This window comes from Rana temporaria, chromosome 4 (genome assembly GCF_905171775.1).
Source record: "Rana temporaria chromosome 4, aRanTem1.1, whole genome shotgun sequence".
NCBI lineage: Eukaryota > Metazoa > Chordata > Amphibia > Anura > Ranidae > Rana > Rana temporaria.
Window position 1 is genome coordinate 213,794,325 of NC_053492.1, and position 144,179 is coordinate 213,938,503.

General features: G+C 42.8%; 1 protein-coding gene across 1 annotated transcript; it reads left to right on the top strand.

Moving 5' to 3' along the window:
• Positions 1 to 1,258: 1,258 nt before the first annotated feature.
• Positions 1,259 to 94,289, top strand: AGPAT5 (1-acylglycerol-3-phosphate O-acyltransferase 5). The gene is made up of 8 exons (XM_040349816.1): positions 1,259 to 1,498; positions 29,760 to 29,826; positions 30,072 to 30,187; positions 31,318 to 31,407; positions 45,109 to 45,199; positions 64,236 to 64,397; positions 91,318 to 91,441; positions 93,672 to 94,289. Exons 1-8 carry the CDS (start codon positions 1,280 to 1,282, stop codon positions 93,895 to 93,897), a joined length of 1,095 nt encoding a protein of 364 aa, XP_040205750.1. The 5' UTR covers positions 1,259 to 1,279; the 3' UTR covers positions 93,898 to 94,289.
• Positions 94,290 to 144,179: the final 49,890 nt, after the last annotated feature.

The window sequence follows — 144,179 nt, forward strand, 5'->3', positions numbered from 1 at the left end:
TCCTCTACTCCATGGGCATTCCTTTTTATTATGTATCTGTCATTCCATAGAAAACAGCTGTAATCCCAAAAAATCTCAATCTTACAATCTGCTACTGTACATGAGGAACACCTGTGGGCAGGGCCGTCTTAGTAGCATCATGGGCCCCTGGGCAAAGTAATGCTCTGGGGCCCCTACAATGATGACAGTGCAGGTAAACGGACATCAAATATGTAGGAGGAGACAGACTGCCTCCCCTGTGTATCTTTTACTCTCAGTGCCATCATGGGGCCCCCAATTTCGGGGCAGCATGGGCTCAAGGACCAGTAGCTTTGGGGAAAGTGCAGGGGCCCCCCATGCAGCTGGGGCCCCTGGGCAGTGCCCAGGTGTGCCCTCTCATTAAGACAGCCCTGCCTGTGGGAAAGCTGAAGTCGCTATGTCTCCAAGATCTGTGTGCAGATGAGTTTATATTTTCTTCCCATTATACACTGATGACATTCCCTTCTGTCATTCACCTTTTTATGGCATAAAAAAAAAATTCCCACCTAATCTCAATATTAAACAGGGCCAATGATATATAAAAGTAGGTTTGCAAAAAAAAAAAAAAAAATGATATGTCTAAAGACTGTCACTAATTTATATATTTTTTTTCTTTACCATTTTTCTCTATGGGCATTCCACTTAGTTCCATTATTCTCTATGGGCATTCCATCTACCTGTTAAAGTCTATGGGCATTCCACTTAGTTCCATTATTCCCTATGGGCATTCCATCTACCTGTTAAAGTCTGTGGGCATTCCATTCTGTCATTCCTTTTAGTATGTCCCCTATTTGTCTTAGCTGTGCGGGAGTATTTAGTTCCACTTTAATTGTGCAGCAGTTGCTGTTGTGGGATGCAGGAGGTATAGATCAAGAGAGCAGAACAAGCAATCACGTGTAAGGTCCCTCTCATACTCGAACTTTTCTGAAAAGTTCCTTGCCAGGTACAAAGATGGCGGCACGGCTCCTGCTCTTTCTAGTGACGTACGAGCTGCCTGTGCCTAGTAGACTCGGTTCCCTGTCTGCAGAGGGTAGAGAAGGCAATGAATGGCTCTTGATCCGGGGAATGTAGTCAGCTGTCATTGCTATGTGTAAACACGTGAGCCATGTCACCGCAGCCATTCTCCTCCATGCAGCTGTCCATTGTGCCCCATGTGTCAGGCTCGCCCCGCCCACGCCCCTCTCACGTGTTGCCGGGTATCAGTTAGGTGCAGTGTGTGCCGTTCTCTTCTCACCTGGCAGTGAATGAGCGGGCTTCCACCATGCTGCTCTCCGCCGTGCTACACACCTACTCCCTGCGTTACATGCTGCCTGCCGCCCTAATGCTGGGCACGGCGCCCACCTATCTGCTGGCCTGGAGTTGCTGGAAGGCCCTGAGCGTCCTACTACCGGAGAGAGTGTACAGGAGGGGGGACGACCGGCTTTACAACGTCTACCAGAGCATGGTGCTCTTCTTCTTCCAGCACTACACCGGGGTGCAGGTCAGAGCCTGTCTGGGGGGAAGGGGGCACGTGTGTCTGTGTGTAGAACATGACTACTTCCGGGTTGTGACCATCACCATGTCTGTCACCACTACCTGCACTCACCTTGACCACATCTGTAACCTTTCATTCACTGTTCTCTATATCCTATACAAACAGTATTCTCAACATACACCACAATCTACTTTAAGCTGACCATACACTATACAATATGATTGTACAATCCACTTTGAGCTGACCATACACTACTATGCAATCTTTTAGATCTACAGGACCCGGAATGGGTTGTTTAACTACTTCCTTACTGGGCACTTAAACCCCCTTCCTGGGCACTTAAACCCCCTTCCTGACCAGAGGACTTTTTGCGATTCGCACTGCGTCGCTTTAACTGACAATTGCGCGGTCGTGCGACGTGGCTCCCAAACAAAATTAACGTCCTTTTTTCCCCACAAATAGAGCTTTCTTTTGGTGGTATTTGATCACCTCTGCGGTTTTTATTTTTTGCGCTATAAACAAAAATAGAGCGACAATTTTGAAAAAAATAATAAATAGCAAAATTTTTTTTTTTTAAGTTTTTTTTTTATCCCCAGTCTAGGCCGATACGTATTCTACATATTTTTAGTAAAAAAAAAAAAAAAAATCGCAATAAGCGACTGGTTTGCGCAAAAGTCATAGCGCCTACAAAATAAGGGACAGAATTTTTTTTTTTTTACTAGTAATGGCGGCGATCTGCGATTTTTATTGCGACTGCGACATTATGGCGGACACATCGGACACTTTTGACACATTTTTGGCGCCATTCACATTTATACTGCAATCAGTGCTATAAATATGCACTAATTACTGTATAAATGTGACTGGCAGGGAAGGGGTTAACACTAGGGGGTGAGGAAGGGGTTAAAAGTGTACCCTAATATTAGTGTTCTAACTGTGGGGGAAGGGGGGTGACTGAGTGGGTGACAGATCTGTGTCTCTATGTACAAGAGACACAGATCTGTCTCCTTTCTCCCTGACAGCACCGCTGTCTGTGCGAGCCGGCAATGAGAGATGATCTCATATGTAAACATATGAGATCATCTCTCATTGGCCGCACAGATCGCCTAGGAAACGGCCGCTCCGATTGGCCGTTCACGACGATCTGTGATTGGCTGTGTCCAAGGGACACGGCCAGCACAGAAGTTCCCCGCTGCGCGCTCGGGGAACGAGCAAAGGGGCGGCCGTAAAAAGACGGCCTGTTAGAGATTGGGAGCCACGCTGCGGCCGTACAAAGTCGTACGGCCGTCAGCTAGTGGTTAAAGTGTAAGTCCATGCAAAATCTAAAATGCCTGCATCTATAGACACCAGGGATCTAGCACTAACCTTTCTATCCCTGTATAAAAGTATACATCGCTTTTTGAAAGCCGATCCGACCCGATCTCCAGCGCCGGAAACTCTGCAGAGGACAACGGATGTGAAATGAATAGGAAGTGATGTCAGCCATAGAGTTCCTACGAGGCTTTCGTTGTCCTCCATCTCCTCTGCAACTGTCTACACGCTGACAGCTCAGCGTGGGATGCGGTTGGAGTTGGTCAGATTGGTTCCAAAAAGGTATGTGTACTCCTTCTTTTTTTCTTTACAGGGATAGAGGTCAGTGTTGGGTCCCTGGTGGCTATAGGTGCAGGGGATTTAGATTTTGCATGGGCTTCCACTTTAAGGCCCCATACACACGATTAGACTTTCTGCAGATCTTTGTCTTCAGATTTACCAAAACCATATAATACGAGGTCAAACCTTAGGAGTTAACATTTGTATGCTATCAGGCAGGCCCTTGTAGTATATGGTCTTGGTGAATCTGAAGACAAAAATCTACAGAAAATCAAATAGTGTGTATGGGGTCTTAGTCTGTCCTTGGCTATGGTAAATCTAAAGAACATTGTATGGAGATTGCACAGTATGAGTGTGTAGTGTAACTGTATACCCAGCTTTATTCAGACAGGTGGTAGCCCTAGGCGCCTCCTTTTTAAATGTGATCTGTGGTGGGTTGCTTTTCAGAGGGCAGCTGTAGGTGACTGTCTTAACCCTGAGAAGGTCAAAATGCCATGATGCAACCTTGTGCGTTGTTGAATGGGTTTGCTTTCAGCAGCGGTACTGGTCTCCGAATGCCATTGGGTTTTATTGGCTTCAAAGCATCACGGCTGCAGGATGTGTACAGCCCAGAGCGACTGCATGGTGTTGTATAGATGGTAGTCCGGGAAGGGGGGCGCAGCTGTAAAATTGTGGCTCAGATGCCTACTTTTGCCACCCACATGGCCATGAATGAGGCTTTAGATCTACCAGCAAGTATGTAGTGCAACTTTTCCTTTTCCTTTCTTTCTTTTCCTTTCCTTTTCTTTTCCTTTTTTTCCCTTTTTTTTTTTTTTTTTCTTTTCCTTTTTTCACTAAGGTTCTCTAAGACACCTTTCACACTGGTACCGCGGCCGTGTTAGCGGTAAAATGCTGCTAGTCTTACCATTGTGTGGGCGGGGAGCTTTCAACCTGATGGAAGGGGTTAAAAGTGTCACTGTCGAAGCTCTTTGAATTTGGGTGAAATGGCAGGGGCGGTTTAGGAAGCAATATATATACCGGTTCTTCACTGCCCCAAAGGCACTGCTTGCAGCCCTTTTTTTCTTTTTTTTTTCCCCGTCCTGCAAGTGCACCACCCGAGTGTGAAAGCACTCAGGCTTTCACACTGGGGATGCTTGAGAGGCACTTTACAGGTGCTATTTTTTGCTCTAAAACGCCTGAAAAGCGCCGTCAGTGTGAAAGGGGTCTAACAAACCTCTGAGGGCTTCACAGAACAGCTGCATTTATACTGATATTAAAGGGGTTGTAAAGACAAAAATATTTTCCTCTTAAAGTCTGACAGTAGCTAATAAAGTAAAAAGTAATGTTTTGCATTATAACTAGTTTGATACCTGTTGAAATCGAGCTGTTTTATTCACCTCCATCACTCCTGAATCATTATTCTCAGTGACTTCCTGGTTTGCGGTGCACATTCATTCTTGCTACATCACGGCCTAATGGGAACTACAGTTCCCATTAGGCTTAGCCTCCATGCCTGTGAGGGATAAGAGAGCATTTTCACGCAGGGCTGTAGTCATAGGGAGGGGGTGAGCACATTCTGCTTTCCACCAAGCAAAACGGCTCAGGTGCTGGTGGAAAGCAAGAAGAGGAGAGACAGGAAATGGCATTTTCAAACCTGGATTACTGTATTTTGGAGATCAAAAGGAAAAACGAGGTAAGTGATATTTAAATGCTCTAGCTTACAGCGATCAATTGATCTAATAAAAAACAAACCTTTAGTGTTACTTTAAATTACACACAGATGAACTCTAAGGCCCCTTTCACACTGAGGCGTATTTCAGGAGTTTTGGCGCATAAATAACGCCTGAAATAATCCTGCCCCAGCATTCTCAGTGTGAAAGCCCAAGGGCTGGTGGGAGGAAATAAAATCTCCTGCAAGAAGCATCTTTGGAGCGGTATAGGAGCGGGGTGTTTACCACTCCTATATCGCTCCTTCCTGTTGAAATCAATGGGGAAACCACGGTAATTCCGTCTGCAGAGGCGCATTGCGGGCGGTATTGACCCTTTTTCGGCCGCTAGCGGGGGGTTAAAACTAAAAATCGCGTCGCTATACCGCCACCGCACCTCCCCTGCTCAGTGTTAGAGGGACCTTGGGCTCCATGCACACTGGACGCTAAAATAATGTTATAAAAATGCCAGTAGCTTTGCAGGGAGCCTTTCAACGCTTTAAACGTTTTTGCATTCATTAGTGGTTTTTAGTGTCAAAAACACCAAAAAATGCTGGTGAGACACGTTTTTGAGCGTTTATTAGCGTTTGGCGTTTTTTTAGGTAAAAAAACTGCACTTTGAACGCTATTTCCAGGCATACAGAAAAAAGCCCATAAAGTCTATTGCTCATTGGAACATAAAAACCGCAGAGGTGATCAAATTAGGGCCAAAACAACTAATCGATTATGAAAATTGTAATCGATTAATTTCATATTCGATTAATCGGCCAGTAACATAATGGGGTTAAAAAAACTAAAATTAGCCCTTTATAGTACAAAAAAGCAAATTGCTACTGTAAATATTACTTTTACTGTCCCACAGTAAAAAAAATGAACCCCTTACAGTAGCGATTATTTGCTCTTTTTGTACTTATTTTTATTAATTTTTTAACCCCATTATGTTACTAAAAATCTCAGGCCTGGGTCACACCTCTGTGTTTTGGTGCTTTTTGCAGAAACGCACTACAGTTCATTTGCATGGTTTCCTATGGGACACGTTCACATCCATGATTTTTTTTCAGCTGCTGCGTATTTGGAAAGGGCAAGGACTTTTTAACGCAAAGCGGTGCTATTTATATATTTTTTTTGGTTCACTATACTTCAATAGAGAAGCTGCAGAAAAGCATGTAATGTGTTTTTGCGGCAATTTTTTTTGTAACCCGCCCAACAACAAATTGGCCCTTTTCTTTAAGGCTATTATCCGATTAATCGAAACAATAATCGGCCAACTAATCGATTATGAAAATAATCGATAGTTGCAGCCCTAGATCAATTACCACCAAAAGAAAGCTCCATATGTGGGGATCGGTGTTGCATGACTGTGCAATTGTCATTGAAAGTGTGACAGCATTGAAAACTAAAGATTGGCCTGGGCAGGAAGGGGGTGAAAATGCCCTGTATTGAAGTGGTTAATAAACACACTCACCTGTCCCAGCAATGCAGCCGCCCCAAGCCTCGGTTCTCTCCCCCGCCTCGGCATCACAGCTTGTGGCTTTACATCTGGGTGCACACCTTGCATGCGCGAGTCGCACTGCACGTCCTGAATGGCCGAGCAATCTTCTGGGACCTGTGACGTGTCCCCGAAGATTGCAAGAAGGGAGAAGAGGAGGAGTCTAGGCGTTGCAGGCAAAAGTGGGAGCTGGGTACCTGTCAAAACTAGGTACCCACTCCTGCGCCAGAACCCCCCCCCCCCCCCCCCAAAAAAAAAAAATAAGTGTCATGTCAGGGGGTTAGGACTCCTTAAAGTGAAAGTTCCAAGTTTGACCTCAGATTCACACAAATCAAAGCTGGCTATCCAAGGCCAGAGCAGTGTTTATGATCTCCAGCATCCTTTTAAATACTCACATAGGCCTTTAGAAAATAATAGCTGGCTGACTTGGCACATGTGCTTGGGATGGCCATGAATATCTGTGGCTAGGCCTTGATCGGTGCAAACATTTTCAGAGGATGATGGTGGATGTAATTAATCTACAAGTAAGATATAATTAACAGTTTAATCCACTCATAAAAGCAACTACTATAAAGGAAACTTAATGGAACTTCCGCTGACCGGATTCCTCCCCCCTCCGGTGTCACATTTGGCACCTTTCAGGGGAGAGCAGATACCTGTGTAATCCAGGTGTTTGCTCCCACTTCTGATGAACGATCACCGCAGTATCCGCAGCAATCTATGCCGTGTCCATCCCCCCTCCTCCATCCCCCGCTGTGTTCTGGGAGACACACAGGTCCCAGAAGACAGCAGGGACCACTGAGAATGCGTAGCGCGACTCACTAATGCGCATTGGGGAACCAAGCTGTGAAGCGGCAAGGCTTTACTTCCGGATTCCCTTGCTAGTAATGCCAGCACCTCCTCACCCGAAGCTGTTCTGTCCCCCGACTTTCGGGTGGACATCATGGGTGCCCTGGACAGTGACCTTTAATTTTTTTTTATTTTCTACCCAGGCGTACATCAATTTATGTTGGTATCTCTGCTTCATTTGACAGGTACCCGTCCCTACTTCCGAGAGATCTTGCGGTGGCGAGATCACTCGGAGGCTCGGCCCCCCTCCTCCTTCCCCCTGCCGGCCATTCAGAAAGTGCAACGCTTCACTACAGTATGTGTAGCTGCTGACTTTTAATTTCTTGCTGGGGGGAGAGGCTGGGCAGAACTCCACTTTAATAACTTTTATTAGAATCCTCCCATTTTTAATACGTAAAGTTGATCACTTTTAACAAATGAATTCCTTTGGTCAGAAGGCAGATCAGCACTCGTGATTTGATTGCCTCTTATATTCAGGCATCCTGCCATTTCTAGAAATTTAAAGCAAACGTCTGATGTGTGACCGATGACCTATAACAATCTGAGTGCTTCAGGGTGCAGTGCCTGTTCATTTGATTGTTTTGTTTTTTGGGCGTGCATTTCTTTACCTTTGTGCTGCTAACGAAGATTATCTTTTTTATATAGCAAACGTTTGCCAGATATTGTCATGCTCTGCCCTCGTTTCTGCATATCTATACATTGCTTTATTTGTTAAAGTAGAACTAAATGCTCTCAATCGGCATGAACTACCGTATTTATTGGTGTATAACATGCACCCTAACTTTAAAGTGGATCTCCGCCGAAAAAAAAAAAAAAATTAAAGGCCAGCAGCTACAAATACTACAGCTGCTGACTTTTAATATTAGGACACTTAAGGCGGCTATACACGCTTCGAATTTCGAAAGAATTTTCTTTCGAAAATCATCAAAGAATTTTCGTATGAATTTCACACCCTTAGTGGGCTGCAGCAACAGCCAGTTTTCGTGCGGCAATCAAATTTGAGGAATCCGACATGTTGGACATTTTTTGAAAAACTAACGATTTTCTGATCAATGATGGGAGAATCGCACGAGAAATGTAATAGAAAAAAATGTGCATGTGCAAGAGAAGAATATTCCCGGAGAGAAAAGAATATTCCCGGCAACATGAAGGTTTGGTCGGCCGAATTTCGAAAATCAATGGAAAATCATCGGATCACAAAAAACGAACTTTCTGATTTTTGAAAATAAAATGTGTTCGAAATTCGACCGTGTATGGCCTGCTTTACCCGTCCTGGAGTCCAGCGCCGTCGGCAGCAGAGGACGAGCGATCGCTCCCACCGCCATCCTCGATGAGGGAATCAGGAAGTGAAGCGCTCCGGCTTCACTGCCCGATTCCCTACGGCGCATTCGCGAGTCGCGCAGCGCCGTTTTCACTGGTCCCCATCGTGTTCTGGGAGCCGAGTGTTTCCCAGAACACAACGGGCGGGGGCGGGAAGTGACGCACTACCCACAGAATCTGCAAATATCTGCACCCCCCTCCCCCCTAAAAGGTGTCAAATGTGACACCGGGGGGGGGGGGAGGGTTCCGATGAGCGGAAGTTCCACTTTAGGGTGGAGCTCTGCTTTAAGAGGGAAGTTTCAGGAAAAAAACTTTCCATAGCCTCCTGCGTATAACACGCAGGCACAGTTTACCCTCTATTTACAGGGTGAGTGTTATACACCAATAAATACATTATTTTTAATCCTTATGCTTCTAGCCTTAGTAAATGGATAGTAAGGTATGTCCTATTTACTTGTTTTACATTTATTTTTTTATATTTCTTATGTTACTTCCTGGTTTCTGGCCTAGGCCAAATTGATGTCATACATCCTAAGCATCTTTATGGGCATTTTTATTTTTTTTGTCTGGATGAGGGGTGGGAGGGTCTTTCTCTGCTAACTACACCCCCCCCCCCCACCTGCATGTTAGGGCAGATGGATTCCAGTAAGGAAATACAACCTGAATCATTTTCCCTTACTAAACATGGTTGCAGCAGAAAATGCTGGGGGTGGTATCTTTCAAAGTGATTTATCTACAAAATAAAATATGAGTTTTCTTTGAATATTAAAAAAAAAAAATGCCATTTTTGGTGCTCAGATGCAGTTTTTGCATATTTATATGGCTTCGTATTGATGTGGTTATTCTGGGATCGTGGTTGAGGCTACAACTGATGGCTCTGTTTTGAAAATGTAATTTAACTAGATTGAGCAACAACCCTGTTCACATTTGGCATTTTGGGATCTCGGGCAGAATCTCTGATTTTCTGCCTGTGATCTCAAAACGAACTACAATCGCAAACTGCGGGTACAGGTGCCATTATTTTGTCGCCCAAAAGAAGATCCTGCTCCTTTTTGGGCAACAAGCTTCACTCAATGCAATTTGTAGAACAATAATTGCAACAAAACCACACAGTGTTTTAGGTGGCATTAAATATTTTGGAACTTGAACCTCCGTTTAGCAATTGTGGTGCGTTTTTTGAGATCATAGACAGAAGCGCTGATTCTTCCCGGAGATTCCGAAGTGCTAAATGTGATTGGAGCTAGAGCTGCATAAATAATCGTTAAAAAATTGTGATCTCGATTCAACCCCCCTGACGATCTCCAATGCAGAATTTTCCGACTCTTTCATATAAGGCCTCTTTCACAGGATCGGACCGTTGAGATCCACCTGTCAGTTTTGATGGCGGACCTGAACAACTGCTCCATGCAATCCTATGGAGTGTTTGGATATCAGCGGAAACATGTCCGCTGACATCCGACCCGGTCCGATCTGCCAAAATCAGACGTATGGCGATACGTCCCCACCCGTCCATGGCGGATCGGGTAAGATCCGTTTTCATCAGATCACTCCATAGGAGACAGCGGTGCTGCACAAGCCCCTCCCCGCTCAGTGAGCAGAGAAGGGCTTGTCATCTGCCGGCTCAGCGGACAGATCTCCCACGGAGCTGGCGGACTCTGTAGCGACGGAGTCCGCCCTGTGTGGAATAACCCTAAGAGCCTTTTCACACTGGAAACGCCTATAGCGGAGCACTAAAATAGCGGTAAAACACTGCGATTTTACTGCGTTTTTTTTTTTTGCGTTTTCAATTCATTTCAATGGAGAGGGGGGTTTTTGGAGCGTTTCAATAGTGCTATTTTTACTGTGAAAACGCCGCAAAAACGCACCAGTGTGAAAGGGCTCTAACAGTGGAGAGACTTCTCTACTCACTCGGCTGTCATTTTAGCTTGTTACCTATGGTCCAGTTTGTAGGCTACATTCACACTTGCAAGTGAGTGTTCTGATCTGCGGAATACTCGGTGGGGTTTTCTGCGATTAACTGTGGACCCTTATGGCCCACACACACGGTCAGAGATTTGTACGAAAAATACTGCTTTCGAAGCAATTGTACAATAATCTTATCATTAGTGCACAACTTTCAAAAGCTGATCATGACAGTTCATCTGATATTATCTGTTGGGACAAGCACAAACGTTTTTCTCATACCATACCAGATTGCACTATTTTCATTCAACCAGTGCGGTTTTTGTCCTCTTCGTTTTCGATGTGAGATTAGCACGAAAAGAATGCTATCATTCATTCGCCAGATTGTGTACCAGGCATATCTTCTCTAAAACTTCACCCACAAAGTGAGTATCTGAACTGGCAGCCTTATCCTGCAAGGAACCCTTTCTTGTTTAGCATAGGATATGTGTTGTTGAGGCCCAGGACTTCCTTCTTGCCTGGGTTAGTTCTGACTTTCATCTCAAGCAGAACTTTGTTTTCCCTTCCTTCTGTCCAGCTCCAGTTCATAAAAAAGGGAATTTCCCCCTGCTGCCTTGATGTGGTTGAGACTAGGACCGAAACAACTAATCCATTAATCGATTATGAAATTGATCGATTACCATTGTCATCGATTTAATCGGCCAGTAACATAATGGGGTTAAACTAAAATTAGCCCTTTTTATATTGCAAAAAGAGCAAATATCTACTGTAAATGTTTCACTGTCCTACAGTAAAGAATGAACCCCTTACAGTAGTAATTTTTTTTTTTTTTTTTAACCCCCATTATGTTACTAAACATCTCAGGCCTGCGTCGCACCTATGCTTTTTTTAGAAACACACTACAGTTCATTTACGTGGTTTTACATCCATGATTTTTTCAGCTGCTAAGTATTTGGAAAGGGCAAGGACTTTTTTTTTTTTTTTTTTTTTTTTTTTTTTTTTTCAACCACTAGCTCACCAGCCGCCGTATAACTGCGCGAAATCGTGTAGCTATACGCCATTTCGCCGGAGGCGTCCCCCCCCCCCCTGGTGCTGGCGCGCGTGCCCGGTGGTTGCGATCACCACCGGTCGTTACAGAGCGAGAACCGGGAGCTGTGTGTGTAAACTGTCAGGGGGAGTGAAGACTGTTTGTCTGTTCATACAATGTATGAACAGCGATCTGTCATTTCCCCCAGTCAGTCCCACCCCTTCCTCGCCCCCTAGTGTTAACCCCTTCCCTGCCAGTGGCATTTTTACAGTAATCAATGCATTTTTATAGCACTGATCGCTATAAAAATGCCAATGGTCCCAAAAATGTGTCAAAAGTGTCCGCCATAAGGTTGCAGTACCGATAAAAAAAAATCACTGATCGCCGCCATTACTAGTAAAAAAAAAAAAAAAATTAATAAAAATGCCATAAAACTATCCCCTATTTTGTAGACTCTATCATTTTTGCGCAAACCAATCAATAAACGCTTATTGCCAATTTATTTATTTTCCCTTTTTTTTTTTTTTTTTTTTTTTACGAAAAATATGTAGAAGAATACGTATCTGCCTAAACTGAGGAAATATATATATTATATTTATTTATTTTTGGGGATATTTATTACAGCTCTATTTTTGTTTGTAGCGCAAAAAATAAAAACCGCAGGTGATCAAATACCACCAAAAGAAAGCTCTATTTGTGGGAAAAAAAGCATGCCAATTTTGTTTGGGAGCCACGTCGCATGACTGCGCAATTGTCAGTGCCGAATCGCAAGAAGTGGCCCGGTCATTGACCAGCAAAATGGTCCGGGGCTGAAGTGGTTAACACAAAATGGTGCTATTTTGTTTGGTTCAATCTACTTTAATCAAAAAGCTGCAGAAAATCTTTTTTGTGGCAATTTGTGTTTTTTAATCTGCCCAACAACAAATTGGCCAAAAATAAATAAAACTGCAAATCGCAGACATTTTTTTTAAGGTTATTAACCGATTATTCGATTAATCAAAAGAATAATCGGCCAACTAATCGATTATGAAAATAATCGTTAGTTGCAGCCCTGTGCGAGTCTCTCAGCACCTGCTTCCTTTGGGCTTCCTTTTGTAATCCCTGATGGACCCAGTAAGGGTGCTCCAGCTTCTTGTTTCACCATATGTAGGTGGATGTACAAACATGTGAATACTTGGGTGTAGGGCTGCCACAAACGATTATTTTCATAATCCATTCGTTGGCCGATTATTGTTTCGATTAATCAGATAATAGCCAATTTGTTGTTGGGCGGATTACAAAACACAAATTGACGCAAAAACACATTACATGCTTTTCTGCAGCTTCTCCATTGAAGCATATTGAACCAAAAAAAAAAAAAATGGCACCGTTTTGCGTTAAAAAGTCCTTGCCCTTTCCAAATACGCAGCAGCTGAAAAAAAATCATGGATGTGAACGTGTCCCATAGGAAAACATGTAAATGAACTGTAGTGTGTTTCTGCAAAAAACAGAAACCGGTGTGACCCAGGCCTGAGGCCCTGTACACACGATCGGACAAAACCCGATGAAAACGGACTGAAGTTCAGTTTCACCGGTCCAAACCGATCGTGTGTGGGCCCCATCGTTCCGTTATACTTCGGTCGAAAAATTTAGAACTTGCTTTAAAATTGAACCGATGGACGCCTAATCGATCGGTCAAAACCGACGGTTAGTACGCAAAAGCATCGGCATGCTCAGAATCAAGTCGACGCATGCTTGGAAGCATTGAACTTCATTTTTCTCAGCACGTCGTTGTGTTTTACGTCACCGCGTTGGACTCGATTGGTTTTTAAACTGATGGTGTGTAGGCACATCAGACCATCAGTCAACTTCATAGGTTAACCGATGAAACGGTCCTTCGGACCGCACCGACCGCGTGTACAGGGCCTGAAATGTTTAGTAACATAATGGGGGTTAAAAAAACAAAAATAAGTACAACAAGAGCAAATAATCACTACTGTAAGGGGTTCATTTTTTTTTTACTGTGGGACAGTGAAAGTAATATTTACAGTAGCGATTTGCTTTTTTGTACTATAAAGGGCTAATTTTCTTTTTTTTAACCCCATTATGTTACTGGCCGATTAATCGATTATGAAAATTGTAATCGAGTAATTTCATAATCGATTAGTTGTTTTGGCCCTACTTGGGTGCATTCATTTTGTCTTCTATGTCTGCCTTGAATTTTAGCTTTTAAAGTATCGTCTGTTCATACCCTCCCCCCACCCTGTAACTCTGTTACAGGTGGTTTTGGGGGGGAAGTGAGTACTGATTTACTGATCGGTATCTGCTGCAATCCTCGCCTAGACCAGGGTGATGCCGCTTGCCCAACACCTTCCCCTACTGCAGCCTCTTGGAACAAATCACAATTTCCGGGAGCCTACAGGACCATTCACAGAGCCCTGCATGAGCTTTCGCATGTGCAGTGGGGAGCAGCCAGCTATTGGAAGTGAACATTTTAATTACTTGCTTGCTGCTTCATATTCTTGAGGATGGTTGCATGCACTAGACTAGATGCTCCTGCTGTTGACAGTTGATGTCAGACAAGTATAGTTGACACCTTTTGCTAAATACCTGCTGTGCAAACCAATTTCAGAATAATTCCTATTGAAATTTTGTTTTTAGTCAGAGTCTGAAAAAGCACAGACACTGTGATTTCAAGAACAATAGAACCTGAAATCTTATCCTAAATGGATAAATGACCGATCATATACCGAGCATGTCCTTAAAACGAGAGAGGAAGCCATTTATGTTGTCAGTGTATTCTGCAGTTTTTGTTAAAGTGGAACTATACTCGCCTTAACTCCAATAATGCAGTGTCCTGGACTTTCCCGCTGGCATCTTCGAGCAACCATTTTCCAAGTATCGAACACCAGCTGCTTTCATTGGCTGGACAGGAAAAATGGCATGCGTTTGAGTGCCATCAGCTTTGGCATTGCCAAATTTTCCACTGCATTGGCAACCACCCACACAAGTGTAAGCCTTACCTACTAAAGAAGCCATTTGTTTACTCCATGTTGGATTGGAGAAATACTGACGTTTTATTTGACTAATACAGTAGAAATGTCACTATTGTTATAATCCACATCTTGTTTTACTTCCCAGTTTGCAATTGGAACAGTATTTTGTTTTTACCAATTGTTTGTCTGGACACAAGACATGGCATATGTTTTATGTGCAGGATCTCCTGTAATGTTTCACCTGCTAATATTGATTAAACATATAATTAAAGAGACTTTAAGGGAAACTACAATAAAAGAATGTAAAATCAATACGAAATGGAATGGTCTTTAAGTCTCAAGCCAATCTATACACTCTATTGAATTGATGCTAAAAGGGCTTCCAAGGATTTTTTATGAAATGCTTTTAAATAAGGATGGTATTTAAAAAGGAAATGGTTTTATACCTCGATATAATTTGACACAAATGGCTATATCATTACAGCAATAAGAAGGGTGCTTCTGACTGATTTACAAAATGGTGTACCAGGTTCTGTATTGATGTTTATAACGTGCACTCCGTAAATACAGCTGAATAAAACATAAACCACCGGTCTTCATTTTGAGTTGCAAAGCAACAAAATGTAGTTATTTTAACCACTTGCCTACTGTGCACATATACCCCCTTCCTGCCCAGACAAAATTTTAGCTTCCCGCACTGTGTCGCTTTAACTGACAATTGCGCAGTCGTGCGACGTGGCTCCCAAACAAAATTGACGTCCTCGTTTTCCCACAAATAGAGATTTCTTTTGGTGGTATTTGATCGCCTGTGCAGTTTTTATTTTTTGGGCTATAAACAAAAGAAAAAAGCGTAAATTTTGAAAAAAAAAAACACTATTTTTTACTTTTTTGCTATAATAAATATCCCATTTTTTTTTTTTTATCTCAGTTTAGGCCGATGCGTATTCTTCTACATATTTTTGGTAAAATAAATAAAATAAAATCGCAATAACAGTATAGTGACTGGTTTGCGCAAAAGTTATATTGCCTACAAAATAGAGGACATAATTATGATTTTTTTTATTTATTTTTTCTTCGACAGCGACATTATAGCGGACACTTTTGACACATTTTTGGGACCATTCACATTTATACAGTGAACAGTGCTATAAATATGCATTGATTACTGTATAAATGTGACTGGCAGGGAAGGGGTCAACCACTAGGGGGCGAGATAGGGGTTAAATGTGTAGCCTAGTGAGTGTTCTAACTGTAGGGGGAGGTGACCGATCTGTGTCCCTATGTACAAGGGACACAGCATCGGTCTCCTCTCCCTGACAGGACATGGATCTCTGTGTTTACACACAGGGATCCTGCTCAGTTACTGGGCAATCGCGGGTGCCCGGCGGCCGCCGGGCACGCGCATTGTGTTCCCAGTAACGCGACGGGTGCGCGCGCCCCCTAGTGGCTTTAAATGACAGGACGTCATATGACGTCCTGTCAGAACAATGGAGTCTTCCGCCCGCCGTCATTTGACGGCATGCGGTTGACTAGTGGTTAAAGGACATGATTTTTTTCTATACCTACTGTACATGCCTATACTTTTACTAACTTACTCTGTACTCAGTGGCCCAGATTCAAGAAGCACTTGCGCCCGCGCAACCATAGTTGCGCGGCGCAAGTGCTTACTTGCTCCGGTGTAACGAGTGCGCCTGATTCAGGAACCTCGTTACACCGAATGCAGCCTAGGATGTGACAAACATAAGCCTCTTTATGCCTTCACATCCCAGGCTGCATTCTTGCGTTGGCCGCTAGGGGGCGCGGCCTTTGTGATCGGCGTGTAGTATGCAAATTGCATACTACCACCGATTCACAAAAGTTGCGCGGGCCCTGCGTACGCAAGGTACGGAGTTTCCGTACGGCGCCTTTAGCATAAGGTTGCTCCTGCTAATAGCAGGCGCAGCCAATGCTAAAGTATAGCTGCGCCTCCCGCTCGCGACGTTCAAATTTCACGTCGTTTACGTAAGTGAACCGTGAATGGCGCTGGACGCCATTCACGTTCACTTACAAGCAAATGACGTCCTTGCGACGTCATTTGCCGCAATGCACGTCGGCAAAGTTTCCCGACGGAGCATGCGCTGTTCGCTCGGCGCGGGAGCGCGCCTAATTTAAATGATTCCCGGGATCATTTACATTAGGCAGCCTTGCGCCCGGCTGCTTAGCATATTGCCCGCGCAATTTACGGAGCAACTGCTCCGTGAATCGCGGGCAAAGCGCAATATTTGCGTGGGCGCAGAGAAAAAAATTTGCTCTTTGCCCACGCAAATATTGCGCGATTCTACTTGAATCTGGGCCTGTGTGTACTATTTTCTCTTTTATTATGTTTAAAAAAATATAAATTAACTTCTCGTAATATAATTTCAGTGATTATATACTTGGAGTTATTAAAGTATTTTAATAGCGATAATTCCTTTTAAACAATTTACTTCTAGGTAAAGGACAACAGCGTCAACCTGCTTTGCTATTTACACTCTGGGCCAAAATCTCCTTCAGAATTGGCTGATTCTGTCCAGTTATCCCGCCATAGACTTTTATACAGCTGTAGTCAACCATGAGACAGTCGGAGAATTTCCCTATACAAGTCTTTGGCTCATTACAGTGGACACAATTTTTTAATCCCATGCAGATTTTGTAAGTTTTTTTCCACTTACAAAGAAATGATGGGGCTATAATTTTTACCATAGGTGTATTTTAAATGATAGAGACAGAATATCAACACTTGATACAAAGGCAATAAATTGATTTGCAGTTCAGTGAGTAAAATACGTATTTGATCCCCAAGCAAAACATGGCTTCTTACTTGGTGGAGAAACCCTTGTTGGCAAGCACAGAAGTAAGATATTTCTTGTAGTTGGTTATCAGGTTTGCACACATTGCAGGAGGGATTTTAGTCCACTCTTCTTTACAGATCTTCTCTAAATCCTAAGGGCCAGTTCACACCAGACGCAGTTCAGTGCGCATTTTTTCTGCACTAAATGCATGCACAGTGTTTTTCATGTATTCCATCGGCTTTAGTTTACACCAGGGATAAGCAATTAGCGGACCTCCAGATGTTGCCAAACTACAAGTCCCATGAGGCATAGCGAGACTCTGACAGCATCAAGCATGACACCCAGAGGCAGAGGCATGATGGGACTTGTAGTTTGGCAACAGCTGGAGGTCCGCTAATTGCTTATCCCCGGTTTACACCATGCAGTCAGTTTCCGGTGCAGAAAAAACAAAACTGCATAGAAGAACTGCATCTGGTGTGACCTGGCCCTTAAGGTTTCTTGGCTGTTGCTTGGCAACTCAAATTCTCGGCTCCCTCCATACATTTTCCATACGATTAAGGTCTGGAGCCTGGCTAGTCCACTCCATGACCTTAACGTGCTTCTTCTTGAGCCACTCCTTTGTTGCCTTGGCGGTATATTTTGGGTCATTGCCATGCTGGAAGAACCCATCCACGACCCATCTTCAGTGTTCTGGCTGAGGGAAGAGGGCTCTCATCTAGGATTTTACAATACATGGCCCCTTCCGTTGGCCCCTGAATGTGGCAATGTCAACCTGTACCTTTTTTAGCAGAGAAACTGCCCCAAAGCATAATGTTTCCACCTCCTGTGCTTTACTGTACAGATAGTGTTCTTTGGGTCATAGTCAGCATTTTTCATCCTCCAAGCACGGCGACTCGCGGTAATGCCTAAGAGCTTAATTTTGGTCTCATCTGGTCACAGAACTTTCTACCAATCCCTTTCCGAATCATTTAGATGTTAATTGGCAAACTGCAGACGGGCCTGTACATGTGCCTTCTTAAGGAGGGGGACCTTGTGGGTGCTGCGGGCGATTTTTTTTTTTTTCTTTTCTTTTCTTTTTCTTTTTTTTTTTTTTTTCCAATCAATGGCGGCATATTGTTTTACCAATGGCTTGTTTGGTGACTCTGGTCCTAAACTGCTTTGAGGTCATTCACAAGCTCCTCCTGTGTAGTTTTTGGCTGATCCCTCACTTTTCTTTGCATGGAGCTCCAGCCTGAGGATGTTTGATGGTTATTTTGTATTTCTTCCGTTTGCGAATAATTGCTATGACAGTTGTCTCCTTCTCACCAAGTTTCTTACTGATGGTCTTGTAGCCCGTTCCAACCTTGTGCAGGTGTACAATCTTGTCCCAGATGTCATTTGACAGCTCTTTGGTCTTGCCCACGATCGTGAGGTTTGAATGGAAGAAAGAGATTCTGTGGACGGGTGTCTTTCTTGCACATAACAAGTTGTCGTTACGAGCACCTTCTAAAACTGACAGGACTAATCTGTGTATCACATGAACACATATAGCCAGTCTGTGGGAGCCAGAGTTATTGTTGGTTGGTAAGGAATCAAATACTTATTTTACTTACCGAACTTCAACTCAATTTACAGTTGGGTAGGAGGGTTATTTGCTAGTTTAGGAGCCAGGGAGGATTTACTAATGTTTGTTTTAAAAATTCTGGTAAACTTTGCCTGCCCTTAAAGGGGTTGTAAAGGAAATTTATTTTTTATTTTTTTCCCCCCTAAATATCTTCCTTTATCTTGGTGCAGTCCTCCTTCACTTACCTCATTCTTCCATTTTGCTTTTAAATGTCCTTATTTCTTCTGAGAACCGCTCACTTCCTGTTCTTCTGTCTGTAACTCACCACCGTAATGCAAGGCTTTCTTCCTGGTGTGAAGAAAGCCTCTTGAGGGGGCAAGCAGGAGTGTCAGGACGCTCACTAATACACAGCTCCTTTCTCTATCTGCAAAGTAGAGAGTGTCCTGACTTGCCTGCTCGCCCCTCCCCCCTCAAGAGGCTTTCTCCACAACCCCTTTAAGGCTGCATAATATTTCACTATTGTTGTGCTGCATGCTTTAATCCTCCTATGATAGTTTGTGACCGTGTTCAGAAGGCCACCAATTATCCCTATGCCAGCAAAACACAGCCCTGCACAGGGCACACAAGTATTCACCCTTGTGAATGAGGCCTAAATGTTCTGTACTCTTTACTTCCTGCAACATAGGATTTTTTTTTTTTGATGGCTTATTACAAAATGCTGTGCTTCTGAAAACCCTGATTGATGCTCATGCTGTATGTTTTAACTAGCCATTTTAGGAGTTCCTTTTAAGAATGAGATGCTGTAAACTTCAGTTGCATGGCTTAGTACAGAATATAAAAATCGGTTACAAGTAAAAACCCATAAGAGAATAACTTGTTGACTCTCCCTGAAAATGCTGGAACATGCCCCCAGGCTAGCAACATCATTTCAATAATAGAAACCTCTAAGCTACTCATTATTTTTCTCTGCCCAAGGACATGTAGGTGCTGCATGTGTGCACTATTCAGGGAACAGTTCTCATGATTTTTTTATTTAATTTCATCCTATGTATAGACAAATGAGGTTCGTTGCGGGACAATATATATCATAGTGTCTGCTACAGAGAGTTGCAAAACAGAGGAGCCAGGATTCATACCTATCACTTTCCCCTCTAGTCAAGTGAACATTTTTTTTTTTTTTTTTTTTTTTCACATTTACTCCTTTATTTTCCTTTTTTCAATTATAACAAGGTCACAAGAGATTATCATACAAATATATACAAACATACATTCCATTATTCTAGACATAATGTCTCTTCCAAAAAAAATAAAAAAAATAAACAGACACAAATCCAAAAACATAGTTATAGCCAATTCAGTTTTCACTCTTATTCTTAACTACACCCGTTATCGATTCGGCCTACTTTGTCTGCTCCCTTAGTTAAAAAATGTATGTACTTCAAACGCCTCCTCCCGTCTGTTTCCTTGTTATCGGTATGCCCTTACTTATCTAACCCCTTAGATGGGGACCCCCCAAACTACACAAAGCAAAACAGAACAAAACAAAACAAAACCAATAAAAAAAAAAAAAAAAAAAATTTAAATTTTTTCCTGAGCCACATTCTTCTCTCTCTCCCTCCCCCCCCTCCAACCGCACAGGTCCCCCCCGGCTTCCAGTCTTCCTTACCTTCGGCTCACTTCTATTCAGTTGAACTCCCTCACCTCCCGTCCCTCTTCCGATAGTTTCTTCCCCTCTTCTGTAAATATGAACTCATTCCATCCTGCCCATGTTTCTACGTATTGTTCCCTTCTATTCCTAGACGAAAGCATTAAAGCGGGGGTTCACCCTATCGACGGGAAAAAAAACTTTTTTTTTATTTTACCTTAAAATCAGGCATTGTAGCGCGAGCTACAGTATGCCTGTCACAAATTTTTTACCGCCGTACTCACCTTGTAGTCGTCCATCGAAGATTCCGGGGAATGGGCGTGCCTATCGAGACGGAGGATGATTGACGGCCGGCTCTGGCGCGTCACGCTTCTCCGGAAATAGCCGAAATAGGCTCGGTCTTCACGACGCGTGCGCATAGCCTGTGCGCAGGCGCCGTGAAGAGCCGAGACCTACTCCGGCTGTCTTCGGGGAGAGTGACGTGCCAGGGCCGGCCGTCAATCATCCTCCCTCTCCATAGGCACGCCCATTCCCCGCGGGAGCCGGAATCTACGATGGACGACTACAAGGTGAGTACGGGGTTAAAAAAATCGGGACAGGCATACTGTAGCTCGCGCTACAATGCCTGTCTCGATGGTAACATCATGGGATTGTGGGTGAACTACCGCTTTAAGTCCTCCATAGCTCCAATTTCCCTGACCCTATTGAGCCATCTCGCTACAGAGGGAGGTCTACTGTCTCTCCACTGGAGACTTATTCCCATTTTTGCTGTATTTATCAGATGCCGAAGCACCGACTTTTGATACTCCCCTACTGGAATCTGTGAGCTATGGAGGAGAAAAAAAGCTGGGTCATCTGGAATCTGGAATTTCGTAAATTTTTGTCCTATTCTACGCACCTCCTTCCAGTAGTCTTTCACCTTTACGCAGTCCCAGAATATATGCCGCAAAGTCCCCTGCTCCAGACCACATCTCCAGCAATTCTCTGAGTTTTCGTTAGAGAGTTTGTGCAACTTTACTGGAGTGTAGTACCACTGCGACAGTAATTTATAATTGCATTCCTGGATCCGTGTTGATGCAGATGAATTTAAAGCCAGAAATACTATTTGTTTTCGTTGGGTCTGTGAAAAGGTTATCCCCAGGTCTCTTTCCCATTTGATGATTCCTGGGAAGACAAAATCCTCCCGGGGAACATTCAATATTTTATACATTTTAGAGCCCACTCGCTGTATTGGTTCTTCCTCATCACAATATTTTTCGAATTTTGTCAGTTGCCGCCGAAAATTTGAAGGGTGTCCCAACGAGCTTAGGAAATGTCTAGTTTGGAGCGCCTGCCAGAAATTTAACTCATATTCTCCCCCTACCCTCATCAGTTCAGCTATTGGTGGCCACCCATCTGTTTTCAAAAAATGGGATACCTGGACTTTACCTTTCCCTTTCAAATTATTATAAACTGCTCCGGCCATCCCTGGTGTAAATCCTGGGTTCCCCAGTACCGGGTATAAGGGTGAGTGTTTAGATGAGAATTTAGAGTTTTTACATATTTTAGCAGTGACGGACAAGGTCGCTCCAATTAAAGGGTGTTTCTTCATCTTACTTGATAGTAGTTTATAGCACCAGGGTGCCCTACCTAGTGCCACTGGAGAGATCTGCTGTTCTACCTCAACCCACCTTTTATATTGTCTATTTCTACACCAGTCTATTAATCTCGTCAGGTGGGCTGCTTGATAATATTTAGCTATATCCGGGATTGCCATCCCTCCCCAGCTCTTTGGAAATTTCAACACCTCTTTTTTTATCCTTGGCCTTTTCCCGTTCCAAACAAAACTCATCAAAGCCGTGTCCAGTTGCCGGAGAAAGGCCAAGGGTATTTTAATCGGCAGGGTCTGAAACAGATACGTTATTTTTGGCAAAATACTCATTTTCACTATATTGTTCCTACCGAACCATGAGTGTATTCCATATTGCCATTTCTTCATAAGCTTGCTAACTGAGTTAAGGAGAGGTGGGAAGTTTAATTTAAACGTTTCTTTTATGTTTGCTGGAATTAAAGTACCCAAAAATTTTAACGCCGTCTTCCATTTAAATCTGAAATTTTGTTGTATTATAGTCCGCATCTGTATTGGTACTGCCACAGTGACTGCTTCAGATTTAGCCTGATTTACTTTTAAATTGGATAATTCTCCAAATTTTACAATTTCTTTAACCAGATTGGGGAGAGAGACATGTGGTTTTGAAATAGCAAACAGCAGATCATCCGCGAACGCTATTACCTTATGACTCCCCACCCCCATCTGAATGCCCTGTATATCTGGATTTTGCCGAATTCTGTTTAAAAGAGGTTCCAGGGACAGAACAAAGAGCAATGGTGACAGGGGGCATCCCTGTCGTGTTCCGTTTGAAGTTGCACAAATTTTAGAATGTATCCCATTTACTCTCACCGAGGCTCGTGGGTCAGTGTACACACTTCTGATCCAGCCCAACATATTTTCTCCTAGGCCCACGCGTCGCAACACAGAGAACAGGAACCTCCAGCTGACTCTGTCAAAAGCCTTCTCGGCATCGGTATTTAGGAACACGGCAGGGATGCCTCCCTCAGATGCCCCCTGAACCAGATTTAGGGCCCTTATCGTACCATCTCTTGCCTCTCGCGTGGGGATAAATCCTACCTGGTCTCTATCTATCAACTCCGGAAGCCACACTTGTAGCCTACTAGCTAATATCTTCGTGAACAGTTTCAAGTCAGAGTTTAACAACGAGATTGGCCTGTAACTGCTGCACTCCGCCGGATCCTTCCCCTCTTTAGGGATCACTGTGATATGGGCTAACAAAGCCTCCGGCGGGAATGCAGCAGATTGACCCATCTCATTGAAAACTTTTGTCATTTGGTTACTCAGCAATGGTAAAAACTCCTTATAATATCTTATCGTGTAACCATCTGGCCCCGGAGCTTTCCCATCTTTCATAGTTTTTAACATTGACTCTAATTCTTCTACTGAGATGGGAGTATCTAAGCTGGCCTGAGCGATAGGTGGTAATCTAACTAGATCCGCTGTTGAAAGATAATCGTCTATCTCTGTTTGGGACACCGATGTCTGAACCAGATTGTACAGATTGGAATAGTATCTGCCAAATTCCTCCGCTATCTCCTTTGGTTTCCGCTTTAATTGCCCCTCCTGCCCCTTGATTTGTGGGATATACGTTGCTTGGCTCTTTTCTTTCAGCTTCCCTGCCAGCAGTTTGCTACACTTATCCCCAAATTCGTAGTTTGTTTTTTTTACCCCTTTGTATAATTGCTTTAGCCTTGTATCGTAATAATTCTGTGATCTGCCTCCTCAAATGGCTCAATTCTCTACCTATTTGGGGGGTCAATGTCTTTTTATGCTGGAGTTCTAATGTTTGGATATCTGCTAATAGATTCTTTACCTGTTGGTCACGTTTCTTTTTTATTTTCGCTCCATGTCTCATCAATGTCCCTCTAATTACTGCCTTGTGGGCTTGCCACACCATCCCAGGGTTGCTCCCAGGAATATCATTCAGTTGGAAGTATTCTGTGATTTCCCGGGCAACATCTTCTCTCACTTCTTCATTCTGTAGGAGACTCTCGTTGAGACGCCACCTTCTTTCCTGTGCCAACTCCGTCCCTGCCAGCGAGATACATAAGCTCACCGGCGCGTGGTCTGACCACGTTATGGAAACCTCTGTTATAGATGAAATCAGATACTGGGGTACCATAAACAGATCGATCCTAGAGTACACCTGATGTGGGTTGGAGTAAAAAGTGTAGTCTTTCTCCTCTCCATGCAACGTTCTCCATACATCCACTAATTGGGCCTCATAGAATCTACCCAACACACCCCGTCTGATTCCATCTGCAACAGAAGAAGTCCCCCCGGAGCAGTCAATCTTTGGATTTAGCGGAATATTAAAATCGCCCCCCAGGATTAATTTACCTTCCGAAATTGCCATCAGATCCTTCAGGGTTTTCCTCAGGAATACATCCTGTTGTACGTTAGGTAAATACACCGTAGCTAGAGTCACCTTAATCCCTCTTATTGTCCCCTTTAGAAAAAGATATCTCCCTTTTGGATCTTGATATATATTTTCAAGTATCCAAGGAATTCTATTAGAAATCAAGATGGAAACCCCTTTGGATTTCGCTTCTTGGTTTTCCGCATGGTACACATATGGATAATATTTATTTTGTAGCATGGGGAGCCCTCCTGATCTAAAGTGCGTCTCCTGAATATAACCGATGTCTGTTTCTGTAGATCTCATATCCCTCAATAGCATCCTGCGTTTCTCAGGGGTGTTAAGTCCTCTAACATTTAAAGATGTAATTTTTATTCCCTCCATCTGGGCACCAAGGGGAAAAGCTGTGCCCGGGGGGAGCAAGAGAGGCAGAAAAACCGGGATACCGGAGTGGCCCAAAAAAAAAAAAAAAAAAAGGGGGGGGAAAACCCCTTTATATTTTAGGGTGAGTCCCACACCCACTAACCCCCCTCTATTTCCCTGTTCCCCTTCCCTCCCACCTCCCCCCCTTATGTCTCACCTGGAGAAAGAACCCACTTGTGACCCCCAACCCCAATTGGTCAGTGGATAATCCTATTCCAGGGAATGGACCAATTTGGCAGAGCGCTGAATCTGGTTTTATCTGATTATTCCCACTTAACCGTAATATAAATATAGAGAAACAAAAAAAAAAGAATCCCAAAAATAATATATAAAGACGTGGAAATTTTTTTTTACTCCCAGCTACTCCACCCCCGCCCCTCCGATTTACTGATACCCTATAGATTCGTCCCAATTTCCTTCCCATCTCATTTCCCTCCCTCCTTAACCTCCCCTCTTCCCACTACCACAACCCAAGCCTTCCCCCCCCTCCCCTCCTCAGGTCGACCCTCCTCTCCTCCTGGGGTTCCCAATATTCTGCTTCTCGCTTCCTCTTCTCCCCTACCCCCCGCCCCCCCCACAGATCCACTGGGGGGGAGAGGAGGCATGGGGGGCAGGGGGGAACACCCCCATCGAAGGCGGGGAGGACCTCCTACATCCCACCCACCCTCCTCCCATCCACATACCACTAATTTAGTGCACTATACTGTGCTCCCAATCTATTTCAGGGGGTATAGGGGCCGGCTCCCCCGCCTTCAACCCACCCCTCCCCTCCTCCTTCTTAGTGCTTGCACACCCACTTCGTGATTTAACATACATATTACTTGTGTTATCAGTGTTTGACCTCTAGGGTCTACTGTGTTATACTCTCGTCTCCTCTTCGAGGGGATCAGAGTAATTATAATACAATTATAATGAGAAAGAAAAAAAAAAAAAAAAAAAAAAAGATCCAGTGTCACACATATTCTAACAATAACACACTTATGATATTCCCTTCATATCACTCTTGATGTTGTACATCCTCTGTGGGCAACAACACCTCATTTAAAGAAACACCCTTCTTTAGGGTCTCCCAAACAAAAGTAAAACTTGGGGGAGACATATTAATAAGTCGGAACTCCAGTTCCTAATAGGGCCTAAGCTCCCCAGTTAACACATCTAAATAAAGTGAAGCCAAATAACGTAGCGTTAATCCAAAGGAAAAAAAAAAAAAAAAAACGTGTTTTTATATGTGGTATGTGGTATTGATGGGGCTCCCGCTGACACCCTTTCAAGGGGAGACACGGGGGGGGGGGAGGCCACCCCTAACGGCCGAGAACAAGACAAAAACAGGCCCCGGATCACATGGGTCTCTCCCCCCCTCCCATGGGTCCCTCCAAGTTGTCCCCGCCCGCAGTCCAGTAAATCCACTGGAGGTCAGGCAGGGGGCCCCAAGGAGGCATGAACCTCCAAGAGAAGGGTTAGCCTAGAAATAAGAAACTACCTGGAAAAAAAAAAAAAGGGGGGGTGGACGGTACGTGGGGGATCAATAGACCAGTAGAAGGGGAAAAATCACCCCCTCCCTCTCTGGCCCTGGTGGCACAGGGATTCCGTGAAAAAGACCTTGAGTTTGAACTTATGACCTTCAGGGTAAAAAAAAAAAAAACTGAGCCCCCAAAAATAGAGAGGATAAAAAAAAACACCACTTTAGCCCTTCGTTCCTCTATTTTTGGTCAAACAAAGCAATAATAATCCATCATTCCTCTAATGGTCACAAGTCCTATCACATTATGGGGTATAAGGACGTTATATCCTATGAAGACACTGCTCTTCCCTGGCCCCTTTCTATCCTCTCTGATCTCTTTGGCCCAGTGAAGTTTGTTGTATTGTAGGTTCGGTTTGGTAGGTGTTGTAGCCAATTTGGGACCTCCATCTCCTCCATCTCCATAAACCTAAACATCTCAGGTAACTCCATAGGCTGTTGTAAATGAAATGACTGTGCATTCTTCTTAATAATGACCGCTATGGGGTACCCCCAACGATATGTTCCGCCTGCTTGTTTAACCTTATCTAATACCAAGCGCAGCATGGCTCTCCTTTGTAAGGTAGCACGGGAGAGATCTGGCAGTATTTGTATTCTAGTCCCTTCATACACCACTCCTCCTGCGTCCCAAGCTTTCCGACTCACAAGTTCTTTATGTGAAAAGTTCAAGAAGCAACCAATCACATCTCTTGGTTTACTGGGGTTCGGTGAGGGGGGACCCAGCGCTCTATGCAGCCGCTCAAACTCCAAGGGTTGGGAAAGGCCCTGGCCCACCAATTGTTGGCAAATTGCTACTATGCACTGCTGCAGCGTCTCAGACCCCACTGTCTCGGGGACCCCCCTGAACCTCAAATTTTTTTCGTCTGCTTCTGTCCTCGATCTCTTCTATCTTTAACTGTAGGAGATCAACTTGCAGGGAATGTGTACTCTGTATTTGTTCTAATTTAGCTACTCGCTTTTCCAACATTCCCCCCTCAGTTTCAACATGTGTCAACTTATCTGTCAGATGTTGTATCTCCCCATGGACAGACTCCATCTCTCTCCGGTGGGACTCCTCCATTCGTGTTACCAGCGCCTCCATCTCTGCACGTGTAGGGAGCGCCAATATGTCAGCCCGCGTTGGTAAGGTTTGTAACACCTCCTTTAGGGACCTCAGTTCTCCCTCTTGCAGTCCCTGCTGTGGCTCCATCTCCAGTTGTCTCCTCTCTCCCAGGCACAGGCTACCGACGCCCCCTCCTTTTGCTCCGCTGTCTGTGACAGCGCCGACCTGGGGGAACTCACTTTGATCTTCTTTCTCTCTGTGTGTGGACGAGGACGCTGACGGAGCACACGCTTCCTTACTCCCACGTGACTCGGCTGCTCGAATCCGGTTCACCGCCGCCCGTGTCTGGGGGAAGAACTGCTGGATATCAGCTTGTACACGCACTCTGGAGGTTCTGGAGGTTCTCTCTTCCTGCTTCATCCCCAGTACACCTCTTACTGGGTTTAGATCCCCGGAACCGCCACGCCGCTACTCCCTCCAACCAAGCAGGTAAGATGCACTTTTCCCGGCCATAGAGTATTGCTCAGCTACTCACTAAAGTCCGGAGGTAAACGGGGGTTTAGAGGAGCTCTGGAGTCAACTTGCCTCTACTCCGCCATCGTTAGGCCACTCCCCATCCCGTGAACATTTTAACCTATGTAGTGCAAAGGTAAACCCCATTGCATGGGTTAATTTAACAGTCAAGAGGCTTTATTTCCAGTTTAATCCTGTAAGTTTTTTAATGTTCTCAGCCCATCTGAACAGGGTGGATAAAAAAAAATGATTTTTATTTTTTAAATTTTAAATGTGATTTTGTTACAATTGATAACAATTTTTTTTTTAATGAAATGCATTTGGAGTAAAAATCTATCTAACGTTGGCTTTCCATTTAAGATACATTAATAATTTAGTTTTATTCAGCATGAAATGGAGCTTAGTTTATGTAGCATAAGGCTGTATATTCTGCAATATTTACGTTTTTGGTAAACTCATTCAATGAATGCAAGCTGAGATCGCAACGCAATTTCACAGTAACCCATGAGATTAAACAAAGTTCAGGAACATTCCTTTATCCCATTGTTTTGCAAATCTATGTACACTACAAACTATATGATCGAATCAGTTCTGATATCGCTGTTTTACTAGCCTGACAGCTTATTAGTCTAAATAAAAAACCTTCATTTTGTTTGCAAATATCAAAGATTCTAACTACCAGCAAGAATAAGTCCTTACATTTAAAGAGAACCTGTCATTTCAGATCCATCATGGCAGCGCCTGTTAGCAGGCATCCACTAGCCTGCTGCTGCCACGTCCCATACCTTGTGTCACTGCCGCATCACCAGCCATCCCATTAAAGTGAGTCAACAGTGGGTCAGAGGAGGATCCACTGCGGGACCGAGATGACAGTTGCTCTTTAACCACTTCCCGCCCGGCCTATAGCAGATTGATGCCCGGGTGGTTCTGTTATCCTGACTGGGTGTCATATGATGTCCAGCAGGACAACATGCCAGCGCGGCGATCGTGGTGTGTTAGTCTGACAGACTGCATCTCTGATCATGATAAGAAACCTCTGACGGAGACTTCTTATGTGATCAGCTGTGACCAATCACAGCTGATCATCGTGTTAACCAGGAAGTGCTAATAAATGGCATTCCTTGGGTCGCGCTGACAGGGAGAGCCGATCGGTGGCTCTCCCTGTCAGAGGGGGGGGGGGGGGGTCTGTGCTGATTATCAGCACATTGATGATCAGTACAGCCCCATCATATGTGCCACCACAGCTGCCGAAAAGGTACCCCTTCAGGGAACAATGTATTTTCAGCATGATGGAGCACCTTGCCATTAAGCAAAAGGGACAACGAAGTGGCTTGGAGAACAAAACATCAATATTTTGGCACAATGGCCAGGAAACTCCCCAGACCTTAATCCCATTGAGAATTTATGATCAATCCTCAAGAACAAAAAAAAAAAACACAAATTCTGACAAACTCCAAGCATTAATTATGGAAGAATGGGCTGCTATCAGTCAGGATGTGGTCCAGATTGTGAGCGGCATGCTCTGCTCTTTACATCAATTTGATGCAAATATTGACTCTTTATATCCATTTTGTGTAATTGTCAGTATAAGCCTTTGACACTTAAATGCTTGCAAAAACATGTCAGTATACCATAGTAACGTATGACAAAAAGATCTAAAAACACTGAAGCAGCAGACTTTTTAAAAAAAATTATTTGTGTGATTCAACTTTTGGCTACGGCTGTACTCTTAATACACTGCACCACAATATGTCGTTTGCTTCCCATCTGTGCATTATAATGCAGTTCAATGCACATACTTTGAGGTATCATTCAACATGTCACCAGCCATCCTATGCACATATGTGAAAACAGCATTAATCTGGAGTTCGAGTGCTAGCATATTGTTGTTTTAACCCATTCGTTGTACTTCATTAACATTTATTTTAATGTTTGCTAAATGACTTTTTTTTTTTATATCCTAGATAGTGATATATGGAGACTTGCCACAGAAGGAGAATATTTTATATTTGGCCAATCATCAATGTACAGGTTAGTATGCCACTTCAATAGATTAATTAGTAATATATATCCAAATGCCATTATTTATATGTATGTATATGTGTGTGAGATAGATATATATATATATATATATATCTATCTATCTCAATTATATTCATTTATTGAACATGTTTTTCCTGAAGAGTGGTGAAAAGTAAACAATAATATGCTATAACAATATTGAGTAAAGTTCTGTTCAGAATTTACAAATTTTTTATTTATTTTTTTGCCCCTAGTTGATTGGATTATTGCAAACATGATGGCTGTGCAGCAGAATGCCTTGGGCCATGTTCGATATGTTCTGAAGGATGGTCTGAAATTTCTTCCTCTCTATGGCTGGTATTTTTCACAGGTACTTCTTCTTCTTTTTTTTTTTTTTTTTTTTTTTTTTTTTTTTTTTTATTTATTTTCAAATAGTTTGGGATACATTTAGAACAGACCTGGGCAAACTACGGCCCGTGGGCCGTATACGGCCCGGCGGACCTTTTAATCCGGCCCCCGGGCAGTGTTGCCAATAGGGTTGTCCCGATACCGAGTATTAGCGGGAGTACTCGTACTCCCGCTAATACCCCCGATACTAAAATATTTTGCCCCCTTTCACACTGGGGCGGTTTTCAGACTCTTTAGTGCTGAACATGGCCTCTGCTAAGCGTCTGAAAACCTCCCATTCATTCAAGTGTGACTTTTCACACTCGGGTGAGCAATGAAAGGTAAATGAATAAATACAGTAAGTGTGTTCTGTGTATCCTTCCCCACCAAGGGGGAAATTGTATATGTCCCAAAAAAAAAAAATGCAAGAAGTATCCACTGATAGGCAAATCCACAAAGAAAGTTTGTGTTCTTTAATCGAAGACTACTCCCATTTTTTTTTCTTTTCAAATGAGGAGAGGGCTAGTGTTCAATTTCTCACTAGAGTGTGTGTGTGTGTGTGTTTTTTGTTTTGTTTTTTTTAACATGTTGGAAAGAGCTCTACTCCATGTTGGCTCAGCTGGCAATGTCCATGGGGCTGATTTAATAAAGGCAATGATCCTAACTTGTGTTCATTTTAAATACCCAGGCAGGATTTGGTGGCAATTTTGTATTTTAAATTCTCCTGCACCTGTTTTGGTAGGCAGTCAGAATTATTACTTAAGTAAATCAGCCTAACTTTATGTTCTGGTGCTCTATATCTATTCCTATAGATAATCCGTTAGGTGTAGTTGATACCCATCTGCAAAAAGACTGTCGGCCATTCCTGAAATTGTCTGTTTTGTCAGGTAATTGGGGAGAAGAGATTAGATGTGACATTGATTTCTTTATTCTAATGTTCAATTTATTTTAATGAATCAGTGCTTGAATAATGATTTGATGGTGATTGAAGGTTGACTTCTAAACTAAAAATTTCAAATGTGTAATTTATGTCCTGCAGTGTCAAGCCTCAAGTGTTGAGGACTGTATAATAGCTGTCTTTTAATTATATATTTATTCCTAATTTCTTCACAGCATGGTGGAATTTACGTAAAGAGGAGTGCCAAGTTTAACGAGAAGAATATGAGGAACAAGTTGGAATCTCAAATGAAGGCTCAGACTAAGGTAATGCATACAAATATGTGCACATCATCAATTTGTTGTTACTTACCTTACATTTACCTGATGTAGGCTAGAAATATCTGTGTTTTGAAGAAATCTTCATCGGCTCTCCTGTCCAGGATCACTTTGTGTGTGTGTGTGTGTGTGTGTGTGTGTACACATACAATACAGTGCCCCCAGCGTGTGGGCACTGGATATCCTCCGGCACCCACCGACCATCAGGGAAAAAGCACAGAATGGAGGTCTGCCTATGTAAACAAAGCAGATCTCCATTGTGACAGTGGGGAGGGATGGATGGATTTTGTGTTCCTGCAAAGCAGGAAAAATTCTGTCACTTCTACTAGAAAAAAGCACATAACATGGTACACAAAAATACTGGTTAGGCACACCGGTTAAACGTTAGATTGCTCTAGATGTTTAACCCCTTCCCAGACAGTGTTAGTGCAGTGACAGTGCACATTTTTTGTATTGATTACTGTAATAGTGTCACAAAAATCCATAAGTATATACCATAGTTTGGTTTTCGCGAACGCTATAGCATCTACAATCAATAAATGCTTATTGGCTTTTTTTTTTGTTTACCAAAAATATGTAGCAGAATACATATTAGCTTAAATTTATGAAGAAATTTGATTAGACTTTTTATTTATTTATTTTTTCTTGTATTGGATATGTTTTACAGCGGAAAGTAAAAAAAATTTTCCCCAACATTTTCTGTCTGTTTTTTTTTGTTTACAGCGCAAACAATAAACACAGTGGGGATCAAATACCACCAAGAGAAAGCTCTATTTGTAGGGGGAAAATGACACCGATTTTATTTGGGTACAGTGTCATATGACCGCGCAATTGTCAGTTAAAATAACACAGCGCCGTGTCGCAAAAAATGGCCTGGTCATGAAGGGGGGTAAAAGTGATTAGACGTCTGTTTATTAATCGGCTCCACCAACTACTAGGCCGCAGACCAGCTATTTATTTATTTTTTTGTCCAGATGATTGCTACAGAGAAGGAACATGTGTTTTTTCTTTTTAGTGCATGTTTTAATCCTAAATGAAATGTCATGAAAAATGGCTTTTATAGCTGAGTAATGTAATGTTCTGTAGTGCTTAAGGGTTCAATTTCCCTTGCAATTACTGCTGATGTTTACTGTGTAATGCATATGCAATACTCATACATCATTATTCTACTCAGAGAAGTGTGAATTGGCCTGCAAGTGGCTCCTGGGGTAAATGTTTTGTATAATGTGAATGTAAAGTGATACTGTCAAAGCAGTTTCCTCTCTAATCTACATGTATGACACTGGGAAGACCTTTTATAGCTGTGTAGCAATGCCACAGGGAAGTTTCTGGCAAAGGCGTGATTTGAATACCACTGTTATCTTCTTCAACCTTTTTAGCTGCAAAAATGCATACCGATGCATTTCTGAATAGACAATTGTTTTTCATTCCCTGAATGTATGTCTGTAAAATTATATTTCTTAGTCGTACAATACAAACAGTCTGTTTAATAATATAAATTGGATTATACGCAAATACCTTCACATAATTGAATACTAGCAAAAATGGAGGCCTGTAGGGGAGCAACCCTACTATATAATTCCTTCCACTCCCAGCTAGCCTCAGTTTTCTGCCAATGTACTTTAGGTGATGAACCTCATCTCTCTACATAGAGAAGCTTACCCTCTTTCAATGAAGAATTCTCTTTTTCTCTCTCCTTCTGAATATTAAACTAAGCTGATTCTTCTATCAAGATTCCTGCTGCACCATAGTCACTGCGGCACCTACTGCAGCTTCCATATCGGTTGACTCCTCAGCAGAGCTATAGGGGGAACCGTACCTGGACTGCTCCAGATGGTGAAAGCGAGACCAGCCTGTAATGTTGTTGACATCTGCTGAATTCTGATGTAGACATCCTTTAGTACCTAGTGCAACACATGGAGTTGGCCCCAGTGTTCTTTACAGGCCCAGGGTCTGTCTGGCAGTGGCTTAGCCCTGTTCCTGAAAACCCCTGAAGGGTGAAAGCTCTTTTAAACGTGTGTGTTTTTTTTTTTTTTTGATCTTCTTTGGAGTGTGGGTGCCACTGACTACCTTTTTAAAGTGGTCATGGCTGATGGGTGTACATTTGCCACCTCTTTCAATGGGTTTACTGCAGCGGCATGGCTTGGACTGGCTACATCTCCTATGGCACAGTACAGGCATACCCACTTTTAAGTACACAATGGGGTTTATATGTATAGAAGCTGTTACTGGCCTACAAATTCATGGCACTAAGGCATTCTTCCCTCTCCACTGTTTTGAAGCTCATGGTCACCCCTCAGTCTAAGATTTTATTTTTTGGCCTTGTATAGGGTTGCACCTATACCGATTCTAGTATGGGTGCCGATATTAAGCACTTGTACTCGTGCAAATGCTCTGATACTTGCCTCCTCAGCATAGTGGGGGGCGGACAGCCTCACAGATAAGTGCGGGCAGTTATAAGCACCGATCTTCCTGTATAGCTTTTAAAAGCAGCTGAAGACGCTGCTGCTCCTCTCCCTCCCGCAGCTTTTAGCTACTTTATTAAAAGCTATACAGGGAGATCAGTGCTTGTAACTGCCTGCACCGATTGTCCGGACTGTTCTGTGTCCTCCTGCGGCTCTTCCAGGTCCTCTGCTGGCTCCCCCGATCTGCTCTGCCCCCCCCTCCCCCATCCATGTAGTCCTGTGCCTCCCTGGGTCCTCTGTTGGCTCCCCGGGTCTGCTCTGGTTCCACTCTGTTGGGATGGAGTGCGGAGTAAGGAGCTGGTAAATGCCATTTACTGGCTCCTTCCTTTTCTGATCGAATAGAGGCAGTGATCACTTACGGTCCATTCATAATGGCATCATAAACTGTGCGTCAGTTTAGGAATGGAGAGAAGCCTCTGTCTCCTCTCTATTCATCTTCAGTGCAGCTGAGGCTGCAGAGAAATGGACTGGGGAATCTGTGTCCTCGGTTTCTTTCCCTGTCTCAAAGGGGAGATGTCAGGGGCCTGTTTAGACCCCTGAGATATCGCACCAAAGCCCTCCCAACAGGGCTGATTAAAAAATTAAAGAATTGTAATAAAAAAATATTTAAAACGTTAAATTGTTAAAAAAAATAAACGCTGACACTGTCCGCCCTTATGCTGTAAAGCACTGCGCAAACTGTTGGTGCTATATAATAATAATATAATGTGCTAGTATATATCGCATTATGAAAGGCTTACCTTAGAACAAAGCTCTCCAGTAGCGCGCTCTCACCGCTAACAAGGCTTCTATCTTCACCCGATCTTCCTTCCGGATTTAAGGCTTCGGCTGTTTGACTGGCTGAGCCGCGATGATGTCCCTCCCGCGCATGCCACGTCCATGGCTTGACTCTCCTAGGATGTCAAGAGGTCCATTGAGAGCGCAGTGTAAATGCACCTAGTTTTAGCGCCACTATTCGGCCACTAGCGGGACGATTTTAACCCCTGCTAGCTTCCAAAGAAAGGGTTAAATGGGCCCTAAAAGCACAGGTGGTGAAGCACGCTTTGCAGGTGCTTCAGCAGCGGTGCCCATTCATTTCAGTGGGCAGGGGCAGTTTAGGACCAGTGTATACACCACTCCTCCACCACCCCAAACATACTGCTTGCAGGACTTTTTTTTTTTTTTAACGTCCTGCCAGTGCAGCACCCCAGTGTAAAAGCACTTGGGCTCTCACACTGGGGCTGAAGGGGAGGCGTTTTTCAGGTGCTTTAGGTGGTGCTGTTTTAGCTGTTTAGTGCTTGAAAAACACCTCAGTGTGCAAGGGTTCTAAGGACACCATACCTACTCTCACTGACACTGTACACTCTTTCTTTGTGTTAGAGTAGCCTAAGCCTTCTCTCCCTAAGGTATCCAGCATGGGCTTTCATAGTTGTGTACACCAGGTAAGGGCCCACTCACACTATGTGCAGTTACTTGTGTTTTTTATTTTTATTCATGGATAAATGTGGGTGACTACAATAATACACAAACAATAGTTTTCTGAGCGTCATGTTCACATCAGAACACAATGTTTCACTGTGTTCCAGAGCTGTACTAATATGCAACATGTTTGCATAATATTGCACCTCTCTGGATGGCCCTGCAAGGCACCACACAGCAAGCACAGCTAACGCTGCAGTGACTTGAATGAAGTGTTCCTTGATACACTTCCCGTAAAGTTGAAACAAAAGTGTGAAAGGGCCCTAAAACTTTCCTGATCTCTGTACTGTAGAGCCTGTCATGTATGGAGACTGGTCCCACCAAGGGAACGTCTCTGGATATGACACTGAGCACATTTACTCACCGTCTTTGGTATGATGAGGCCTGTTAAACCGCTGTATGGTCTTGGCAACTGTGCTGCAGTTCAGTTTCAGGGTTTTGGCAATCTTATAGCCTATGCCATCTTTATGTAGAGCAACAATTTTTTTCTTTGCCATGAGGTACCATGTTGAACTTCCAGTGACCAGTATGAGAGTGGGAGCGATGACACCAAATTTAACACGCCTGCTCCCCATTCACACCTGAGACACTAACAAGTCACATGACACCAGGGAGGAAAAATGTCTAATTGGCCCCGATTTGGACATTTTCACTTAGGGGTGTACTCACTTTGGTTGCTAGCAGTTTAGAAATTAATGGCTGTGTTATTTTGAGGGGACAGCAAATTTACACTGTTATACTGTACAAGCTGTACACTGTCACATTAAAAGATATAATAAAATATTTACAAAAATGTGAGGGGTGTACTAACTTTTGTGATATACTTTATTCTTTTCTGGCAGTCTATAAGATGAATGCTGTCTTGACTAACTGCAAATGACCCAAAATCTTAGTTCCATCTTAACAGATATCTCAGTTCAGTCATTTAGGCTAAATACCTTTCGGCCTTGCGCTACCGCATGAATGGCTTGGCAGTCACACTTCATTCAATCTCCAGGATCTGTTTTCTGTCTGTGCACAGCATTCTTTGGCTTAAATGCTGTTCAGCTTCGCTCCCATGCAAGAAATGCCTTGAGTGGTTATCCTCCTGATGGAGAGCACCTGTTGATCCTTTCTTGGATGGGTACATCAAGCAGATATTAGAGGGCATGTGTACTCTTCTCTCCCAAAAGAAAAAAGTTTGCATCTGATGTTTATAATTTGTGGTCCACCCCATCTGGTGAGTGAGCCGCAAGGCAGATCACCCTTCTGTGAGAAGGGAAGATGGAGATCTTGTTTTTCTGCTAAGCAGGAACATGGATCGCTGTCTTCCCCCAGTCAAAGCACCCTCCACACAGTTAGAAAACACCCCCTAGGGACACATTTAACGCTTTAATCGCCCCATATAACCCCTTCCCTGCCAGTGTCATTTGTACAGTGACGGTGCATTTTGTTTTATTATTTTTTTTTAGCACTGGAGTTACTGGTCCCCAAAAAGTGTCACTTAGTGTCAGATATGTCCACCGCAAGTGTTGCAGTCCTGCTAAATCCGCTGATCGCCGACAGCGTCGCACAGCCGCGCAATTGTCGGTTAAAGCAACGCAGTGCCATATCGCAAAAAATAGCCTAGTTGGGAGGGGGTTGATCCTTTCGGAGCTGAAGAGGTTAAGCCAGCCATAGACTATTTAAATTTTAGCAGGGAGTGGCAAAGCTTCGAACCATGTATAGGCAGGCTGATTGTACCTAAGTTTATTGACTGATCGACTTGGTTACAACCAGCCTATTGGTTTTTTCATGTGATTATTGCCATCAGCTATAGCCTCTAGCAATAATCACTGTGTTCTTCCAGCAGGGATGGCTCCTCAGTAGATTGTTACCAATGATTCTAAATGTTAAACGTGCACACAGGGAGATTTACAAAAACTGGTGCCGCTGTGCATTGTAACCAATCGGCTTGTAGGTTTTATTGTCAAAACATAATTGAAGTTAGAAGCTGATTGGTTACTATACTATGCGCAGCTACACCAGATTCTGTGTGCAGCATTTTATTAAATCTCCCCACTGTGTGCAGTGTTTGAACAGCAGCTGTCAGATCTTTACTTGTAAAAAATCAATCGGTGGGGCTGGCACTGTTGAATGCGAATAGAGACTCTGACCACCCCAGAATGATTGTGCAACCATGTGAATGTCAAAGTAAAGTGAAAATAGACGCCATTCTTTTTTATAGCTAATAAATCTGAGAAGAATGTAGGGGCTTCTATCGCTAATTTTCCTGCTCGTCTCAGATTCCTTCCTCTTCTGTATTGCAAACTGGGGGAAGCATACTTCAAGTGAAGTAAAAGCACCAAATCTTGGGAGATATTAAAGCCCAGAAGGTCCAATACAACCGACAAGCAGTTGGCACTTTTTAGATTTTAGTAATGATATCTTATGTATTTGTCATGGTGGTTTTAGCTCCTATTATATGCAGTGTTTACTGTAAATTAATCTGTCCACCCCTGTACTAAAGGTACAATGAATGGAACATCTTCTCCATTAAACCCCACAATTTAAAAATGTATAACTATTTAAGATAGTCCAGCAATTGCTTATTGTTTTGTTGTAGCTGTGGTTACAATTTTAGCTGAAGAGTGTATACTACTGACTGGAGTGAATCCAGTGTGTTTTTTTGTAAAATATAAAATAATAAAGGTTAACATTGACACTTGTAGCTGGCTGTGCCTTCTCCTATAAATCTACAGTAATTTTGATAGCTGAAGAATTGCTGAGCCAGATGACTTTTCCCATGACTTTCCCTACAGATTGCAACTAAAGTCTTCACATTTTACTTTGCTTTTTTTTGTCCTAGTCATCTGTGGGCTTTTCTGGGTTTATGTGCATCACTTGACAGCATTTGATAAATCCCAGTTGTTTTAATTTCCCTAATAATAGTGTGTGAGTAATTCGGAGTAGCTGAGCCTTAACTTCGTGGAAATGTTACTTATTCAATGGCCTGGGGATCTGGCTTGAACGCGAAGGGCTTTACATCTGGCACACATCTTATGAAGTTATGGTGCTATAGTTTATGGTGTCAGTAAGAAATATTTTTCATCATAATTAATAAATATTTTTCGTTTTAGGTTTGTCTTCCAAAACTGCCATAAATGGTTTTTGCCAAAACCTTAGTGATCTCTTTCAGAGAAGTAAAGTGACACTTCTGGGTATGGATGGGCATATGACTGTTCTCTCCCATGTGAAAGTGCTGTATTAGACCCAGCGATGTCACATGGGGATATGTATGCAAGCACAGACAAGTCAGTTTGCTGCTTTCCTTCCCTGGTCCTGGCAGCCAGGTGGGTCGCGGCAAAAAAAAAAGAAAAAGCCCACGCCCTTTAATTTTTTTTTATTTAGTACATTTGAAAGCTGAGACTTGGAAATACCAATTTCAGGGCAGTTTTGCCCCCATACTCCTGCCAGCCATGCAGAACTGTTGATCCTTGAGACCCTGCAAAAAAACTAAAGTGTATCTAAGGGCCAGTTCACACCAGAGGCAGTCCAGAAAGAGGAGAAAAAACCTACTGGAACACTTTTAAACTGCATCAAAAATGCAAATTGTGTTTTTTGGGATGTCATCCGGCCCTAAAGCCATAATATTTACTCTTAACCTTTTTTTTTTATTTTTTTTATCTGAGCTAAGGATTTAAAAACCCTTTGTCATGATTTTATTGCTACCTTTGACACTAGTACTAAAATGAGGTTTACTAAAATAGGATGAGGGGAAGCCCTTCTATAAGGTGATGATAGTCACCTGGTGAACTTAAAGGGGTTGTAAAGGTAAAATAGATTTAGGTTTTCCCTAAATATCTTCCTTTACCTTAGTGCAGTCCTCCTTCACTTACCTCATTCTTCAATTTTGCTTTTAAATGTCCTTATTTCTTCTGAGAAATCCTCATCCTGTTCTTCTATCTGTAACTACACACCGTAATGCAAGGCTTTCTCCCTGGTGTTGAGAAAGCCTCTTGAGGGGGCGAGCAAGAGTGTCAGGACGCCCACTAACACACAGCTCCTTTCTCTATCTGCAAAGTAGATAGCATCCTGACCCTCCTGCTCGCCCCCTCAAGAGGCTTTCTCCACACCAGGGAGAAAGTGTCACATTACTGTGTGTAGTTACAGACAGAAGAACAGGAAGTGAGCATTTCTCAGAAGAAATAAGGACATTTAAAAGCAAAATGGAAGGATGAGGTAAGTAAAGGAGGATTGCACTAAGGTAAAGGAAGCTATTTAGGGAAAAAAATGTTTACCTTTACCACCCTTTAACTGCTTGCTGACCAGCCGCCGCAGTTATACGGCGGCAGGTCGGCTCTGCTGGGCGGGAGGAGCACGTAGCTATACGTCACCTCACCCAGCAGCCAATAGGGGCATGCGTGCGCCACGCCGGAGGCACGCATGCGCGCTCACCCCCGACTTCCGTGCGATCAGTCATTTCCCCTAGTGAGTCCACCCCCCCCCCCCCTACAGTTGGAACACACCCAGGGAACATGCTTAACACCTTCCCCACCCCCTAGTGTTAACCCTTTCCCTGCCAGTGGCATTTTTATAGTAATCCAATGCATTTTTATAGCACTGATCGCTATAAAAATGCCAATGGTCCCGAAAATGGGTCCGCCATAATGTCGCAGTACCGAAAGAAAATCGCTGATCGCCGCCATTACTAGTAAAAAAAAAATAATAAAAATGCCATAAAACTACCCCCTATTTTGTAAACGCTATAACTTTTACGCAAACCAATCAAAAAGGGCTTATTGCGATTTATTTTTATATATTTTTGGGGGATATTTATTATAGCAAAAAGTAAAAAATATTATTTTTTTTCAAAATTGTCGCTATATTTTTGTTTATAGCGCAAAAACTAAAAACCGCAGAGGTGCTCAAATACCACCAAAAGAAAGCTCTATTTGTGGGAAAAAAAGGACGCCAATTTTGTTTGGGAGCCACGTCGCATGACCTCGCAATTGTCAGTTAAAGCGACGCAGTGCCGAATTGCAAAAAGTGCTCTGGTCTTTGACCAGCAATATGGTCCGGGGTTTAAGTGGTTAACAAGGCTGATTTTCACAACATAACTGCAAAGTGATTCATTCATTTTACTTGCGTTTTGCGATCACCCATGAAATCTAATACATTTTTGGGTCAAGGTCTTATTTTAAACACACCATTAAAGCGGTTCTCCACCCTAAAGTGGAGTCCCGCTGATCGGAACCCTCCCCCCCTCCGGTGTCACATTTGACACCTTTCAGGGGAGAGGGGGGTGCAGATACCTGTCTAAAGACAGGTATTTGCACCCACTTCCGGCCCGGCATTCACGGGCAAAAGACGGGCATTCCGTCACATCCCGTCGCCCCCCCGTTGTGTGCTGGGAACACTCGGCTCCCAGCACACAGCGGGAGCCAATCGGCGGGCGCGGCGAGACTCGCGCATGCGCCGTAGGGAACCGGGCAGTGAAGCCGCAGCGCTTCACTTCCTGGTTCCCTCAGCGTGGATGGCGGGGGGAGCAGCAGAGAGACGAGCGATCGCTCGTGCTCTGCTGCGATCGGCGCTGGACTCCAGGACAGGTAAGTGTCCTAATATTAAAAGTCAGCAGCTGCAGTATTTGTAGCTGCTGGCTTTTAATATTATTTTCCCATGGCACATCCGCTTTAAGGTAAATTAAGCAGAAGGAAATGTATCCGGACATACATCTTATTGAAACCCTATTTAAATATATTCCCTTCCATTATGCCAAGTAAAGACTAAGTGGACTTAAGTGATTTTAAGCTGGTATAATACTCATAAACTTATATATAAGTCTATTTATTCAGGCTATACAATAGCTTTGCCAACAAGTTAATCCTCAGATGAAAAGAGCTGGCATTCCCAGAGATTACTTTAGGATAAACCTATTTCCATCAGGATTTCTGCTAAGAAGTGGTATGTGCAAGCATTCTAAACTGCTTTGCTGTCACATAACATTACTATGCCTCAGCTGTATGGTGCATTTTTTTCCTTTTTTCTGTAGAATAAAAATGTCCGATTTCATCTGAAGATTACTTTTTTTTTTTTTTTTTTTTTTTGAGCCCTGGGCTTTTTTTTTTTTCTTTACGCCTCTGTTTGCAACTCTAGTCATCTAATGTGTATATGCACATTATGTTGTTTACAAGTATATTTTAGAGCAGCTTTGAGGGGCCAAAAAAATGGTTTTAAACCTGCATTCAGAGCTTTTCGGTATAATTTACGCTCCTACATACCTAAACATACCCAGGCATGCGCATAAGCGTGTACATTTATACTAATGGCTGGAATAAATTGGTTTTCTAGCCAATAGAAAATGTGTGTACTCTTACACATCTAAACACAGTTCACGTGTAAAAACATGGCATTGGAGACATATATATAGAAAGAAGGTTTGCTTTTCAGGGTCCTAGACTATGGAACGCTTTACCAACCAGCATTCGGTTGGAGGAAAACCACCTGACTTTCAGAAGACAGATCAAAACTCTGCTCTTTTTGATGTCATGAGACACGAACAACTAGCGCCCAGAAGCGATTCAGTTCGCATGCGCCGCGCTTTATACGTTTTTCATTCATTCATTCATATATATATTTTTTTCTGTCAGCATATTTGAAGCATTTATTCATAAGCCTGTGTACATGAGACCTACATACATTTTTGTCTTGAGCATTGTAGATTGTTGCCTAAGCAAATAACTACTTTTTTTGTTTTATAGTCCATTTAATTTGTCCAAGATGCTTTCCCCGACTTGTTCATTCCCCAACTTGTTCATTCCCTAACTTAGTTGGGGTAGGCAGTACACTTTGGTGGGGGTGAATCGGCCACGCCCCGTGAACTTTTGACCTCTAGGAACCCTCCTTCTGACCTTTGACCTCTGGGGGAGGTCCCTGTTCCAATTCCTGTGTCCTAGCCTTATTCTACACACAGCTGCACTCTTTTCAAAAAGTAACAGCGGGTACGGGGGGATGACCCCTGCCCACTGTCACCCTGAGGAACTGGAACATGTTCCAAAAGCTAGAGAAAGGAGATTACCGCTCCAGGTGGGTGTGATGAACAATCGGTGACTATTCAGGAGATCAAGAGTGCCGGAAGATGGACAGCCGCACTCCAAAAAAACTTTTAGGTTGTCTTTAATATTAAAAGGAATGAAAAAAAGCTGAACTTGGCCTTTAATATCCAGACCCAATTTTGCAACTTTGACATGTGTTAGTAAAACTGTACATATCGTAACCACTGTTGTTGTTGTTTTTATTTTTGTTTGTTTGTTTGTTTTTTTTTGTTTTTTTAGAACAAATTAGGCTTTCAAGCTTAAGGGCCCTTTCACACGGGCGGATCAATAATGATCCGCTCCGTGTGTCTGCACAAGCTCAGCGGGGATCCTCCGTAAAATCCCCGCTGAGCTGACAGCGCGGTCCTCGCACACTGTGCAGGGACCGCCCTGTCTTTCCTCCGCTCTCCCCTATGGGGGATCGAATGAACACGGACCGTATGTCCGTGTTCATCCGATCCGGCAGACGGAAGAAAAATAGAATTTTCTTCCATCCGCAAATGTCATCTGCTGACACCCGTAATCACATAGGGATCAATGTATGTCCCGTTTTCATCCGCAACGGACGGATGAAAATGCGGACATACAGTCCGCACGTGTGAAAGGGCCCTTAGCCTTACATTTTTATGTGGTTACCCTGACTCCCAACCAAAAATCCTGCAAAATAAATTCTCCCACTTCTGACTGTTGCAGGGATACTACTCTTGCAAGCATTATTTCGCCAATCGCTGGTTTTCACAGCAATCATGTGATTGGAATCTGGTTCCTGCGGGTCCCAAATGTTGGTGCAAATTCCAGAGCTGTCACAGGATGAGCACACTCGCAGCACAAACACTAGAACGCATATATTCAACGCCCAGGTTTAAAGCCCACTTCCTGGACACCACATATATATGTATTCTGTTGTCCTGAAGGGGTTAAAGTAAAAATGGCAAAACTACAACCTTACATTTGGATAGTTGGATATAGATATATGAAAGGAAGGTGCATAAAATTAAGAGGCCTGCAATGCACTTCCTGGTGCCAGGAAACAATGTATCAACTGTTGATGAATGTTGGTTAATAGGAATGTGTATCACACAATAAATGAATCAAAGATATTCCCACAAATTCTAGTGGGTCTATCTGCAAAAGCAGCTATTTAAATGGAAAACCATTTAAAACATAAAACAAAGTATCAAAATCTTAGAACGGAAGTTCAATTGATAAACAGCGCTAAAAAAATAATACAATAAAATAAAGTCTAAATCCTCATAGAAAATCCAAAAAGAGAAGTAAGAGTTCAAGGGTGATCCTAGGACAGATATTGTAGTGCACCCTACACCTCTTCCCAGTCTTCACCTCAAACGTGGGTCACACTCCCCCTCAGGGGTTCAAACTCACCACAAGATATAGATATATAAGAAAATACCAAGGCAGGAGGAGCTACAAAATGGCAATGGAAGAAATATGATAAACCGTGGTATAATAAACTTGGATCTGAGTCATGTTTCTGCACCCCAAACCGTTGAATGAAAATCCCGTTCTCTTTAAAAACATGGCTAGCTTTGTAATGTTAAGCCACTGTTATCTGAATGGTTATATTGTTTAATAAAATTGAAGTAGACTATTACTATGCTGTGAAATAGACTGTTTTGGCAGGTTTGTGGCTTGTTTGCCGTTTTTTAGGCTCGGATACAGCTCAAAAAATGCATTCACATTGCACCACAAAATATAATTCTACATTTTCATACACTTTAACCACTTAAGGACCGCCTCCTGCACATTTACAGAATGGCACGGCTGGGCACAGGCACATACCTGTACGTCCCCTTTAAGTGCCGAGCCGTGGGTCGCGGTCCCAGCTTCGGTCGCGGTCCGAAGCTCCGCGGGACCCACGGACCCGATCGCCGCCGGCATCCCGCGATCGGTCACAGGAGCTGAAGAACGGGGAGAGGTGCCTTCCCCGTTCTTCACAGTGGCAATGTCACTGATCGTCTGTTCACACATCCAGACCTGCCCCCCTACAATTAGAAAACACATATGAGGTCACACATAACCCCTACAGCAAAATTGTCCGATGTGTCCGCCATAATGTTGCAGTCAAGAAAAAAATCGATGATCGCCGCCATTAGTAGTAAAAAAATAAAATATTAATAAACATGCCATAAAACTATCCCCTATTTTGTAAACGCTAGAAATTTTGCGCAAACCAATCGTTAAACGCTTATTGCGTTTTTTTTTTTTAAGAATACGTATCGGCCTAAACTGAGGGGAAAAAAAACATTATTTTTTTTATATATTTTTTGGGGGTATTTATTATAGCAAAAAGTTAAAAATATTGATTTTTTTTTTTTTTTTTCAAAATTGTCATTTTTTGTTTAGAGCGCAAAAAATAAAAACCGCAGAGGTGATCAAATACCACCAAAAGAAAGCTCTATTTGTGGGAAAAAAAGAACGCCAATTTTGTTTGGGAGCCACGTCGCACGACCGGGCAATTGTCGGTTAAAGTGATGCAGTGCCGAATCGCAAAAACTGGCCAGGTCCTTTACCTGCATAATGGTCTGGGTCTTAAGTGGTTAAAATCACACCAGGTAAAACAATCACATACTGAGAAATTATCCTTGCTCTTCCAGTCATTTCTAAAAAAAAATATTTCCTTGATTTTGAAAAGAAGCCAAGCCCTGAGTTTCTTACTGTAGATCATTTTTTATTATATTTTTTTCTGTTTTCAGATGTACCTTGTGATATTCCCAGAAGGAACACGCTACAATCCTGATATACCGCAGGTCATTGCCGATAGCCAAGCCTTTGCCATGAAAGAAGGTAAAATACAAATAGAGCTGTTATGATAAATGATCCTCTGACACTTGCAAATAATTAAAAGCTCTTATTTTAGTAAAGTACCATGTCTTTTTTTTGTTGTCAAATGGCTTTATTTCAATTGTTTTTCTTTTTAAAATATAAAACAAGCAGGGCCCTCTGATTCCTACTGTATTACAATTGTACTGTCTTGCCCTTATGTCGTAAAGTGATGTATAAACTGTTGCCTCTATATAAATCCTGTATAATTATAATAATAATTAAAAGAAAAATAAATACCCAGCAGATTATTCTAGTCTGACATATATTTTCTAGGATCAGTCCCTCAAAATATGTTTTTCTCTTTTGTTCATGGATGGACACAGCCTTAAAGTGGAGGTTCACCCGAAAAGTAAATTTTTAATATTAGATTGATGCACATTTTGTCAAGGGGAATCGGGTAGTTTTTTTAAAATCGAAGCAGTACTTATCGTTTTAGAGAGCGATCTCCGCCGCTTCCGGGTATGGGCTGCGGGACTGGTCGTTCCTATTTGATTGACAGGCTTCCGACAGGCTTCCGATGGTCGCATACATCGCGTCACGATTTTCCGAAAGTAGCCGAACGTCGGTGCGCAGGCGCCGTATAGAGCCGCACCGACGTTCGGCTTCTTTCGACTACTCGTGACGCGATTTATGCGACCTTCGGAAGCCTGTCAATCAAATAGGAACGCCCAGTCCCAAAGACCATATCCGGAAGTGGCGGAGAAGATTGCTCTCTAAAACGGTAAGTACTGCTTCGATTTAAAAAAAACTACCCGATTCCCCTTGACAAAATGAGCATCAATCTAATGTTAAGAAATTTTTTTTGGCTGAACTCCCGCTTTATTCTTGACAAAGTGGGTATTGGCCTTCCTTTCAGAAGTGTCTAGGAAGAAAATGCTAACAACTTCAAAGCTGAACAGCCCCGCCCAGAGGGCGGTCCTACTGACTATATCCCCTCAGCCTGCACTAAGCAGATCAGTTTTTTTCTGCCTAGCTAAGGAGAAGTCATGGCTCCCTTCGGGCCCATAGGCCTGGGGGCTTTATTTCAAATCTACTTTTTGGATTTTGGTTTTATTTATTTATTTATTTTTTCCTGTGATCTTCGATCAGCTGCCGACCTGGGCGACAGGCTGGATCCCAGATCCTTGTCCCCCAGTTTCGGCTATCAAGCGTGTGCCAACCATAGTTACGCACTGCCCACTCTACGAGTGGCTGGTGAGCTAGACGCTCCAGGGCACGCATATGACCAGTCTATAGGGCCAAGTCGCAGCAGCCGGGCCGACAGCCACCTTCGTCACCATGCAGCAGATCTGTCTAGGATGCTTCCAGCACAACCCTCAGGAAGGGCAAGTAGTAATCCCCTGCTTCAGCAGGAAGACAGAGCTGGGCATCCCTGGAGAGGTGAGTAAAGGGCCGTATCCCCCTTCTCCCCTTCCTCCCTTCCCTCCTCCTTAGACTCTCTGAGCTAGCTGCTGGGCAGGGGTTCCTCTGGGGTGCTTCACTTGGGGAATCATAAGTCACTAAATCAGTGTATAAAGCTGCATAAGAGATTCTGCTTACCTGTGTGTCCTGCTCCATGCTGTCGGCAGCCATTTTTGCTGTGTCCATGCTGTATTTCTTTACTTGCACTGGTGGCCATGTTCTTGTAGCTGCATTTGTATTGTCCTCTAGCGACGCTCGGTGGCCATTTGACTGCTGCATTACTCTGCTGCACTGTGTTTTTTTGCTAAAACAGCCGCTCGGCGGCCTCCGCAATTTTCTCCAGGCTCCCAGATACGGCGGCGCTCTGGACGAACGTTCCTGTAGCCGCGATGGGTAGGCCTTTAGCCGCCATTTTCCTGTAGATCCATTTAGGCTGGCGGCCATGCTTTTGTGGCCCACGCCCTATTGGCCTCTAGTGTCAGATCGGCGGCCATTTTAACATGGATCTGACCATTTAAAAACAGCAGATGAACAGATACATGCTGCTGACTGAGCAGTCTGAAAAGATTGACAAAAATATCAGCCCCACAAACAACCTTCGATCCCAGCTTTGGAGAGCACAGTTCGACAGACACACTCTGCTAGAGGAAACAGCTCTGCTAGCTAAACCATCTACTACGGTTCCTGGGTGGTGAGTCCTCTGGGGGGGGGGGGGGGACCCTTCGTCTCTGCTGCAGCTAGGAGGGTGAGATACTTGCTTGTGAGTCCCCTGTGTCAGAGTGTGGACAGCATAGCGTCAGAAGCAGACGTCTTTTACCCCGAGACACCTGAGCTGACAATTGATGCCCCTGCACCCGATGTATTATTGGAAGCTATGTCAGCAATCCTAGATGCCTTTGTTGCCAAGGTGGAAGCAGTGCGTGGGAAAACGGGGACTAGAAAGCGCCCCCTCCCACTGCCATTTTCTGGGGACAACTCTGATGCGGAGCCGGGTCCAGCTACGGCTCATGACCCTGGCTCTGAGGTATCTGAGGATGCGTACCGAGATCGGCCGGACAATGATGATGACTCCAGATCCAGGTCAGCACACAATAGGGCTCTGGTAAGTGACCTTATCACCACAGTGTGAGATACTCTAAAAATAGAGGGGTCTACAGAAGCGCCGGTCCCTTTTGGGTTCCGTAAGGCGACCCGCACTGCTAAGGGGTTTCCTTGTGTGTCTTATTTAGACAAACTTTTATACAAGGAGTGGGATAAACCACAGAAGGTTACAAGCTCGTCGGGCTTCCCCGAACGAGGTAGCTCTAGCTGACCAACTAGTACAAGGCCAAAAATTTGTTTGCGAATTAGCCTTGGACACTATTTCTCTGCTGGCCAGGGCTTCAAGTCAGGCGGTGGTGTTACGCCGTCTACTTTGGTTAAAGATCTTCCAAGAAGGCCCTGATGGACTTGCCCGTTAAGGGCGACAGTCTTTTTGGAGCTTCCCTGGATGACATAATTAAAGATGCCACAGGAGGTAAGAGCACGCTGCTCCCACAGTCCAAAAAGGGGAAGGAGCCACGCCGTAGGCAAGGACCCTTCTTCACCACACACAAGCGTTTTTTCCGTCCGCCCAGTGCGGCAGGTTAAAGACCTGAGGCTGATAAGGCACCTGCTCAGGGACAGAGACGTCCCTGGTTTCGCAAACCCAACAAGCCTGCAGACAAAGTTACGTCCGCATGAAGTTTTTCCCCCCACTCCTCTCTCGGGTGGGGGGACGTCTTCGCGAATTTGCGACCTGGTGGACATTTCAGGTCCCCGACCAGTGGGTTTGCGAAGCAGTGTCTTCAGGGTACAAGATAGAATTTCTATCTTGCCCACCAAACAGATTTTTTTTCTCCAACTTCCAGCTACAACCGACTCATCGGGAAGCCATTTTTGGGGCAGTTCAAGACCTGATGAAACGTGGGGTGGTTATTCCTGTCCCAGTACAGGAACGGTTTCAGGGGTTTTACTCAAATCTGTTCATAGTACTAAAGAAGGAGGGCGTTTGCTCAATTCTGGGCCTCAGGGCCCTCAATTGCTTCATGAAGTACAAAGATTCCGGATGAAATCGATTCGCTCTGTCGTCACTGCCCTCCAGCCGGGGGACTTTCTGGCATCCTTGGACATCAGGGATGCCTATTTTACACGTCCCCATATACACAAAGCATCAGATTTCTGCGCTTTGCGGTTGGGGAAGACCACTATCAATTTGTGGCTCTCCCCTTTGGCCTGGCATCGGCACCAAGGGTGTTCAAGGTGCTTGCCCCAATTCCCGCCCTACTAAGACAGCGTGGCATCGCTATCGTGGGCTACTTGGACGACCTTCTTCCGAGGGCTGCTTCGGCCTCAGAATTGGAGGTGAGCATGTCTAATAACCTGTCGGACCCTCCGACACTTTGGTTGGGTACTGAACATTCAAAAGTCAGTAATGGTACCGACTCAACGCCTAGTATATCTGGGGTTGATTCTGGAATCCTCAGAGGCAAAGGTTTTTTTCCCTGTGGAAAAGTTGCAGACCCTTCAGGCTGCGGTGCGGCAGCTGACATCCCAGAAATGGTCGTCACTCTGCTTTTTCATGCGAGTCCTGGGCCTCATGGTGGCCTCCTTTTGAGGCGGTACCATATGCACAATCTCACAAGAGCGCTACAGAAGGAAATTCTGTCCAGATGGGACAAGTGCCCATCATCCCTGGATTATCAGATCCGGGTGAGCCACCTGGTCAGGACCTCCCTTGTTTGGTGGCTGACCTCACAGGCACTTTTGCCGTGAAGTCGTTCCTTCCCTTTCACTGGATATCAAAGGTTTAAAGTAGAGGTTGACCGATATATCGGCCGATATTTGGCCATCCGCCGCCCCGATTTCCAAATATCGGCATCGGCCAGAGAAAAACCCATATCGGTCGACCTCTAGTTCTAAGTACAAAGAAGTAGAAAAAAAATCTCCGCTTTTCTTCGTACAACATTGATCAAACATTTTAGTGAAAACTGAAACGCAGTCCAGTCGATTACACTAAGAGTACAATAAGACAAATTAATCTAGACAAAAACCAGTGCAAAGGCTGACCAGGGTCTACCAGCGCAGTAATGAGGAAAAAATAATAAATAAAGCAAAAACAAATAATAAAGGAAAAGATCAGAGAGAGAAGAAGGTCAGAAAGAAAGAGGGGAAGGGGGGGGGGGGGAGGCGGAAGAGCCCCAGCTCCGCACCCGAACATATCACTCGGAAATAAGAAGCTACATAGTGATCATCTTGGGATCATTCGTAGTTTCATTTTATCTTGCGCTAATGCGGTTAACCTTTCATTCAACATTAACCAGGTAAGTTTACTTTTAAATTGCTTGAATGTCAGTGCAGCTGACCTCCAATTTCTGGCTATGGTAATTTTTGCGGAAATGAATATAAAAGAAGGCTCCCTCCGCCCTACCACCCAGTAAGGCTTGCATTGCCGATTTCCTTAAATTAATCTGAGTGAGTGTATAAAGAAAATTATAAATTTGAATCCAAAACCTAACCTTAGGGCATGTCCACCATATATGATGGGCCGTACCGATTTGGCCACAACCTCTGAAACACTTGGGGGATGCTTCTGACACAAAGTTGGCTAACCTAGCTGGCACCATATACCATCGAAATAGGACCTTATAGTTCGCTTCTATTATCGAAGTGTTAATGAGTGATCAAGAAGCTGTCTCCGCCAACATGTGCCATTCATTCAAATCTAGGGTTTCCTGGAGATCTTTTTCCCATTGGATCATGTAGTTCAGCTTTGTCGGCTCCCCCATCAACATCATGTAAATAGAAGATATGACTCTTCATCTTATCGTATTGGGAGCACAAACGTTCCTTAGGTGTCGGTATCGGTAGGTCGGTCTTACGGGCCAAGGTTCGTATAAAATTAGAAATCTGAGTATACCTGTAGCTCTCTATCGAAGGCATATCATACTTCTCAGTCATGGTCTGTTTAGTCAACATACCCCTATGGTCATAAAAGTCAGCTATGCGCAGTAAACCCTTATTAGTCCACCAGTCAAACGCAAGGGGGGTGAGGCCCGGGGTGAATGCCTGTTTTCAATAATGGTGCCAGAGGAGAATGGGGAGATCTCGAGACTCTGTCCCATCATTTCAGCGAAAAAGATAATGAAGGGCAAAATATCAACGGTCTCTTTAAGTGGCAGCCACATAATGTGAGAGATGGGTCTGGGGCGACAAAAGTATGATTCCATGATCATCCAGATGGCCGGGGTGTGCCGGGATTGGAATCTAGCAAGTTGCGCTAACTGAGCAGCGTAGAAATATTTTTGTAAGTCCGGCAAACCAAGTCCACCTATTCGTTTTGGCGTATAAAGAGTACTCCTATTCATCCTAGGCCTCTTGTTTCTCCAAATATACTGGAGGAGTTTTCTTTGGAAATTTTTTACATCATTACGAGCTGCTGGTACTGGTAATGTGCAAAATAAATACAATAATCTAGGTAAAATATTTATTTATTTTTATAGAGTGTAGTCTGCCGAACCACAATGGAGGGTGAATCTGCCACTTCGCTAAATCTTCAGTTAGTCTTTTTTTTGTATAATCAACTTTATTGACAATTTTACATATAACACATACAAGACACGTCCAACAACCATGGTGAAGGCAAGGGAAAACTGCGACCACGCAGGGTCGTATAAGCACCAATATCCCAAGGGGATCATTTGAACAGACAAAACATAAACAAATAGTGCTAGTTCAGCGAGCACCAAACAGGGGGCTCGTATTCTTCACCAAATCAGGGGGAAATGCAAGGTCTTAGTGAGCCATGTAATGGCGAACAGTCATGAGGGTGTAGGCAATATTTGTAGCATTGAGGTTCATCTGCGGACGGCCCCCCCACCCAAAGGCGGGCCCAGCGGCCGCCCCCAGAGGATGTTGGAACTCATGGGCCCCCGGTCTACGGCCGGGGCAGGGGGGGGGCACAACAGCCTCCATCAAACCACCCCCCGCCTCCGCCCGCACACCGAGGCATCAAATGCGGCAATTGAGGCCCTCGTACGAGACCATCAGTGTCCCTATAGAACCAAGGGACAGTCCCGCGAGTCCTGAGGCTCCTTATAGCTATTTCAGCTCCTGACCATTCGTTCAGTTTCCGGATCGTTATTGCAGTAGCCAATATAACAAAAAACATACAATTGAGGGCAGAGGAGAGAGAGTGGGAACAGTGTTAGGGATGGAAAAGAGGGAAAGAAGAAGGGGGGTGAAAAACAGACATTGAAAGTCCAGGTGTACCTGCAATCCAATAGGGGGCTGCGCACTTCTCCACACCGAGCACGGCACGCCAAGGTAAATCCAATCGGGTGTCCCATACCCGTGTGTGTGGCCAACTATAGGGAAACAATGTTATCTCCTAGGTGTTCATCAGCCTGCGGGCTTTAAGGGAGGGATCTGATAGTTCTAGTAAAGCAGTATCTAGGCTGGACGGGACAAAGGTAGGGTCAGAAGTGTAGTCCGACCAGGGAGCCCATATGTTGTTGAACCGCACCATTCTCATCGCATGAACCGGTCGTGTGTACAGGGCCTACGTCTCCAGGGGGAGGGTTTAGATTTAGTCCAGAGGCCCGTAATGGAAAGTTTAATCGGGGAGTGGTCCGACCAAGGAGTATTCAATATCTTAACTGAGGTTATGTATGGGAGTAAGGCAGTACGCACCAAAAGGTGATCAATCCTAGAATACGTGTGATGGACCTGTAAATGATAGGTGTAATCTCTAACTGTGTGGTTTATTTTCCCGCCAGGCGTCAATCAGGCCATGGAAATTAAATAGGCGCGCTATCCTGCTACTACCAGTCGGTGGTCGCTTTAGTGTCGGTCTGGTAGGGTCTGATTTGTCCATGATGCGGTCTAGAGGAATATTATGGTCACCCCCTATTATTATGTGTCCCTGGGCTTATTATGTATCCTAAAGAATTCTGTCTGCCCTGTATTCGGGGCATAATCTAATATAAAAGAGACCTCTTGTTCATGAAAACGTCCCACTGCCATAAGATATATCTACCTCCCTTGTCCTTAATAATTGTGATTGGGGTAAAAGGTGTCCGTTTAGAAAAACAGCCACCCTTCCCTTTTTTTTCCGCTCCCCCCCGCAAGGAAAAATTGTGGATATTTTACAATGAGATATCGGAGCGCGGATGTCTTTGAAAAATTAGTCTGATGTGGCAAGAGGACATCAGCTTTCTGTTTAGAATAAAACTGAAAAGCTTTGGTTCGTTTGACAGGAGAGTTAAACCCGTGGACATTGTGGCTCACAATTGAGTAGTCAGTGGAATATGATTTAGCCATCGTGGTAGGGCAGAGCACTCTTACCTTGTATGATCCGACAAGTGGTGAGGGTTGTCAGGGCGAGGACCAACCGTCCCTTGGACCTTCCGGTCCAGTCACAACGCAGTGGGTGCAGGCCTGAGGCTCGTAGGAAGGGAGGGGGAAAGATAAGATAAGAAAACATTAGGAACATAGTGACAGACATAGAAAAGACATTGGTCGGCCTAAGGCCTAAAAGTCCATGCTTAAGTTCCCTAAACAAAAAAAGTGTAAAGGTACAGGGAATAACCCCAACCACACATAAAGTCCGGTCCATTATGTGCGAGGGTACCATCCTCCAAGGAGGGTGAGTAGTCTCGCTATCAGGTGGCATGCATAACCACCCCGACCCAAATAACCAGAATAATTCTCGTAAGCAGGTCAGGCGGAGTCCAACTAGTAACCTCAGCAGGTAACCAATATAACACGTCTGCAAGTATCAAGTATCTGAAAGTCCCCCCGGTTGGCGACCCCAGGGCAGGAAGGTTCCCCTTTGGTTGTTCCTGCCCCGGGGTCCACCCATCAAAGGGGAGCCCCTCCAACCTCCAGTCAAAGGGCCCCCACTCCCCACATAGGTAGGCCAAAAATACCTACTCTACTAAGGTCCCGGTGGGGCACCATGTCAACTATAAAAGGCGATTTGCACTAGGAAAAAAAAAAAGGAAAAATTATAAAAAAGAAAAAACTTTGCAAATATCAAAAATAGAATAAAGAAACTGTTCATACAGCCTATACAGGCCAATCAAGTTGACATTGAAAGAGCCCAGAACAGTCATCCTTATCCGAACTACAAAAAAAAAAACCCAAAAGGGTTAATGGACAGTTCTCCAGGTCAGATCTTCCGGTGATTATTTCTGGCTTGGGAACGCTTGCCATCCTGCCAAAGCGGAGAAAGAGGACGAGAATCGGGGTGCGGTGAGGACTGTGACGGAGAGTCCCGGGAGATGATGCCGAGATTCAGCAGAAGATCCTCGCCTGCTTGGAACGTGGAGAATGAGTGGGTTCTCCCCTTGTAAGTGAATGAAAGCTTGAATGGAAAAGCCCAACGGTATTTAATCTGTTTGTCCATCAGCTGCTGCAGAAGTGGACGCAGATTCCTGCGTTTCTGTACTGTCGAGGGTGCCAAATCAGTAAAGCGTTGAATAGGCGTGCCATGCAATGACAGGTCCTGTCTGTTCCGGGCTGCAAACATCAGCTTCTCTTTTATGCGATAATAATGTGGCTTGACAATAACGTCACTTGGGAGTCCATCAGACCTCGGAGCTGCCAGAGCTCGATGAATGCAGTCAATTTCCATTTGATGGGCAGCAATGTCCGGAATCAGTTCACGCATTATTTCTTTCATGGCCCCTTCTAGGTCAGTGTGCGTTTCTGGAAGGTGGCGAATGCGTATATTATACCTACATGAGCGGTTCTCCAAATCTTTAATTTTTGTGTAGGCCTCCTCCAACCTATCTTGAATGTCTGTGATGATGGTAGCATTCTGATTGACCTTCTTAATAGTACTGTCCACCTTTGTCTCTATCATCTCAAATCGTTCGCCCAGGCAGTGAATATTTTTTTTGAGGTCAGTTGTTATGAGCATGCAGGCCTTAGAAAGTTCTTGTTGGAGCATAGTAGAAAATCGTGCTAGCAGCACTGCGTCAGGGGAATAATGAGGAAGCTGGGATAGGGGGGACCCTGCATCTCCTGGCTAGGCTGGCTGAACAGGGCTTCAGTTAAATCAGCCATGTTTCTGTCCATGGAGGATGCCGGTAAATGAGTCCTGCCTGTCGGCATAGAGAGCAGGGGGATGAGATAATAAACCAGACTCGCCCCGCTGATCAGGCTCCAGGTATCCAGAGGATTGGGATGAGAACGGGTCCCCATAGTGTCCTGGGTGATCCAGCTTGTCCCCCTTCAGTGCTGTGCCTCCAAGTTTAGCCGCCGTGCTGCCTCGTGTATCAGGACGTCTGGCCGTCATATTGGATTGTGCTGGGGAAGGCCCCGGTCCTCTCTTTGCCTTAGGCTGTTTTCGCTGTCCCCTCTTCGGCTGTCCCTGCGCCCTCCGGTTCATAACCGTGTAAGGGCTTAGACTGTCCTAGTGCCGGTGATCTAACAATATGGTTCCTGTAAGGACTGCGCAGGCGATCCTTGCGGATGGAAATCGCCGAACCTCCAGGGCGACGTGGAATTTGAGGTAAGTTGCCTTTCGGCCTCCTGGCTCTTTTTTTTTTTAACATCCTCCAATCCACGGGGATGTTAAGGAATGAGCCTGGATGCCGGCCGAGGTTCAGAGATTTCCGTTGGCAAGGATTGCGCCTGCGCAGTCTTTACATGAACCATCTCGATAGGGGAACCATACTGACAAGTAACTGGCTCTCGGGCTCCGTTACCTGCGCTGTCGTTAGCTGTAGAGGGACGGGGTGCCGGAAGCTCAGTCAGATCACGACCTCATCCGAGATCCCGCGCATGCGCACTTTTAGACAGGATCCTTTATATTTACCAAAGGTGACCTCTGAATTTCACAGGTCACACGGGATTGTCCTCCCCTCCTTTTGTGAGAATCCCAAAAATGACAAAGAGGCTAGGTTTCATTTATTAGACATCAGAAGATGTCTTCTAGTCTATTTAGATAGATAGAGAGAGTGAGTGAGTGAGTTCAGGAGATCAAGTCATTTTGGTAATTACTTTCTCCTGCCAAAAGAAAGGGCTTCAAGCCTCTAAGCCTACGATAGTCACGTGAATTAAACAGACTATTGCAGTAGCTTATGAACAGTCAGGAAAATCTGTTCCAGCCCACGTTAAAGCTCACTCAACGAAATCTCTGTCAACCTCCTGGGCAGAGAGGGCAGGCGCTTTGATTGATCAAATCTGCAGAACAGCAACTTGGACGAGCCAAAATACTTTCCTGAGGCACTACAGAGTGGAGCTGTTGTCCCCTCAGGACTTGGCGTCTGGCAGGAAGTACTACAGGCAATGATCCCACCCTAAGGTAGGCCTGAACTTCTTGCTCATCGTCTCAGGTGTGCCGTCCTGGAAGATGACTGGAGAAAAGTACCAGTTACACTTACCGGTAACGGATTTTCTAGGAAATCTTCCAGGACGGCAGGCCTACTTCCCACCCTTAAATGTTAGTGATGTTTGTATTCACAGAAGGTACCCTCTGACACTGGTGTGGTCTATACTTTGTCATAACTGAGGGACAGAGGGAAGGGTGGGGCCTTTTAAACTCTGTTGTTGATTGTGTTTCCTGTCAGGTGGGACCGTCATCTCAGGTGTGCCGTCCTGGAAGATTTCCTAGAAAATCCGTTACCGGTAAGTGTAACTGGTACTTCATTTAGTTCATTGACAAACACATCACCCGCCCCTGGAGTTTTTTATACTTCTGATACTGCTTGTTGCATAACTAAAGACCTATGGCAGAGAGCGGGGTGTATATCACCTAGGATTGCCCATGGTCGTAGCCAAGTCTTTTTTCTGCCTAGTGTCCTACTCCTCTAGAGGGCGATTTTAACCCTGTTTTTCTGTCTGTCAATGAACTCAGAGAAACGGATTTTATGGCAAGTCAAAAATCTTATATACCGTACTTTCCGGCAATTAAGACTACCTTTGCATCTAAAATAATGCCCCAAATGTCAGGGGTTGTCTTATACACCCGGGTACCTGTGTGTCAGACTGTGGTCATCCATTATTCAAAAGCCGCGCCTCCTTCTAAGGCTGTTCCGTGATAGGCGGAACACCAATTTTCCCAGCAGAGCCTCTGTTCAGTGTTCCGCCTATCACGGATGCCTTCTCATCCTCGGCCTCGGACGAGAGGACATCCGTGATAGGTGGAACACAGAACAGAGGCTCTGCTGGGAAAATTGGTGTTCCGCCTATCACGGAACAGCCTTAGAAGGAGGCGCGGCTTTTGAATAATGTATGGCCGCCGTCTGTACGCTGCAAACAGGAGAAGGTAGGGAGATCGTCGAGGCAGGGAATGGAATGGCACAGTGAGGCATGTAATAATGGCACAGTGAGGCATGTATAATGGCACAGTGAGGGGTCGTCTTATACGGTGAGAGTATATCCCAAAACCAACATTTTAGCTGGAAAATTAAGGGGGTCGTCTTATACGCCGGCAAATACAGTATATTTTTCTCCCCCCAAGAAATTGTGTTTGAAAACGCCCATCATTTTATTCTATAGGGCCTTGGTTAAAAATATATATATATTATCATTTTCTTGCAAAATAAGTTGATTTTTATTTGTATGTGAGAAGTGTCAGCATTGGTCTGGTATTGAAGTGGTTAAAAAAAATTAGGTGCCAGAACTATGCAACCATCAGAAAAGAGAGCTTGTTAAATCCGGTAGAATAAGGTTACTGTAAAGTTGTAGAACAACCTTTTACCTTTTTTAGTGTCTCCTATACAGCTACACTTTCTTCTAGGGCCCTTTGAGGCGATGCAGGTGTACAATAAAACACAGCTTAAGAAATTGCGCTTCTTTTTTTGGAAACTTGGATTTCTTAAAAAAAAAAAAAAAAGGGGGCAAACAAACCTTTTCACATAATCAATTCTAATGCAAGAAGATGGCAAGGGGCCTGCATGTAATTTGCCCACCATTAAATGCCTTCTCCACTAATCTCCTTTTACCGGTTTCCGTGTTCTGCATGGGCCATCCATTTATTTTATTTTTTTAATCCCTGCAACTTGAGCATACTAGTGCAGTAGTATAGACTCTGTAAATTGCATTTTCAGTCTTAAATTCCTTCCACAACATAGTGAGACCGGAGAACATCTTCAGGCAGTGCACAGTGGAATACGCTGTTTCAGAACCCCTGCTCAAAATAGAACCTTTGATTACAGTGCTGCAAAAGAACAATGCAAGAACCTCCCCGGTTGGAACCTATAAAAAAGCTGTTTTGCTCAATTTGACTTGAGGACATTTTCAAAATTTACTTTATTAGGGAGAGTAGTACCTTCTGTCAAATCTTCATGTGGTACTAAAAATTGGTTCACATTAAATACATGGAAAATGCTGTTTTTATCTAAAATATCGGGTTGTATAAAAAGTATATATATATTCAAGACTGCCAGTTATAAAGACAGAGTAGTAATTCAACAAAGTACCTTTTAGGTGGTGTGTAGAAGCTCAGAAACTGTATGCTGGAAACGGAAGATATTGTGAATTTGAACTACCTGTACTTTACACAAGTAAATGTTGAGATGAATATAGATAGACTTTATTGTCCATTGTATACATACAACATTTTTCCGGGTACTCTTTACAGCAGCAATAAAACATTTCTCAACAAAACCACACATATATACTCCTAGCACATTCACACGTATCTATTTAAATCTATCAAAATATAAAATCTTATTTAAAAATAAAAAAATATATATATTTTTTTTATTTGGATGGGATTATGGACAATACAGTCCTAGGGGGGGGAAAAAAACACTTCCATACAGGGCACTTATACACCCTCCCGCCCAGACCAATTTTCAGCTTTCAGCGCTGTTGCACTTTGAATGACAATTGGGCGGTCATGCTACACTGTACCCAAACTAAATTTTTGAACATTTTGTTCCCACAAATAGAGCTTTCTTTTGGTGGTATTTGATCACCCCTGGGATTTTTATTTTCTGTAAAAAAAAAATGACCGAAAATGTTGAAAAAGTTTTGTTTCTGTTATAAAACATTGTAAATAAGTACGTTTTCTCCTTTACTGATGAGCACTGATGGTACTGCACTGACGGGCACTGATAAGGCGTCACTGATGGGCACCGCTGAGGTGGCACTGATGTGATGGCATTGATGGGTACTAATATGCGGCACTGATGGGTGGCACGGATAGGCACTGATAGGCAGCACGAATGGGGCACTGATAGGCAGCATGGATGGGCACTGATAGGTGGCACTAATTTATGTGTTGTACTAATGGATGCCAATCAGTGCCAAACAATGCCTGCCAATCAGTAATGCCCATTGTGGGCACTGGCATCCATTGTGGGCACTGATTGGCATCCTTTTTTTGTGATTGTCATCCCTGGTGGTCTAGGGTGGCATACCTGTGGTCCAGTGTGGGCATCCTCGGGGGGGGGGGGGGCTGCGCTGATAATCGATCAGCGCAAACCCCCCCCTGTCAGAGGAGCAGCCGATCGGCTCTCCTCTCCTTGCGTCAGACGAGTAGAGGAGAGTGAAGAAAAGCCGATTACCGGCTTTTCCTGTTTACATTGTGATCAGCCGTGATGGGACACGGCTGATCACGTGGTAAAGAGTCTACGTCTGAGACTCTTTCCCTAGATCGGTGTTGCGGGGTGTCAGACTGACACCCTGCAACAACGATCGCAGCGATGCGCGCCCCCGGGGGCGCGCAGCGGCTCAATATCCTGATGACGTCCTATGACGTCCAGTCAGGATATTCAAACCACGTTGCCAACGTCAATTTGCAATGGGCGGGTGGCAAGTGGTTAATCAATTAGTGTGAGTTTTAAGTGTCCCTATATCTTTTCCCTGATGGCAATGGGACAAGCACACTGTGACCTGGGTGGGTTGGATCAATACTAATGGCTTTTGCCTGCTTTTTTATTTGGCTGGCATATGCTGTGTGCAAATTCGGTAGCTCTGTTCCTATGGTCCGCTGTGCTGTTTTCACCACATGAGACAGGCACTTCTTATCCTCTGCCCTGCAGCTGGCATAACACACTACAGCGCAGTGGAGAAAAATACTCTCAATGGTACACTGATAGAAATTGACCAGAAGCCTTAAGGGCAATCCAACCCGCTTCAGTCTCCGAAGGAAAAAGGTGACAGCTTAAAGCGTTTGTTACCCCAGCACTTAATATTCCTGATACGTGTTTGCTGAACCATGTACTGGTATGAGAAAGTATCTTGTTCTTTGCTTCCTTTGTGTGAAATCCCTGGTGTTTCTGACAGTCCCTATACTTTCCTCGTAAACTCTGACCTTACTAAGCAGTAGAGCACACCGTGGTCAGTTCTCCAGCCATGCAAGGAACTCCTCCAATGATCAGACTTGTCCTGACACACCCGCACTGCACAACCATTCACTGGGGAAGTTCAGTGTACTGCTGCTGCTTCTCCTCCTCCCCCAGCTCTTTAGCAGCTGAGGGCAGAGGGAATGTGACCACTTATAAAAAGGGATTTTTATTTTATTTTATTTTTAATATGTTTACAAAAATGTTTTGCCTTTCATTTTGATTTTAAACTGCACTGGTTGTTTTACAAGGTGATCGTTTACAATCGCTTTAATTTTAACAGATTTCTGTATCAGCTATAAAGCTTTCTTTGTAAAATTACCGTAAATGTGTCTAAATTGTGTGTGGCAATGTAACCAAAGGCTATAGTTTTTTCAAGCAAATTTTAGTCCTGGGCGCTCAGTCCATTTTGGCTAAAGAACACAAGCATTCTTTCAGCCATTGTTAGTCTTCAGTATTTCTCCTGCTATGAAGCCTTTTCATGTTGCAGAATGTACATGAACAATTTCAAACAGGATATCTAAGAGTCAAAGCAGAGCCGTGCTCCAAAATGTGCCAATAACTAAGAGATTAAAAATTGTCGCCTCTGAAGCAGTGATCTAGTACTACACAGACCCTTACAATATATTGCAGAGAATTAGTCTCCAAGCTTGCAAGTTTATCTTATGGCTTAACATGCATTAAGGAGCATGTAAACTTATCCCCAAACAACCTTCAAGTGACAGTAATAAATTGGTAACTCAGTCATCATCTAAAACCAAAACATGTCTGCATCTGTTTAATATTACTGATTTCATATCTAGGTGAAGTAAGCTCTTGGGCTCTTACACGCCATTCCCACGACTGTAAACTGTCATTTGCATGTGCTGCGGTCACAGCAAGGTGAAAAACTAGCCGTTTACATGCTCTAATTTCAGTTTACTGGCTTTGAATAAATTCATTTTTTACTTTAAGTATTTAAGTCATATTAAGATGTAAATGTTTCTGATATTTAATGATCTTGGTGATGTTGGATGTTTTAAGTTTGAGTGAGAACCATCTTTTGAAAGTGTATACCGTGTTGGTTCCACATTGGGGATTAAGATGCCCTCATAATTAAGTATCCTAGTAAATTTTAGTATAAAGGCATTTTTAAATTTATATTTTTGTGTTTTTGGCTTTTACATTTTAGAGTAGTTGTAAACCTCAGACATGAAATATGAACTAAGCGTATCCCTTTTGTCATGTACATGCCCCAATTAGGAGCACTAAGTGACATTTTTGTCTGCTACTTCATTCCTTTATCAACATGAGTCACTTCTGACAAGTTTTTTCCTGACATCAAGAGAAAAATGGTGACGGAAGCATCCCCAGATTGACAGCCTCGGCTCTGTTCCTGTGAGCTGTGTGGAGGGGGGCGTGTCTCTTCCCTCCAATCAGTTCTCAGAGCGCTCCTCGCTGAGCTCTGCAGAGTGTAACTTCAGCTTTCCTCACCCTTTTTTTCTGAACTCTGACAAGCTTAAAAATTCAGCACTTTAAATGGATGTAGAGAAGACAGCAAATAGACAGGTACAACTTACAGTGCCTTTGAAAAAGTGTTCATACCCCTTGAAAGTTTCCACATGTCATGTTACAACCAAAAATTTATTTTATTGGGATTTTATGTGATGGACCAACACAAAGTGTCACATATGTGAAGTGAAAGAAAAATGATAAATTGTTTTAAATATTTTTTTTAAATAAATATCTGAAAAGTGTGGCATGCATTTGTTTTCAGGTACTTTGTAGAATCAACTTTCACTGCAATTACAGCTGCAAGTTTTTTTGAGAATGTTTTTACCAGCTTTGTACATCTAGAGAGTGACATGTTTGTTTGCCCATTCTCATTTGCAAAATAGCTCAAGTTCTGTCAGATTGGATGGAGAGCATCTGTGAACATCAATTTTCAAGTCTTGCCACAGATTCTCAATTGAATTTAGTTCTGGACTTTGACTGGGCCATTCTAACACATGAATATGCTTTTATATATTCTAAACTAGGGCTGTTACTGATCAAAATTTTTGTGTTCGATTAGTCGATTTTTTTTTTAATCGATTAATCGACTAATTTTGATTAATTATAACGCACATACAGATCCAACTACTTTTAGCCGATCTCCTTACAGGCTGATTCCCAGTGCCTCTACCAAAAACTGGAAAAATGGATAGCAGGATACAAAAAACACACAAAGGCAACGCTCGATGGGAATAGCATTAAAACTTTTATAGTCTTATAGTAGGTAACAAAATAAATATTGCACTGGAGATAAAATCGATGTAGCTACATAAACTGTAAAAATGGTGCGAGTAATACCAAAAGCAGTAACAAAAGCAGTCATAAAAACATGTAGCCAAGTATGATACTGGTATAAAAATGTGTACAACGATGCCACTGCTGAATCCAGATGAGGAGAGGTTAACATCAGTCTGTCGGCATGTAGATGCCCCGTGAAGGGAACGATCACAACTCCCAGTGGATGGCTGTAGAATCCCAGGTTGATAGAGGGAAGTGATAGAGGAAAGTGTAACAGCCCTTGCGTGTGGCAGATAGTAAGGTCCCGCCAGCATGCAGATATGAAGGCACAGCAAAGGAGCCCTTCAGATGGACACTGCAAGCCCCGCCGGTGTCCGTGACGTCATCGGATCTCCGACGGAACTCCCTGAAGGCCCAGAAGCCAGCGGAGAGGTGAGTACCAATTAAAATTTTGATCGATCAAAAAAATTAAAGATTAATCGATGAATTAATAGTTAATTTCCTCAGCCCTATTCTAAACCATTCCATTGTCGCGTTGGCTGTATGTTTAGGGTCGTTGTCCTGCTGGTGTGTGCACCTCCACTCCAGTCTCAAGTCTTTTGCAGTCTCTAATAGGTTTTTTTCCAAACTTGCCCTGAATTTAGCTCCATCCATCTTCCCATCAACTCTGACCAGCTTCCCTGTCCCTGCTGGAAAAAAAGCATCCTCACAACATGATGCTGCCACCACAATGTTTCATAGTGTGAATGGCGTGTTCACGGTGATGTGCAGTGTTAACACATTAACACATAGCGTTTTGCTTTTAGGCCAAAAAAGTTAAAATTTTGGTCTCGTCTGACCAGAGCACCTTCTTCCACTTGTTTTCTGTGTCCCCCACATGGCTTCTCACAAACTGCATAAAGGCCAGATTTGTGGAGTGCTGGACTAATAGTTGTCCTTTGGACAGATTCTCCCATCTGAGCTGTGGATCACTGCAGCTCCTCCAGAGTTATCATGGGCCTCTTCGCTTCTTCTTCGATTAATGCTCTCCTTGTGTCGGTTTAGGTGGACGGCCATGTCTTGGTAGGTGTGCAGTTGTGCCATGCTCTTCATTTTCAGATGATGGATTGAACCGTGCTGCTTGAGATGTTAAAAGTTTTGGATTTTTTTTTTTTTTTTAATAACCTAACCCTGCTTTAAACTTCTCTATAACTTTATCCCTGACCTGTTGGGTGTGTTCCTTTGCCTTCATGATGCGGTTTGTTCACTAAGGTTCTCTAACAAGGGACAGAGAGCTTCACAGAACAGCTGTATTTATACTGAAATTAAATTACACACAGGTGGACTCCATTTACTAATTGGGTTACTTCTGAAGGCAATTGGTTCCACTAGATTTTAGTTGGGGGGGGTATCAGAGATAAAGGGACTGAATACAAATGCACACCACACTTTTCAGATATTTATTTGTGAAAACCATTTATAATTTTTCCTTCCATTTCACAATTATGCGCCACTTTGTGTTGGTCTATCACATACAATCTCATTAAAATACATTAGATGTTTTTAGTTTTAACTTGACAAAAATGTGGAAAATTTAAGGCGTATGAATACTTTTTCAAGCACTGTATGCAGAAAGATTTGTTTTGTCTGTGTCACCTGAGGATGGTCTGTTCACTGGCTATATTTAAGGGTTTACAGTCACTTTTGTTTAAATCAGGTTTGTGTTTAGGAAAATGGTAAGTGTGTGTATGTAAATATGGTGTCTGCTATTCTCACTAGCTTTCAAAAAAATAAATGTAAGTAAGCAATGGTAAGTGGGAGAACTACCTAATGGGATTGTACACCATTTTCTCTGATCGCTCTCTACCCAAAACAATTCTGAATTTTAAGTGGAGGTCTATTTTAGATGAAACACAAATGCTAGCATTTATCTTAGCTTGCATATACAAAATTATGTGAAGATCATGCATAATTTAATGTAAAGGTAATATTTAATTAATTAAAAACGACATTTTTTATCCTAGGGTTGCCAGTCTTGAAGCATGTGTTGACTCCACGAGTGAAGGCGACTCATGTAACAATTGACACCATGCAGGACTACCTTGATGCCGTTTATGATGTCACTGTTGCATATGAAGCAACTACCACGCAGAGTGGCCAACGGAAAGAAGCACCATCAATGACTGGTGAGGCTATTTACTGTTGCCTATGTGGCAGATATTTTTCATTGGTTTGGACATTAGCCCCAACCTTGTCATTCTTGATTAACAGATATATTATAATGTATGTACAACCTTAAAGTAAACCTGTACTCAAACATCACTCAAATATTTGCTATGATGGGAACATTTTAAAATGTCAATGGCACCTACGCAGGCCCAAGAAAAAAATATCTGCACACTTACTGTGCTAAAACACTCCTTTTTCTAGGGCTGGGGTAAGGTAATAATGGGGAAAGATTGCGTGCAGGCAAAGAACTGGTAATACTGGTGACTAGAGCTTTGCTGGGTACACCATCCATGCTTCCGGTGTTCTTTAAGAAGATTTGTATAGTTGCTTAAAGCAGAGCTCCAGCCTCTTTGGTCATTTTATTTTTTAAAAGGCACCCCCCCTGTGATTCTCGTTGGTTGTACAATATAATTAAGCTACTGCTGTAGGTGTAATGCTTCTTACTTATCAATATGTCATTATCTACTGGATCCCAGAAGGCAAGCAGCGACCATTGATGATGTAGGCATACAAAGCCCATTCCTATTTTCTTCAGAGATTCCGAGCAGCTGGCCTGCGCAGTAATGACACTGCGCAGCACTGCGTGTTGTTTACAGGTTGCCATAACAATGGCGGCATCGGCAAAATTCCCTGCCCCATTATGGCAACCTGTCAATCGACACAGAACTTTCTGTCTCAAAACACTGCGAGATTTCACAGTTGGCTGTCCCTGAGACTTCTGGGACAGATGTCACCGATATCCCAGGAGTCCTAGGGAATCACCTAATGATCAAATTGCCTAGGTAGCTAGAACAAGAAGTGCAGACTGCACAGATTAAAATTGGGTATTTAACAATAATAAAAAAACGTTGCATACTGTTCTGCAGGTGGGTGTTGTCTTGCAAACATCGTTAATTTCTTTGAATAAAACATTTTAGTCGACTAACTTAATACCATTTTATTAGACTAAAATGCTCCTAAAACTAAAATGTAATTTTAGTCAAGACTGAGACTAAAACTAAATTGAAATTTGATGTCAAAATTAACACTGGTCTGTAGTGCAGGTTCATACCTCAATAGCATAAATTAATAACATTTTTTACTCCTGCAGTATATGAGTTTGGAAATTGTAGAGAAATGCTTAAATAACGCATTACAATTTAACTACACTTACTCAATTTTTAGATGACTAAAACAATTGCAGAAGACAAATATGGGACTAAAATTAAAATGCCATTTTAGTCCGAAGACTAAAACTAAATCAAAATTTTCTGCAAAAATTAACACTGCTTGCAAGGATCATAAAATAATGTGTGGAACTCTGCTTTTAGTGTTTTTTTTATAATATACCTGGGTATCATATGATCATAGCTGGTTAGGTGATGCAAGCCTAAAGCATTTTCATACAAGTGTGTAAATATTGCTCCTCAAAGCCTGAGGACATGTCTGCAGGATCTGACACATTGCACCCGTGATCTCTTCTTTTTTTTTTTTTTTTTTTCTGCCAAAAATATATGAATTCTTTTTTGTGCCTTCAACCAAATTTCTCAGGTGTGAAAAAAATATTTTAGTCAAGACTGTATTTAAAATTTTTAGAGAAAATAAAGTGGTTGTAAACCCTTTACAACCACTTTTACCTATAGGTAAGCTTAGATTAAGGCTTACCTGTAGGTGCTCGAAATATCTCCTAAACCTCCAGGGTTTAGGAGATGGTATTTACAGAAATGACAGGCGCCTACGTGAACGACGCAGGCGCCGTAGACAACAGTGCAGGCGCACTTTAGCAAAAGCGATCGTGCGCATGCGCGGAAGTAACGTCATTGCGGCTCCAGCCAATCGCGGGAGCCGTGATACCCAGACGTAACCCCCCGGAAAGATATCGGCCGCCCGAGCGGTGTACGAGGACTTCGATCGGAGGTGAGCATTACATAATGAGCTAGTATGCTATGCATACTAGCTCATTATGCCTTTTGTCTTGCAGGGTTTTTTTTTAGGTTTTACTTCCTCTTTATCCGAATTGTCAAATGACCAAAAATAATGAGTGTCTTACTACTACCTGATATACAATTTTTACATAATTTTTTTTAGAAAATATTTGACATGCTTTAATTTGTAGCAAAAGAACGGGAGAGGAAATTCTTCACCCGTTTGGGCATTCTTCGGTGTAGGCCAAGGTGACCATATTAAAGAAATAGTAAAGGTTCTTCCTTTTTTTATTTTTTTTGACAAACATGTCATACTTGCCTTCACTGAGCAGTTCGTTTTGCACAGAGTTGCCCCCGAATGCTGTCTTCTGGGGTCCCCTGGCAGCTCTCGTGGCTCCTCCCCACATCAGATAACCCCCCTAGGAGAAGCTCTCTCTTGGGGGGGGGGGTTACCTTGCGGGTGCGCCCCTGTGTCCAGCATTTAGCGTTCATAGCCGCCTAATGCAGAACTCGGCCCGGCGCCCGTGTCATTGGATTTGATAGCGGGAGCCAATGGCTTCTATCAATCTGTCCAATCAAAAAAACGAGAACCCCCGGGCAGAGAGACCACGCGTCCTCACCGTGGGACATTCCCGGGCTGGGATGCATTAAGGTGAAAAAACACGAGGGTTTACAACCCCTTTAAGTTCTCTGGCTGTTTGGCATATTCCACATTTTTTGCAACATTTAGTTTAAATATATACCGTATTTTCCGGCGTATAAGACGACTTTCTGGATGCAAAAAAATGCATCTAAAGTCGGGGGTCGTCTTATACGCCGGTTACGGTCTCCGTGCTGCGAGAGCGTCAATGATTTAAAAGACGCTCGTTCTCCTCAGAGTGTTCTGTGATAGGTGGAACACAAATCTTCCCAGCAGCGCCTCTGTTCTGTGTTATTCCTATCACAGATGCCTTCTCATCCTCGGACGAGATGAGAAGACGTCCGTGATAGGCGGAACACAGAACAGAGGCGCTGCTGGGAAATTTTGTGTTCCGCCTAACGCAGGACAGTCTGAGGAGAAGGCGCGTCTTTTAAATCATTGACGCTCGCAGCACGGAGACTTTCACCGCACCGCACCATTCAGAAAAAAAGTGAGTGATGGCAGTTTGCAGTGATTGCACTGATTGCACTGGGGGGCAAGTTCAGGCACAGGGAGGGGGCAAGTTCAGGCACAGAGAGGGGCAAGTAATGTAATGACACAGTGAGATTTGAAAAAGCCTGTTTCTGTCGGTGGTTCTGGCTACCCCTCAGCTTCTCGAAAGACTAGTAAGAAGGGGGTAGTCTTATACAGTGAGTATATCCCAAAACCAACATTTTTCCTGGAAAATTAGGGGGTCGTCTTATACGCCCAGTCGTCTTATACGCCGGAAAATACGGTACGTTTTTAATGTCTCTCCACACCTAAGAGCTTTTGTAGTCTAACCCTAACCTATTTTACTATTGGTGCAGATGGAGCTTTAATTTGATAGCAGATTTGTATGCATGTTATCAAGAAAAAAAAGGAAGATTTAGAAATAAATAGGATTCACTGTAACTTTTCCATAATTCCCCCTCAAGTAGAATCAAAATCTGGATAAAAGGGATATTGCATACAAGTGTGTGTGTGTGTGTGTGTGTGTGTGTGTGTGTGCTTTTTTTTCTTTCTGCCAAGTAAGGTAGCTAATGGCAGAAGTGTTAGGTTCAAAGCAAAAGTACAATTTTTATTTAGGAGCATGTTCTCCCTTTTTGACATTGCATTGTAACATACAGGAATAAATACATCTGTTTGCGCAAATGATTTGATATGATAAAGGTAGGCTAGCATGGACATAAATTAGTACGATGTACTTTTCACATCTGAATCCAACTCCTGTGCTGGCTTAGCCCTCGTTCACACTGAACATGCCTTTTAAAATCGTGCTTTTGAAATGATTTCATCTGAACTCTCACGATTTCAAAGCCGCATTTCAGTCTGATTTCGGGGGCGACGACAAAGACATTGGTGCGGCTTCATGCACAGATGTCTATTGAAGTCGCCAAAAGTAGTGCAGGAACTACTTTTGGAAATCGGTGCTGCACCGCAAAATCAGTGTCGCACCAATTAGGAAGCCAGGCACCAGCGATCGCTTGTGACAGCAAGAACCGGAATCTGTGTGTGACATCCGACGCTCCATAGAGAAGTATGGAGCGGCCATACAGGTCCGCCGACAAATGACAGGTGGACCTGAACGGTCCGACCGTGTGAAAGGGACCTAAAAGATAGTGTGTGTGTGTGTGTGTGTGTGTGTGTGTGTGTGTTTTTTTCTTTTTTTATATAATTGTTGCTCTTTTGTTTATAGCACAAAAAATAACCGCATAGGGGATAAAATACCACCAAAAGAAAGCTCTATTTGTGGGGAAAATAAGGACGTAAATTATGTTTGGTTACAGCGTTGCACGACCGTGCAGTTGTCGGTTAAAGTGACAGTGCTGTATCGCAAAAATGGCCTGGTCTGGAAGGGGGATAATTCTTCCGGGGCTGAAGTCGTTAAAGTAGAATAAGAGCGCTTCTGACTGAAGTCTTCTGCTTTAAAAAAAAAATCAATTGGGGAGGGAGACAGGGGAGTCAAAGGCTTTTTGCCTTTTCTAAAGACCTATAGTTCTTGTCGGGTGATCACATCTTTCATCATTAGGTGGGAATTTTTATTGGTGGAATTCAATTTTTCCTTGGACTTCATCTTTTACTCTTATTACCTGCATACAGTTCTATGACAGTTTAGATTAGGTCTCTTGGTCTTCTGCAGCACTGATTTATTGCAGTACATGAAAATTCCCATTTATGTTCTATAGCATAAGTAATTTTTTTTTTTTTTTTTTTTACAAAAACTCCTTTCTATAATCTGTTCTAAATCCTTTACTGAAATTGTATAAATAGGGATTCTAAATAAGACGCATCACTGTTTGTTTTAGTGCCAAGGAAAATTCTAGGATTAATACATGACATTAATTTTCCTGAGAATTATTAGCTCTTTTAAACTGCCATATAAAAATATTGTCTGTTAACTGTGTGCAGATTATTTTTCTGTCCAACAAAATGACTGGATAAATGTTTCATTGCCAATATGTCTAGTTATTTGAGTTTAGGCTTCGTTTTATTGATGTGTTGAAAAGTATTTGATATATTGAAAAATGTTATATGCAAGAAAGGTCTGGGAATTATTTTGTTTGTTAGTTATGCTTAATAAAGTCCCCAAATAAAAAACATCTGAATTAACTGTATTTAAATGCTGAGAGTGCCATTGTCGTGAAGTGGTCTGTCTTTTAGTTTGTATGTACCCTTTCCTTGCCCTGTCTCCCTTTTTCTTTACTTTCCTCACATTAATCCAAAGCTTGGCCATACACTGCAAATGTTGACCAGTTGCTGATGAACCGGACAAAAGTTGCTTCATGGGTAACCTTATTGGGCCCCCTCCCTCTACATCCTTTGCACAATTTGAAGGAGCCAAATGGAAATTTGTCAGCCTTACGGCTGCTGCATCCAATCAGATACAGTTACTGGGTTTTTCTGACAGCCAGTAGTGTCTGCACTGTCAGGCAGATTTGCCACGCATCCAACCAATGCTCGCAGCAAGTGGCTGTGAGTGCTGCTTCGTGTATTCTGAAGGGGCAGTGGGCAAGGAGGGGATATCCACTTCCAAAATGCAACAGTATGGCGGGGAAGATCTGTGCACCAACCACACAGCTGGGTTTAAACGTTTAAATAAAACCTAGTTTGTACCAGGCTTTAGTCAAAAAGACAAATTGCAGGTTGAGTTTCCCCTGCAGTAATCTGCAGATTACTCTTTGATCTTTTTTTCAGGACTGGGAAATATTAGATCTGGCCCTTGTTATTGCAACCAGAGTCCCTTCAGGTTCTTTGCAATTGCAACTTTTTTTATCCAAATTATCCAAATTCTGATGAATTTTTTTTTTTTAAATCATTATATTACTTTACAGAACTCTTTCAAACTGCTAAATGCAAACCCGAAGAAAATCTTTACCTTGTTAAAATGGATACTATTTTGGCAACTGGTCAGCACTGGCAGCCGAGCACTGACCATTGTGTTCTGGTGGGGGGGGGGCAGGGGCAGCCCCCCTTTCAGAACACAATAGCTCAGTAGGGAGATCTCTGTACCAGACAGCCCAACCTGCAAAAACTAATTTCAGGGAGGTGGCGCTTTGTGCCTGCAACCCCCTCCCTACGGTCAAAGAATTGAAATTGCTTTTTTTAATATTTTTTCACAGTGCTTCTGGGGAAGGGGGGGGGGTGGTTGTGTGGCAGTAGTTTTTTATTTTTACGTATTGATTTGTTTTTCATTTTATTTTTTCATAATGCTTTTTGGGGGGAGGGGGTTGGGGCAGTGGACAGTGTTGGTAGGGTACGGGAGAATGGTGTCAGTATTTTTATTTTTTAATTTGGACACTTTTCATTTTATTTATTTTTTTATTTGTATATATTTTCTTTTTTCATACATCATGGGACACGAGTCAGGCTAATTTTCATTACCTGCAGGGTTATACTTCATCATCAGGTGAATAGACACTGGTAGACCAAAGGTCGTTAGACATGAAGTGATCTATAAAACACCTCCCATACAGGAAGCACATTAATTTTTTACCAGTGTCTGCAAGGTGGATGGCACGGTTTGTTTGAGCTCTCTGAGCTCCAGGTCTCTAGTCCCACAAACCGGTTCCAGGATGAATCAAGGGATTGACCGATTGGATCCATTTGACACAGGCTATATATGCTTGGATAAATGGTACCCGAACCGCGCAAAGAACACTCAAGATCCTGCGAGGTTTTGCCTGTAATGCGTCGTCCTCTGGGGCTGGACCCTGCGAAGTGAAGTCCTGAACTCCTCAAAGCTAAGCCATTCCTGCAAGGTGCTGTACATGTCTAAGGGAGTGGACACTAAACATGAAAAGGGTACCCAGTCCTTGAAGGTCCTCAAGTGACAGGAACCCGCCGTGAAGGGTGAAGATTGGGCCCTTAGTTTCTAAGTGGCCCTGGACAGGTAAGTGAAACCCTATTATTATTATTATTATTATTATTATTATTATTATTATTATTATTGTGGGGTGTCCCATTGATTGATTGCAACAATCAGTCAAGCTAGCTAAAGTATCCCATGGATCACAAGTTTAAGATATGGAGCATTCCAGCTGTAGATACAGCTGTCTCTTCCTTTAAAAAAGAACTTAACTTGTCCGGTAGATAACGCACAGGGCTAAAAAGTCCTGATAGGCTAACCAGGAGGATGATCTGCCTGAAAGTAAGACCGATATCCCTTGAATGCTGTGTTTTGCTTGTGATGCCTTAAAAAGGATTCAATACAGCAGGTTTCTCGTTTGGCTCTTGTATGTACATTTGCACCGACTTTTTGGCTTAAGAACTGGTCAGCCGAGCTTCCTTGTGAAAAGTTATTGGCAGGTTTCCCTTTTCAGAGGGGAACGTTTATTTAGTGATCACTTGGACAAATATATCCAAAAGATTTCCGGAGGGAAGAAATCTCTACTTCCTGTGAAAAAAAGCACCAGACATCCCTCCCATTTAAAACCTCAGACTGCTTTCTCAAATGTCTCGGCGTCAGGGCGGTTCCGCTGCCAACTGGGCGCTGGGGCAAGGCCAGGGCCAGAAAAAGCCCTAGGTCCAAAATTCTTCTAAACCCAGCATCGGACATTTGAACAACAATAATTCAGGACATGTGGGTCACCTCAATTTTATCCCATGGTTACAAGCTGGAGTTGCGGGGGTTCCCCTTTAGAGGTTTTTAAGATCCAGCATTCCCTCGAAACCTCCAAAAATATTTTTTTTTGCTGCAGGCACTACATCATTTAGTGCATCAAGGAATGATTATACAGGTTCCTGTATCCGAAAGAGCAAACCTATTTTACCAATTTTACAAACTGGGTCACAAGTTCCAATTTTGGACCCAAGATCCCAGAACCACTTTCTACTAATCCAGTCCTTTCGGATGAAGTCTATCCGCTCAGTTGTAGCCTCGCTCCAGATGGGAGACTTTTTGGCCTCCATTGATGTAAAAGACCCGTATTTATGTGTACTTATCTTTTAGCCTCATCAGAGGTTCCTGCGATTTGCAGTAGAGCAATGTAATTTTCTGTTTGTGGCTCTACCCCTCGGGCTTGCTACAGCTCCCTGGGTATTCACAAAGGTCCTAGCACCAGTACTGGGTCTTTTAGGATCCTGGTGCTTGGGTATCTGGGTGACCTCCTGCTCAGAGATCACTCATTACAGGCTCTATAGGTATTTGAAAAGCTTAGGCTGGATCATAAATACCGAAGAGTCAACCTTGAAATCAGCTCAAGGTCTTAAGTATCTAGGTCTGATCCTAGACACGGTTCAAGCAAGAATATTCTTGCCATCTGTCAGGTGAGTAAGATAAGGGGAACCAGATAAACCCTCCATTCGGCTCTGTATGAGTCTTCTAGGGAGTATGGTATCTTTTGAGGCAGTGCCCAGTTTCATTCCAGGCCTTTACAACAAGACATCTTGTTGGCTTTGAACAGGAGGGGACAAGTCCTGAATTATCCAATATGTTTATCTCCTCAGGCACGTTTAAGCCTAAACTAGTGGTTGCAGGATTAGAACCTGCGAAAGAGAAAATCCTTTCTCCTGGTAACTTGGAGAGTACTGAATACAGATGCCAGTCTCTCTGGCTGGGAAGCGAACCTAGAAGGGCTCTCTGCTCAGGGAAGATGGTCAAGCACAGAACAGATACTGCCCATCAATGACCTTGAATTACGGGCAGTAAGACTGGCCCTATGGTCCTGGACAGTGGAACTTCAGGACTACCCTATCAGGGCTCAGTTCGACAATGCCACTGCAGTGGCCTATATAAACCACCAAGGTGGTACCTGGAGTCGTTGAGCTCTGAAGGAGGTGAACCACATACTAGCCTGGGCAGAATGACATGTGTCGATTTTATCAGCGGTCCATGTACCAGGAGTAGAGAACTGGAAGGCAGATTAACTCAGCCGCCAGTAGATCTGCCCGGTGGAATGGTCCCTTCACCCAGAGGTGTTACAGGAAATTTGCCAATGTTGGGGATGGCCAGAGGTTGACCTACTGGCATCCAGGTTCAACAACAAACTACAGCAGTTTGTGTCCTGAACAAGAGATCCTCTGGCAATCGGAGCACATGCTCTGGTAGTTCCGTGGAGCCAATACTCCCTGGTTTATGCTTTTCCTCCGATCCCTCTCCTTCCACATTTGTTGTACAGGATCCATAGGGAGGGGGTTCCAGTCATTCTGGTGGCACCAGCCTGGCCCAGAAACAGGACATGGTTGCTTCCACGTTGCCCCGATCTACTGTCTCAAGGTCCTATATTCCACCCCAATTTACAGTCCCTAATTTTAACGGCATGGCAATTGAAGCCAGGGTGGTGAAGGACTGGGGAATCTTGGGACCGGTAGTGTCTACTCTAGTGAATGCTAGAAAAGCTGTCACTAGGAAGATTTATCATAAGGTCTGGAAGTCTTGTATTGCTTGGTGTGAAGCCAGAGAATGGCGTCCTCTTAAATTGGGAGAATTCTCTCTTTTCTACAGTCAGCTGTGGAAATCAAATTGGCTTTTAGTACAATCAGAGGTCAAATTTCGGAACTTGGGAGTCTGTAGCTGGGGGATTGGAGCAACAGGCTGGCCAGGAGACGCTGATCTGCAGTGGAATCTGCTGTGCTTGACAGGGGTGGTTCCCCCTAAAACAAATTTCTAACAATACATTCGGAAGACTGCTTACACTGCGGGTAGGCTGGCTTTTTTTTTTTTTTTCGTACATACTTCGATCATATCGCATATCGCTGTTTCATCCCTCGGCTTCCGGGTATGAGTCTTGCTGGACCTAGTTGATTGACGGTCCTCCGACCGGCGCATACTGCGCGTCACGACTTTCCGACAGAAGCCGAACGTCATTGCGCAGGCACCGTATAGAGTCGGCTCTATACGGCGCCTGCGCAGCGACGTTCGGCTTCTTTCGGAAAGTCGTGACGTCAAGTATGCGTCGGTCGGAGGAACGTCAATCGACTAGGAACGCCCACCGCCACAAGACTCATACCCGGAAGTCGAGGGATGAAACGGCGATATCGAGGTATGTACGAAAAAAAAAAAAAAGCCAGCCTACCCGCAGTGTAAGCAGTCTTCCAAATGTATTGTTAGAAATTTGTTTTAAGGGGGAACCACCCCTTTAAGGTGAGAGGCTTGTGGAAACGAAATACTGTTTTTTTTTTTTTTTTTTGCACAGCTACACTGAGGGATCGTGTGGTGGACTGCAGATATCGTTTACAAGCACTGATGCACTTTGGAAACTATTGATTAAAGAACTTTATTTTGGATTTTTGGTTTACATTGGAGCACTATGCACTTTGAAAATCTTATGCTGAAACACTTTATTCTTTGACCACTTTAATATATTATTTAAATATTTTTTTGCACAAGTGTGCACAGAGACTATTTTTTTTCACACATGTTTTTTTCTCTTGTTCACTGTACCTGGATTTTATTGTTGGACCTTGTGGTTCTACACACATGGGGAATATTTTATTTATTTTATTCCTTTTTGCACCTAATGTAAATATTGTTTGATGTCATTATTTACCCTATTTTGGAGTGTGATCTTGCAAGTATCACATTGTTAGTATTCACACTATTTATTGTGGTTCTCTAATATCGAATACTAATATCACTTGTTTCATCCCCCTCATCATTTCCATTGATGCCTGGCGGGTCATTAAGGATTAGGAGTGAAACATTTTCACGTATTTACCAAGATTATTTGGATCTACTTTATTCACATATCAATATTTTGTGTGGTATAGCAGTTGCTATCAATTAGGTAGAAATAGCTTTTTGATATTTCATCTATTTATTATTAGCAAGCGCCATTACATCCCCCATGTTATAAACCCAAACACTGCTGGAAAGCAGGAACAGGATGAGGTTGGTCAGTAGCACATGATGCTTTTTTTGTTTGATAACAAACAATGGCACTCGGCTGCAGTACACAAGGATTCTGTTCTTATCCTGGAACAGTCCGTCCTGCAGAATCTAAGATTATTGGGAGGTATGCAGGGATATCTATCATCTGTTAACCACTTAAGCCCCGGACCTTTAGGCAGCTAAATGCCCAGGCCAGGTTTTGCGATTCGGCACTGCGTCGCTTGAACGGACAATTGCGCGGTCGTGCGACGTGGCTCTCAAACAAAATTGGCGTCCTTTTTTCCCCCACAAATAGAGCTTTCTTTTGGTGGTATTTGATCACCTCTGCGGTTTTTATTTTTTGCGCTATAAACAAAAATAGAGCGAAAATTTTGAAAAAAATTCAATATTTACTTTTTGCTGTAATAAATATCCCCCAAAAACATATATAAAAAAAAAATTTCCTCAGTTTAGGCTGATACGTATTCTTCTACCTATTTTTGGTAAAAAAAAATCGCAATAAGCGTTTATCGATTGGTTTGCGCAAAATATTTTATAGCGTTTACAAAATAGGGGATATTTTTATTGAATTTTTATTCGTTATTTTTTTTTTTTACTACTAATGCCGGTGATCAGCGATTTTTTTCGTGACTGCGACATTATGGCGGACACTTCGGACAATGTTGACACATTTTTGGGACCATTGTAATTTTCACAGAAAAAAATGCATTTAAATTGCATTCTTTATTGTGAAAATTACAGTTGCAGTTTGGGAGTTAACCACAGGGGGCGCTGAACATGTTAGGCTTCACCTAGTGTGTGTTTACAACAGTAGGGAGGTGTGGCTGTAGGTCTGATGTCATCGATTGTGTCTCCCCTATAAAGGGGATGACACGATCGATACGCCGCCACAGTGTTTACATACGGCTCTCCCCGTTCTTCAGCTCCGGGGAGCAATCGCGACGGAGCGGCTATAAACGAATAGCCGCGCCGTCGTCCCGGATCGCTCCCCGAGGTAAGCCGCATGCAGCGGGGGGGTCCTGATCGGACCCGCGGAAAGGCAAGGACGTATATATACGCCCATCTGCCTGTCCGTGCCATTTTGCGGACGTAAATAGTCATGCGGCGGGCGTTAAGTGGTTAATGTTCATATTTAACTGCTGTACTACTTGGTAATCACACCTAGTACACAACTTTAGACTAGCTAATATGGGGTCGTAAAATATGCAATCTTAATTTGTTGAATAAATTCTATAGACTAGTTGACGTTTTTCTCTGATTTTGTACATGATTTCCAAATGTTTTATTACAGGTTCTTGAACAGTAAAATGCCCTTTCTGTACCATCAGCTCAGTATTAGTAATACATTTCATACTGCAGAGTTGTTTGTATTTGAACAAGGAAGAGGCCACATAAAAGAGGGCAAGAGGAAATCTGGAAGTCTAATTACTAAAACAAGTTTATTAGTTTACAAAAAAATATAAACTCAAACATTTCATGATTTATTTTCTTTGAGTTTTTCCTTATGGGAAGTGATGATGATGGAGGAGACTGATGTAAATACCAGAGTCACTGATATGGCTGCTGGTAATATACTGTGTGCTGCTGAAGTCAACATTGGGCACTTTTTTTTGTTGCATTGATTGCCTAATACCTCAGGGAGATGTATTTATGTAAAATTACATCCCTGGATCTGCCACACATCTCTAGAGTCTTGTAAGAGAACCCAGCTGTATTTTTGTTACATACCAACCATTTCCACCGATTGCTTTTCTTACTGTATGCAACAATGTGCTGCATCCATCTGACATTGGTCACTTAGAACAGTAAAATTAGTTTTACAACAGAACTTTTAAAACAGAACTGTTTTTTTTTTTTTTCTTTCCAAAATATAAAAGAAATAGAACAGTAAATTGCTAAGGTACCATACACAGCAGTATTGGTATACATAAGACCATAAGGAACAAAACTGAACTGCTCGATGGTTCGGTTAAAGGTCCATGTAGTTATTGTTGGCCGAATCACAGCAGTTCCATGGTGAGAAGGACACTACTTGGGAGGAAAACCGTGCCCTTCCAAGTAGGAAATGTAAAAGCGCTTAAAACCTAGGGCATCATTAACCACTTCAGCACCGGAAGGTTTTACCTACTTCCTGACTAGGCCATTTTTTGCAATATGGCACTGTCGCTTTAACTGACACTTGTGCGGTCGTGTGACACTGTACCCAAATAAAATTGTTATTTTTTCCCCACAAATCGAGCTTTCTTTTGGTGGTATTTGATCGCCTCTGCGTGTTTTTTTATTTTTTGCGCTGTAAACAAAAAAGACCAATTTTGAAAAAGAAAAAACGATCTTAAACTTTTTGCTATAATACGTAACCCAAATAAAAATATTTCTTTATTAATTTAGGCCAATATGTATTCTGCATATTTTTGGTAAAAAACAATCCCAATAAGCGTATATTAATTGGTTTGCACAAAACTAATAGCGTCTACAAACTATGGGATAGATTTAGGGACTTTTTACTGGTAATATTGGTGATCTGCAATTTATTTATTTGCGGGACTGCTACATTGTGGCAAACAAATTTGACACTGAGTGACACTTTTTTGGGGGCCAGTAACACTGTTTACTGTATAAATGGCACTGGCAGGGAAGGGGTTAACACCAGGGGTGACCAAAGGGTTAAATGTTCCCTGGGAGGTGCTTACTCACTGTGTGGGGCAGTGTCACACTGAAGGAAAAGAGATCAGTTATTCAGCTTGGCTGAATCACATGATCTCTTTCACTTCCTGACAGATCCGCCGTTTGCCTTGTTTACACAGGCAGATGTCTGATTTGTCTCTGTGAACGATCCGCAGGTCATGGCGGCCGCCCGACCTGCTGATTTGGCTCCTGCTGTGTCAATTTACAGTGGGAGCGGCGTACCGGAGTCCCCTAAACCGGGCAGCACAGTCACGGAAGGACGTCCTATGATGCCCTCCCGGCAAAGTAAGTCACGCTGTAGTCTTTCCGCTATAGCGCAAGCGGGAAGTGTTTAAAAACAAATTAAATATTGTTTTTGGTGCTCAGATGCAGTGTAGTTCTTTTAACAGTCCTGCAGTTTGTTAATCTTTTAAACTTGTATTTGTGTTTTTAAAAGAATGTTTTCTAAACTAAAAAAAAAAATTGAAATATTTAAGTGAACACTTCCCATGCTGCTAAACCATCATAATTGGAAAATAAACCTGCTTCCATTTCAGGCTTTGTTAGTGGCCAGCTCCCATAGACTTACTATTTATTTATTATACAGGATTTATGCAGTATAGCGCCAACAGTTTGCGCAGAACTTTACAACTTGAGGGTAGACAGTACAGTTACAATACAATTCAATACAAGAGGAATCTGAGGGCCCTGCTTACAATCTAAAAGGGAGGGTCAAGTAATACAAAAGGTAATAACTGTGGGGGATGAGCTGATGAAGGGGGGGGGGGGTACATTTCTTAGGTAGAGGTATGATAGGCTTCTCTAAAGAGAAGTTTTCAGGGGTTACCTAAAAGTGGATAGAGTAGGAGATAGTCAAACAGATTGGGGTAGAGAATCCTATAGAATGGGAGAGGCTCAGGAGAAGTCCTGGAGGTGAGCATGGGAGGAGGTGACAAGGAAACTAGAAAGCAGATGGCCAGATTCATTACCCAAACATTGACAATGTTTGACTTATCACCACACTCTCCCTCTATCGATCTCATAGATAGATCTATATCTATCTATCTATACCATTTTGTTTATTGAAGCAAGCTGCTGATGAGGCCTGTGCTTGTAATTCACACTGGAAAAATGACATTTGTAGCTCCAGTTTACTTCCGTTTTTTTCACTTGGACCCCCGAAACACATTGGCTACTTTTATGTACTCCTGACTTTTAATGGAATGATGTTGTATCTGGACCTCTTAACAGTGGTGTGGAGCTTTAATGTCAATTCTGGTTTCATATGGTTTCTGGGCCGGGGGTTGCAGTCTTTTGCCAGTGATTTTTAGTGTTTTCCAAACTTTTTCAGGAAGGACAAATCTTCTGTGATGTGTGTCTATGACAATGTTATGTTTTACTGCAGTGTTTCACCTGCATTTTACCAACTCATGCATTTATGCAGTACATAAATGGCAATGCATTGGAGACAGATTCTATAGCATTTTGTATGTTGGAGTGAGGTTGATAATTATAAGATGGAGAAGTAATTTTTCTGTTATGGCTTTTAAATTGTTTATGATTACAAGGGGAGTAGGATTAACTATATCAGCGTAATGTAAAGAAATGATTCAGAACATCTAATTCTCAAGTAGAGATAACATATGTATGAGAAAAGTGTAAATATGCCTTATCTCTTACATAAGATTTTTTTTTCTCTCCCATAATAGTTTACTTAAAGTTGGGATAAACTGTGTCTCGTAGCCCTGTCTAAAACATTTGCCATTGGTTGTGCAAAACATTGATTACAGTACATAAACAGATGTTGATTTCTAAAGATGAAGCCGAGTTTTGTGAATTTGTGCTTCTACCAAGACATTTTGTTTTTTAAACGTATTGAAGGTGTGTGTGTGTGTGTGTGTGTGTGTGTGTGTGTGTGTGTGTGTGTGTGTGTGTGTGTGTGTGTATATGTATGTATGTATATATGTTAAAATTAAATATTATATATATATATATATATATATATATATATATATATATATATATATATATATATATATTACACACACAGTGCCTTGCGAAAGTATTCGGCCCCCTTGAACATTGCGACCTTTTGCCACATTTCAGGCTTCAAACCTAAAGATATAAAACAGTAATTATTTTTTTTTTTTTTGAAGAATCAACAAGTGGGACACAATCATGAAGTGGAACGAAATTTATTGGATATTTCAAACTTTTTTAACAAATAAAAAACTGAAAAATTGGGCGTGCAAAATTATTCAGCCCCCCCAAGTTAATACTTTGTAGCGCCACCTTTTGCTGCGAATACAGCTGTAAGTCGCTTGGGGTATGTCTCTATCAGTTTTACACATCGAGAGACTGAAATTTTTGCCCATTCCTCCTTGCAAAACAGCTCAAGCTCAGTGAGGTTGGATGGAGAGCTTTTGTGAACAGCAGTTTTCAGTTCTTTCCACAGATTCTCGATTGGATTCAGGTCTGGACTTTGACTTGGCCATTCTAACACCTGGATAAGTTTATTTGTGAACCATTCCATTGTAGATTTTGCTTTATGTTTTGGATCATTGTCTTGTTGGAAGACAAATCTCCGTCCCAGTCTCAGGTCTTTTGCAGACTCCATCAGGTTTTCTTCCAGAATGGTCCTGTATTTGGCTCCATCCATCTTCCCATCAATTTTAACCATCTTCCCTGTCCCCGCTGAAGAAAAGGAGGCCCAAACCATGATGCTGCCACCACCATGTTTGACAGTGGGGATGGTGTGTTCAGGGTGATGAGCTGTGTTGCTTTTACGCCAAACATAACGTTTTGCATTGTTGCCAAAAAGTTCGATTTTGGTTTGTGGCAAACTTTAAACAACACTTTTTTTGGATATCTTTAAGAAATGGCTTTCTTCTTGCTACTCTTCCATAAAGGCCAGATTTGTGCAGTACACGCCTGATTGTTGTCTTATGGACAGTCTCCCACCTCAGCTGTAGATCTCTGCAGTTCATCCAGAGTGATCATGGGCCTCTTGGCTGCATCTCTGATCAGTCTTCTCCTTGTATGAGCTGAAAGTTTAGAGGGACGGCCAGGTCTTTGTAGATTTGCAGTGATCTGATACTCCCATTTCAATATTTTCGCTTGCACAGTGCTCCTTGGGATGTTTAAAGCTTGGGAAATCTTTTTGTATCCAAATCCAGCTTTAAACTTCTCCACAACAGTATCTCGGACCTGCCTGGTGTGTTCCTTTGTTTTTCATGACGCTCTCTGCGATTTAAACAGACCTCTGAGACTATCACAGTGCAGGTGCATTTATACAGAGACTTGATTACACACAGGTGGATTCTATTTATCATCATTAGTCATTTTAGGTCAACATTGGATCATTTAGAGATCCTCACTGAACTTCTGGAGAGAGTTTGCTGCACTGAAAGTAAAGGGGCTGAATAATTTTGCACGCCGTCACATTGGACATCCACTGGTATACGCTATATACAAGACATCTTGGTGATCTCTTCCACATCCTCTGGTCATGTTCGTCTATCAGAACATACTGGGCGAATATTTTCCAAATTTTATCAGACATAACAGGAACCAACATACCTCCCTCGCCAGCACTGACATTGCTCAATATGCATGTCGACCTGATCCCCAACAACATGAGACTGGTAGTCACCAACATCTTACTTGCAGCTCGACTGAGTATAACTAGACTCTGGAAAGATACCCAATCCCCGACGATTGAAAGTACTATTGACTTGGTAAATCTGCACTACAACTACGAGTTGACAATGGCCTCTAGTACTGGAAAGTATGCTGAGATTCACACAAAATGGCTTCCATGGTCACGTTGGACCAAAGCAGCAACATTTTTGTGAACCCAGTGTCTGTTTAGGTTTGACTTAGCCTTTTTGGTCACACTGTCTTTTATTGTCTTTAGTTCTATTTTTTTTTTCTTCTCTTTTGTGTGCTCATAGCAAAACCGAAATACCTCTCTTTGTTATCTGCATTATATACAATGAACACTTGCAATTGATTGTAACCTGTTGCTTCTCTTATGTACTACATTCTTACTCTTGACGGAAAACTGGAATGTACTTTGATCGTTCCTGCCCAAGCCAATTTTCAGCTTTCAGCACTGTCGCACTTTGAATGACAATTGTGCGGTCATGCTACACTGTACCCAAACAAAATTGGCGTCCTTTTTTCCCCACAAATAGAGCTTTCTTTTGGTGGTATTTGATCACCTCTGCGATTTTTTTTTTTTTTTTTTTTTTTTTTTTGCGCAACAACTAAAAAAAGACTGAAAATTTAGAAAAAAAATAAAAATTTTATTTTTTTCTGTTAATTTTTTTGTAAATAAGTACGTTTTCTCTTTCAATTACGGGCACTGATATGGCGGCACTGATGAGATGGCACTGATGGACATCCATGAGGTAGTACTGACGGGTACAGATTAGGTGGCACTGATTGGCGGCGCTGGTATGCGGCACTGATGGGCACACATGGGCGGCACTGATGGGCACACATAGGCGGCACTGATGGGCACTCATGGGCGGCACTGATGGGCACTCATGGGCGGCACTGATGGGCACTCATAGGCGGCACTTATGGGTGGCACTGATGGATACTTATGGGTGGCACAGATGGGCACTGATAGGTGGGCACTGGGCATGGATGGGCACTGTGGGGTGGCACTGATGGGCACTGTGGGGTGGCACTGATGGACACTGTGGGGCGGCACTGATTTCCCCATGTTGCCAGTCAGTGCCCATTTGTGGGCACTGACTGGCATCTTTTTTTTTTTTTTTGCCCTTCCCTGGTGGTCCAGGGTGGGCTTCCCTGGTGGTCCAGTGTGGCGATCCGAGGGGGGGCTGCGCTGATAAACAATCAGCGCGAACCCCCCCTGTCAGGAGAGCCGCCGATCCGCTCTCCTCTACTCTCGTGAGGAAGAGCCATCAACGGCTCTTCCTGTTTACACCGTGATCAGCCGTGATTGGACACGGCTGATCACGTGGTAAAGAGTCTCCGTGAGAGACTCTTTATCGAGATCGGTGTTGCGGGGTGTCAGACTGACACCCTGCAACAACGATCGCTGTGATGCGCGCCCCCGGGGCGCGTAGCGGTTTAGAATCCTGAGGACGTCATATGACGTCCAGTCAGGATTCTACAACCACTTTGCCGCCGTCAATATGTCATTGGCGGGCGGCAAGTGGTTAATATCTCTGTGAAAACCCAATAAAAATTATTGTTAAAAAAAAAAAAATTTGCATGCCCAATTTTTCAGTTTATTTGTTAAAAAAGTTTGAAATATCCAATAAATTTCGTTCCACATCATGATTGTGTCCCACTTGTTGTTTGTTCAAAAAAAATTACAGTTTTATATCTTTATGTTTGAAGCCTGAAATGTGGCAAAAGGTCGCAAAGTTCAAGGGGGCCGAATACTTTCGCAAGGCACTGTATGTGTATATATTGTATTAAGTAATATTTCTTATCGTCCATGGACGGACACAGCTCCTTAAAGGGTCACTAAAGGGAAAAAAAAATATTTTGCTGAAATTACTGTTTACAGGGTATAGAGACATAATAGTTAACTGATTCCTTTTAAAAATAGATAAACAATCATATGATGTACCTGCAGTTTAGTTTAGTTTTTGCTGTTGTTTCCTAGTTCTCTGATGTACAGAGACAAAGAGCCAATAGAGGGCAGTGATGCTTTGTAAAACGAAACTGGATTGGTGCTGACACACAGTAATCACACCTCCTTGATTAGTCACCACAGTGAGAAATCTCCCAGTACTGTGTTGATCAGGAAACAGACAACCAGGAAGTGTCCAGAACAGAGAGGAATTACAGCAACATCAAAGCAAAAACGAACAATGAGGACATGAAACCAGGACTGCAGTAAGGTAAAGGAAGCTATTTAGCTAAAAAAAAAAAAATTCCCTTAGTGACCCTTTAAATCTTGACAAGTGGGTTATGTTCCCTGTTTACAGAAGAGGACTAGGCAGAAACATGTTAAATAGTTTAATACATGTTACATTAACAGAGTTGAACAGCCCCGCCCAGGGGGCGGTCCCTCCAGACATAACCCTCCTCACTGTAGCATGCAGCCTCAGTTTCGTTTGTGCCTAGCAAGGAGAAAGACATATGGCTCCCTTTGGGCCCAGCGCCCTGAGGAGAAATTTTATTTTATTTTACTTTTTCTTGTAGAATCTTCTTTCAACTGTCAGCTGAGAGACAGGCTGGATAATATAGATCCTTGTAGTCTACTCAGTCCGACCAGCAAGCGTGGGCACACCTTTGCAAAGAGGCTGGGTCTGCCATGCCATACCCCATGACTCCTGGGGTGGCCGGTGAGCTTTGCTCCGAGGTCCACATATGACTGGGCTGTGGTGTTGTCTCTCAGTGGACCGGGCCGACAGCTACCCCCATTGCGGTTGTAGTTCTGTCAGGAATGCTTCAGCGAGTCCTCGCTCGGACGGTTAAGTACAGTCCCTCCTGCTTCGGTTGGTTGGTACGGCTGGGGTTCGGGGGGGCCTCTTCTCCTCCCTTCCCTGCTCCTTTTTCCTTGCTGCATTGCTAACATTGCCACTGTCAGGGGGGAGGGGGCCTTCCTGAGGGGACTGTGTTATCTGGCCTGTGTTTTTTTCTTTTTTGTATGGGGCTTTCCTGTGAGGTAAAAAGCCCTGTGATGAGCACAGATGTTTATGATTATACTTCAGCGAGTAGTTAGACGCTGACTGATTGGTGATCCTTACCCACCTGTAACGGTTTTGCTTTTTATGCTGTATCTGTGTCTTATCCTTAAAGGGGAGTTCCAGCCATTTTTATGTTTATTAAAAGTCAGCAGCAACAAAAAGTGTAGCTGCTGGCTTTTAATAAACAGGCACTTACCTGCTCCAGCGACGCGCCGGCCGGGGCTCCGCTCCTCTCCCCCCCTCCCCGGCCGGCGTCTTCATCTTCAGTGTGGGCACCCGGCCGTGACAGCTTTCGGCTTCACGGCCGGGCACCCACTGCGCATGCGCGAGCGGCGGCACTGCGCATGCGGCCCGGCGCCGCGCCGTGTAATTGGCCAGGAGATCGCCTAGGACCTGTGACGTGTCCTAAGCGATCGCCTACAGCAGCCACTTCCTGAAGGCGATTAAGCTTAGTCGCCTACAGGAAGGAGGAAGTGGGACAGGAAGTCCCACTCGTGCTGAAGCCCCCACTCCCCCCCCAAAAAAATGACATGCCAAATGTGGCATGTAAGGGGGAGAGGAGTGGGTTAAGAGGAAGTTCCAAATTTGGGTGGAACTCCTCTTTAAATAAAAAAAAGCCCTAGGAGGCTTTTCCTGTTTTAAACACCGGTCCCTGCAGATGACGCACAGTTACCTCACGGTTCTGCTCCTCCTGAGGTGAGTCCCCTGGTTACCCCTGGTCAGCACAGCAAGTGGGTGAGAGGCCCTGAATAGGGCTCTAGGAGCTTTTGTTTATTTGTAAGGACAGGTGTGCATATTATAATACACACTATGTAAATATTATTAATATTTGGAGTCAGTATCTGGGTCCTTCCCCACCTGCTGGTGTTGGCAGCAGGTGTTAGCACCTGGGATTCCCACAGAGTTTTTATTCGTCCTGGACACATTTGTGCCAGGGTGGGGGTGGACTGCGGGCGGTAAAAGAGTGCCCCCTTCCCACGTTATCCCCTGGGGAGTGCTCTGTTATGGAGCCATGGACCAGGTACCTGGGTAGTAAAAAAAGAAAAAAGTAGAATAAGGTATTTATGGGTGCGCTTTGTACTACCGCAAGGGACTCTCGTAAGCTGGAGTTTCCGCCGAGGGCTCGGTCTTTTTTGGATCACACAAATCAGACCGCTCTGTGTAGGTTTTTTCCTTCTGTGCCCTTCTTTGATAATTTCTGAGATGCGGAATGAGAAAAGCCGCTGAGGGCTTTTGTAGTCCCTCACCGCCGGGCGTGAACCCCCGCTTATGTGGATCTGACTGATAGAAGATCCGAAGTACTGACCCGTGCCTATTGTGGCCACTCTGGGGTCTCAGTCGGCGCTGGTGCCATTTTTTGGGAGGTTTTTAAATTACATTGAAAACTCTCATTGGTGGCCATTTTGTCATAGCTGCGCTATGGCACAGCTTACATTGCGCCGGCCATTTTCCTGTGGCCGCGTTCTGAACGCTCGGCGGCCATCTTGGAGTAGTCCTGACCCCTAGTGCTGTATACAACTCACGGAGTGAGCATTTTGCACCAGACAGTGGAGGAGCACTGACTCTCTCCTGAGGTTATTAGGCTAGCGGCCCAGCTGGTCCAGGGCCTCATATAGGTCTGTGATGCTTCATTGAATGCTGCGCCCTTGTTATCCAGGGCTTCTGTTTCAGAATGGTTTTATGCACACAGTGGTGTAGTGCTTAACTCCATTACTTGGCAGCAAGAGATTCATTGGTTCGAATCCAGACACTGACGCCAATCTGCCTGGAGCTTGCATTGTCGCTCCCTGTGTCTGCGTGGGTTTCCTCCGTGTACTCCGGTTTCCTCCATAGGCATATGTGTGCATACACCTACATAATATACATGCACACTATGTGTGTGTATTGTTTAGGGGCAACCCTCCCAGGCTGTCAAAGGCCCAGCTGGGGGATTAATCCGATCCTGCCAATGTATGTAGCCTTCCCTCCCTGTCTCTAGGTGGGAGGGGCAGCTTGCAGGTTCGCAATTCGGTGAAACCTCCCTGCTCTCCGACCAGTGGGTCTGCGAGGTGGTCTCTTCGGAGTACTAGATGGGGTTTCCTCCTATCCACAGAACAAAGTTCTTTCCTCGTGTCTTCCTCTCACGGCCCTGCCTTGGGCAGTGTGGGATTTGCTAAGCTGCGGGATAATTTTACCTTTCCTGCAGGACGAGAGGTTTGGGGTTTTCTATGTGCCTCAGGCCCTAAATACCTTTTTGTGAACGTCGGGTAGTTCCGCATGGAATCCATTTGTTCGGTGGTAGCTGTGCTCCATCCGGGGGATGTCCTGACGTCCTCGGACATCAGGGACGCATACATGCATGTCCTGTTTTGCGCATGTCAGTGTTTTTTTTCTGTGCTTCGTGATGAGAGAGGGTCTCTGTCAGCCTGTGGCCCTCCCTTTTGATCTGGCGTCGGCACCATGTTTTCAGCTAGGAGCTCGCACTTATCCTAACTTTGTTGGGACAGTGAGGCTTTGCCTCATTGGCTACTTGGACGACCGTCTTCTGAGAGCAGCTTCTGTCTCCGACCTAGTGGATGTGTTGTTCCCATTCAGACCCTCCGAAGATTCGGGTGGGTGTTAAACATTTAGGCCAGAAGGTGTAGCTCAGTGGCAGCAAGCCTGCCCTCCATGTGTGCGACCCAGGGTTCAAATCCTGGGCATGCTAGGTTCCGACTCAGCGTTGAAGTATCTAGTATTGATCCAGACTCCTCGGTGGCAAAGGTTTTTCTTCCCCTGGAGAAATTGCAGACTATTCAGTCTGCAGTGAAGGTATTGGCATCACGCAATCGGTCTTCTCTCCGGGCGCCTGCTGGTTTGGGGCCTGTGGGTAGCCTCCTTCAAGGCGGTACTGTATGCCCAGTTCCACACTGGGTTTCCAGGGGAAATACTGTCCAGGTGGTAAAAAATCTCTTGTCTCTGAAATCGTCAGATTCCGGTGTGCCGCCTAGTCAGTCTCTGAGTTGGTGACAGAGATCCCCGACTCTTCGGTCCGCGAAGTTGTTTCTTCTATCCAGTGGTCGTGTTTACGACGGATGCCAGCTCACAGGTTGTGAACCTGGGGGGTTCACAAAACTGGGGGGTCCAGTCGGCCCTGAGTCGCTAAACTTGCGTGGACCTACGGCCACATCTCCCTGAATGTGTCTGGTCTCGGTAGCTACCCAGGGTTGGGCCTGGCTAGTGCCTGGGTGGGAGACCACCTGGGAATACCAGGTGCTGTCTACTGTTCATTATCCTACTATTTTAGGCGATCAGGCTATGCTTGTCCTCATGGTCGACCGATCTGGTTTCAGCCGGACAACGCCACGGCTGTGGCTTCGGTCTACCATCAGGTATACCGGCAGGCGGACTACTGGAGTCGCCAGATGCTGGACCAGGGCGACTGGTCTTTGTGCTTGGGGTGTTTCGGCTCCCTTGCAGGAGGTGAGCCTCACAGGGCATGGATCTCGTCTCCACCGCAAGGGTGTCAAAGTTAGTGGCCAGGTCTAGTGATCTGGTACAGACGCATCAGCCGCGCTGGTGGCCCTGTGGGGTCTGTATCGGCATTCCTCCATGGTAGTTGCTTCCTCGGCTGCTCCTCAGAGTGGAGGCTGAGGAGATCCCGATGATTCTAATCGCTCCAGATGGACCTCGGCGTCCTTGGTACGCCGATATCGGGCGCCTGGTAGCGGAGGTACCCTGGCGGTTGCCAGGGCAGGAGGTCCCTCTGTCTCATGGTCCTATACTTCCTCCTGTTGTACAGTCACTGACTTGCTCAACATGGTTATTGGAAGCCAGACTTTAGGTGACCGGGGTCTGTCTGACTCGGTTATCTCAACAATGCTGAGGGCACCGTAGTCTTTTTCCGGAGGATCTACCGTCGCACCTGGCAGGCCTACATCTCTGGGTGCGAAGGGATGGAGTGACATCCACTGACGTACTCGGTGTCCAGGGTCCTGCTGTTTTTAAAGCTTGGAGTAGATCTAAAAATTGCTTAAAGCACCGTTTGGGGGCAGATTTCAGCCTTGGCTGTGTTCTTTCTGTGGCCTTTTTGCGGCCCGTTCCCTGGTGGGTCCCCTTTTTTGTGTGCAGGGGGTTTGTCATATACTTTCCCCTCTTGGCCCATCTCTTCCCCCATGAGTTTTGACTCTGGTGCTCTTGGTTCTTCAGGAGCCTTCCTTTTGTAAACATCAGAGAGATTTTCTCTTGACACTATCTCCAGAAGGTGGCCCCTTTATTGGCCTTTACCTCTGTTAGAGGGGTTTCTGAGTTGGCGGTCTTGTCTTGCAAGCCGCCATGCTTGATCCTCCAGAAGGATTAGGTGATGGTGCGCCCGCGACCTTCCCTTCTTCCGAAGGAGGTTTCGGCCTTTCATACTTTAGGCATAGTACGTGCCACTTGTCAAGATTTAAGGAGCCGTGTCCGTCCATGAACGATAAGAGAAAATAGGATTTTTTGTACTCGCCGTAAAATCCTTTTCTCTGAAGTCCATGGACGGACACCGCTCCCACCCCTCCTTTTTAGGTTTGTACTGCTTGTTACAAACTGAGGCTGCATGCTACAGTGAGGAGGGTTATGTCTGGAGGGACCGCCCCCCTGGGCGGGGCTGTTCAACTCTGTTAATGTAACATGTATTTAACTATTTAACATGTTTCTGCCTAGTCCTCTCCTGTAAACAGGGAACATAACCCACTTGTCAAGATTTAAGGAGCTGTGTCCGTCCATGGACTTCAGAGAAAAGGATTTTATGGTGAGTACAAAAAATCCTATTTTTTCCTAAACAAATTAATTTAATTTTATGTATTGTTTAACACACAATGCTCTATTCACCCAGCACATTGCTGTAACTTGGGTCCCCACATGCTCACTCTATAACGTTTTAGGGTTTGTAACTTCCTCCAACAACTTTAGGGTTCATACCGACCAGTAGTACCTGGAAACACATAAGCTATAGCAGTATTTCCCACACTCAATTAAAGTGGTTCTCAACTCCAGTCCTCATTACCCACTAACAGACCAGGTTTGCAAGATAACTGAAATACATCACAGGTGATATAATTTGTGATTGCAGTATTTTAGTCTGCATCCCCCAAGGTAATACTTAAAATCTGGCCTGTTGGTGGGTCCTGAGGACAGGAGTTGAGAACCACTGTTCTAAAGACAGAAGTTTTTTTTCATCTTAATACATTTTTTGCATTACGATTAAAAAAACTTCAGTGTGCAGCAGCCCCCCTAATACTTACCTGATCCCCCATCTCAATTTGGTGATGCTGTGCGAGAGCCTCGGCTGTCTAGGACTCTCCTCATGATTGGCTAAGACACAACAGTAGGCACCATTGGCTCCCACTGCTGTCAATCAAAGTCAGTGAGCCAATGAGAAGAGAGAGGAGGCGTGGCTGAGCCACAGCTGTGTCTGAATGAACACACAGAGGCTCGGCTTAGGTGCCCCCATAGCAAGCCGCTTGCTGTGGGGGCACTTGGCAGGAGGGAGGGGCCAGGAACCCTGGGACCTGAGAAGAGAATTATCGGGGCTGCTATGTGCAAAACCACTGCACAGAGCAGGTAGGTATAACATGTGTTTTTTTTTTTTTTTGCTTGAAAATAAATAAAACAAGACTTTACTACTTCAGCCCAGTAAGAATGTTCCCCCTTTCCGGACCAGGCATTTTTTGCGATATGGCACTGGTTTGCTTTGACTGACAATTTCGCAGTCGTGCGATGCTGTACCCAAACAAATTTACGTCCTCCCCCCCACAAATAGAGCTTTCGTTGATCGCCTCTGCAGTTTTTATTTTTTGAGCTACAAACAAAAGAAGAGTGACAATTTTGAAAAAAAATACTGTTACTTTTTGCTATAATAAATGATATTCCAACTTTTATTTTTTTAAACAAATGTTTTTTCTCAGTTTAGGCCAATATGTATTCTTCTACATATTTTTGGTAAAAAAAATCGCAATACACGTATGATTGGTTTGCGCAAAAGTTATAGCGTCTACAAAATATGGGGATAGATTTATGGCATTTTTATTTTTTTTTACTAGTAATAGCGACAATCAGTGATTTATTTGATTTGTTTTGTTTTTTTCAGGACTGTTATTGCAGCGGACAAATCGGACACTTTTGACAAATTTTTGGGGCCAGTGACAATTATACAGCGATCACTGCTATAAAAATTTACTGATTACTGTGTAAAGTCACTGGCAGGGAAGGGGGTTAACACCAGGGGGCGATCAAGGAGTTAACTGTTCCCAAGTGTTCTAACTGTGGGTGGGTGGGACTGACTAGCGGAGAAGAGAGATCGGTTTTCATACTTGGTATGAAAGCATCTGTCTCCTCTTCCCTGAAAGAACTAGAATCTGTGTTTACACACAGATCCTGGTTCTCGCTCTGTCACGAGCGATTGTGGGTGCCTGGCGGTCATCGTGCTCTGCCACTCGCATCGGCTCCAGGGACACGCTTCTGGCACGCACTGCCAGATGCGTCCTAAAGAACCGACGTACAGCTACGGTGGCTTGCGCAGGGGAGCCAACCTGCTGTAGTATAACTGCAGCGGCTGGTGCGGAAGTGGTTAATATGACATTAATGAAAGGTGTGGGTTTTTTTTTTTTAATACTTTGACAGACTTTTCTAATTTCAATTGTGTAGATTTTCTGTGCAAGGAATGCCCAAGAATTCATATAGCTGTGGAGCGTATCAGTGTGAAGGATATACCCAAGGAGCAAACATTTATGAGAAGGTGGCTACATGAGCGGTTTGAAATCAAAGACAGGTACGTGTGTGGAGACCCAATGACCCCTTTAAATTTATGAATTGCTGATATCAGAGTTGACTGCTAATGTATCTTATTTGCACCCTGCTAGGTAAAAGCAAAAGTATAATTTTAAAAGGGGAAAAATGATATACTAAATTTGTTTTGCATCAGTTACATTCAATTAATTTGCTTTGTTTGTCAAGGTAGAGGAGTATTAATTTATGATGATCTAGAGAAAACAAAAAAGTTAATGCATATCTTTGCTGATGACACCTGTTCTAAGGGGACTCTCTATTGATCGTCACACATCCCATTAAATGCTAGTTTTGGTTTTGTGATCTTTTTGCTGAAGAAGAGGCTTAGAGGTCAGACAAAGCTATCTCGGTCACTAATGCCTTGTTTATGAAGTGGCTTGTTCAAGGTCTTAACTGCTTGTCTTTCCTCTACAACCTGGTGATTTACATGACCTGCATATGCTTGATTTAGGTCAGTGAATCAATAAATTATAATGCAAAAAGATATATGATCAGCCCTGGAACAAATATATTTAAAGACATCAACACCAGCAACTCCTATTTCTGATAAGATGCCCTTTATTTCCCCGTATCTCCTTTAGCAGAGAAGCCTCTGGAAGAGCACAGTGTGTTTTATATATAAAAAGGCATTTCAGGACCGTTCATTTGTGTTTTCCTGATTAGAATGTTGAAAGTATGGGGGTGTCATTTTACAGCAGGCTCTTTTAAGGAAATCAAATTGATGTGTTATATAGCTAAGGAAAAGGTATAGACATTTTCTTTTTGCTTGAGAGGGAACATAAAACTTGGAATGCAACCTACGAAAGTTCACAATATTCCATTAGCAAGCTCACAATACAGAGCACATCTCCATTGTTTAGCAAAGCAAGATTATAAATGAAAAATGTGTCAAAGCAGACCTTTAGCCATTTTTTCATCTATTAAATCTTCTGCCCTTGTTTTAACTTTGGATAGTAAAACATTTTTTTTCTGCCAGTAAATACCTTATAAAGCCCACTTTCTATTTCTTGTCTGGTAAAAAGCCTAGGCTTATGACAACGTGCACAGCTCTCTCTTGTAAGAGTTTGCCAGGAAGGGAGGGGGGTGAGTCATATTAGGCCCAATGAGAGCTGCAGGGCTGGAGGTGTGCCAGTATAAATATCCAGGAAGTGAACAGGCAGCAGCTTCAGCTGCACACAGTTAAAATGGTTGTAGCCAGACTCGGTGAAGGGAGATTTCTGCAGCATATTTGGCAAGTACATCATCACATTATATATATAAGAAATGCAAAGTGTTTGGAGGGAAGCTTCAGAATGGAAAAGATAATGCATGGTCTGCTGCCCTCTCCTTTCTCATTTATAAATTCTTCCAAAGATTTACATTTTAATTGCTTAGTCCAACTAATCCATGAAACAAAAAAAGATGCTTCAGGTGAGTGAGTCTCTGGTTAATCCCCACACACACTAGTCAGGTGCTAGCCCAGCTCGCATGCTGTGCAATGTGAAGAAATAATTCCGGACAGCTGCACTTCCAAAAATCCTTTTATTGAAGCTTCATATGACAAGTGGTTGACAGCTGGAGCAGGGGACAAAGAGGTAGACGCGCTTGGCGCAAATATCAGCGCTTAGTCATTCCCTATACCGGTAATGACTAAGCACAGATATTTGCGCGAAACACGTCTACCTCTTTGTTCCCTGCTCCATCTGTCAACCACTTGTCATATGAAGCTTCAATAAAAAGATTTTTGGAAGTTCCGCCATCTGGCATTGTTTCCAATGAATGCACTTGATGGTCATGGGATGTTACCCCTGTGGCTTCATTTCACCAGTCCTCCCAGATTGCTGATTTCTCTTGGAGCCTGTTTGGTCCTGCCAATGAGTTATACTGGAAAGCATCGTGATGACGGTGCTTGCTATAAATGGTACTAAAACATGGCTCTAACATGTTCACATTTACCCCAAATGCCTGCTTACCTGAGATGTAAACATAGTTATTTACTAGTCCAAAAATGAGGTCCAATACTCACCATCTTTTGTAAAATAATGTAGAGCTTGGTATATATTTGACGGAACATGTAATACTTTGCAATGAACAATACTGAGTTTTGATATGGCATAGGCCATACCGTTGTGTCATGGTCATTGTGAGAAACTTTCAGCACAGATAAGTTTAACATTTTGACAGTTCTGTTTTTGGTTTAACACAAAATAAACAATTGTATTCTTTTCTTCTAGGTTACTGACAGAGTTTTATGAGGCTGCAGATCCTGAAAAACGCAATAAATTTCCCGGGGAAGGTCATACTGCCAAACTCGCCTTGAAAAAGACTGTACCGTCTTTGTTACTTTTAACTGGTGTAACTGCTGGCATGTTATGTACAGAAACTGGAAGAAAAGTTTATGTCAACACGTGGATATATGCAACTTTAATTGGCTGTCTATGGGTCAGCATTAAGGCCTGAACAGACTTGGTCTCAAGTCCAGCTGCACATCATACCAAAACTTTTTTTCCCATAACAGGAGACATTGTAAATATTGCCTTATCCATGGTCATCTAGTAAAATGTAAGACTGATACCAATGTGATACATGTCATGCAAATAATCTTTGGTATTTGCTTACAATTCAAATTTTCCTAACTTTAAAGAAAAGGGTCACTTAGTATACTGATCCCAACTATATTTTATAGCCATGGAATACTCTTTTGTTACCTGACAGTAGTGTGTGCACCACCCAGTCTAATGGTCAAAGGTTACAAATCTGCTGCTGCCACGCAGTTTGAATAAGTAAATGTGCCAATAGACAAGTCAGCCTAGAACTGGTATTTATGGCTCCAGATTAAAAAAAAAAAAAAATAGATAACCAGAACTAAATACACAAAACATGAAATCTGCAGTTTTGGTACACAGCCATCTTTTAGCCTAATTGTTTATTATGTCTCTGCAGCTAGACCATTAGAGGTTACTGAACCCAGCTGGCTTTCGAAGATGCAGTTTACCTTTCTAACCTTTGACCTCAAATTATTTGTTTTACAAATGGAACTTTATATTATCCAACTGTACACACTTTTCAGTCACATGTATATAACTTCTGTCTATCTTAAAGCCTTGCATTTTCTGGGGCCTGGAAAATGTTAATTTTTTGTTTTTTGTCAACCTACCTGTTCAGTAAGGCAGTGTTTTCCCAGGGGACCTCTAAAATTTCACACATCAAGATAGGAGTATGGGGGTATATATATATATATATATATATATATATATATATATATATATATATATATATATATATATATATATATATATATATATATATATTTCCAATTAACGGTTCTGAGAAAAAAAGAAGAGAGAATTGGGAAGTCTGTACTAAATCTAGTCTTCTACCTATAGAATTTTGTTCAAAAGATGTCATGTTCAGTTATCTGAGAGTTAGAGGTCAATTCAACAATGGGTTTTGAAAAGAGCAAAAAAAAAACTAAAGAACAAGGTTGAAATTTTTTTGTTGATTCTAATGGAACAAACTAATTTCTGATTGTTGAATTTGCACCCCACCATCAAAACTCGTATTGTGCACAATATGAAACCTAAGACAACTAGAACATTTTTGTTCTATGAACATTGAGACGTTGACATAGTACTCGAACGAAAGGTAATTTGAGTCCATGAATGCACCATTCAATGGTTGCACATGCGATTTTTATACTTTCTTGTTTGAACTAAATTCTACATGTGTAAGACCAGCCTTAGTGGTCCGTGTGAAACTGCACTGCACCACTATGGAATATGGAAACTCAGAATTGAATGTGACTGAAAAAGCTGTTGTCTGACTATTCTCGTTAAAATGGCATGAGAGAAGTATCTGGGAAGAGAGTTCTTCTAGAACACTTCTTTTAGGCTCATTAATAGAATAGATTTGAATTTTTTTAGTGTGTGTTTAATACATATGTTCCATGTCTATACACTCAGAATAAAATTATAATCAGGAAAAAATGTAAGTTGTGGTGCTAGATACTACAGGTTATAAAAGCATGTTTGTGTTCTCTGTGCTTCTTTTCTAATTGTGTTGCATGTTTCAGTTGTGTATGTTGCAGATATTTGTGTCAAATTATACATTGTACTGTTCCCCTCATATGGTTTTATTTTTTTTGCCAACGTCAAAGTTACAAAGGGTTATGTGACATTTGTTAATATGCTGGTATGGTGCTATGCTATACTGCTGGCCAATGCACTAGAGAATTTATGTACTGATCCTCATGCTACAAATGTGCCTTTTTAATTTATTTTTGATTTTCCTGTCATGCTGTGCTCATTATAATCGATATCTTTAAAATTATATGTAATGTTCAGCTGCTTTAACAATTTAGATTTTCAAGCGCAAGGTAGGAATATTCTATTTATGTGCAAGTCTGTAAGATATTTGCAATTATTTACATAGATGTGAGCTGACCAGGGTATAAAAGGAAATCATTTGTCAGCTTTTCTTAATAGTGTGCAAAGGTCTTAAAGTGGTTGTAAAGGCACACGTTTTTTACCTTCATGTATTCTATATATATAAAGGTAAAAAACCTTTTGTGTGCAGCAGCCCCTACAGCCTCCCTAATACTTACCTGTGCCCCCTCTCAATACAGTGATATCCCGGAGAGCCTTGCCTCTCCTTGGACTTGCACTCCTGATTGTCTTTTGGCAGCAGCTGTCAATCACAGCCAGTGAGCCAATCGGGTGATTGAGGTGGCAGGGCTGAATCGTAGCTTTGTGTGTGAATTGACGCACAGAGCCATGGTTCAAGAGTGCACCTGCTGGGGTGCCCCCTCAGCAAGCTGCTTGCTGTGGGGGGGGGGGGGCACATGGCAGGAGGGAGGGGCCAGAGGCACTGGCGTGGGACTCAAAAAAAGGAGGATCCGGGCAGCTCTGCAAAACCACTGCACAGAGCAGGTAAGTATAACATTTTTTAGCCTGGATATTTATTTTTCTCTTAAGTAGGCCCTTATGTATCTTTTGCCTAAATTGGTAAATTTCAAAATTGTGTGATCGATAAGAGAAGTATGGCCAAAGCTTTTTTATGCACTTATTTCTGCGCTCCTGTAACCCAAATTCAGCTGACGGCAGACTGAAGGCCACTGCCTGCTGATATGTCACGTAGCTGTTCCCAGGCTCTGGAAAGATTGTGACTCTAATTCAGGTATCCACCTAAATGCTTGACTGGCAGCTGGCTAAGCCTCTCAACACACCGCTCAGAGCCTGAGCCAGCAGCTTCTGCCCCCTCCACAGCCTGGAACTTCAGTGAGCACTGGTGGAGCAGAGCAGTCACCACTCTCTGCTTGGTAAAGACCGAGAACTGAGCATTCAGCAGTCATGCTGTCGCTCATTTCTCTGTCTTAGAACATATTTATAAAACAGTTAACTTTTACACAGCATTCACTACTGGTAAATCAACCACTGTCTTTTAGGATTTACTTGCAGTGAATGCCAGATTTACTGCTTTATAAATACTACCCATGGAGTTTTTTTAACTCGTCTTCTTGCAGGCTCATTGATGGCACTTATTTGACTTTTTTTTTTTTTTTTTTTTACATGTGTAGTCCATATTTTTCCTGTTTATGCACTCATAGGAAAAATATAATAAGGAAAAATAAATATGTTTACTTGCATGTTATTGGCATTAATAACATGTTTGATTGCTAAAAAGAGGGGTTTGCGCAAATCATTAACGCAAATATATAAAAAAGTGACAAGTGATGGTCAATCAGAACAGATTGATACAACAGTGTACCCAAAAATATATATATAAGTATAATAAATGTGAAACAATTGGGTAGTGATAAGTGTCCCATGAAACAAGTAAACAATGTGTTAAATAAAAATTGCTAATAAATGTCCCATAAAAAGGGGTTGTAATAAAGTGTTGCAGTGAAAAAATAGGTTGCAATAGAATGGGGCTGAATGTCCACTAAGCCAGGTGTATATAGATGACAGTGATGGTCATATCCATAAAAGGGCTCCCAGGACTCTCACCTCAACAACATGGATCTGGAGCATCAAGGATATCCTTAAGTCATCCACCTCCTTACAGCCAAGGAATCTTCCCACCTGTCACACTCCTCTGGCGCTTCTCTAGCCTGCCCTCTATGTGGTTAACATGCACCTTCACTATCAGGAAGAAGAGATGCATGGTCACCTGACAGGACTTTTAAACCTTGTAAAAAAAAAAAAGAGGCTCTATTCAAGGTTGATCGAGGAGGTGCATGTTAACCACAAAGAGGGCAGGCAGTGGACAGCTGGAGAGGCTAGAGAAGCGCCAGAGGAGTGTGACAGGTGGGAAGATTCCTTGGCAGTAACGCTAATATAGAAAAAAATGACAATAAATAAGTGCTGGTCAATCAGAACAGATTAATACAACAGTGTACCCCAAAAAAAATAAATATATTATATATATATATATATATATATATATATATATATATATATATATATATATATATATATAAAATATATTTTTTTTTTTTTTGGGTACACTGTTGTATTAATCTGTTCTGATTGACCAGCACTTATTTATTGTCATTTTTTTCTATATTAGCGTTAATGATTAGCGCAAACCCCTCTTTTTAACATATTTCACTTTGTGTATTGTAAACACTATTAGGTTTTGCTGCATTCACATTTTTGTTTGGTTTTATCATCTTTAGCCTTAGCAGCACGAAGGACACTTTTTAATTATTCAATGTTTGACTGCTACCCTCCCAGCAACGCACACCTTTCTCTCCCCTTCCACTCTGCATAGCCTCTCGGAGTGAAAAAATAAATAAAAACAGTACTTTTGGGTGTGGCGCTGCATGTGAATCATTCACTTTCCTCTTAAATGACAGTGCTGGTGTTTGGTAATTGGTCCAGCACTGCCACATGGGGGTAAAAAGGGTCATCAACCCGGTGTAAGGTCTGAGTTGGGGGGGGGTTAAAGTTTACACAAAGGTTCCTTTACTTATTCTCAGAGTTTGAACTTGAACTGGCTGAAAGATGAGGCTAAATCTTTTATTGCTGTTCGTGGGAGTACCTTGAGAGGCCTTCCTGAATGGCAGTACAATTTAGGACATTCGATTTTGGGATGGGAGGATAATGAGAATGCACCCAATTTCCCTATGGAAAGACATATCAGGCATTTCACCATTAAATAAAGGGATATGCCATTTTTATTGCTACACAGTAGTTTTGTAACATGCACTTTCACAAATTGGATGAAAGCGAAAGATTGTACAACAGTGCTTTAGAATAAATACATTTCCACACCCAAATGGTCTACATTTCTGATTAGCAAGGCTTAGCAGTTAGCCTATGTTCATTTAGGAAATTGCACTATTTTGTCGCCAGTCTATATGTTCTTTGATAAAGTGAGTTTTGATTTCTAATTCATTGTTTACATTCTATCTGACATTTGACAAATTGTGTGTGGAAGCAAGATATATAGGTTCAGTTTCAAGTCCCATGGTGCCCTGAAGTGTTATCGTTGCCACATTTCCCATCCTTAGTGGATGCTTGAGGGTCATTCATATGATGAAATTACATTTAAAAGTGCAAGAATGTAATGCCATTACGCAGTGTATTTGACTGTTTCTGTTGCCAAAAATCTGCTTGGAGTCAATCTTCTAATTTAAATGCCAACAATTTATAGTGTTGGATCGTTATAATGTGTTTATTATGCAAGTGGCCATTCTAATCCATTTGGTTGCCACGTTTCTAGGTAAAGAAAGCTGTTTAAAGCAATAGAGGTACTTTGACCGTGCAAAAGTCCACGTGAGTCCGACGGAAAGAAAGAGAAAAGGTTCTCTATCTTGGGTTCATCAGACTTCCGACAAAAAAATTGTCAGGTGGAGGCTACACACGGCCGGACTTTCCGAGGGGAAATAAAGCCCGTCTGACTTTTTTTTTTTTCTCGGAAAGTCCGACCGTGTGTACGAGGCATTACAAATTAGGATCTTTTTAATCCTGTCTGAATAGACAGGGTTGGGAAATGCTTATGTGGCTACTGCAGAGATGGTACTGCAGAGATCTACTACAGATCTTAACTGGAAGCCATGACAAATTAGGTAGAATTTTTTTTCCAATAAACGATTGCACCCCTCCAAAATCAGATTAGGGGTGTCTCCATTTTTTTGTGAGAACATGTGCATGTTTATAATGGAGTTTAGAGAAGACATTTCACAAGTCGAATAGTTTTCCAGTGCCCAACTGTTATGCTGTATTTACGATGGCTCTAGCAAGAGGTTTTCTATGGAAGCAAGAATTGGAGGTATTGCTAGAACCACAAGATGAAGTTGTAATTTTTCTAAAGTAGGTTAGATAATGGTAGGAAACCGGGTTACTTCATGTAACACTACTGTTTTGCTATTCTTCATTTTATGGTATTTCTTGTCTTCTTTCTGTAATTTGTCTTATTTGTCTTGAGATAAAATGGGGTTCCGCGCATCCTAACACGCAGACATGGTGAAAAATAGTAATAAGTGATGACAAAGAAGAGCAAAAAAGCTCAATGAAATCAAGTGTTAAAGGTGAAAAAACGTCCAAAAATCAGAATTCAAAATAAAATCGCTGGAGTTGAATCAATAACCATGATAAAGTGTCCATAAATAGGATGAAAATAAAAAGTGGTGATCAAATAATAGTTCAAAATGTGCATAAGCTGCCAGAGAAATGGAACTGATGTGATCTCAAAACAATCCAATAAGAAGTGTTGCCAGACGGGTATAATGCTCCCTCCCTGGGCTCCCGGGACTCTTACCTCCACGCAGATAATAAAGTGCATCCACTATTGTTATCACTGACAATCCTCCGTATGTAGACTCCACCAATCCTCCTTAGACATCCATGGCGATGCCGGTTGAGGTGTTCCAGAATGTCTATTCTGAGTGAAGAAAAGTTTTCTCCAGGATTGGTAATTCCTGGGTTGGGTTCTGGAGTCTGGAGACTTCGAAAAGTCTTGGGAGGGATGAAGCCTCTAACCCTGTGTCCACATGGAGACCAGCAGCCTCAGGCATTATACCCGTCTGGCAACACTTCTTATTGGATTGTTTTGAGATCACATCAGTTCCATTTCTCTGGCAGCTTATGCACATTTTGAACTATTATTTGATCACCACTTTTTATTTTTATTTTCATCCTATTTATGGACACTTTATCATGGTTATTGATTCAACTCCAGCGATTTTATTTTGAATTCTGATTTTTGGACGTTTTTTCACCTTTAACACTTGATTTCATTGAGCTTTTTTGCTCTCTTCTTTGTCATCACTTATTACTATTTTTCACCATGTCTGCGTGTTAGGATGCGCGGAACCCCATTTTATCTCATTTATATATTTGTGTGTATTGTAAACACTTCAGGTTTTGCAGCACCTTATTGTTACACTTTGTTTAGGGTTTTATTCATTAAGGGTCCATATTAGCGCAAAAGCATTATCACTTTATTCACTGTCTTATTTTCAGTAACTCAAATTTTGCCTCCTAAGGAGGTCTGACGTTTGCCAGCACAAAAGTTATTGAAATCGTTATGTATGGCACATAGGGTGTTTATGTCTATATACTTATGATAGTAGCTTTGCTCTCACCCTGTGAGCATATTCTGCGTGAGTGATGAGTACAGTAAGTAAGATGACTTATTAGGAGGTTACAATGTTAAAGGAAATGTATATGGTCCTAGGTGTAAAAAAAAAAAAAAAACTAATTACAGCAAGCACCAAGAATTAATATATCCTAGTTTTAGAAATAACATTTCTGGAAATGTAATGTTAAATGAAATTGTGCTAGTGAATGCAGCAAAATATCTTTACTGCCCTTTTATATGAAATGTGTGGCACCTAATCCTTTTACGATCACCATGTCTCAAGATCTGTTTTTAATGCTTGATTGGTTTTGGTGCCTAGTTGAGGGGTACAAGTGTTTGAATGTAGATGAGCGATGCTAGCTTCACTACAAGCACATGCTGGAAAGCTAGCATCCGAATTTACAAAGAATAATTTTTTGATGTTCTGTCAACTGGTTAACTATATATGTATTAATAATCTAGTCATGTTCTGCTCAGTTAAGAAATTGGAAAAAATATAATCTGTAATTTTAAATAAAATGGTGATTGTGCATTTATACATGTGTAAATATTTACAAACCCCAATTACTATTCCACATATTAAAAAAAAAAAAAAAAAATACAATTTAATTAATTATATTGCACGTTTCATAGTGCACATTCAACATTAATAGTGCTGTATATCTGTGCCAGAGTCCATATATTCATTACAGTTCCAAATTGGCTCAGTTTGCAGAGTCCAAAACAGTAACAATGTGCCACCACTCCAAAATCACCATATGCTTAAACTCTTATTAAAATATTTGCTCACCTTGATCCTAAATCCATATGCAATACAGATCCACCAACTGGCTATTTTGCCTACTTAAAGCAGAGTTCCGGCCACAATTTCACTTTTTAAATATAAATACCCCTGTAATACACAAGCTTAATGTATTCTAGTAAAGTTAGTCTGTAAACTAAGGTCCGTTTTGTTAGGTTGTTACAGCATTTAGACACTTTATAAAATAGAAATTGACTGGGGCCATCTTAAGTGTGGGCATCATGAAGCCAGACTGTATGACTTCCTGGATTTCAGCCTTGCAGATCTCGCACATGCTCAGTGCTGCACAAGCAGTGTAATAGGTTTCAGATCAGGTTTCAGCACCTGTACTGTCCAAGTCACATGATTCTTCGAGTCTGGGGAGTGCACAAACTCCTGGAAAGTTACACCCACTACATTCCCAGGAGTCTGTGCGGTGTAGGTTAGGAAGCTTAAGCACCTAGGTGCAGGAAGAAGGAAGATTAACTATTCTGCCTAGCAACAACACTTTGAAGGCATCTAAAAAAAAAATATTTTTTGCTTAAAGGACTAATGACATTTTTTTAAAACTACTGATGTAATGTTATATTTATGGGTGGAACTCCACTTTAATGTGCAGGATCCCCTTAAGGGACTGGGCCATCCAGTCAGAGTTGATGATCAAACATAGAATAGATTTCTCATAGCGTAATCCCATATGAAAACTTTCAGCTTTTTATTATAAAACATATTGCACTCACAGATATAAAAAGATCAAATGGCAGAGTTTTATGCAGAACAAATCGCCTCTCACCACACTTTCAGATTTGCATTAAAGCTGGAAGTGACGTCATCGGCTGAAGGAGTCATGTGACCAGTGACACATTGTATCACGTCACTTCCAGCTTTGCATCAAAGACGGAAGTGTGGCAAGAGGTAATTTGTTCTGCATAAAACACTGCCATTTTATGTTTGACAGTGCAATATTTTTTTTTATATTAAAAGGCTGAAAGTTTCCATATGGTGTTGCGCTATGAGAAATCTATATTCTAGGTTGGAGCATCATCTCTGGTGGCTGGAAGGTCTGGTCACTTAAAGGGTCCCTGCACATGACTTGGGCTAAATAGCCAGAAGGGGGTTTGCAAAGATTAAAAATAAGCCCTTTAGACCTGTATAGCATATGGGCCTAGGAGTTGAAGCACATGGTGGTTTTGGATTAGTGGCACATTATTACAAGTTTGCAACTCTGGTGATTTATGTACTCTGCAAACTGAACCAATTTTGAACTGTTGTGAATATATGGACTTTGGCACATGTATACGGCACTATTGATGCTATGAAACAGACAATATCTTTTTTGTCTTTTTTTTTTTTTTTTTTTTATGCAATATGTGGACTAGTAACTTTTATATTTATTTACACATGTATGCATAAATGCAGAGTCAATATTTTATTTCAATTACATATTTTATTTTTGTTATTTCTTAAAGCAGCAACACACCGTTATATTATTAATATATGGTTTTGGCCTGTGTGGGAATACACTTGGGTGGTAGCAGCAGCAGCTCCATATACATAACTGAAAGGATCACTAAAGTGTGGCAGCACAGAAGGAAGATTCTCATTTATATAACCCCCTGCAGCTGCTTTTATCTTTGGGTGACTAACATAATGGTCTCTTAATCTGACACCTTCAGCTTTGTTCCACATTTTGCACCTTACAAAAAGAAATGGGGAGTCCCCTGTTAATCCAGCAAATGTCTCTTTAAAAATAGCAAATGGAAAGTTCAACTTGATGTGACGCCTTTACAATTGTCATAGTCCAAGGGGGAATACCTGGCATTCTGGTAGGTTGACCCAAAGGACATAATGCTAACATGATGTATTTCTAAATAAATATGTCTAACCAAAAGTGAAATCTGGTTTCCTGTGGACACAACTTTATAAAATATAGTATTCATGAAGTGATAATATAGCAATCCTATCCAAATACAATTACTGGTGAGAGTGAACATTTAGTGGGAAAACTAGACCAGTCTAATTATTATGCAGGGTTTATACAGCCCCAACAGGTTGCGCAGCTCTTTTCAATATAAAGAGATTCAGTATAGTTACATTACAATTAAATACAAGAGGGTTAGAAGCACCTTGCTTGTGAGAGCTTCCTATCTAATAGATTCTTACTGAATAAATAGCTTTGGCAAGTAAAATGTTGATGCAGAATTAACTGTTGTGTTGAAATATGTTTTAATAAATTGGAAAGCGGCTGACAAAGCAATGAGGACTCCAGTGGACCTTGTAGGAAATCAAACTTGTGTATAGCTTTGCTTCGATGGCGAGAAATTAAACAAAATATGCACTGAAGATTGTTTTTGTTTTTTGTTCAATTTTTCATTTTGTTGAAGATGCAGACATTTTATATTTATTCATATTTTTCAGGCTTAGCAACTGTAATAATGGATTTAATGTAAACTTTATTTACAGTGATGTGTTAAACATTAATTGATCTAATTGCAAAGTGCCATGGTTTTAAACCAAGCTTCAGCCACTTGTATATCTATAATTTTATTGTTAATGTCCGATACAATTTGTAAAGAGAATAAACATTTGACATATTGTATTTGCAGATTTTTACTGTATTTTGTTTTATAATCCTTTTATTACATTGAGCCTCGGGTAAAGCTGAACTTCAGGGGAAGTGCTAAATAAAGATTTGCAACACATACTGTGACAGTGCTAGGCTCTGTCACTGTGTTAAATGTAAGCAAAATTTACACCGTTTGAGGGGTCCCAAAGTGTACTGATAAAATGGGTGTTTTGGTTTTCTGTGTTTTTGTAATCCCGAATCAGGGTCTGGCACTTGAAGGCTTTAAAGCATGGGTCTTCAAACTATGGCCCTCCATTTGTTCAGGAACTAAAATTTACATCATGCCTAGTCATGTCTTACAATGGGATGTGTAGTTAAGCAACAGCTGGAGGGCCATGGTTTGAGGATCCCTGCTTTAAAGAGTCTTGGGCAGGACGTAGCCTTCAATCTTGTGTCCAGGTCTTCTTAGAGACCTGACTTCTGTGTGAGTGTGCAGATGTGCACATTTGTTATAAACAAAGGCTTTACCATAGTGCAGGGCTCTTGTCAAGAGCCAGGTGTGTGGTCCTTCTAGGAGACAGGCCTACTCCCATTAGGAGAGGTGCTCTACTCAGTAAATGGCACTCCATGTTGCAGGAGCGATTCCTTCTCCACAGGGCTGAGACAGTCAGGACAGCTATTTGAGTCTGAGGGACTGTAAGAGCTGAGGCAACTAGGCAAGTCCAGGGGAATGAGATAATCTGTAGGTCGAAGGAGTGGGTGCATATAGCGGGGTGCTGTAACTAGAGGCTGAGTGAGCTAGGGGAGAAGGTCTGAGGGACCAGTAAGAAGAGCAGCGGTGCTGCTGAACAGAGAGGCAGGTACTTTCAATATGGCCTGCATACTGGGTGTTTGCTCAGCTCTTCTGAATGCCTTTTTCTTTTGGCAGGTTTTTGTGCATTCATTTCAAAAGCCAGAATACAATTTTTTTCTGGCCATTAAAATGGAGTGCTGAAATGGTGTGATTACATGTGTTTTTTTTTTTTTTTTTCAAGTTCAGCTTCTTTTGTGCTTGACCGCTGCTACCCTAAATGTGCAAGTGATGTTTGTTTTTTGTTTTTTTTGTTTTGTTTCCTGCTGCTAAACCACTGTAAATGCCAGGACACATAGGCAAACATGGAGGGGCTTTTAGAGGCAGAAAAACAAATCGACTGACCTTAAAAGAAGTGGCATTTTCGACACACCCAGTATTCATGAGGTCTTGCGGTTTTGTTGGTGAAAATCTCTGTGGGCAACTGTTTTGTGGACCTTCCTTAAAGTGGTCTGTTCAGGTTGTAAACCCTGACTTCCTAAGTCTTAACCTTCAGCCTTAAAAGATTTTACCCCCTTCATAACCAGACCATTTTATGCTATTTGGCACTTTGCTACTTTAACCACTTGAGCTCTGGAAGATTTTACCCCCTTCATGACCAAATCATTTTTTGCTATATGACACTGTATTACTTTAACTTCAAATACTTTAACTCCTATACCTTTAAAATTGTGCAGTCTTGCGACACTGTACCCAAATAAAATTGTCCTTTTTCCCCCCTCTTATAGAGTTTTTTTTGTTTTGGTGGTATTTGTTCACCTCCTGTAGTTTTTTTTTGTATTTTACCTTCTGCTAAAAAAAAAAACATACTTAATAAAAAAAGAAAAAAATCTAATTTCTTCAATTTAGGGAAATATGTATTCCGTTACCTATTTTTGGTTAAAAAAATTCCCATAGGCGTATATTGATTGGTTTGCGCAAAAGGTAATGTCTAAAAACGATTGGGATATTTTTTGCTTATTTCAATTTTTTTACTAGTAACGTAGTATATTGGGGCAGACAAATGTATCCATTAACTGACACTTTTTGGGGACCGATGACACTAATACAGTGATCAGTACTAAAAAAATATGCACTATTACTGTACTAATTACACTGGCATGGAATGGGGTAAACGGGGGTGATGTATGTCTAGGTTGTGCTTACTCACTGTGGGGGTGGTGCTTTGACTAGGGGAAGGCAAAGATCTGTGTTCCTGCTTTGCAGAAACACAGGTTTAAAACATTACCACGCTCACAGAATGACAGTCTGCCTTGTCTACATAGGCAGTCTGCTGGACTCGCTGATTTGCTCTCGCTGTGTCAATCATAGCGGGAGCATGCACCCCAGAGCAGGCAGTCTCAGATCACATACCCACAGCGGCGGCTGTACTGCAGTTAATGTACGTGGAGTGGTCGCTAAATTTTTACTATAAAATAAATCTAATTTGCTCATTAATTTTGGCCAAAATTTATTCTGCTATATGTTTTTAATAATAAAAAAAGTGTATATTCGTTTTGTGTGAAAGTTTATAGCACCTACAAATTATGATACAGTGGGGATCGAAAGTTTGGGCACCCCAGGTAAAAATTTGTATTAACCACTTACGGACCCCCCACTGTATATATACGTCCTCTTTTTAAACATGGATATCTCAGTAACGGCAGCAGCTGCTGCCACAACTGAGATATCCATGTTTTCAGCTGGCGGCCGTGTAAACGATAACGGCGGTCTCCGCGGCGGATTCGCCGCGAGATCGCCGTTATCGGTGGCGGGAGAGGGGCCCCCCCCCCTCCCGCCGCTTTTCCGCGCCCTCCGCCGCTTACCGGAGCCGTCGGTAGCGGCGGAGGAGATCCGATGCTGCCGCCTGGAGAGTGAGGACTTGAGTGAGGGCAAGATGGCCCCCACCCGTCGTCATAGCTCTGCTGGGCGGAAGTGACGTCAAAACGTCAGTCCCGCCCAGCCTCTTAAAGAGACAATTTTTTTTCTGTCATTTTTTTAAATGACAAATTTTCCTTTTTTTTTTTTTTTTTTGCATTTAAGCCTAAATATGAGATCTGAGGTCTTTTTGACCCCAGATCTCATATTTAACCACTTAAGCCCCGGACCAATACGCTGTCTAAAGACCCAAGGTGTTTTTACAATTTGGCAATGCGCTGCTTTAACTGGTAATTGCGCGGTCATGCAATGTTGTACCGAAACGAAACTTGCGTCCTTTTCTTCCCACAAATAGAGCTTTATTTTGATGGTATTTGATCGCCTCTGCGATTTTTATTTTTTGCGATATAAACGCAAAAAGACCGTAAATTTTGAAAAAAAAATGATTTTTCTTATAACAAAAAGAATCGAATAAACTAAATTTTAGTCAAACATTTAGGCCAAAATGTATTCAGCCACATGTCTTTAGTAAAAAAAAATCGCAATAAGCGTATATTTATTGGTTTTCGCAAAAGTTATAGCGTCTACAAACTAGGGTACATTTTCTGGAATTTACACAGCTTTTATTTTATGACTGCCTATCTCATTTCTTGAGGTGCTAAAATGGCAGGGCAGTACAAAACCCCCCCAAATGACCCCATTTTGGAAAGTAGACACCCCAAGGAAACTGCTGAGAGGCATGTTGAGTCCATTGAATATTTAATTTTTTTGTCCCAAGTGATTGAATAATGACAAAAAAAAAAAAAAAAGTTTACAAAAAGTTGTCACTAAATGATATATTTCTCACACATGCCATGGTTATATGTGGAATTGCACCCCAAAATACATTCTGCTGCTTCTCCTGAGTACGGGGATACCACATGTGTGGGACTTTTTGGGAGCCTAGCCGCATACGGGGCCCCAAAACCCAAGCACCGCCTTCAGCATTTCTAAGGGCACAAATTTTTGATTTCACTCCTCACTACCTATCAAGGTTTCGAAGGCCATAAAATGCCAAAATAGCAAAAAAAAAAACCAAATGACCCCATTTTGGAAAGTAGACACCCTAAGCTATTTGCTGAGAGGCATGTCGAGTCCATGGAATATTTTATATTTTGACACAAGTTGCGGGAATATGACAAACTGATTTTTTTTTGCACAAAGTTGTCACTAAATGATATATTGCTCACACATGCCATAGTTATATGTGGAATTGCACCCCAAAATACATTCTGCTGCTTCTCCCGAGTACGGGGATACCACATATGTGGGACTTTTTGTGAGCCTAGCCGCATACGGGGCCCCGAAAACAAAGCACCGCCTTCAAGATTTCTAAGGGCATACATTTTTGATTTCACTCCTCACTACCTATCACTACCTATCACAGTTTTGAAGGCCATAAAATGCCAAGATGTCACACAACCCCCCAAAATGACCCCATTTTGGAAAGAAGACACCCCAAGCTATTTGCTGAGAGGCATGTTGAGTCCATGGAATATTTAATTTTATGGCCCCAAGTGATTGAATAATGACCAAAAAAAAAAAAAAAAAAAATTTTACAAAACGTTGTCACTAAATGATATATTTCTCACATATGCCATGGGCATATGTGGAATTGCACCCCAAAATACATTCTGCTGCTTCTCCTGAGTACGGGGATACCACATGTGTGGGACTTTTTGGGAGCCTAGCCGCGTACGGGACCCCGAAAACCAATCACCGCCTTCAGGATTTCTAAGGGCATAAATTTTTGATTTCACTCCTCACTACCTATCACAGTTTCGAAGGCAATAAAATGCCAAAACAGCACAAAACCCCCCCAAATGACCCCATTTTGGAAAGTAGACACCCCAAGCTATTTGCTGAGAGGCATGTTGAGTCCATGGAATATTTAATTTTTTTGCCCCAAGTCACTGAATAATTACCAAAAAAAAAAAAATACAAAACGTCACTAAATGATATATTTCTCACACATGCCACGGTTATATGTGGAATTGCACCCCAAAATACATTCTGCTGCTTCTCCTGAGTACGGGGATACCACATGTGTGGGACTTTTTGGGAGCCTAGCCGCGTACGGGGCCCCGAAAACCAAGCACTGCCTTCAAGATTTGTGTGAGTGAAATCAAAAATTTATGTCCTTAGAAATCTTGAAGGCGGTGCTTGGTTTTCGGGGTCTCATACGCGGCTAGGCTCCCAAAAAGTCCCACACATGTGGTATCCCCGTACTCAGGAGAAGCAGCAGAATGTATTTTGGGGTGCAATTCCACATATAACCGTGGCATGTGTGAGAAATATATAATTTAGTGACAATGTTTTGTACATTTTTTTATTTTTATTTTTTTTGGTCATGATTCAATCACTTGGGGCAAAAAAATTAAATATTCCATGGACTCAACATGCCTCTCAGCAAATAGCTTAGGGTGTCTACTTTACAAAATGGGGTCATTTGGGGGGGGGGTTTGTGCTATTTTGGCATTTTATGGCCTTCGAAACTGTGATAGGTAGTGAGGAGTGAAATCAAAAATTTGCGCCCTTAGAAATGCTGAAGGCGGTGCTTGGTTTTCGGGGTCCCGTACGCGGCTAGGCTCCCAAAAAGTCCCACACATGTGGTATCCCCGTACTCAAGAGAAGCAGCAGAATGTATTTTAGGGTGCAACTCCACATATAACCATGGCATGTGTGAGCAATATATCATTTAGTGACAAATTTTTCATTTTTTTTTTTTTTTTTTTTGTCATTATTCAATCACTTTGGACAAAAAAAAAAAAATCAATGGACTCAACATGCCTCTCAGCAGTTTCCTTGGGGTGTCTTCTTTCCAAAATGGGGTCATTTGGGTTTTTTTTGTGCTATTTTGGCATTTTATGGCCTTCGAAACTGTGATAGGTAGTGAGGAGTGAAATCAAAAATTTACACCCTTAGAAAGCCTGAAGGCGGTGATTGGTTTTTGGGGTCCCGTACGCGGCTAGGCTCCCAAAAAGTCTCACACATGTGGTATCCCCGTACTCAGGAGAAGCAGCAGAATGTATTTTGGGGTGTAATTCCACATATGCCCATGGCATGTTTGAGCAATATATCATTTAGTGACAACTTTGCGCAAAAAAAAAAAAACTATATATATATATTTATATTTCCCGCAACTTGGGTCAAAATCTAAAATATTCCATGGACTTGAGATGCCTCTCAGCAAATAGCTTGGGGTGTCTACTTTCCAAAATGGGGTCATTTGGGGGGGTTTTGAATTGTCCTGGCATTTTATGCACAACAATTAGAAGCTTATGTCACACATCACCCACTCTTCTAACCACTTGAAGAAAAAGCCCTTTCTGACACTGTTTGTTTACATAAAAACATATTATTTTTTTGCAAGAAAGTTAAGTTGAACCCCCAAACATTATATATTTTTTTAAAGCAAAGGCCCTACAGATTAAAATGGTGGGTGTTGCAATTTTTTTTTCCACACAGTATTTGCGCAGCGTTTTTTCAAACGCATTTTTTGGGGAAAAAATACACTTTTTTTTTATTTTAAAGCACTAAAACACACTATATTGCCCAAATTATTGATGAAATAAAAATTATGATCTTAGGACGAGTACATGGATACCAAACACGACATACTTTAAAATTGCGCACAAACGCGCAGTGGCGACAAACTACATACATTTTTAAAAGCCTTTAAAAGCCTTTACAGGTTACCACATTAGATTTACAGAGTAGGTCTACTGCTAAAATTACTGCCCTCGATCTGCCCTTCGCGGTGATACCTCACATGCATGGTGCAATTGCTGTTTACATATGACTCCAGACCGACGCTTGCGTTCGCCTTTGCGCAAGAGCAGGGGGGGACAGGGATGCTTTTTTTTTTTTTTTTTTTTATATATTTATTTCGCTTTTTTTATTTTATTTGTTAACTGTTTCTTCCATTTTTTATTTTTTTTACCATTTTTATTGTTATCTCAGGGAATGTAAATATCCCTTATGATAGCAATAGTTAGTGACAGGTACTCTTTTTTTTTAAAATGGGGTCTATTAGACCCTAGATCTTTCCTCTGCCCTCAAAGCATCTGACCACACCAAGATCGGTGTGATAAAATGCTTTCCCATATTTTCAATGGCGCCGTTTATATCTGGGGGGGGGGAACATTCCCTCCCACTGAATGTAAAAGCAGTCTAGAGGCTAATTAGCCGCTAGGACTGCTTTTACATGAAAGCCGACCGCTGGCTGAAAAGAATGATACCAAGATGATGCCTAAACCCGCAGGCATCATTCTGGTATAACCATTCAAAGTCCAGCAACATACCAGTACGTTGATGGTTCTTGTTGGACATGTATTGTAATCTTTTTTTTTCATGCAGCCTGTTGGCTGAACGGAAAAAAGATTGATCGGTGGGTATGCCTACCATTAGAATACCTCCCTTCATCCACCCACTTCTAATGATGGGCATACATGCACCATTTATATATGCCGAAGCATGGGGGCATCCTCCCGCAAAAAAGTTATGCCGCGTACGGTCGGACTTTTCTATGCCGCGTACACACGGTCGGACTTTTCTATGCCGCGTACACATGGTCAGACTTTTCCACGGGAAAGCCTCCGTAGGAATGTCAACCGTATGTACGCGGCATTAGGAGCAAAATCGCTCCTCCGCCCCTAATGCCCCCATTCTTCGGCATATATGCTCTTTTTTGAACTGTGGTGGTGAAATCACCTCCTACAGCATTGGAGTCGCGGCTTTATATATATCGTGGGAGCAAACGCTGTTGCTGTCACGCTAAATAAACCCGCACTGCAACTGAATGGCGTACCTGCTAAGCAAATGATGGTTAACATTAAAACAAAGTAACATTCCAGTATAACAGTAAGATCATACCATACCTGCAAAGCAAATACCTATAAAAAAAACAGTAAAAAATAAAACATTTTTTAACGCAACCTGTGCCTAAAATATATATATGCCGAAGCATGGGGGCATCCTCCCGCAAAAAAGTTATGCCGCGTACGGTCGGACTTTTCTATGCCGCGTACACACGGTCGGACTTTTCTATGCCGTGTACACATGGTCAGACTTTTCCACGGGAAAGCCTCCGTAGGAATGTCAACCGTATGTACGCGGCATTAGGAGCAAAATCGCTCCTCCGCCCCTGCTGCCCCCATGCTTCGGCATATATGCTCTTTTTTTTAACTGTGGTGGTGAAATCACCTCCTACAGCACTGGAGTCGCGGCTTTATATATCGTGGGAGCAAACGCTGTTGCTGTCAATATAAATAAGTCCGCGCAACAGCTGAATGGTGTACCTGAAAACAGTAAAGTAAATTACATACCTGAAAAGCAAGCATGAAAAAACATAACAACAATAAAACTTTGCAGAATAGAATACAGTAAAAAAGAGAAGAACAATAGAGAGAGAATAGAGAGGGAGAGAACAATAAAACAACAACTATTTTTGGTTTTTTTATTTTTTCCTTTTTTTTTTTTTTTTTTTTTAACACTTTTTTTTGTAACTGTTCAACTTTTCGGTTCCAGGTTTGGGTCTCTCAAAATGCGATGGCATCTTGGGAGACTCTCTGTAAGTGAGCCTAGCCTGTGTAATGTTTTGCCCTACGCTAATACTTCACTAGTGTGTGGAAGCGTTCAAAACATTCCCCAATACAAAGACCAGGATTGTCAAGACAGCGGGGACAAAAATAACGGGTGTCACGCCTAAATCCGCGCTTGGTACAGACACGACATCTTCTTTGGGGGGCTCGTTGGGTAGGGGTACTCTCGAGGACATAAGAAAAATGCCTCTCATGCAGTCGGCTTACTGCATTTGGTAGGGGATGGTGAGGTACAGTACCACCTGGATACAGGAGTTCTGTGATGATCTCCCTCTGGAATTGAAGGAAGGATCCATTCTGTCCTGAAGCTCTGTATAAGACGTGAGCATTCAGTAGAGCCAATTGAAATAAATGTAGAGACACTTTTTTGTACCAGCGTCTCGTCTTGCGGGCAATATGATACGGCGCCATCAGCTGGTCGTTGAGGTCCACCCCTCCCATGTTTTGGTTATATTCGTGGACACAGAGGGGTTTCTCCACAACACCAGTCGCCGTACGAATTTGTACTGTCGTGTCTGCGTGAAGGGTGGTAAGAACGAAAACATTCCTATTGTCCCGCCACTTCACAGCGAGCAAATTTTTACACTTGCAGCAGGCTCTCGCCCCCAGGCTAAGACGGGCATCTACAAGCCGCTGGGGAAAGCCCCGGCGATTAGGTCGCACGGTGCCACATGCTCCAATCTGACGATCAAACAAGTGGCTAAAAAGTGGCACGCTGCTGTAAAAATTGTCCACGTATAAGTGGTACCCCTTTCCGAATAAGGGTGACACCAAGTCCCACACGATCTTGCCAGCGCTCCCCATGTAATCTGGGCATCCTTCTGGCTCTACCTGACTATCTTTGCCCTCGTAAACCCTAAAGCTCCATGTGTAGCCTGTGGCCCTGTCACAGAGCTTATAGAGCTTGACCCCGTATCTGGAACGCTTGCTGGGAATGTACTGTTTGAAAGACAAGCGGCCAGCAAATTTAACCAGGGACTCATCAACGCAAACAACCTGCTGGGGATTAAACAAGGCTGCAAAACGTTCGTTGAAATGGTTTACGAGGGGCCGAATTTTGTAGAGCCGGTCAAATTCAGGGTCTCCACGTGGACGACAAAGTGCATTGTCACTGAAATGCATAAACCGCAGGATCGCCTCGTATCGTTTCCTGGCCATGTGAGCAGAGAACACGGGCATATGGTCGATGGGATGTGTGGACCAATACATCCGCAACTCCGGAAATGTGTGTATGCCCATGTTGAGGGTAAGGCCCAGAAAGATCTTAAATTCGGAAACCTCAAGAGGTTTCCATTCTTTGGCAAGGAGAGACTGGGGGTTAGCGGCGATGTAGGTACCAGCATATAAATTAGTCTGGTCCACAATAGATCTATAGAGATCTTCCGTGAAATACAGCGAATAAAAATCAAGTGACGTAAAGTTCGCTGTATCCACCTGAATACCGGGTTGGCCAGTGAATGGGGGAAGTACGGGTTCTGCAGAAGTGGTGGGGACCCAATCAGGATAGGCGAATTCTGCAGGAAGGGCACTATGGGCACGACGGGCCTGTCTTTGTCTTCTTCTTGGTGGCAGCGGGACACTACTTGTGCTTGCCACCTCGCCAGCTTGAACTGCACTTATGGGACTCGCCACGTCGCCACGTCTTACTGCAGTGCTGGATGAACGACCAGGGTGTACTAGGCCGCTGGTGCTTGCCAATCCACCAGAAGGAATAGCGGCGCTAGTACTGGCTCTCTGCTCCATACGAGGGACCTGCGGTTCTTGCTGCTCAACAACATCAGAATGGGGTCGGGTACGCCTGGCCTTAGCAGGGACCACTACTCCGTCGTCCGAGCTATCTGACATGGAGCCGCTGTCGTAAACAGGATCGTATTCTGAGCCAGATTCTGTCAGATGCGTGACCTCCTCTTCTTCACTATCTGACATGCACAGAATCCTGACGGCCTCTTCACCAGTGTACATTCGCTTTGCCATTTTGGGTTTTAAATTTAGTGGTACACTGGTGATGATTCACAGGTAAAAAAAGCACCTGACTATAGAAAGGAAAATGTAGAAAACGCTTCCAAAAAAACTGTTAGCGATCGCAGGGATCAACCTGTCTCTGTGAACGCTGCAGTTGTGTTTTTGAAGTGACAGTGATCGATCGATACTGCACTTGGGTGGGTTGGGCTGGGCAGAGGGGGAAAACGCAGGTGCTAGCGGGTATCTGGGCTGATTCCGCTAACAATGCGTTTTTGGGTACCCTAAACTGCTGGGTGCGCTAGTATAGATCTGATCAGATCAGGTATCGATCCGTTCAGATACTATACCACTAAGGGGGGTGTATGCTTTGCGAGTGGGTGTAAGCGGTACTGGCACTAACCTAACACTGCCTGGGGCGACGCAGACCCTGACTGACGCTAAAATGTAATTTATATCACCCGCCGGGCGATCAGGGGGTTAAACCTTTATTGGGTTATATACGGCGGGTGCCCTGATGCTATAAACAGCAAACTAACTAACCAGCGTCAACCGTAAAACTTATACGGTGATCACTGGTGAAAGGGTTAACTAGGGGGCAATCAGGGGTTAAAAACTTTATTTATGGGGGTACCTAACGCTATAGAACCTGGCGGCGAACCTCAAAAAAAACTAACTGCCTAGCGGCAACAGTGACACTAATACAGCGATCAGAAAATCGATCGCTTAGTGACACTGGCAATAGGGGGTGAAAGGGTTAACTAGGGGGCAATCAGGGGTTAAAAACTTTATTTATGGGGGTACCTAACGCTATAGAACCTGGCGGCGAACCTCAAAAAAAACTAACTGCCTAGCGGCAACAGTGACACTAATACAGCGATCAGAAAATCGATCGCTTAGTGACACTGGCAATAGGGGGTGAAAGGGTTAACTAGGGGGCAATCAGGGGTTAAAAACTTTATTTATGGGGGTACCTAACGCTATAGAACCTGGCGGCGAACCTCAAAAAAAACTAACTGCCTAGCGGCAACAGTGACACTAATACAGCGATCAGAAAATCGATCGCTTAGTGACACTGGCAATAGGGGGTGAAAGGGTTAACTAGGGCGGTGATCAAGGGGTTAAACCTTTATTAGGGGGGGGTAGGGGCTACCCTGGACCTAAAGGGGGCTAAAACTAACTGCCCTAACACTTTTTTTTCTGTAACACTGACACTAAATGCAGAAATCAAAAAATAAATGATCCCTGCAATCAGTGACAATGTTACAGGAGACTGGGGGGGGCGATCGGCGGTGACTGAAGGGGTTAAAAGGGGGTTAAATGTGCCTAATGTGCTGGTGTCAGTGTGCTGCTTGGTGCCACTTACTTTTGTGATGTCTTCTCTCCTCAGCGGTGGTCGATATGACCACCACGAGGAGAGATCACACACTTCCTCCTTCCTGTTGTTTACACTGAACACAGGAAGGAGGAGGGGGGAGTGCAGGGATAGGCTGAGAGCGATCGCAGAGGGGGAGCTGAAAACGGACAGCCGCCCCCTCATCACGGATCGCTTCTACAGCTTACCGACCCGCGCCATGTACCGGGGGGGGTCCCGATCGGACCCCCCACCGCCGTCAAGCAGAGGACGTACAGGTACGTACATGTGCCTGTCCGTGCCATTCTGCTGACGTATATGTACATGAGCAGGTCGGCAAGTGGTTAAGAGGACCTGTCATGCTTTTTTCTATTAAAAGGGATGTTTACATTCCTTGTAATAGGAATAAAAGTGATCATTTTTTTTTTTTATATATATTTTAGTGTAAAAAATAATAAAATCAATAAAATTAAATAAGAAAACAAAAAAAATTTTTTTTTAAAGCGCCCCGTCCTGACGAGCTCGCGCGCAGAAGCGAACGCATACGCGAGTAGCGCCCGCATATGAAAACGGTGTTCAAATCACACAAGTGAGGTATCGCCACGATCGTTAGAGCGAGAGCAATAATTATAGCCCTAGAGCTACTCTGTAGCTCAAAAAATGCAACTTATAGAATTTTTTAAACGTCGCCTATCTAGATTTTTAAGGGTAAAAGTTTGACGCCATGCCACGAGCGGGCGCAATTTTAAAGCGTGACATGTTGGGTATCATTTTACTCGGCGTAACATTATCTTTCACAATATATAAAAAAATTGGGCCAAATTTATTGTTGTCTTATTTTTTAATTCAAAAAAGTGATTTTTTTCCAAAAAAAGTGCGCTTGTAAGACTGCTGCGCAAATACGGTGTGACAAAAAGTATTGCAATGACCGCCATTTTATTCTCTAGGGTGTTAGAAAAAAATATATAATGTTTGGGGGTTTTAAGTAATTTTCTAGCAGAAAAAAATGTTTTAGTCTTGCAAACACCAAATCTGAAAAACACCTGAGGTCTTTAAGTGGTTAATGTGCATAACGAAGCCAAGGAAAGATGGAAAAATCTCCAAAAGGAGATTAGACATTCTTATAATATGTCAAAAAAAGTTAGATTTTATTTCCATCATTTACACTTTCAAAATTACAGAAAACAAAAAATGGCGTCTGCAAAAGTTTGGGCACCCAGCAGAGTTAATATCTTGTACTGCCCCCTTTGGCAAGTATCACCGCTTGTAAACGCTTTTTGTAGCCAGCCAAGAGTCTTTCAATTCTTGTTTGAGGTATCTTTGCTCAAAAGTCTTCCAGTTCTTTGAGATTTCTGGGCTGTCTGTCACGCACTGCTCTTTTAAGGAAACAAAAAAATGGCGTCTGCAAAAGTTTGGGCTCCCTGCAGAATTTATAGCATGCACTGCCACCTTTGCAAAGCTGAGACCTGCCAGTGTCATGGATTGTTCTCAATCATCGTCTGGGAAGACCAGGTGATGTCAACCTCAAAGGTTTTAAATGCCCAGACTCATCTGACCTTGCCCCAACAATCAGCACCATGGGTTCTTCTAAGCAGTTGTCTAGAAAACTGAAACTGAAAATAGTTGACTCTCACAAAGCTGGAGAAGGCTATAAGAAGATAGCAAAGCGTTTTCAGATGTCAAGATCCTCTGTTCGGAATGTAATTAAGAAATGGCAGTCATCGGGAACAGTGGAAGTTAAAGCAATATCTGGAAGACCAAGAAAAATATCAGACAGAACAGCTTGCAGGATTGTGAGAAAAGCAATTAAAAACCCACGTTTGACTGCACGATCCCTCCAGAAAGATCTGGCAGACACTGGAGTTGTGGTACACTATTCCACTATAAAGAGATACCTGTACAAATATGGTCTTCATGGAAGAGTCATCAGAAGAAAACCTCTTCATACGTCCTTACCACAAAAATCAGGGTTTGAACTTTGCAAATGAACATATAGACAAACCTGATGCATTTTGGAAACAAGTTCTGTGGACCGATGAGGTTAAAATAGAACTTTTTGGCTGGAATGAGCAAAGGTACGTTTGGAGAAGAAAGGGCACAGAATTTAATGAAAAGAACCTCTGTCCAACTGTTAAGCATGGGGTTGCTTTGCAGCCAGCGGCACAGGGAACATTTCACGAGTAGAAGGAAAAATGGATTCAATAAAATTTCAGCAAATTTTGGATGGTATCTTGATGCCATCTGTGAAAAAGCTGAAGTTAGAGAGGATGGCTTCTACAAATGGATAATGATCCTAAACACACCTCAAAATCCACGTGGAGATTACATCAAGAGGCGTAAATTGAAGATTTTGCCATGGCCTTCACAATCTCCTGACCTCAACATAATTGAAAATCTATGGATAGACCTTAAAAGAGCAGTGTGTGACAGACAGCCCAGAAATCTCAAAGAACTGGAAGACTTTTGTAAGGAAGAATGGGCAAAAATACCTCAAACAAGAACTGAAAGACTCTTGGCTGGCTACAAAAAGCGTTTACAAGCTGTGATACTTGCCAAAGGGGGCAGTACAAGATATTAACTCTGCAGGGTGCCCAAACTTTTGCAGACGCCATTTTTTTTGTTTTCTGTAATTTTGAAAGTGTAAATGATGGAAATAAAATCTAACTTTTTTTTGACGTATTATAAGAATGTCTAATCTGTAATTTGATGCCTTTGAGATTTTTCCATCTTTTCTTGGCTTCGTTATGCACATTAATACAGTTTTTTTTACCTTGGGGGCCCAAACTTTCGATCCCCACTGTATATATGCTATTTTTTTTGTTTTATACCAGTGATGGTGGCAATCAGTGACTGACAGTGGGATTGTGATGCTAGGGAGAAACTGCCACTGTCATCACCAGTGACATTAATACAGTGATCGGGGATAATACTATACTCTAACTGTACTGTAGTGTGCTGCTTTTACTAAGAGATTTCTCAGCTCCTCATTGAGAAACTAATACATTGCTTCCTCTGTACAGAGCCCTGTGTTTGCCAACACAAGCTCTGGGTTGTGATTGCACACATCCGATCAGCAGGTTCTGGCCTTGAATTGTTGGCCGTGACTTGTTGACAGGCTCCCACTACATTATAGGTGAGCGGTCGCTGTGTGGTTAAACATGCATCTCACTCTACATATAGAACAAGTTTCTCCATTCAAAGATTCTGCTTACAAAGCTGGAGACACTCTTAAAGGCCCTCTTTACTCTCATAGGCCCTCTTTACTCTCATAGGCCCTCTTTACTCTCATAGGCCCAGCTATAAAACCTGGAATTGCTGCAATTTCTGTTTGTCAAACCACAACAATTTGGGCCAAGGCAATGAACAACCAACAAGATCCTGCATTTCAGGGCTGCACTTTGCCTGAGCATTTATAGCAAGCGTCTTCAGCCTTGCTCTTTTGTGTCAATGTCCTATAATGAGTTTTTGCAAGAGGGCGTGTGCCAGGGGCTGCTTCAAACTTGCCCCATGGCACTGTGAGTTGAGTATTATCTCGGTACACAAGGATTAGGCCAAAGTAAGTATAAAATGCTAATTTATTGCAGGAAAATCATAATTAAAAACATTTCGTACAACAGTACATGAACAGTTATTAGATAATTGATATGAATGGTTCACAAAGAACAAGTAGACCCCACAGGTAGTGCGGGGAGATGTCCTGACGTAATCCTCTACATTTACAGTTTCTCGGCTATAGCTTCTTCAGGAGGAGTCAACCATAAACATCTACAAAATAAATACAGTCTCATGGTTATATAATCAAGAATGTGTTTGTACAGTGTTAGAAAAATAAGTTTAATACAGTAGACATAATAATATTGGAGATTTATATAGTCATGCATAGCTTACCAATAAAGACCCAATGGGTCACCAGACAGCACAAAAAGAGGCACTCAGTTTGGTTAACACACACACACACACACACACACACACACACCGGACATGGGAGACACTTAATGGTGCAATAACTAAAATTTAAAAATACAATATTCTAATAGTGGTTATATATGGTGGTATGTGGACAAGGGCAAACATCAAGGGGAGAGGAGGCAGCGTGGGAGAAAGGGGAACGAAAAGGCATGGGGGTTGTGGGTAGGGGGGATTATTAAGAAGGTGGAGAGGGAGGGTAAAGAAATGGTGGAAAAAGAAAAGAAGAAAAAGTAGGGGAATAAAGGGGGAGGGGGGGAGGAATGGACAGAATAGGGATAAGTATGATTGTAAGAAAATGATATTGATCGTAAAAAAAGAAAAAGGAGGCAAAAAGATGAATCATCGGGTAATCAAACCCACCTAATTAATCACATTCTTGGACATAACACCCAGGGGTCAGAGGCAGAGCACTAAGAGCAATGGTATCCAAGGACACAAGGTAGGCTTCGATTGCATAGGGAGACAATGTTCAATGATCGATCGTAGCCAGCAACACATCCCCTGTAACCAGAAAGGATGGAAAATGTGTGATAAGAACATGTACATACATGGAACGTGCATAGGTAGCATTACACTGAATGCCAAGCCAGCAGCACCCTGCCATATATAAACCAGCAAGTGCCGCTGGCAGGCACAGACTGCTCCCATAACGACTTATGACACAAATCTCCAGAATGTCTGTATGATTTCTGCCCATACATGCACAATTATGTGGCTCAAAGCCACATCAGGTAAAACTGCATATTAGACACACTTCTCTCTTTGGTGAGGCACCTGGCAAATTTGTCAAAGATGTCACAGGAGAAAAAGTACATCTTTCACAATAGTCACAAAAATCCATTCTTCAGAGGCCTTTACCCCCTCAAACTGCAGAGCACCGCGATGCTTTACTCAAGCTTCAACTGTTATGCCAAAATGCAGTCCGTCCTTTCAGCACAAGGTTTGGATCACAAAATCCACCAAGTCTACCATAAAGCCCTTTTCAGGAGTGGGGGGGTTGTCTGTTAAAGTTTGCCTTTCTTCTGGGTCACAGACTTTCCAGACAATGTAGGTTCAACCGCTAGTTCTGAAGAGGTACAACACAGAGTTCAAAACTTTGACCCCTCACTGCTTTCTTCTCTGCAATCAACTATAATCTGCTTAAGGGCAGCCAGATATGCAGGACTCCCTAAACCATCTCTTGTCTCTGGGAGTGATAATTTCATTACTTCTGGAGGACTGGTTAAAAAAATTATATTTAACCACTTAAGACCCGGACCATTATGCAGGTAAAGGAAACTGGGGTTGGGACTTTAAATGAGGCGTATGAAAAACACACGCCTCCATCCCTATTGAATACAAAAAAAAGGGGGGGTTTTTGGGACTTTAAATGAGATGCGTTTTTAAACAAACAGTAGTATAAATAAAATAGTAAACGTTTATAACCAGGCTCATACATACCACCCAAACAGCAAGCCAAATTCAACTGTCTAACTGTATATGTTAAAAGCAGAGATTGGTTGCACGCATTTGCAAGTACATGAGTAAGCTGCAAAGCCCGCGCCAAGGCTCTCTGCGATCTGCAGTCCTAACTAAACTTTTGAAGTCTCCTCAATGGAGGCATGTAAAGACTAATGGGTAGATGGAGGACAGGTGACTAGGGGTGTGTCCCCGCCTCCACCTATGCTTGGTATTGTGGTGAAGAGCACTGGAAAAAAACGCATAATAGTATAAGGGTATCAGCAAAACGCATCTCCATCCCTATATGGTACAAAGAAAACTGGGGTTGGGACTTTAAATGAGGCGTATGAAAAACACACGCCTCCATCCCTATTGAATACAAAAAAAAGGGGGGGTTTTTGGGACTTTAAATGAGATGCGTTTTTAAACAAACAGTAGTATAAGTAAAATAGTAAACGTTTATAACCAGGCTCATACATACCACCCAAACAGCAAGCCAAATTCAACTGTCTAACTGTATATGTTAAAAGCAGAGATTGGTTGCACGCATTTGCAAGTACATGAGTAAGCTGCAGAGCCCGCGCCAAGGCTCTCTGCGATCTGCAGTCCTAACTAAACTTTTGAAGTCTCCTCAATAGAGGCATGTAAAGACTAATTGGTAGATGGAGGACAGGTGACTAGGGGTGTGTCCCCTGGTGCGTTTTTTTCCAGTGCTCTTCACCACAATACCAAGCATAGGTGGAGGCGGGGACACACCCCTAGTCACCTGTCCTCCATCTACCCATTAGTCTTTACATGCCTCTATTGAGGAGACTTCAAAAGTTTAGTTAGGACTGCAGATCGCAGAGAGCCTTGGCGCGGGCTCTGCAGCTTACTCATGTACTTGCAAATGCGTGCAACCAATCTCTGCTTTTAACATATACAGTTAGACAGTTGAATTTGGCTTGCTGTTTGGGTGGTATGTATGAGCCTGGTTATAAACGTTTACTATTTTACTTATACTACTGTTTGTTTAAAAACGCATCTCATTTAAAGTCCCAAAAACCCCCCCTTTTTTTGTATTCAATAGGGATGGAGGCGTGTGTTTTTCATACGCCTCATTTAAAGTCCCAACCCCAGTTTTCTTTGTACCATATAGGGATGGAGATGCGTTTTGCTGATACCCTTATACTATTATGCGTTTTTTTCCAGTGCTCTTCACCACAATACCAAGCATAGGTGGAGGCGGGGACACACCCCTAGTCACCTGTCCTCCATCTACCCATTAGTCTTTACATGCCTCCATTGAGGAGACTTCAAAAGTTTAGTTAGGACTGCAGATCGCAGAGAGCCTTGGCGCGGGCTCTGCAGCTTACTCATGTACTTGCAAATGCGTGCAACCAATCTCTGCTTTTAACATATACAGTTAGACAGTTGAATTTGGCTTGCTGTTTGGGTGGTATGTATGAGCCTGGTTATAAACGTTTACTATTTTACTTATACTACTGTTTGTTTAAAAACGCATCTCATTTAAAGTCCCAAAAACCCCCCCTTTTATTATGCAGGTAAAGGACCTGGCCCCTTTTTGCAATTCGGCCTTGCGTCGCTTCAACTGACAATTGCGCAGTCGTGCGACGTGGCTTCCAAACAAAATTGGTGTCCTTTTTTTTCCACAAATAGAGATTTCTTTTGGCGGTATTTGATCACCTCTGAGGTTTTTATTTTTTGCACTATAAACAAAAATAGAACGATAATTTTGAAAAAATTCTATATTTTTTACTTTTTGCTATAATAAATATCCCCAAAAAATATATAAAAAAACTTTTTTTTTCCTCAGTTTAGGCCGATACGTATTCTTCATATTTTTGGTAAAAAAATCAAAATAAGCATTTATTGATTGGTTTGCGCAAAAGTTATAGCGTTTACAAAATAGGGGAGTTTTATGGCATTTGTATTAATATTTTTTTTTTTACTAGTAATGGCGGCGATCAGCGTTTTTTTTTATTTCGTGACTGCGACATTATGGCGGACACATTGGCCATTTTTGGGACCATTGTCACTTTTACAGCGAAAAGTGCTATAAAAATGCACTGATAACTGTGAAAGTGACATTGGCAGTGAAGGGGTTAACCACTAGGGGGCGCTAAAGAGGTTAAGTGTGCCCTGATTTGTGTTTTTTACTGTAGGGGGGCATGGCTGGACATGTGACGTCACTGATCGTCGTTCCCTATGGCAAAGAACAGACGATCAGTGACAAGCTACAGAGAAGAATGGGGAAGGTTTGTTTACACTCACCTCTCCCCGTTCTTCAGCTCCTGTGACCCGATCGCGGGACACGGCTGGGCACCTAAAGGGCAATGTACCTGTACGTGCTTTTGCCCAGCCGTGCCATTCTGCCGACTTATATCGGCGTTGGGTAGTCCTCAAGTGGTTAAACCTGTACATGTTACTAAAACTTAATGGGGAATAAATGCAATGTCCCTTTTGTTCCCTCAGAGTACACCTCCCCTTCTCTCCTGCATCCCACTGACATACATGCCAATCAGTCCTCCTCAGACTAACCCCACAGATGCAGGGACATTTTTTCATTCCAGTGATGGCACCAACGCAGGGACATTTTTTTCTTTAACCGCTTCAGCCCCAGAAGGTCTTACCCACTTCCTAACCAGGCCATTTTTTGCGATATGGCACGGCGTCATTTTAACTGACAATTGCGCGCTCGTGCCACTCTGTACCCAAATAAAATGTACTTTCTTTCCCACAAATAGAGCTTTCTTTTGGTGGTATTTGATCACCTGTGCCGTTTTTTATTTTTTGCACTATAAACAAAAAAAACTACAATTTTGAAAAAAATAACTATTTTATTTATCTATTTTAATGAATTTCTTAATCAATTTAGGCCAATATGTTTTCTGCTACATATTTTTGTTAAAAAAAATCCCAATAAGCAAAAATTGATTGGTTTGCGCAAAAGTTATAGCGTCTACAAAATAGGGGAAAGATTTAGGGACTTATATTTTATTTTATTGTTTTTACTAGTAATGATGGTGATCTGCTATTTTTCGCGGCACTGCGACGCATAAATCTGACCCTAAGTGACACTTTTTGGGGACTAGTGACGCCAGTACAGTGATCAATGCTAAAAAAAATGCGCTGATCCCTGTATAAATGACACTGGCAAGGAAGGGGTTAACTACAGGGGCGATCAAGGGGCTAAATGTGTTCCCTGGGAGGTGATTTCTAACTGTGGGGGAGTGGATTCACTGGAGGAAAAGAGAGATCGCGATTCAGCTTAGCTGAAACACGATCACTCTCTTTTCCTCCCTGACAGAGCAGCAAGTGCTTTGTTTACGTGGGCACAACGCTGATCTATCTCTCCTGTGAAAGGTCGGCAGGTCGCGGTAGCCATCGTGGCTAGACCTGTTCATTGGCTCCCTCTGTGTCCAGTCACAGCAGGGAGCGGCATGTGCCTCCTAAACCGCGTGCACAAAATCATGTACAGGTATGTGATTTTGCGCACCCGAGCCACCCTGCCACAGTAAACGTAGATCGGAAGGTCTGGAATAGTGTTGAGCAGAATACGCCATATTCGATTTCGCGATATATCACGAATATATAGCCGAATATTCGAGAAATATTCGCTAAATTCGAATATTCGTGATATTTTATCGAAATGAAATTTTTGCGAAATTTCGCTAATGCGAAAATAATTGCGAAATTTCGACAACAGCGGAAGGAGCACTCTGGCTCAGAATATTCGTGATATTTTGCACTCTGATTGGCTCAGAATATTCGTGATATTGTATCGAAATTTTGCAAAATGCGAATGCGATATTGATGGCGAAATTTCGGAAGGAGCACTCTGATTGGCTCAGAATATTCGTGATATTTTACAATACAAAATAATTGCGAATATTCGGCAAATGCGGAAGGAGCACTCTGATTGGCTCAGAATATTCGTGATATTTTACAATACAAAATAATTGCGAATATTCGGCAAATGCGGAAGGAGCACTCTGATTGGCTCAGAATATTCGTGATATTTTACAATAGAAAATAAAAAGTGTTTTGCATTGGTGGTGATTCTTTACTCTATCCATCTGTCACAGCCGTTTGTCAATCAAACACCTTGAAGATTGAACACGTTCATGCTGCATGCTTTGGACTTTTTTTCACTTCACATATCAAAGACATTTTTATGAAAGATTATTTTTCTATTATTGGGACTATATTTCTTTATATATTTGTTTCACTGTGTATTTCACAAGTTATTTGCGCTTGCTTATTTTATAATTTGCCCACATGTCTTGTCACTAGACATATTTTTTATTCTTGTAGAGCGACACCATTTTCTGTCTTGTATTAATTTATGTTGTATAACATTTTTGAGTTGCTGCTGTATTCTCCCCTTTTTTTAAGGTATGCGCAATTTTTTCCTTCTTACAAAAAAAAATAATATCAAACATACAAATATTCATAACAGAAACATACACAAAGCCCCCCCCCCCCCTTTTGCATCAGAGACAATCAGAGTTCTCCTACCACAGTTATCGAAAATTCGCAATCATTTTCGCATTCGCATTAGCAAAATTTCGCAATTTTTTTTTTTTATATTCGGCAACATAAAAGGATCGCCTCAGCTTAGCTACTCGGCCCAGGGTCTCTAATCATACCAGCAATGCTTTTAGACGTCGATAGGATGTTATCTGTTTTAAAAATAAAATTGAAAAAATGCGAATATTCGGAATAGCGAATATTCACCGCGAAATTCGAAATATATCGCGAATACTCGAATATGCCATATTCGAGCCGAATATTCGCAATACGAATATTCGTGAGCAACACTAGTCTGGAAGCGGTTTAGGGACAGCATTGACACAAGGACCTTTTTTCTTTAAGTAACGCAGCCGATGCAAGGGCATATTTTTCCAATACAATGGTGAATTCCTTATTCTTGTCTGTTTTATTTGTGCTGAAAAAAATAGCCTAGCGAACAAAATATCAGCAATATTTGTGTCTGCAGCCTTCAGGCTGTATTCCCTCATGGATCAAACAAAAACTGAATCAAAGACGTGGATAATCCAATTACATGCTTATTAGGGTTGTCCCGATACCACTTTTTTAGGACCGAGTACAAGTACCGATATTTTTTTTCAAGTAGTCGCCGATACCGAATACCGATACTTTTTTTAAATGTCATGTGACCGTTTTCAAACCACAATACAGACTAAGGATATTTTCTTTAGAATTATGAAAAACTCTATGAACTCAAGACATTATAAAAGAATAAAACACAACACATCACTACAGTCACATAGTATGACTGCTGCCGCTCGTTTCTCCCGTTCTTAGCTCACGTTCACTGCCCCCTCTATGCACCCGGATAGGGATGAGATCAGTGGTAAGGGATAGGATCAGTAAGAGGCTAAGGTGGTGGTGGGAGAGGATGGCACCACCACTGCCATCAGCCTCAAGTACCACCACGGCCACCCCCCCTCAAGTACCACCGCTACCACCCCTCTTTAAGTACCACTGCTGCCACCCCCCCTCAAGTATTACTGCTACCACCCCCATCAAGTACCAGCGGTGGACTGGTAGTACTTGTGGGAGGTGGCAGCGATGGTGCCATCCTCTCCCACCACCACCTGTGCCTCTTACTGACCCCATCCCCCACCACTGATCTCATCCCTATCCCCCCCATCACATCTTTTGTAGAAGTAATGGGGGGATAGGGATGAGATCAGTGGTGGGGGATGGGGTCAGTAAGAGGCACAGCCAGGTGGTGGAGGAGGATGGTATCAATTGCTGAGCTGAGTGATCTCTGACTGTCACTTTTGATTGACTTACCATCACACAGTCTATCCCCCACTTTTTGTTCTGTGGCCTGGGTCACTCTATCACCGTCACTGTGCGGCTGTGCTGTGCCTTCTCCCGCCAGGATGCCTTGCCTCATGCCTGGGACACCGGGCAGGTACACGCGCGCACGCTGCTGCAGAGTCCGCCCCGCCTCCCTACATTTGTCTGTGTCTCTGGATAGGCGGAGGCGGGGACGGTCGGACGGTCCACAATCTCATACAGTGTGAGACGCTGCCTCAGCCTCTGCATTGTTTTTCAGGCTCAGCGGCAAAAGCACGCCCCGCGGCTGAACGAACAGCACGCAGTGCGCACCGCATCAGCCAACAAACACTATTGTGTGACAGTCACGTGGGCCTCCCGGACTTACAGGGCTATGAAAATTCCGCCACTGACATTGCACCGCTCACCAGCCCGCTCGTTACACCCGTTCTTAGCTCACGTTCACTGCCCCCTCTATGCACCGCTCACCAGCCCGTTCGATGTCACCAACAAAAAAAAGTATTCTATTTAAGTATCGGCAGTATTTGCGCGAGTACGAGTACTAGCGCAAATACTCGGTATCGGTCCCGATACCGATACTGGTATCGGTATCGGGACAACCCTAATGCTTATGCAAAGTTTTGGGTACCTTCTGATCAATTTACCAGTTTCATTGAATTTCCGAGTGAATAGTTAACATAACCTTGTACATGCAAGACTGTCTGAACATACTTTCAAATAGAAGCATTGTACAAAGTGTGTAGAAAATCAAGAACATAAACACTGTTAACTGGTTACAAGAAACATTCATTGTTTGTTTACATTTCTGTTGTATGGTAAAAAGTGTTATATTAACAAGCAAATCCGAAATAAGCCGGGCACGGTTTGGATGCCTTTCCCATATTTATAAACACAAGGCAAGAATGCCCATTATCTTTTCTTCTCAGAGGCAGCTCTAGGCTTTGTGATGAGGCCTTAGGCAAAACTTAGACATGAGGCCCCACTAACTCCCATAATGGGAAAAATAATTCAAGGAAAAAAAATGGCTGCAGAAAATGCACGGATCTAGCACACAGGTGATCAGCACCACTTCCAGGGCACCCTCCTCACCCATCAGACATATTCAGCCAATGCAAGAGGACGGGAGAGAGGGGGAGGTGAGAAAGAGAGAGGGGTGATAGAGATCCGATGGTGCCAACATTAGTATTGATTACAGGCAAATTATGTGGCTGCGAGGTCCCTGTGAGTGCGAGGCCTTAGGCGATCGCCTAATTAGAGAGCTGCCTCTGTTTCTTCTCATTGCTCTTGCCATCTAACCCATAACTAATTTGCACTGACCAAAAACAGGTATGGAATTAGGAAGGCTAGAACATTAGCGTTGTTTAATTGCGGATGGTGTGTTACTTTTCCTGACCTCAGTCTCCTGTGTACATTAGGGCAGTTTGCGAACATCTTTGGGTCCTACATAAGTCACAAGCCCTTAATATCTCCTTTCCTCCCCAAATGGTGGAGCAGTTACGGTCATCATTCCCATTTACTTGGGCCCCCCGATTCCTTTATCTAGACATCGGGTTGCCAAATAGGGTTGGAAGTTTTTTTTATAAGGTAAATTGTCCACCCCCCCCCTCCTACATCTCTGTTAAAAAATAAATAAATTGTCTCCCCCATGCTCACTTACATATCCACCATTCTCTCTCATTGGGCTTCTTTGCCAATATTGTGGTTAGGAAAGATTGCAGCTGTTAAAATTACCATTTTACCTAAACTCTTATCTCTTTTAAGTAATACTGGCAATGGTCTACCATCTCCGCATCCTTCAAAAAAAGGTAACTGCCTTCATGTGGTGTAAGCGCAGACCCTGACTCTTTAGACAAGGAGGTTTAGAACACCCTTATTTTGTGAAGTATTGTTATGCCACTGAATTGGCATCATTTACTGAATCCTACTTGATGACACAAACTCCCCTCTGAGTCCATATAGAAGTAGTAGATTGTGACCCGCTGTCAGTAGCAAATTTACTATGGGTAAAGCGGGCAGAGTGCTCTCACCAATCCGATCATGATACATTCCCTATCTATATCAGACAGACTCCTTTTTGCCTTTTTCTACTCTACCTTCAAAATCCAAAATTATACCCAGCTTTTACCACACCGTCCACTTTCCAGCCTTGGGAGGCCGCAAACCTGATTAGATTTTGTCACTTTACCACTCACATAACATTTAAATCTTTCTCAACACTACAGGCATCCCATGATCACCCACATTTGGAAATTCTTCACAATCTGCAACTCAAACACACCACAGTGTAGAACAAGACAGGCACTCAATACTATGACAGAATTTAAATGCTTCTGTAAAAAGACCTGCATGCTCGTGGGCTTATCTCAGCACATACTGTTAACATGACCTTATTGCAATACCCCAAAGTATATCGTAAATGGGAAACAGACCTCGGAGTCACAATATCGCAAGAGGATTGGCCGATACTATGGGATAACACCAAGTCATCTTAAAACATTACAGCTCTAGAAGTGAACTATAAAGTCATGATGTGTTTGTACCAGCTAGAAGCTCTAAATACATAATTCCAAAGATGCAGGAATCTGGGCACCCACCTTCAGATTTTGTGGTCCTGCGTAAGGAAATTATTCCGAATGCTTTCACACTGGGGCAGTGTGCTGGCAGGGCTGTGAAAAACTCCCCTCTCCATTGAAATGAATGAAAAGCTCTTAAAAAGCGCCTGAAAAGCTTTTCAAAAGCGCTCAGTGTTTGTACTGACAGTTTAGAAGCACCTCAGTGTGAAAGTGGCCTTAAGTTGGTAATGTCAACCTACATAGTCTTTTCAACAGAAGTTTACCAATGTGTCCCTGTTAGCAGCTGATGAGCAACAAAGAGGCAGCATTTTACAAAATGTACTGCCAGAAACATAAGTATATTCACGATTTTACAGGAATGGTTTCGTATACAAGTAGTAACCCTGTGGTTAGATTTAGGAATTGTCCATCTACAATTAAAAACAGAGGCAGCCAGGTAACTGATACCATCAGAAGGTGTTAACTGTGTCGGACTACAGTTTTCCCATTACCTGGCTTCCTTGACTGCATACTTCTTCCCTGTCATTGACTCATGCCAAATTTGATCAGAATGGCGACAAGCTGCATTTCTTTTAAAGCAGAACTAAACGCTCAATATCAACATTAACTATTTTTACTATATATGTTACTAGTTTTAGTAATTAGATGGATGAGGATAAATTTGCTTTAAATTTTAAAAATTAATCTAATAGCTTTTTAGTTTTTGGTGCTCAAGCACAGTTAGGCTCTGCTTTAAAGCAACTCTGGGGAAGTCATAAGGAAATATGCAGGCTGAAATTGCTAATCTACGCCTGAAAATGCTATCTATCTGACTTTTGTACTGACTCACTTAATTTGTCATTGGGCCAGAGTAAGTGCACAGGTAAGGAGTGTCAGAGAAAAGTTAGAAGTCCTTACTGACATTCTTGTTCTGTATTAGTGGAAAAAGCCGCCCCATGTTTCTCTTAGGAGATATTACCATTAAGTAGATCAGCCGTTGTTTAAGTAGAGTATCCAAATGTTTGTAGAGAACATTGTAGTATCTCGACATCTAATAGTTTTATTCATGGAGATCATTAATCTCCATTGTAAAGATGGTGTCAGTACACAAAATTGCAACCATATTTTCCAACTTCTTATCTTATACAGTGTTGTAATGGCAGCCAATAAAAACTTCATTTTTCCATGAGTTTAAGTTGTCCTTTGTAACTTCTAGATCCTCTCAGGCCAGTTAGAATTTATAAACACATTGTGATCGTTAAGGTCACCTCTTTTTCCTCCTTCAACTGGTGCATACTCCTGAATCTGAACAAAAGAATGGAAGTATCATTGGGAGAAAACCTCAACCCCAAACTTTGAGATTCCACTGTCCACACTAAAAAGCATGGATGTACTATTGTATTCTGACATCCGACACCCGTGACTGTCTACATATTTAACCACTTCAATACCGGGCTTTTATACCACCTCCATACCGGGCCTATTCTGGCACTTCTCTCCTACATGTAAAAATCATCATTCTTTTGCTAGAAAATTATGCAGAACCCCCAAAAATTATATATGTTTTTTTAGCAGACACCCTAGGGAATAAAACGACGGTCATTGCAACGTTTTATCTTGCACGGTATTTGCGCAATAATTTTTCAAACACCCTTTTTTTGTAAAAAAAATTGTTTCATGAATTAAAAAAAAAACAAAACAGTAAAGTTAGCCCAATTTTTTTGTATTATGTGAAAGATTATGTTACACCGAGTAAATGGATACCCAACATGTCACGCTTTAATTTTGCGCACACTCATGGAATGGCGCCAAACTTTGGTACTTAAAAATCTCCATAGGCAACGCTTTAATTTATTTTTACAGGTTACCAGTTTAGATTTACAGAGGAGATCTAGTGCTAGATTTGTTGCTGGCACTCTAACGCACGCGGCGATACCTCACATATGTGGTTTAAACGGCGTTTACATATGTCGGCGGGACTTACGTGTGTGTTCGCATCTGCACACGAGCTACCGGGGACAGGGGCGTTTTAATTTTATTTTTTAATCTTTTATTTATTTTTGACTTATTTTTTATTTATTTTTTACACTTTAAAAAAAAAAAAAAAAAATTCACTTTTATTCCTATTACAAGGAATGTAATCATCCCTTGTAATAGGAAATGTGTGTGACAGGTCCTCTTTATGGAGAGATGCGGGGTCAATAAGACCCCACATCTCTCCTCCAGGCTGGAAACCATGAGATCGGTGAAAAAAAATTCACCGATCTCATGAATAGTTGCTTACAGCCGCAATCGCTGCTTTGTTTACTTATGGGGAACCGGGCGTGACGTCATCACATCGCGCCCGGGTCCTCCGACAGTCATAGAGATGACTGGTGACCATCTGGTCACCAGTCATCTCTATGCTTCCTGCCGACACCGGACAATTCGTTCTCCGGGCCCCCGAAGGCGCGGGAGAGCCCGGAGAAGCACCGGATGGCGGCGGGAGGGGGGATGTCCCCTCCCGCCGCCTGTAAGAACGATCAAGCGGCAGAACCGCCTCTATGATCATTCTTATGTCGTGCAGAATCGCCGGCTGAACAAGAGGATATCTGGATGATGCCTCTGGCTGCAGGCATCATTCAGATATTCACCCGCAAAGCACAGGATGTCATTTGACGTCCACCCAGGATGGGAGATCCCATCTGTGGACGTCAAATGACAATGGGCCGGTATTGAAGTGGTTAAACAGTGACTGCAATCAATTAAATGCAGCCACTACTTGAACAATCTTCCACCCAACCCCTCGACAACCGTTGTTTGAAAAATCAACTTTTGTCAAGACAGGTGGTCCCAAAAGGGCCACGACAGCTTGAATTTTGGACCTCGTGTCACCTCACCTTGTGTTACCATGTCACCCAGGGCCGCTGTTAGAAATTATGGGGCCCCCGTACAGCCTATCTGACGGGGGTCCCCTTCGGCCAAGCCCTTGACTCCACTCCTAACCCTGTTTTAAAATAAAAGGCAGGTTTGTTGCTGTTTACACGTGCGTGCGGGGCCAACATGTGCGTTCACAATTGCGCGTAAGCATTTTGTTAATGAAATTACATTGTAGCTTTCATCTTTTTTTTTTTTTTTTGCTTTCGCAAGGAATGAATAACATCCCTCGTGATAGCAGAGCCATGACAGGTTCTCTTTTACTTTGTGCAGAATCACTGGGGCTAAATTATATCCGATTATTGCTGCAGTGATGGGGTAAAATGCAGCTCCACTTCACATGTTTATTGCTCCCCCAACTGAAGTAGCACTACAATCATCATCACAGGCAGCACAGTAAGGAAGGGCTCTATCATGGCTGTATGTGACATGGCTGTTTGCTGACTTTAACTTATGGCTGTACTGTATATAACAGACTGTAACACAGCACATAGTATAAATAACACCGCGCTACTCATGTGAACATACAAATTGCAGCCAACACCGCAGAATAGATCAATTCTGCAAAATAAACAATATAAACAAAAAAAGTGTAGCGCTAGATATATGTGAAAAGATTAGATATAGTGAATCTATATATAATAACATGTAACAATAGATGCGAATAATAATCCACAAATGAGTATAAACCAAAATGATAAAGTCTCTCGTGTGAAGAGAATTACAACAGTTCAAAAAAATTGGTCAGTGAATCAATCAATCAGGTGACTTGTCTCCGCAGGCATGAAGTGAAGTGAATCCACCACCAAAATGAATGGAGGCTTACCGGAATCAGTGGACCCAGAATAGGCTTATACCTAATGGGTCTGGGGTGATGATCTAATGGATCTAAACGCGTCGGGAACCTGCTGACACTACTGCTTTTTGTTTTTATGCCTGATGTTACTGCTGAAAATGTGAGTGTAACCAATTTATTTACTGCCAAGTAAACTTTTTTAAATCGGATTTACACTATGTGCATCTTTGCTTTTTTCCTTTATTCCTTTCCTTGAGCTGCGATTTTGAGCCACTCATATGGATCCAAGTCCCTAACTTCCAAAGCTGACCTATAGTCAAATCCTCCCTCTGGTTCAACTATTGCCTGCATCGGATTTCTTCTCCGTGTTTGCCACATTGATTCCTTAGGAGTGGGATACCATCACTTACAAGCCTGTATGACCCATTAGGTATAAGCCTATTCTGGGTCCACTGATTCCGGTAAGCCTCCATTCATTTTGGTGGTGGATTCACTTCACTTCATGCCTGCGGAGACAAGTCACCTGATTGATTGATTCACTCACCAATTTTTTTGAACTGTTGTAATTCTCTTCACACTTGAGAGACTTTATCATTTTGGTTTATACTCATTTGTGGATTATTATTCGCATCTATTGTTACATGTTATTATATATAGATTCACTATATCTAATCTTTTCACATATATCTAGCGCTACACTTTTTTTGTTTATATTGTAACACAGCACAGCCATAACAAAGTCAGCAGCCATGAGACACAGAGCCATGATAGAGCCCCTACTTACTGTGCTGCCTGTGAAGACTATTGTAATGCTAATGATAACCTGCTGTGTTGAGTTCTATTCTAAGGACACAGTGAGAATTCTATGCTTTTTTCTTCACTCACTGTGTCCATTGCAGCCACGCTCTCCTTCCTGTTCCCTGACAGCCTCCTTGCATCTCATCACCTGAGAACGGCCGGCGCCGTGAGCAGAATCATAGTATCACTCCGCCGGCCGGGACTAATTGAGTGAGTAGTGGTCGGGCTGGATATACATCCGCTCCCGAAAATGAAGAAATAGTCCCTTCTCTGTGCGCACCTGGGCCCCTCTGTTGACCTGATGGGGCCCAGGAAAATGGTATAACCCCGCTCCATAAAACAACTAGGAGCGGGGGAGAAGTTTAACAAGCTTAATTTTTTTTATTTTTATTTAATGCAGCAATGAGCTGTAATGCTGGCCGGGCCCCTCTATGCAGCTGATATGGCCGGGCCCCGTACAACAGGGCTGGTTGTACTGCCCTATCAGCGGCCCTGATGTCACCACACCGCTATTGTACATAGAAGTGAATGAAATATTCTTCTTTTTCAATTAAGTTCAAAAAATTAAACAGTGCCTTGCTTTGCAACTGTGCAAACCACCACCATTATAAAACAGCCTGAACTGTTTTAGCATGCTGGCTGCTGTGAATGAGCTGTAACTTTAAAACCCCACCTAAATCCTTTTCATTTTAAATAGTGTGTAACCCCTGCTAGGTTTTATTTTATATATATATATATATATATATATATATATATATATATATATATATATATATTTTATTGATAACTTCGGAAGTCGGCATGACGTGGTGCCTGGACTGATACTGGTGCCCAGGGCCGTCTTTAATATGGTTTGGGCCCTGGGCAAACATTTTTTTTGGGCCCCCCTCCAGCTTATTTTGGGCCTGGCTGGTTCACATGTATGTTTTGGCGGTCCTCATTTGTGCAGGTACAGCAGCCCATTGATTTGAATGGGCTGCCATGTCTTCGTTTCCTGCAGAAAAAAGGTGCATTCAGCATTTTAAAAATACAGTTGCCTTAAAATCCATTCTGCTTTTGCATCATGCTACTTACCTGCAGTTTTTGCACACACAAACGCACTGTGTTTTTAAAAGCGTGACCTAAACGTCTAAAAATGCAGCAAGTTTGACAGTGCGGGAACTGCAGACAGCAGAATGGACAGACAGTGCTGTATTTCAGTGCTTGATGGGCATAGGGGTGCCGTGTGCGCAGCCGATTACATGAGGCATGCGCTTTTCTTTGCAGGAAACGCAGGCATGGCGGCCCATTCAAATGAATGGGCTGCTGTGCCTGCACAAATGTGGGCCGCCAAAACACATACATGTGAACCAGCCAGGCCCAAAATAAGCCCATCAAGCAGTTAAATACAGACAGTAATGCCATGTGCTCTGAGACCTTACTCAGCCTGGACTGCAGGTCTGGTCTGTGATTTAAAGAGTTCCTCTATTTTACACATGGCATAGCATGGGGTCCCATGGTGCTAAAGCAGAATGGACAGACGGTGCTGTGACCCCATGCCATGCCATGTGTAAAATAGAGGAACTTTTTAAAACACTGACCAGACCTGCAGTGAATCATCAAATATTATAAAGACTTCGGGCACACTCTACAGAAAACTTCTATTTACAATATAGATTAGCAAACAGTGACATACCTTGAGGAGCAGGACATGAAGAAGTCAGCCTCAGGAAGAGCAAACTGGGGATGTTATAAAATCACATTCTAATTCACTTTTATATACAAGCAGCACCCAGTGGCAGGAAGGGAGAAGTGCACGTCTAAAGGGAAGCCAGGGATGCTGTACATTTTAAAACACTGGGAAGGGAAGCAGTACTGTCACTGGCTGCGTGCTGCTGATGATTTTCAGCCTGATTTGTGGGCAGCACAGGGGCTTAACGGGCGGCAGGGCCGCCATCAGGAATTATGGGGCCACTTACACAGCTTAAGGCATGGGCCCCCTGGAGGAGAGAACTGGGGGGGGTGCTGCCGCCTGAAATTGAGAAGCGGGGGGGGGGGGCTGCCGCGAATTTAGAAGCGGGGGGCTCTTTACAAAAAAATAAATAAAGAAAGAAATAAAGAAAAATATATATAAAAAAAGGGGTGTAGCCATCCAGGGCCCTGGGGACCTCTGGGCCCTTTAATAAAAAGAAAAAAAGAAATAAAAAATATATATAAAAAAAATATATTTTTTTTGTAAAAAGGGGGTTGCCATTTGGGGCCCTCTGGGCCCTTTAATATATTTTTTTATAAAAATAAATTACAAAAAAAAGGGGGTTGCCATCCGGGACCTCTGGGCCCTTTAATAAAAAAGAAAAAATATATATATAAAAAATAAACATTTATAAAAAAAAGGGGAGGTTGCCATCCAGGGCCCTGGGGACCTCTGGGCCCTTTAACCACTTAAGCTCCGGACCAATACGCTGTCTAAAGACCAGAGGTGTTTTTACAATTTGGCAATGCGCTGCTTTAACTGGTAATTGCGCGGTCATGCAATGTTGTACCGAAACGAAACTTGCGTCCTTTTCTTCCCACAAATAGAGCTTTATTTTGATGGTATTTGATCGCCTCTGCGATTTTTATTTTTTGCGATATAAACGCAAAAAGACCGTAAATTTTGAAAAAAAATTATTTTTCTTATAACAAAAAGTAAAAAAAATCGAATAAACTAAATTTTAGTCAAACATTTAGGCCAAAATGTATTCAGCCACATGTCTTTAGTAAAAAAAATCGCAATAAGCGTATATTTATTGGTTTTCGCAAAAGTTATAGCGTCTACAAACTAGGGTACATTTTCTGGAATTTACACAGCTTTTATTTTATGACTGCCTATCTCATTTCTTGAGGTGCTAAAATGGCAAGGCAGTACAAAACCCCTCCAAATGACCCCATTTTGGAAAGTAGACACCCCAAGGAAACTGCTGAGAGGCATGTTGAGTCCATTGAATATTTAATTTTTTTGTCCCAAGTGATTGAATAATGACGAAAAAAAAAAAAAAAAAATGTTTACAAAAAGTTGTCACTAAATGATATATTTCTCACACATGCCATGGTTATATGTGGAATTGCACCCCAAAATACATTCTGCTGCTTCTCCTGAGTACGGGGATACCACATTTGTGGGACTTTTTGGGAGCCTAGCCGCATACGGGGCCCCAAAACCCAAGCACCGCCTTCAGCATTTCTAAGGGCACAAATTTTTGATTTCACTCCTCACTACCTATCAAGGTTTCGAAGGCCATAAAATGCCAAAATAGCAAAAAAAAAAACCAAATGACCCCATTTTGGAAAGTAGACACCCTAAGCTATTTGCTGAGAGGCATGTCGAGTCCATGGAATATTTTATATTTTGACACAAGTTGCGGGAATATGACAAACTGATTTTTTTTTGCACAAAGTTGTCACTAAATGATATATTGCTCACACATGCCATAGTTATATGTGGAATTGCACCCCAAAAGACATTCTGCTGCTTCTCCCGAGTACGGGGATACCACATATGTGGGACTTTTTGTGAGCCTAGCCACGTACGGGGCCCCGAAAACAAAGCACCGCCTTCAAGATTTCTAAGGGCATAAATTTTTGATTTCACTCCTCACTACCTATCACAGTTTCGAAGGCAATAAAATGCCAAAACAGCACAAAACCCCCCCAAATGACCCCATTTTGGAAAGTAGACACCCCAAGCTATTTGCTGAGAGGCATGTTGAGTCCATGGAATATTTAATTTTTTTGCCCCAAGTCACTGAATAATGACCAAAAAAAAAAAAATACAAAACGTTGTCACTAAATGATATATTTCTCACACATGCCACGGTTATATGTGGAATTGCACCCCAAAATACATTCTGCTGCTTCTCCTGAGTACGGGGATACCACATGTGTGGGACTTTTTGGGAGCCTAGCCGCGTACGGGACCCCGAAAACCAATCACCGCCTTCAGGATTTCTAAGGGCATAAATTTTTGATTTCACTCCTCACTACCTATCACAGTTTCGAAGGCAATAAAATGCCAAAACAGCACAAAACCCCCCCAAATGACCCCATTTTGGAAAGTAGACACCCCAAGCTATTTGCTGAGAGGCATGTTGAGTCCATGGAATATTTAATTTTTTTGCCCCAAGTCACTGAATAATGACCAAAAAAAAAAAAATACAAAACGTTGTCACTAAATGATATATTTCTCACACATGCCACGGTTATATGTGGAATTGCACCCCAAAATACATTCTGCTGCTTCTCCTGAGTACGGGGATACCACATGTGTGGGACTTTTTGGGAGCCTAGCCGCGTACGGGGCCCCGAAAACCAAGCACTGCCTTCAAGATTTGTGTGAGTGAAATCAAAAATTTATGTCCTTAGAAATCTTGAAGGCGGTGCTTGGTTTTCGGGGTCTCATACGCGGCTAGGCTCCCAAAAAGTCCCACACATGTGGTATCCCCGTACTCAGGAGAAGTAGCAGAATGTATTTTGGGGTGCAATTCCACATATAACCATGGCATGTGTGAGAAATATATCATTTAGTGACAATGTTTTGTACATTTTTTTATTTTAATTTTTTTTGGTCATGATTCAATCACTTGGGGCAAAAAAATTAAATATTCCATGGACTCAACATGCCTCTCAGCAAATAGCTTGGGGTGTCTACTTTCCAAAATGGGGTCATTTGGGGGTTTTTTGTGCTATTTTGGCATTTTATGGCCTTCGAAACTGTGATAGGTAGTGAGGAGTGAAATCAAAAATTTGCGCCCTTAGAAATGCTGAAGGCGGTGCTTGGTTTTCGGGGTCCCGTACGCGGCTAGGCTCCCAAAAAGTCCCAAACATGTGGTATCCCCGTACTCAGGAGAAGCAGCAGAATGTATTTTAGGGTGCAACTCCACATATAACCATGGCATGTGTGAGCAATATATCATTTAGTGACACATTTTTCTTTTTTTTTTTTTTTTTCTCATTATTCAATCACTTTGGACAAAAAAAAAAAAAATCAATGGACTCAACATGCCTCTCAGCAGTTTCCTTGGGGTGTCTTCTTTCCAAAATGGGGTCATTTGGGTTTTTTTTGTGCTATTTTGGCATTTTATGGCCTTCGAAACTGTGATAGGTAGTGAGGAGTGAAATCAAAAATTTACACCCTTAGAAAGCCTGAAGGCGGTGATTGGTTTTTGGGGTCCCGTACGCGGCTAGGCTCCCAAAAAGTCTCACACATGTGGTATCCCCGTACTCAGGAGAAGCAGCAGAATGCATTTTGGGGTGTAATTCCACATATGCCCATGGCATGTTTGAGCAATATATCATTTAGTGACAACTTTGCGCAAAAAAAAATATATATATATATATATATTTATATTTCCCGCAACTTGGGTCAAAATCTAAAATATTCCATGGACTTAAGATGCCTCTCAGCAAATAGCTTGGGGTGTCTACTTTCCAAAATGGGGTCATTTGGGGGGGTTTTCAATTGTCCTGGCATTTTATGCACAACAATTAGAAGCTTATGTCACACATCACCCACTCTTCTAACCACTTGAAGAAAAAGCCCTTTCTGACACTGTTTGTTTACATAAAAACATATTATTTTTTTGCAAGAAAGTAAAGTTGAACCCCCAAACATTATATATTTTTTTAAAGCAAAGGCCCTACAGATTAAAATGGTAGGTGTTGCAAAAAAAATTTCCACACAGTATTTGCGCAGCGTTTTTTCAAACGCATTTTTTGGGGAAAAAATACACTTTTTTTTATTTTAAAGCACTAAAACACACTATATTGCCCAAATTATTGATGAAATAAAAATTATGATCTTAGGCCGAGTACATGGATACCAAACACGACATACTTTAAAATTGCGCACAAACGCGCAGTGGCGACAAACTACATACATTTTTAAAAGCCTTTAAAAGCCTTTACAGGTTACCACATTAGATTTACAGAGTAGGTCTACTGCTAAAATGACTGCCCTCGATCTGCCCTTCGCGGTGATACCTCACATGCATGGTGCAATTGCTGTTTACATATGACTCCAGACCGACGCTTGCGTTCGTCTTTGCGCAAGAGCAGGGGGGGACAGGGATGCTTTTTTTTATTTTTTTATTTTTTTATATATTTATTTCGCTTTTTTTATTTTATTTGTTAACTGTTCCTTCCATTTATTTATTTTTTTACCATTTTTATTGTTATCTCAGGGAATGTAAATATCCCTTATGATAGCAATAGTTAGTGACAGGTACTCTTTTTTTTTTTTAAATGGGGTCTATTAGACCCCAGATCTTTCCTCTGCCCTCAAAGCATCTGACCACACCAAGATCGGTGTGATAAAATGCTTTCCCATATTCTCAATGGCGCCGTTTATATCTGGGGGGGGGGACATTCCCTCCCACTGAATGTAAAAGCAGTCTAGAGGCTAATTAGCCGCTAGGACTGCTTTTACATGAAAGCCGACCGCTGGCTGAAAAGAATGATACCAAGATGATGCCTAAACCCGCAGGCATCATTCTGGTATAACCATTCAAAGTCCTGCAACATACCAGTACGTTGATGGTTCTTGTTGGACATGTATTGTAATCTTTTTTTTTTTCATGCAGTCTGTTGGCTGAACAAAAAAAAGATTGATCGGTGGGTATGCCCACCATTAGAATACCTCCCTTCATCCACCCACTTCTAATGATGGGCATACATGCACCATTTATATATGCCGAAGCATGGGGGCATCCTCCCGCAAAAAAGTTATGCCGCGTACGGTCGGACTTTTCTATGCCGCGTACACACGGTCGGACTTTTCTATGCCGTGTACACATGGTCAGACTTTTCCACAGGAAAGCCTCCGTAGGAATGTCAACCGTATGTACGCGGCATTAGGAGCAAAATCGCTCCTCCGCCCCTAATGCCCCCATGCTCCGGCATATATGCTCTTTTTTGAACTGTAGTGGTGAAATCACCTCCTACAGCATTGGAGTCGCGGCTTTATATATCGTGGGAGCAAACGCTGTTGCTGTCACGCTAAATAAATCCGCACTGCAACTGAATGGCGTACCTGCTAAGCAAATGATGGTTAACATTAAAACAAAGTAACATTCCAGTATAACAGTAAGATCATACCATACCTGCAAAGCAAATACCTATAAAAAAACATAGTAAAAAATAAAACATTTTTTAACGCAACCTGTGCCTAAAATATATATATATGCCAAAGCATGGGGGCATCCTCCCGCAAAAAAGTTATGCCGCGTACGGTCGGACTTTTCTATGCCGCGTACACACGGTCGGACTTTTCTATGCCGTGTACACATGGTCAGACTTTTCCACGGGAAAGCCTCCGTAGGAATGTCAACCGTATGTACGCGGCATTAGGAGCAAAATCGCTCCTCCGCCCCTGCTGCCCGCATGCTTCGGCATATATGCTCTTTTTTTTAACTGTGGTGGTGAAATCACCTCCTACAGCACTGGAGTCGCGGCTTTATATATCGTGGGAGCAAACGCTGTTGCTGTCAAGATAAATAAGTCCGCGCAACAGCTGAATGGCGTACCTGAAAACAGTAAAATAAATTACATACCTGAAAAGCAAGCATGAAAAAACATAACAACAATAAAACTTTGCAGAATAGAATACAGTAAAAAAGAGCAGAACAATAGAGAGAGAATAGAGAGGGAGAGAACAATAAAACGACAACTATTTTTGTTTTTTTTATTTTATATTTTTTTGTGTGTTTTTATTTTTTACTTTTTTTTTTTTTTTTTTTAACACTTTTTTTTGTAACTGTGAACTGTAACTTCAACTTTTCGGTTCCAGGTTTGGGTCTCTCAAAATGCGATGGCATCTTGGGAGACCCTGTGTGAGTGTGCCTAGCCTGTGAAATGTTTCACCCTACACTAATAATTAACGTGTGTGTGGAAGCGTTCAAAACATTCACCAATACAAAGACCAGGATTGCCAGGACATTTGGGACAAAAATAACGGGTGTCACGCCTAAATCCGCGCTTGGTACAGACACGACATTTTCTTTGGGGGGCTCGTTGGGTAGGGGTACTCGGGAGGACATAAGAAAAATGCCTCTCATGCAGTCGGCTTACTGCATTTGGTAGGAGATGGTGAGGTACAATACCGCCTGGATACAGGAGTTCTGTGATGATATCCCTCTGGAATTGAAGGAAGGATTCATTCCGTCCTGAAGCTCTGTATACGACATGAGCATTCAGTAGAGCCAATTGAAATAAATGTAGAGACACTTTTTTGTACCAGCGTCTCGTCTTACGGGCAATATGATACGGCGCCATCAACTGGTCGTTGAGGTCCACCCCTCCCATATTAAGGTTATATTCGTGGACACAGAGGGGTTTCTCCACAACACCAGTCGCCGTACGAATTTGGACTGTCGTGTCTGCGTGAAGGGTGGTAAGAACGAAAACATTCCTATTGTCCCGCCACTTCACAGCGAGCAAATTTTTACATCTGCAGCAGGCTCTCGCCCCCGGCCTAACACGGGCATCTACAAGCCGCTGGGGGAAGCCCCGGCGATTAGGTCGCACGGTGCCACATGCTCCAATCTGTTGATCAAATAAGTGGCTAAAAAGTGGCACGCTGCTGTAAAAATTGTCCACATACAAATGGTACCCCTTTCCGAATAAGGGTGACACCAAGTCCCAAACAATCTTGCCAGCGCTCCCCATGTAATCTGGGCATCCTTCCGGCTCTACCTGACTATCTTTTCCCTCGTAAACCCTAAAGCTCCATGTGTAGCCTGTGGCCCTGTCACAGAGCTTATAGAGCTTGACCCCGTATCTGGCACGCTTGCTGGGAAGGAACTGTTTGAAAGACAAGCGGCCAGCAAATTTAATCAGGGACTCATCAACGCATACAACCTGCTGGGGATTAAACAAGGCTGCAAAACGTTCGTTGAAATGGTTTACGAGGGGCCGAATTTTGTAGAGCCGGTCAAATTCAGGGTCTCCACGTGGACGACAAAGTGCATTGTCACTGAAATGCAGGAACCGCAGGATCGCCTCGTATCGTCTCCTGGCCATGTGAGCAGAGAAAATGTACATATGGTCAATGGGATGTGTGGACCAATACATCCGCAATGACGGAAATTTGTGTATGCCCATGTTGAGGGTAAGGCCCAGAAAGGTCTTAAATTCGGAAACCTCGAGAGGTTTCCATTCTTTGGCAAGGCGAGACTGGGGGTTAGCGGCGATGTAAGTACCAGCATATAAATTAGTCTGGTCCACAATAGATCTATAGAGATCTTCCGTGAAATACAGCGAATAAAAATCAAGTGACATAAAGTTCGCTGTATCCACCTGAATACCGGGTTGGCCAGTGAATGGGGGAAGTACAGGTGCTGTAGAAGTGGTGGGGACCCAATCAGGATAGGCAAATTCTACAGGAAGGGCACTATGGGCACGACGGGCCTGTCTCTGTCTTTTTCTTGGTGGCAGCGGGACACTACTTGTGCTTGCCACATCGCCAGCTTCAACTGCACTTATGGGACTCGCCACGTCACCAAGTGTTACTGCAGTGCTGGATAAACGACCAGGGTGTACTAGGCCGCTGGTGCTTGCCAATTCACCAGAAGGAATAGCGGCGCTAGTACTGGATCTCTGCTCCATACGAGGGTCCTGCGGTTCTTGCTGCTCAACAACATCAGAATGGGATCGGGTACGCCTGGCCTTAGCAGGGACCTCAACTTCGTCGTGCGAGCTATCTGACATGGAGCCGCTGTCGTAAATGGGTTCATATTCTGAGCCAGAATCTGTCAGATGCGTGACCTCCTCCTCTTCACTATCTGACATGCACATGAACTCCAAGGCCTGCTTATCATTGTACCTTC

Coding starts and splice junctions, on each gene's coding strand:
- AGPAT5 (XM_040349816.1), top strand. CDS start 1,280: ATGCTGCTCTCCGCCGTGCTACACACCTACTCCCTGCGTTACATGCTG. Junction 64,398..91,317: donor AGAAGCACCATCAATGACTG/GTGAGGCTATTT, acceptor TCAATTGTGTAG/ATTTTCTGTGCAAGGAATGC. Junction 91,442..93,671: donor CGGTTTGAAATCAAAGACAG/GTACGTGTGTGG, acceptor CTTTTCTTCTAG/GTTACTGACAGAGTTTTATG.